Genomic DNA, 115,844 nt, shown 5'->3' on the forward strand with positions numbered 1-115,844 from the left:
CGCTGGAGGGGAGGCTGCTTTCTCTTTGCTGCAAGAACGGAGGTTTCCCTCCTGCCCCCAAGCCGCAGTACCGGCTCCGGAGGGCACCTGGCTGTGTAAAGTTGGAGAAACTGGAGGGGAAATGCTTTCTCCAGTCCTGCCCGTCCGGAGGGCGAGTGCGTGGTGCTGTGGCTTTATGGATCTATGGGTCAGGGTGTTAAAACCCTGCCTTTTCCAAAGGAGCTGGCGGGAACGAGCTGTCTGTGCACCCCAATTCCCACCAGGGGTTTGGACATGCCACAGCCTCCTGAAGTGTCTCTCCACCTTCCCTCATCAGCACAGGGAAAGTATTTAGTGCCTTTAATGTAATTAACACATTGCAATCCCAAACTGCTAGCAGCTGCCCAGCCCTGTAATTCATCCTTCCACCCAGCCATTAATACCTCCCTCTGGGCAATCATAAAGCAGCCCTGACCTGGCAGAAAAATGCTGCGAAACCAAGCCCTGTGCCTAGGGAAAAGGAAGAAATGGGGCAGCAGACCTGTATACGTTAAAATAATTAACACACTATGATGCCAAACCGCTGGTAGCTGCCTAGCTCTGTAATTCATCCTTCCACCCAGCTGCCAAAGTTAAGAGACCATCTTTTGGTGCACACGTGTGTGCAAACGTGCATGTGCTGCCTGCATCCCCCTGTGCCAAGGGAAGCTTGTTCTGTGGCACTGGGGTTGTCAGTGGTTCCTTGCTGCTGTGCTGTCCCTGTCCCCCCTTATTGGAGGTGATTTCCCTTCCAGCATCATCTCACTGGATGTGTCTCGCTCCTCAGTTTTGCTACCCTGAGTTATGGCAGTCGCAGCATGATTACGCCTCTGTTCTGTAATTACCTTTGCTCACAGTAATTGTGTAATTGGAAGAGGCAATTACCTGGTGAAATGAGATAGGAAGAGGGGCTGACTTGGTTTCCCAGCATTTGTGGGATGGTGTCCTGGCCACATCCTGCTCACACTCTTTCTAGTCACCCTGTAACGCTCAATCCTGACCTGTGGGGTTTGTTCCAGTAGCAGCGGCTCCCCCCTGACCGTGGCCTCTCCCTCCAGTTGCCTCCTTACCGGCTTTCCTGTAGCATTACCTATTGTGGGGTCACAGAGCATCCTGCCCTGGCTCCCCGCTGCCTGTCCTCCTGTGATGGTGTCCCCAGCCTTGGGCAGACCCTGCTCACCACAGTCCATGCAAATAAACATCCCCTGGGCTGCTGCGGGACAGATGGCAAAGTACTTGGGGGATGGACGGGGCAGGGAGGGGAGTGCCAGGATTTGCTCCAAGATTAAAGCTCTGACTTCTTTCAGCGGCTGTTTTTCCTCGTTATTGCTCTAAGCTGATTGTGTTAAGCCACTTGGTAAGTGATCACTTTTGATGTATCTTCCCACTTTTCTCAAATCCCCTCTGCTGCCCTCAACCTATTGCCTCTGCCCATGCCCCCAGGACCACCTGGGGCTTTTGGCTTTGGTGGTTTTACCCTGTGGTGCTTGAGCTCAGAGCCCAAGCACCCACACAGAGGCTGGAGAGAGTCAGCCCAGGCCAGCACACAGTGCTGCAGCTTGCTCTAGTCTTGGGGCTAAATATGAAGCTCACCCAAGGAGGGAAATGAAAGCCCAGGTGTGGTGTGTTTCCTCTGCAGCAGTGCTGAGCCTGGGTGCAAAACCTCCGGCGAGGGGTGTGTGGCTCTGAGTGCCTCGGCAAGCAGCCACCACTGCAGCCTGGGGTGCTTTGGGTTGTTCAAGACAAGATGGGTGCAATTTTGGGGGTGAAAGACTTGGTGGCACTCACTGGGGTGCGTGCTGATCCCCTGGGTACCACCCTGGTCCCTGCTGCCCAGCATGCCCCTCTGAGGAGTGGGGCTGCCTTCATGGCAAACTCTTTTCCCTCTGAACTCCTAAACGCCAGCAGTTTTGTAGGATAAAGGTAAGCCTTGCTATGAGACAAGAAAGGGCAGTCAGCACTCCCAGCGTGGAGGCACTGGGACAATTGTCTTCCCCATGGGATCCTGCTGCAAAAGCCCACAGTGCCTGGAGCTGCAGCTGGAGCACCCGGGTCCCTGCGGCACCAGCAGCTGGCGATTGAAGGCACACATCAGGCTCATCTGGTCTGCATTAGAGGTGTGCATCGTGCAGGCACTGGCAAAAGATTTGGGTCCCTCAGGGAGCCTGGGGACCTGCGAGGACAGCCCTGAGGGAGGTGATGCCTGGCCTCCTAAATCACTGCTGGCCACAAAGCCAATGGGAGCGCAAATGCTGCACCATGTGAGTAGATTCCTGTGGTGTGGCCAATGGGCAGCTTGCTTTTTGCATATGTGATGAAGGAATAATTAACAGATGGGTTTTCCCTCCCATGCTGATCCCCCAAATGAGGGATAAAACGGCTGTGCAGAATACAATGGCTTGTTGTTATCCTTTTGTTATGGTAGGGCCAAGACAAAGACCTTGTGGGTCCCTTATGAGGGTGGGGTCCCCCCCAAAGGCACCCAGGGTGGGATGCAGCATGGCAGGGGTTGGTGGCCTTAGCCACCAGCATAATACTGGCCCCATGATGGGGGGCTCTGTTCTAGTGAGACAAATCCCATAGGGAGGAGGACAGGGGCTGCCCAAATTGTGGCTGGAGAGTTTTGTGTGTGCTCTTGCTGGCTGATGTGGGAGCTGTGGGAACCCCCAGGGCCAGGGTGAGGGGCTGAGGTGGGGACAGGCAGGAAGGCAGCTCTGGAGAGGGTGAGGGGAGCATTGGGAGGTGCAAATGCTTTCAAAGAAGCTGCTTGGGGAGGTGGGGAGCAATTATAGCACAGAACAGAACTTGGCAGCCCCAGGTATGTGTCCCCTGTCCAGGCTTGTGTGCTTGAATTGAGGCATCATTAACAAGCCCCCAAGGTTTTTTTTTAATACCCCAAGGGACTACTTGGGGTATTAAAGCGACTACTGCCTCGTGGTGTAAAGCATCCCAGCTTCTCCAAGCAGATTTTCCTTCCCCTGGACAGCTCCAGGCTGTCTTTGAGCCTCAGGAATCAGTTGCAGAAGGTCTCTGACCCCTGTGGGTGCTTCGGTAGAGGAGCACTGGCTGGCCCTGTCCTAGGCACAGATGCCACCTCCATCTGTCTGTCCCAGGCTGGGTCCCATCCTGTCCCATCCCACGTGTCCCCTGAGGGCTGGGCTGGTGCTGGGGACAGGCTCCCATGTGGCAGCTCCCACAGCAAAGCTGAGGCAAGCAGAGCTGAAACGAGCCCAAGGAATTGGAAGTGCCCGCAGCAGATGGTTGGTGCAGTCTGTCTCCCTGCCGCCGCCTCCTCATTCTTCCCTTTCCCCAGCCTCTCCCCCAGCTCGTCTTATTCTTGTTTTTGCTGACTTCCTCCCAATGACTTTCCAGACCTTCCTCAAGGTGGGACCCCACCATCCCCTGCACACCAGCCCCTATTTCCAGCCCAAAGGGAGGCTCAGTGTGCAAAGCCAAAGGCTCATCCGCTGAGCTTGGGTGCTTGGAAGAGGAAAGTCCTCATCTTCATGGGGAAATTAAGGCGTGATAGGGTCTGGGACCTTCTGGATTCCCCTTGACAGAGCTGGGCACAGAGCCCTGGTGTCTGGGGACACCCTGGCCCCAGGGTGTTGCCAGTTGCCCCCTTTCCCAGCTGCAGAGAGTCTGTGCCATTAGCTCCAGCTTTGAGCATCTTGAAGGGGCTGTAAATTCTAGGTAATGAAGAGAAGGGGAGGTTAAAATGTCCATAAAATCATCCTCAGCAAATGTCTCCCATCAGGTCCAGGATCCTTCTGCATCCTGCTGCCCTCCCGTTGATTTGCAGCCCCCCTCCCCGCCTCCTCCTCTGCCCAGGGGTGAGACGTGCAGGTGTTGCAGCCAAAACTGGGCCACAAGCACTCACCTCTGATGGCGATGGGGCTTGAAAGGCTTTGCAATCCCTGTGCCAGCCCCCTCCCAGACACGAACATCCCCCGACCTCCCCTGGGGACCCCCATGTGGCTGCATTCCTCTCCGGTCCCTTTCTCAGAGGCGGTGGCCATGTCAGTCAGCAGAGGTTGAGCCCTGCAGCGGAGATGATGGGATTTGTCCCGGCTCAGAAAGATTCATTGTTTTTTAGGGTTGATTTCTCTGTTTGTTTGTCTCTTCCCCCCTCCGGGGTCTCTTTCGTGTTGCCAGTTTTGTTGTGCATCCAAAGCTCCCCTCGGGTGGCAGTGTTTGGGCCTGACCTGGACAATGCAGCGCGCTGCTGTCTTGGCAGTGGCCCTGCGTGCTGACAGCCATGGGGCAGCGGGGAGGATGGGACGGGGACTGGCAGGCGGTTGGGCCTGGATGAGCTCCTGCATGGAGGCAGAGGATGCCCTCAGAGGTCTCTGGGTTGCTGGGTTTGAGGTGCATTCCTAGGGGTGGCATGGGGCACAGACACTGTCCCCGGGCTGCACCCATCGGGCAGGGGACCTCTGCACTATGCAGCTGGCACAGAAAGCTCTGGGAACTGGGGAGAAGAAGGAGAAGTGAGAAACACAGGGGGAGCAGGGAGGTATGAAGCCAGAGCCCACATCACGGCCAGCTGTGCTACAGCCAGGGTTGCATCCCATCATGCTGCATAGCCGGCACATCTCCCTGCAGCTGAGCTGCCTGCTGCTGTCACCCCCATCCCAGTGAGGAGGTTTGGGAAATAAAATCCCCCTCTCCCAGCTCCTTGCAAAGCTGGAGCACACACAGCCATGCTGCAGGGTGCTCATGACATGAGCCTGCATCTTTGGCTGGGGCAGTGTGGCCGTGCTGGACCTGCACAGCTCAGCCCAGGGGTGTTACCCCGGCAAAAGTGCTCCTGAAATCTCTCCTAAGCCCCCGATTCCTCTTTCTTGCCCTGCTGCAGCTGGTCTGGGTCCGTGCCGCAACCAGCCCTGTTGTGCTGCTCTATGAGAGAGAAGAATCGACCCTGGGGGGGTTAATGAGGGGAAGATGCCTTTGCTTGTGCCAACTATAGAGGGGCAGCCCAGCTCTCCCTGATGGGCGCGGACTCCTCTGCACCGAGGCGGGGAGCAGTGGCCCCGCAGGCAACTGTCTCGCTGGGTGGATGGGAGCCACTGTATGAAAGGGCTGGCGATGGGAGCTCAGCAGGGAGAGTATGGGATGGCATCCAGACTCCTCTCTCCAGCAGTGTTTCACATACCTTGGGGCCTGTGCTGTCCTTAAAGCACAGTGAAACCCCGCACGCGGGGAGCTCGGAGGGTTGGGGGACACGAAGGAGGAGAGGCTTGCCCAAACCCGCTTGTCTTCATGTGGATGATCATTTCCAGCTGCGGCACTGGGATGGTTTTTTTTATCAGCTGCTTTAGTCCTCTCAGTGACCTCTCCCAACCCCAAGACCTCCTGCTTTTCCCCCTCCACCAGTCCCTCACAACTCTGCCATACCTTGGATGGGGTGTGAGATGTCCCGCCACGGGTGAGATGGAGAAGTGCCCATCTGGGTTTATGGCCAAGAGATTGAGAGATAAATCAGGGTGTGCCTGGGGTCTGGGATAAGGAAATAGCCCCTCAGCCAGATGTTTTGGGCCTTCACATTACTGTACCAGCCCACTTCTTTGGGGCAGGGATGCCAAGGTAGGCAGTGGGTAACCCCAAGCTGGGATGGATGCTCCTGACCTTAGGCACCCCTGAGGAAGGACACAGAGGCACTCGTGTGACTGGTGTTGGCACTGAGATCCAGTGGGATTTGTTAACACAGAGCTGCAGGTAAAAATTCTCAGGAGGAAAAATAGCTCTGATCTTTGCCCTGTGCTGCTCTCCATCATTCATGGTGCTACCCAAACAGCACAGGTGGGAGGTGACCTGCAGTTCAGATGATGATTATCTCCAGAGGCTGTTTCTGGGACAAGACGTGCAAGCGAAAAGCTCAGCGTGTACCTGCACTGCAGTGCTTTGAAAGGTGTCCCAGCTGCTGGAACAATGCAATGGCCACACTGCTCCATCCCTGCTTGCCTCCACATCCCCAGATGACCATATCCTGCTCCCATCCAGGATGGGAGGCGGTCAGGGACTTTCCCTCTTGCTCCTTGGCAGGGCAGGACACAGCTCATTTGGGGCTGGGGCCAGTCTAGGAGGGTGGCTGGGATGGAGGGGATGGGATTTGGCTCCTCATGGGGCTTGTTGGGGTGTGGGGAGGATGTTTCACTTGTACCCAGCTCTGAAAACAAGGCAGGGTACACCCAACACCACCAGGGTGTGGTAGCCCCATCTCCTGAAGCTTCCCCATTCACCCTTTGGGGCCAATGGACTGTTCCTGCCATGAGTCTGAGTGCTAGGTGAACAGGCCACCTCAGCCTTTGTTTTTCCATATTTCCTTGTTCTCCCAAAAGATTAAATATCACCTCTTTCCTCCCCATCTCTGCTCAGCTGCTGAAGGGTGACCTGGCTGTGCAGCATGCAGAAAACAGAGGGTCGGTGTGTCGGTGATGCTGCAGGAAGAGCCCAAGTGGGGGAAGCTGAAGGTGAAATTTGGGGGCCATTTTTTCTAGAAACATATAGAAAGCAGTATCCTGGGGAGATGGGGAAGAAGGCATGACGTCAAAGGCAGCGCTTAAAATACACCCAGGGCAAAATCACACGACAGCTGGTGCGACACGAGCTGGTGGGCTCCAGGCACGGAGCCCTGCGGGAACCTGCAGGATGCGGTGGGAAATGTCTGAAGCTGGCAGCTCTTCTTTCACCACTCCCTGGGTCCCCCCATGACCCAGGAGTGGCTGTGCCAGGCTGGGGACAGTGGGGAGGGACACCAGTGGCAATGGCTGTGGCCAGCTCACTCCCAGCTGCTCCCCACCAGCCACGGCATCACAGCCCCAGGCAGTTCCTGGGTGACTTCTGGTGACAGCAGCTACTGGTGGGGACTAGCTGGGTGGCATCTGGCTGCTGCTCGTTAGCTGGGAGGGGAGGGTGCCAGGAGCCAAGCCGCTGGGGCTTGTTTCCCTGGGGGGAATGAGGTCCAGCTGGATGGTGGTGGTGCAGGGGTTGTGCTCAGGGCATTCTTTTTTTTCCCCCAGGGGATGCACACGGGGGTGTAAACCCCGCACTTCTGGGCAATTTTAGCTCTGCATGGCAGGCAGGTTGCATGGTTGAAATGAGTGTAGGAGGAATGAGACACATTGTGGTCTTTGCAGCATTGGGCACAGCCATGGCAAATGCCCTCCCCTCTGGGCTGTGTCCTCTCGCACCGTGTCCTTTGGTATTTGGGAAGGGGACGCGCCCCCTCTCAAAGGAGCCAGCCCAAAGGCAGGCTGAGGTCTCTGTTCCCTTGGGGATTCAACCCGCAGCGTCCTTGCTGGGAGATCTGAGGCTGAGCAGCCCTTTGAAGGGATTTGTTTTCATTTCCAAGGACAAAAAGTCCAAGGACCCTGTGTGTCCTGGAGCCACAAGCACTGCTGAGACTGTCCCAGATCCCCTGAGTGGCCTCTGAGCTGGATCTGGCCATGAGGGAGGGCTTGTGCGAGGGACAATGCTGGGTACCTCCCCATAAACCCACCTGTGGGGCTAGCTGGGACCTGCCCCACTGCAAATCCATCAGAGACACACTGCTGGGGCAACTGGAGGACTGGGGTGGAAAGCAGCAGCAGCAGCAGCAGCAGCAGAGCTCCAGAAGAAGCCCCCCAAACCCTGCCAAATCCCAGCTACAATCCCAGGCCCCTCTTTAACTGACCACCAAAACCACCTGGGAGATGAGCCCGATGCTCCAAGGTGGTGGGAAACTGCAGCTCCCCACCCCCCGTCTGCTGCCGACAACGCACCGCTGACGGGCCCAGCACTCACAAATTCCCCTCCGTTGCACAATGCAAACTCAGCCGCATCTGATCCGATGGCGGCTAAGCATGTGAAGAAAATTAAGACCAGAAAGCAGGAGCAGCAGCACTTTAAAGAGTGTTGTCCTGCTGCTAGGAGCATTCGCCCAGGGGCAGCGAGACATGGTTCTCATTCCTGCGCCTGTGCTGGTGTTTATTATTTTTCCTTCCATTGTGCAGTCCCCTTTATTCCCTGCATGCCTTTCCCCTGGGGCTGAGTGAATCAGCGTGCTTTCCTTCTTCCACTCAGCCATGGCTTATTGCCTTTCTCCCCCCCCGCCCCCTTCCCCCTTTTTTTTTCCAGACATGATCTACAGGCCAAAAAGTCAGTCCAGCTCCCCAGCAATCTGCAGCCCTGGGGAAAAATGGCCAACAGGTGAGCACAAAGTGGCAGGGGGAAAGTTTTATTGAGATCACTAATAAATGGCATTTATTTCTTCTAAAGGTCATTTTTTCTGCCATGTTTCTTGATGTTTCCAGCTGGGGCTGCCTGGCACTCATCCCTTGTATAGGGACACAACACCCTGCAGGGTCAGCAGCCTGCTTTTGGATGGCGAAAGTGTGAGGTCTGGGTGTGGGAGCCCTGGAAGTGCCACCATGCCTGTGCTGGCCCAGGTGTGACAGTCACTGGCCCAAATGTGCCCCCCTGCCCAGGGATGGGCAGGGACAAACCCAAGGGGAAATGTCACCTGCTACTGCCGGGGCTGCGCTGGCCCTGCCATAATGACGCTTGGACAAATCCCAGCTATGCCTGGCACCTCTGATGCATTCTTTTACATTCTAACATCTCCAATTCCTGTAGTAGAGGAACTCGTAGTTTTGTAAGAGGTGTTTGAGCCTCTCCATGAGAGGTGAAGGATAGATCTCAGCTGTGGCACCTGGAACCTGGAGTAAGTCCCTTCAGTCTACAGTGTTACTAGGCAGGCTGCGTTTTGTAAAATGAGTTGGGATCCTTGGGTGGAAAATGCCACGCAGGAGCTTGAAATTCCTCTGCTCTGAGCCAGGACGGGTGTTCCTTTCCAGGCTCCATCCCTTTCCCTCTGTGTTAGCAGTGCTGGACTATGAATGAGCCATGACAGGCTGTGGCTTTGCAGGCAAATACATATTTAGAAACTGGAGGGCATTTTCCCCTTAGATTATTATCACTTGAACATAGGTTGGCTTGACAGCTTAGGTGGAAAACCATCTTCTGAGTATACCGACAGCTCCACACTCACTTGCCCCACTAATCCACTCTGTATGCACTCTGCTTTGGGCAAAAACTGCCATGCTGGCAGCACCCTTGTGGTGCTCCAAACTCCTGGGGCTAATGTGGGAGGGAGTCACTCATCCCTGTGCTCCCTGCAGATGTCTGTCTGTCCATGCTCAGCTGTCAGCCCTCCCTTCCCATAGCTCTGCCTGTGCATTTTGCAGGTGCTCCTGCCTGCCTGCAGCACGCACCTGCCACGGTGGTTTGGAAATGCGGGCTGTGCTGCATTCCTGGTGGGGAGGGCTGCTCGGTCGTCACATGCTCCTGTTAAACCTCCTGTATTTTTCCTCCCCTGAATCTGCAACTTTCATCCTTTAAAGCAGCTTGGCGGTGCCTCCCCTGTGCCAGGCCCCCTCCCCTGGGCCAGTCTTATGAATGAATGGTTGGTGGCCCTGTGATGCCATTGCCATGGTGACAGATGGCAGCTGAAAATGCAGGGATCAGGGTCACATGAGAGCAGCGGTAAATTCAGGCAGTTATTTATAGGCTGCTGCTCAAGCGTTTATGGAAATGCGTCTATCTTGGACTGCGATATCAGCCCTTCGCTGGCTCTCCGGGGCACTGCTCTTCCAGGAGAGACATTACTCATGCACATGCTCCGCTTTCATCCAGCCTGTCCCATCGCCCATGCTAGCTGCTTGGGCTGGCGGCGGAAAAGTACAGGGCTTTGGGTTTTTTTCTGAGTCTGAGTCTCTGGATCAGCCTCCGCCTGGTCCCTGCTGTTATGAAAGGTGAGACAAACACAGCCGGAGCCAGAGCTTCTTGCCTCTGCCTGTGGCATCTTCTGCTCTCATCATTGGCAGCGTCCACAGTGTGACAGCTTGGGCAGCATCATGTGGCTTGGAAATAAGTCAAATTTTTACTTGATTTGGTTCTGAGTGTGCTCATGAGTCCACATTCAGCCTGGCCTGGTCATTATTATTATTTTTTTATATAGTTTTGATCCAGCTGGGGAACCTTTCTTTGCCTCAGTTTACCAACCAGCAATTCATTTTGGTGGTTGTGTAGCCAGCTAAAGGGATTTCTTTAAATCCTCAGGCATGGGTTTATCCCACCTTGAGGTGTCATCAAACCTTCCGTGATCCTGGCTCAAGCCTCACTCCTGTGTCATGCTAAGATGTGCAAGGTCAGGGAGCTGAATGGCTGGTGCAGAGCCCCTTAGAGTTGCTTGATTTTCCTTTGCCTAAGACCTTCTGAAGATCATCTGATCTGCCTCTGTTCAGCCTCTGGCTGTGCAGAGCTGCAGCTGCTGGTGCAAGTGGCCCTGGGCTTGGCCGCTCCCCTTCCCCAGCCCTGCCAAGCAAAGCCAGCACCCATTGCCCCATGAAGGCAGAAACAAATCCCCATTGTCTGCAGTCAGGAAGGTTCCTTCTCACCGGCAGACAGTGGGACCTTTCTTCCCATTGCCAGGCTCTTCCCAACAAGTGTGATGAACTGTGGTACAGCTGCACGGGTGTGGCTGTCACCTGGCACCCAGATGGGACCCTGATGGCTTTGGGGTTCCCTGATAGGTAGAGAGCTGAAAGCCTGGTGGCCAGGCTGGGGGACCATCCTGACCTGGTGGCACTGTCTCAGCCATTGCCTGTCCCCTGCATGTCCCCATAGGAGGGGGCTCATTGTGTCATCCAGACATGCAGAAGCCACACTGCCGTTGGCGTGGCACCTTCAGCTCCAACCTCCTCACCTCCGCCAAGGTGCACCAGCCCTTGTGAGAAGTGCAGGGACATTGCAGCGAGCAGGCACTGGGGATTCTGCACGGTAGTAAAACACCAGCAAAAAACAAGTCCCCTTCTGCCTTGCTCCTGCCCGGGATGGGTAAGGGTGCAGATCTAATGAGGTATATGGTCTTGCTTCTCCTGGGGGACAGAAGGAAGAGTTATAACCATTGCTCTCAGGAGCTGGATCTCTGTGCAGGTGCTGGCTGAGCTCCCAAGTACTTGGGAGGATTGATCATTTTGTGCCTAATAGGCTGGAAAGGGAAATGGGTCCAGAGGCCAGAAAAGTGTATAACCACTGAAATCCAGGGGCTGGAGGGAGCATGTCTTGGGGCTGGAGGTCTGAATCCTCCATGTTTTTTCTCTCTTCCAAATGTGTTTTTCCTTCTGCCAGGGTTTCTCACAGACTCCAGGAGATGGATACTGGTACCAGTACCCCTGCACCAGAAACACGCTAGTTGGAGAAAAGTGTTTAGGCTACACCACTGGGGTTTGGATGGGCTGAATTTGGGTCTTCAGGATTTCCCATAGACCTTAATCATTTCCATCATGTGCTGAACAAGCAATAAACTCTACTGAATACTCCTTTTCCCCACCAGTAAACCAACCTAACAGCCCTCTGGTCTTCCTGATGAACCCAATTAGATGCTTTCTGATGGCAGGTCTCTCCGCAGCACTGAATAAAGGATGAGGGCTGATGGCCAGAGGTGTGTCTGGGCTTTCTGTTTGACATGCTACAGCATCGAAGCAGCCTAAAGTACTGTGTTAAATTAAGCCTGTGAAAGAAGCTGGGTTTGAAGTTTGGTTGTCCCAAAGAGCTGGTTGGGCGCATGTATCTATGTCTTCATCCTAATAAAATACCTGGAGTCACTATATCCCACCATGGATAGTTGGGAGATGGACTGGGAGAATTGGATCACTGGGTGGGACCCTTCTGTTTGCAGAATTTCATTCTCAGCATTAAAGGTGGACTAATAAGTGCTGCTGCCTCATCCCCAAATGTGGCTTAGCCCCCAGCTCAGCCCTGCTCCAGCCTGTGCTGCTCCTGGGATGGGCTCTGGGGTGAGAGGCAGTCAGTTTAGCTGGAGAAGATGTGGTGTCCTCTGAGCCCAGCTCTGGCTCTGTGGCCCCTGAGTGCCACTGGGCTTTGAGTGAGCCCTGAGCATTGCTGCCTTCCACAGACGGGCTCCAGATGAGCACCTGAGTTATGGGGAGCAGAATTCGGGTCCTGACCACTCCTCCTGCCATTCCTCCCTGCGTGGTCTGAGGCAAAGCAACGACTCCCACGCACCAAGTTCTCCTAGGAGGAGAGGGCTGACCAAAACCCACCTCCCACCCCAAAGTGGTGCCCGGGTCAGAGTCACAGCACTGTGCCCCCATCCTCAGGGCAGAGACACGGCGGCGACCGGGACAGCACCGGCGGGACTGCTCCTCTCGGCATTACAACGGAGGTCGTGCCTTTCCTTGCAGCACCAAGGTGGGCAGAAGTGAACCCGCCTCTCCTGCCGGGACCCGGTGCTCTCTTTTTCTTTTTTACGCAAGAGCCCCCTCGGAGAGGTGGGGGGGCCGGCCCGCCACCCCGGCTTTGACGTGCAGCCATGGTGACTCAAGCCTGCGTCAGGGGCTGCGTGTCCCTCATTATTTATTTATTTTAGTGTGCTTTTTTTTTTTTAATTATTTTTTTTTTCCCGAGCCGAGCGGAGTTGCCTCCCCTCGAGCGAAGGGGAAGCGGGGCCGAGCCGAGCCGAGCGCGCATCCGCGGGGCGGCGGCGGGGGGAGGCCGGCAGCAGCCCGGTGCCGCGCAGCTTCCCTCGGCCGTGGGGTGCGGAGGCAGCGGCGGCGGCGGCTCCCAAGGTGGCCTCGCAGGTGTCCGGTCCTGCCGCCGCCCGGGCGGGGGGGGGACCCCGGTGATTTTCTCCGGGCCCCCCCGGTCAATCTGTGCCGGGAATTCGCTCTGCTTCCCGCCGCGCCGGGTCGGTTTCAGCCGCAGCGCAGAGGTAAGGATGCTCCCCCCTGGGCCCCGCTGCTCGTCGGCTGGCTGCTTTAATTCCCCACCTCCAACCCTCTCCAGCTGTCGGGGTTTTTTTAGGGGGAAGGTGCCCAGGGAGAAGCTGGGGGGATGCCTGAGCCTGGAGGCATCAAGCATGGCCCTGCGGCTGCTGGCATCGAGGGTTGGGGGGGAACCGTTAGAGGCAAGCTGGGGAAGCGGGGGGGGGTAACCCCGGTGCCGGGGGGTGGCACCAGCCACCTGCTGTGGGTTGTTGGGGGGCTTATTCCCCCCCAAGCCACTGCCTGAGGGTGGGTAGAAATGCCGCTTCCAGGCTGACCTTGACAATAACATTGGGAGAAGAGAAAGCATTTGGCTGCAATGAATATTTAATTCCCAGCCACCAAAGTGTTGGGGCTTTATTTACCCTCTTTTTTTTTTTTTTTTTTTTTTTTTTTAGTACTTTCTGAATCTGGATGGATTCTTTTGGGGCAGAAAAATGAGGGTTGGGGTCCTGGTTTCATGCAATTCTCTATATTGGGTGTGGGGAGTCCTTATTTGCTTCTCTGCATTTATTGCATTGCTGATGCCCAAAGGTGTGTGCTTTGGGCTGGCATCTCGACCAGGTGCAGATTTGCATAATTCTGGGAATGTGGGGCTTAAACCAGCCAAGAAATCTGGTCCCAGCTCTTTGTAAAGGACACAGAAAATGAAATTGTTCTGCTTCTTGGATCCTGCCTTGTGTCAGAGGCAACTGAGGTTTGAATCCATCAGGAGCTGATGCAACTATTTCTGGTTTTGGTAGGAAAAAACCTGAGATGCCAGGCAGCTGAGCTATTCTCGGGAGGGTGCAGAGTTTCTTGTGAATCTCTCTCTAGAGGTGTTGGGACTAGGTCAGGGAAGCTGGATGGTGGCTTGATTGGAGCTCAGCTGCTCAGAAGTGAAATAAAATTTGGGTCTGTCTGTCCTCCAGGATAAATTGGAGAGATGGCTTCACAGAAATCAATAGGAACAAATGGGTTTGGTTTAAATCTAGAGTGACTGGAGTGCCACTTCAGGCTTGCACAGAGCAGGGAATCTGGAGTCAGAGCAGAGCCAAGCCAGGTGAGAGTCACGAGGATTAAATTTACCCCAGATCAGGCGCTGACCTACGCACATCCAGACTAAACCATTGCCTTGGGTGGAGGGGCTCAGATTTTACCCCATCCTGTGTTGCATTTGGATTTGTTTGTTTACAAACATGGATGCTTCATGAACTACAGAGCAGAGTCTGCAGAGGGATTTGGATGGTGCCCATTTGCTGCCTTTCAGAATAAACCTGGGCTGCTTTTGGGTTCAGTCACTGACCTTCAGCCAGATTGGGTGAGTTAAGAGGGATCACTGAGAGCTAACTGGAAAAAGATCATCTTGTGAGCCTAGTGGAGCCCTGAAGGAATCATATGACGGTTGGCTTTGATATGGTGTCACACTGCTGCAGCTGATGTGTGTTTTCATGATACCAAATGAGACATGAAAGGAGACCAAATCTGATGAATCAATGGGCTCATACACTTCCTGACAAACAAGGCGCTGAGGCTCCCCCTCCTCCGGTGTTGTTGTGTCTGTCTCATGACCCATCTGCAAAACTGCCCTTTCTGAGGGTTTGCGGCATCCACTGAAGAAAAGAGTGGCACCAGAACCACAGCCTGCCATTGCTGGTAAGAGACCAGAGCTGGGGGCTGTAGGAAACGCATCCACCTCCAGGATGAGCAGGTGGCAAGTGGTGGCTGGGCTATGGTAGCCACCCTTCTGCATGCCTTTAAGGGAGCTGGGGACTATTTATAACATCTGGACACTCTGGCTGTCGAACGGCACTTGGGTAGGTGTAAGACAGAAGCGGAGGCAGCTCTGATTCATCAGCGAATGTGAATCGATCCTGTGTCATGGTGCTAAAGTGGGTCTGAACGTTTGCACAGGAAGGACGGCGCAGAGTATCCCGCTCCTCCGGCAGGGAAGTTCCTGGTGTGTGCTGCTGAGCTGCTTACAAACGTCTGCCAGGGCTGGAAGCCTGCTTTCCTGCAAATCTCCTCGCATGTGTGTGGTGCTCGGCTACCCTGTGCTGTTGTGTGTGCTCACACTGTCCCTGTCTGAATTTTGCACCTCCTCACATGTGGGTGCGAGGGGTGAGCACTGTGGGACCCTGTGATGTGGGACTGTGAGCAGTGTGGATGGGTGTGACTGAGTCACCGTGTGTTGTCTCTGTGGGGTGGCAAGAGCCTGGTGCTAATTAGCAGTGATTGTTTAAGGAAGAGGAGAGAGGGAGCAGCCCTAATGAGTCCAGATGGCAAAAACCTTCCCTGTGGAGCCAGTGAGGATGAGCAGGGGAGAGGAAGATCCGAGCTGGAGCTCTGAATTTCCTGGTTTGTAAGCAAGCCTCGGCTCTGAATAGCTTTAAGATGGAGGCAGTTCTTCCTGGCCTCTCCTCATGGCAGGAGATTTGCTTGAAGGAGACTGCAGAAGGGCCCCTGTAGAAGGGCTGGGGAGGTCAGAGCTGAGGTGTCTCCCTATGGGGCAAAAGTCTCTTCCTGGGGCTTTGCAGTGGAGTTTAGATGTTGCCTGGAGGGTCCTGCCCCTGGTTTCTTGCAGCCAAGGGGCTCCACAGGCCCGCACTGCAATGCCTCACAAGAGAAGCAGTTTGCAGAGGTGATCCTGCTCCCAGCTGGGCTGCACTCACAGCCTTGGGCAGTGGCATGGGGCAGGCGGGGTCCTGGAGCTACTTTTCTTGTGGTTTGACCTCAAAGCTGGGACATGCACCCTGAGTTCCTTCCCTTTGCTGCTTGGCTTTGCAGGGTACAGAGGGAAGATGGGAGAGGTGTCCGCTCTGTCCTTCCACATCTCCTTCCTGGGCTCGCTGGCTCCCTGGGTGACCTTGGATCCATCCCTTCCCTGCTTCAGCCTCTCCATCTGCATAAAAAAGCCCAGCCCTTGGTGCAAGGTTTCCCTGTCCCTGTGCATGTCTGTGAGGATGGGGAGCTGCAAACAGAGGCTCAGATCTCACAGCCTGAACCAGAGAATGGCATTTCACCTCCTGCAATTCCTCTGTGCCCTGGACCCTTTGCTCTCCCTTTTCCTAGCTCTGATCTTGCTGGAGCAAGCTGGACCTTCCTGGGTCTGGATCTCCAGAGGCTGGGAGCATCATCTCCTCTCCTTTAGGAGCTGCTGGGGTCTTGCATGGGAGCAGCAGAAGGAGCAAAGGCGGTGGGGTAGGGAAGGACCAGCAGAGTTCCCATGGTTTAAATGTTATTTTGAATTCACCAAATCCAAGTCTGTTTTTTTCTTCTTCCCGTCTCTCCCCCCTCCCCCTGCTCCCTCCTTCACTTTCCTCTTTATGGACCCAAATGGGGCATAAGTGCAGAATTTGGACACAGGAGCTGATCCGTCTCTGGAAGAGGAGAAACCTTCCCTGGTGCCCACCCTCCAGACCCAGAGCACAGCTGCTGCTGGTGCCTGCTCTACGTGGAGGCTGCTGTAAATCCACTTTTCCTCCCTGCCTGCATCTGCATTCCCTGGCCTAACTGAAAGATCCACTGACGTGATTCCAACCTACATTATTGCTCCCCCAGCCACCTCCCTGAGAAAGCAAGGATGGGCCGAGGCAGGACACGCGGCTCAGAGCTCCCTTCCCTGCTAAAGCATGCAGGAATGTGGGGAGCTGCTGGCAGCACTGGGGGATGCACAGCACTGAGCTCCCAAACAGTGGCATTCCCACAGTGGGGGCTTCCATCTCCATCTGGGAACAATGGGAGCTTCCTGATGGTGTCAGACCCCTGGGTGTAGCAGAACAGGAGCCTCTCCTTCCATGCCTGCATGGGGTGAAAACTGCTCATTCCACAGCCACCTATGGCCGTGTGCACTCAACCTGATGCTCCTGGGTTGCTAGAGCAAAGGGACATGGTGGATGAAGCGTGTAAAAGTGAGAATCATCTTCAAGGAGGGTCCTGCAGATGCTAAAGGGTGGGAGGTGCAGGAGGTAGGTAATCCCAGAGACAACCCCGTGATGCTCTCGCCTTGTGGCTCCCCCTGGGATGCTGGCAACTGCTCCCAAGTCATTTTTCAGGCACTAGTGCTGACCCCAGAACAAACTGGTGCCTTGCCCAGCCCCTCTCTGTGCACCCACATTGGGGACATCAGCGCGGGTTGTGTCTGAGAGAGGCACCTGGTCCTGCAGCGCAGGGGGGCTCTTGCAGCTGGGGTCTCTGGAAGGCCCCAGTCTTCCATCTAAAGAAGGGAAAATGCACATTTAAGAAAATTGAGGTCATAGGGGCTTTGTAAACAAGCTGAATTTCCATCTTCCAGTGGCGAGGGGTTTCTATCTTTCTTAAGCTCAGAAAGCTCCTGGTTGTCAGCTGATCTGCCTCATCTTTCTTGCATCATAGTTATTATTTTGGGAAACTATTTTTATTTATTATTAAATTCCTCATTCAATCAAATAAATATGCAGAGATACCTTTTTTTCAGATGGATTTGAACTGCACTTTCCAATCTGAGGGGTGCAGGTCTTGGGCCTGATGTAAAATCCTGAGAAAATTAATAGAAAGGGCCCTGTTGTCCCCTGGATTGGGTCCTGGTGCCATGCGAGGCGGCTGGTTCTTACCCTAGACCCAGGAGAAAAGCTCAGCACCCATTTTGGTCCCCAAATCATTTGGGAATGTTGCTCGTTCAAGGAACTGAGAGCCTTTGTGGCTTTGGAGGTGCTTGGAGCCTCCTTTTCCAGGAGCACCGTGTCCTGGTGCCCCATGACTCCTAAGGATAACACTGACCCGAAGCGAGGAGGGGAGAGGCAGAGACCCAGAGAGGTGCTGGGGGTTTGCCCTGTCCCCATCATGCTGGCCTGGCTTCACGCTCTCTTCCTGGAGCTGGGCATCTCCCAGGCTTTGCTCTAGGGGGATGAGTTGTCTCAGGAGAGCCACGGGGTGCTGAGCTTTGGGACTTGGCCAGCAGATCATAGGTTTTCAGTCCCTAATGAAAGAAGAGACTTTAGCCCCCAAGGCTAAGTCCTACTCAGGGCTGAGTCACCCTTGGAAGGAGCTGAGCAGACAGGGAGCAGCAAACTACCCATAGGCAGTTCAACTGGGTGCCTAAATTCAAGGTCCACATTCATCTGCACAGAATCTGATCCAAAATCAATGGAAATCCCGGTGATTTCCTGGCTGCTGGATGAGACCTTCTCTGCCCTCTGTTCCTGGTACCAGCAGCTGCCAGCCCATGGCCAGGGGCTGAGGATGCTCTGTCACGGGCAGCTGCGTGAGGTAATTGCTGCTGCCGAGCTGTGAACAGTTTACGTGAATGGTTCTTGTTAGGAAATTAAACATTGCTGGACCAGGCTGGAAAGAATAATTCAATCGGCTTCTCCGGAGGAGCTGATCCAGCCAAGGTGGTGGAGCCGATGCTGTTGCCTGGCAACGGATGCAGCTTTCAGCTGAAAATAGCTTTTGTAATAGGAACGGGGCCTGGCAGATGGGGAACTTTCTTCAGGGTGAGAAAGCAGCAAGGTGAGGGTGAGGTTTCCTGCTGTGGCTGATGTTTCGCTCCCCTCTGGCACCAGGACTGCTGGCTGGGGATCAGTTTTGCTGCCTGGCCTGAACCCCTGCTCTGAAAGGGCTCAGGATTGTGAGATTTGCTTGGAGCTGAATCAAAAAGTTGGGTGCTTCTGCAAAGGGAAGAAGAGATGGGGACAGCTGAGGGAAAACATGGGGGGGGTCTTCTTCCTGCTCGCCGGGATGGAGAGCATGAGGTCTGTCCCATATTGCCCATCCCAGTGGAGATCAGGTGCCTGTGCTGACCCCAGGGATGGATTGTTTGTGCAGTGTCACCTTCAGGATGCCATATGGGTGCTGCACCAGCCTTGAGTTACATGAGAAAGCCACTGGTGAGGGTGAAATGACCCCATGGCCAGCTTGGGGCAGGATGGGTCCCTGGGCACAACACTATTGCTTTTCCAGGGACTGGTGACCATCCTGAGGTCCCTAGAAAGTTGAGATGGTCAAGAGAGAAAAAGAGCAAGCATGACCCTTTGGAAGAATCGTCTCAAGACTTGAGATTTCTTGTGGGTTTTCTCCATCTTCTCTCCAGCTGGTGAAGCTCCATGGTCCCAGCTGGGGCAGAAACACCCAGTCTGGCCCCAGTTCTTCCAGTATGGTTAAGAAGGGCAGTACTTGGTGTTTTTCTGGGTTGGGGAACAGCATAGACCTCCCTGATGCCTCATAGCTTTTCAAAGGGGATGAACGCTGTGGGGCTAAGCTGGGCCATGGGCACTCTCTGAAATGCCTGGTGTCGGGGTTACTCATGCAGTCAGAGTCATCCCTGGTGCAAACACATGGGCTGTGTTTGCCATTGCACCCCTCCTCACCTCCTACTTGTCCCGGCACTGGTAGCAACCCCACACTCACCCCACGCTCCCCTCTGTGGGTCCAAAAATAAACACACCTGTGCCTGTCCCAGTCCAGCACCCACAGGGGCTGATGCAGGAGTTTTGGGAATGAGGAGTGGGGTTGTTAGAGGATAAAAGGTGTCTCTGTCACCTGCCACCATCACCCTGCACCTGGGGAAGGTCCCTCCAGAGGGTCTAGGAAGCTCTTCTCTGTGAATGAAGAACCAGGGCAGTGCTCCCTGTTAGCAACCCCCAGCCAGGGATGCTAACCCCAGCTAAATGGGGGTGATGGAGACCCTGCTGTGCCTTGGGGCAAAATCACCTCCTTCTCTGTTGACCTCTTCCCTGTGCAGGTCCTGCTGATGAAGAGGAGGTGAGCCCTGAGCTGTAGCTTGCACAGGTGTGTGCCCTGTGGGACATTTGTCTTCTCCTCTTGCCCCATCCTGCCCCCCAGGGCCACACAGAGCCGTCCCAATGCCGAAGAACAGCAAGGTGACACAGCGGGAGCACAGCAATGAGCATGTCACTGAGTCGGTGGCCGACCTGCTGGCTCATGAGGAGCCTGTGGACTACAAACGCAGTGTGCTCAATGTGACGGGGGAGGCTTGGGACAAGCAGAAGGACGGGGAGGAGGAGCTGGATGCGGAGAACCGGCCGGCGTGGAACAGCAAGCTGCAGTACATTCTGGCACAGATTGGCTACTCCGTGGGGCTAGGCAACGTCTGGCGCTTCCCCTACCTGTGCCAGAAGAACGGAGGAGGTGAGAGATGAGGCAGGGATGGGCTCAGGTCCTGTGTGGGTTTAGGTATGGTCCTGCCTCCATCAGGGTGCGGATTGCTGGACAAGGAGGGAGCAATGTGGTTTGTTTTGGCTCTGAAGGAGGAAAGGGGCAGCTGGAAGAGCTGGAAGAGCCTGGTGTGGGTGCTGCTCACTGCAGTGTGTATTGGTGCAGTGATGCAGGAACCCCCAGGGTAGCGTCTTCTGAAAGGATGCTCACCCTCCTGCCTCGAGGACAAGACAAGTCCCAGGCCAGGAGCCAGGATTTCTCACTACATCCCTGATTCCTGCTGGGGCAATTTGGAAGCTAGTGAGAAAAAAAGAAGAGAGCATCCCTCTGTTTCCCTGTCCAAAATCTGCATTGCGTAGGCTCCTGTCCGTCCCCAAATTCAACTTCCAGCCAGCTCAGGAGCAGACAGGTCTCCTCCAGCTGTGCTGAGACCCAGTACTGCTCGTGTCACTGATGGGAGGGTGGGTTGCTTGTCCATAATCCAGATCCCACCCCGAGGCCTCTCCACCGCAGCACCGACCTTTGCAATGATGGGAAGCATCCCCTGCAGAGCAGCATTTAACGGGGCCAGGATCAGCCCAGCTTTCTGCTTTGCTTTCGCCTCATGCTCACCATATTCCTGGCACTGCATCGCTCAATGTGCCCCCAGCCCCAGCAAGCCTGCAGTGCCCTCAATAATTAAAACATCTCTGGTGTCATCTTTGTGATGAGTCAGCCTCCCAGGTTGACCCATGCTGTCAGGGCTGCCCACACCCCTCGCCAACCTGTCCTGGCTGGGGCACTGTGGCTGTGGCCAGCCCCTGCCCCTCTGCATGTCCCCAGCACCTGGTCCCTGTGGCGAGGGGACACTCACAGCTCCCAGTGCCCTGCTTTGTTTCCATGCAGAAGGTGCATGTCTGGGTTTTGGTGCAGTGTGGCTTTGCATAATGCAGCTGTGGTATTGCAAAGCTTGGGGGGGGGGGGGGGAGGAGGGCTTTTGCACATTGTCTCAGGTTGCAGCACTCATCTGCAGGTGTGCAGGGCTTGAGTCTTGAATGCATGCACTGGCTGCATTGCACGTGCTGGCACACATGCATCTCTTGCAGCAGGATGGGTTTGTGTGTGGCCCAGGGAGGTTGGAGGCTGAGCCTGGGGTGAATGCAGGGCTGGGATAGATTGATGGAGCACTGCTGCCTTGGGTAGAGAGCTCTCACGTCTGTTATTTCCTGGTTTTCTTGATTAAATGGGATCAGGACCCAGCTTGGGGCAGGTGGTTATAAACTAGGCTTCTCTTAACCCCTCCATGCTTCAGTTTCCACATTGCCACAACAGCCAGTAATTACCTGTAATTAGTGCAAGGAATGAAATTCTCTAATCTTACTCTGAGGGTCTCTGGCATCCTGGGGTTTTAGCCTTGTCCACCTCAAGTGCTGGCAAATGGGAGGGGCTCCCAGGCTGGGATGATTCCTGATCAGAATCACCTAGCAGAGCCAGGGCTGAATTTGCTGACGGTGTTTGGGGAGCATTAAGCAGCTGCTTTTTAGTCAAAAGGCCACATGAGATGTGATGTCAGGATGGGGAATTGTACCTCTGACAGCTGTGAGACCTGCTGTGGTGGAGATGGGTGTGCTGGGTTTGAACCTTACAGCTTGGCCACATCCTACTCTGGGACATAGGGGCACAAAGCCAGACAGATACCAGGGCAAGCAGCAGCTTCTAGGAGATCCTTGCTACAGTATAATGCCTTCCTGCAGCAGGTCTCCAGACAGGCTTTACAGGCTGCCTCCATATTTCATGATGGGGAAACTGAGGCACAGAGCTAGGAACTGGCTTGAGCAGCAGAATGCTGAACTCTCCTGAACCCCACATTAGTCCCCTCAGCTTTTTGGACAAGTGGCACCATCTTGCCTGTCCCCTGGTGTGGATGCTGCTTTTCTGCCTTTTCTCCCCACTACATTTACCCTCTTGGCCCCCAGGTGACATTCCTACTGGGTAGGGAGCCTGGTGCCAGGCAGACAGATGCAGGAGCTGGGCAGTGATGGACAGACTACTTCTGGGCTGCTGAGGTGGTGGCAGTGGCTGTTTTCTCTCCCACTCCCCTTACAGGTGTCTGTGGGGGAGAGTGGCTGTGTGCTGGCAGCAAGATGGGTTGGAGCCAAATTCTCAGGACTTGGTGTGCTGGGAGCCACTGCAGGCTGGTGATGATGCATGGGCATGGTGCCCATCTTCCCAGGGGTCACAGCAGGAAAATCTCTGATGTTGGAGAAATTTGCCTCCAAACTTGTCCATCTCTTTCTTGCTCTGTCTGCTGATGGGTTGAGGTGCAGATGCACAGGAGGGTGTTGCAAAGATGGGAAGCTCGTGCTTGTTCCCAGGGTCCAGCTCCGCGCTGCACTCTGCCTTTGCTTTCACCCTCCTAATCACCCTGGGTGGCTGCATCTTGATTTACCTCCCCACTGTGTTTCTAACGTCCATCCCTAACTCGCTGTGAGGGCACTCGTCCTGTGAACAGAGCATGCTGCAGCCTCGTGGCAGTATCGTGGGTTGAACTGCTTTGCAGCGCTGCTGCTTGGTGGAGCATCAGCACCAGGTCCTGCCCTGGCCCAGGGCTGATGCCTGTCACCAGGGAGTAAATCCAGCCAGGAGCTTGCCCACAGTGCCCGGGCTCCAGCATGTGCTTTGTGGCCACGTGCTCCAAGCCCCATCCCGCAGCCCCCGGCAGCAGGCTGGAGTAATTCATCAGCCAGGCGCTGCAGCGTGAGTCATCGCATCCTTTACGGCCATTTGGTTATGCTTCATGAACTGCTAATTTCTCTCTGGTCTCCTCAATTAGGCAGAGATTAACTGCCTTTCTATTTTGAGCTATTTCTACCCCTACCAGAGGACTTCGCTTTGCAGGGTGGCACGTGGCGTGGCCAGTGTTGCTGCGGGGCTGTTGTAGTGCAGGGGGTTCAGTTGTGCTCAGGTGTGTGTGCAGGCAGGACCCATTGGTTTCCTGGTGTGTCCTGAGGTCTGCACGGGTGTGGTGTGCTGTAGGGGTGTATCCTGCATGTACCCACATTGTCAGGGATGTTGCACGCTTCCCTTCCGTGCATGTGTATTTTTTAGTGCAAATGAATGGACCAGACAGAGCCTGTCTGAGCTCTGCCTGTCCCTCCCTGTCTGTCTGTGCTTGGCTGCACGGGAGCAGGCAGAGATGGGTCCATGATGAGCTTTCTCCCCCCTGCCAGGTGCCTACCTGGTCCCGTACCTGGTCCTACTCATCATCATTGGGCTCCCCTTGTTCTTCCTGGAGCTGGCGGTGGGGCAGCGGATCCGCCGGGGCAGCATCGGTGTCTGGAATTACATCTGTCCCCGCCTTGGGGGCATTGGCTATGCCAGCTGCCTGGTAAGTGCACCCATGGGCCCCTTCCAGCCCCCACCTCAGGGTGTGTGGGACACTTAGCAATCTGCAAAGTGGAGGGTGGGCTGGAGGAGCCCAGTGTGGGCATTTGAGGGGTGGATGGCAGCTTTTCCAGCTCCATCCGTGGGTCCGGGGCTGGTTTGGGTACAAGCCTGTCCCTGCTCCCCTTCCGTCACTGCCCCACGGGAAGTGGGGTAGAGACTGTGTCACTGCCTTGCGACTTCACACCGTGTCCTCCTTATTCCCCCCAGGTCTGTTTTTTTGTCGGTCTCTATTACAATGTCATCATCGGCTGGAGCATCTTTTACTTCTTCAAGTCCTTCCAGTACCCTCTTCCCTGGAGCGAGTGCCCCATCGCCAGGAATGGCTCGGTGGCTGGTGAGGATGGGGGAGGTGCAGCTGGGAGGGAACAGTTCCTGGGGAGGGGGGGCTGCAGGACACTGGAGACCCCCGATGTCTGCATCTATTGGAGGCTGGGGACACTGGAGCCTGGGGAGTCTCCTGGGGGCGTGGATTGGATGGGAGAAGGTGCCACTGGGTCCTCTGCAGTCCAGGTGCCTTGTCCCTATGGAGATATTTCCTCAGGTCAGACAAGTCCTGGCCACGCTTTCAGACAGATTCTTTCCCCGTGGCTGGGGTTTGATGCCTGTTCAAGGACCCAGAGTTTGGGTCTCTAGGCTGCCTTGGTGCCTGGGACCAGGATCTGACCTGGGCTGTGCAGGAAACTGAGCTGGGCTTGTCTGGCTGCTTTGTCAGTGCCTGACTGAGACTCTGGTGGAACTAGTGGTGCTCAGTAGTATCTGAGCATCTCCTTGGGACAATCTGGGAAATTTTATAGTAAATGCAAATGTCTTCAACTGTATTTAACATCTTGTTTTTGACATGACAATGGCTTTATGTCCTGTTCCCTTTTTCCTGCTAAAAATCAGCGCTGTTATCCTGTCCCTCAGTTCCCAAGGATGCCTACCTTCCCTAGCCAGCTCCTGCAGGTCTTTGACATTAATTTATGTTCATCCCCTAAAAGACAATGGATGACTCTCCCCCAGCTCCTCACTCTCTGGTACCTCTGTTCATTTGCAGTTGTGGAGGCTGAATGTGAGAGGAGCTCAGCCACCACCTACTTCTGGTACCGGGAGGCCCTGGACATCTCCAACTCCATCTCAGAGAGTGGGGGACTCAACTGGAAGATGACCCTGTGCCTGCTGGTGGCCTGGAGTCTTGTTGGCTTGGCCATGATCAAAGGCATCCAGTCCTCGGGGAAGGTGGGTATCTGCAGTCCATCCTCCAGACCAGGCTTTTTGTATGACATGAAGGCAGAAACCTCCAGGTCCACACTCTCCTGCCCTGCTCTGGGGTGTCTGTGTTCTTTGGGATGATCACACTTGCTCCAGAGCTGGGGACATCTCCTGGGGGCCCAGAATGAGATCAGAGAGGGTCACAGGGGAGGGGTTTCATCCAGCACACCTGCAGCAATGCCACCACAAGCCAGCCAAAGCACCTGTCCCAGTCCCTGTGTTTGGGGGCTGTCAGATGTCCAGACCATCCAAATGGATGCTCTGAGCAGCATGAGCCTTGTAACTGAAAGAGGTGTGGAAGATCTGAATAAGGCAGCAGCTCCTTCACCTGCAGATCCCAAAGGCAGCTTCACCCATAGGACTTAGGTACAGGAGCAGAGCCTTCCTCCATGGAGGAAGCACTGGGGCTGCACACCAGAAGCAGGGCTGGGAGGAGCAGGAATATTTGGGAGAGGGACGCTGAGACCTTGCTGGAGTTGTTGATGTATGAAGGAAGGCTGTGAAAGCAGTGGGGTCAGGTGCAGAAGGGTATGGTTCCCCCAGGACCCTCAAACATCCTCATCTCCAGATGTGCTCTGCAAAACATCTGGCACATTAGCAGGTAGCACAGGGCAAGGAGACTGCTGCCTGCAGCACTGAGAGCTGTGGGATGGGAATATGGCACAGGAGTGGGGCCGGGGCAGCACATCCCCCCTGCTGAGGGTGAAGCCCCAACCACATCTGCTCTGCCTGCAGCTCTGGGCTGATGCTGGGGAAGAGAGTCGGGTGGGAAGGCAGAGCTGGCCTTCCCTAGGGCTTGCCAGACACTGGCAGTTGTGTTCCAGGGTTTTTCTGAGCCAGTGCTGACACCTTTGCAGCCTCAGCAAATTTTCCTTCTCTCTCCTAAGTGTGCCCAAGCACTTTGCAGGTCCACCCAGGCTTCAGCATTTGTAATGTCCTGCCTTGGGCCATGTCCCCTCTTTTCACCCCTTTTGTGCTGTACTGTTGATGGACGGGGAGGGAGCTGAGCCCGGGGGGCAGTAAATGAGGTTGTGCCCATGCTGCATCCCTCTTGCCCCAGGTGATGTATTTCAGCTCACTCTTCCCCTACGTGGTGCTGGTTTGCTTCCTGGTGCGCGGACTTCTGCTGCGCGGGGCGGTGGATGGGATCATGCACATGTTCACACCCAAGGTAAGAACCCCATGCCCAGGTTCTCCTCCAGGCTCATCACACCAGCTTGGTTTGGAGGGGGGAGGTTTAGCTGCCGCAGAGGCTGCAGTCACTTCCCTGTACCCCACAGCACACCCTCACTGTGCCCATGTGCTCTGGTGCAAGCAAGTCTTCTGTCCTCACATCTGAGGCTGGGTAACAGCTGCCTGCAGAGGGCTTCTTTACCCAGTGCTCAGCCCTTCACACACACATCATTTCACAGAACCCCACTTTTCCTCTATGATCCACACCTCAAAAAATAGAGCATCAATCCCAGATGACCTCGCAGGTCCCAATAAATCAGCCAGGAGTTTTTAGGAACACCTTGAATACAGCCAGGACTCGCAGACTGCCGTCCTAGTGCTGCTTTGAGCCTTGGCATTGCTCCTGTTGCCTTCAGGTGTCCAGAAACAGGGTGGGCAAGAGGGGTCCCTTAGGTGATGTATTTAAGTACTCTATGAGATGATACTGTCTGGCAGCAAAATATCCACCAATCTTATGCAATTAACCAGCTAATTAATTAATTAAGCAGAGATGTAGATGAATCAGCTGAGCCAGGGAGGCTGCTACAAGATATTAATTGTGAACTCTTGATGAACAGTGCTTGGAGGCCTCCAGCCTGCATCAGGGCAAGGGAGATGATGTCCAGGGGATGGGCAGCTACCAACCCCCCAGCCCAGCCACTGGGTTCCAAACACTCCAGGCAATGGAGGTGGGCAATGGCAGGGGCAGGATGCGGCCCCATTGCTGTGCAGCATGTGGCTCCCTTGGTGGGGGAACTGGGATACCAGGTGGTCTGTGGTCCAAATCTTTGCTTGCCCTTCTCCATGTCTCAGTGTCCTCCTGTGCAGGAAAGAGAAAAAGGACCTCCACATGCTGTGTAATGCAGAACCTGATTGTGGCAGCACAACGCCAGCCCATGGCTGCTCCAGAGCCAGCCCTGGCTGCAGGCACATCAGTCTTTTAGTTTAGCTCTGGCTCCATGAGGATGAGTTATGGCACCACCAAATCACCTATTTTCTTCTTCTGTGTCCCCACCAAGCTGGACAAAATGCTGGACCCCCAGGTGTGGCGGGAGGCAGCCACGCAGGTTTTCTTTGCCTTGGGCCTGGGCTTTGGGGGGGTCATCGCCTTCTCCAGCTACAACAAGCAGGACAACAACTGCCACTTTGATGCCACGCTCGTCTCCTTCATCAACTTCTTCACTTCTGTCCTGGCCACCCTGGTTGTGTTTGCCGTGCTGGGCTTCAAGGCCAACATCATGAACGAGAAATGTGTGGTGGAGTAGGTGGATTTGCTTTCTGTCTCTCTGGGGTGGGGAAGTCTGTGCTCCTGCCGGTTGGGGTGGGTCTGAGGCAATGGAGTAAGTGATCTAGAATTGGGTAATGTTGTGTTTTGGTGGACCCAACTTTGACCCAGGTCAAGGTCTGGATCTCCAGAGATGTCCTATTGTAGCTGAGAGCATGAATTCTTCTAGCTTCATGAGGGAGTTGGGCATTTAGCTCCTCCAGCCTAAAGTTCAGCCATGAGGCAGGCTGTTAGTCTGCACATTACTGGTGAGCCCATGACTGATCGCATCACCTGGGTTTCCCTGAGTTTCTACTCGTGGTTGGGTCTCCTTGTCTGCGACTGAAGAGCTACTGTGCTGTACCCCAAAAACAGCTGGAGGAAGGTGAATTTGTGCACCTCGTGTTATTGTTGGACAGTGAGCTGCATCCATAAAAATCCTGACTGTGACAAAGCAGAAGAGAAGCCACAACAACATGTGGCTAAGCAGAGGCTGCAGACAGCCTGTCCCCTGGTAGGGTCCCGGTTGCATCCTCTGTCATGTGGCCTAATGCAATATCTACTTGTGCAAATTGCTGGACAGCATGTCACGGCTGGGACCTGGGCAATGTGACCCAGGCAGGTTTATCCTGCCTGATGCAAAGGACTCACATGGTCAGGCGCTGTCCTCCTTCCCAGGAGGAAGGGGACATCTCCGGGTGACTGGGCTCTGCTCTCCCTTAGGAACGCTGAGAAGATCTTGGGCTACCTGAATACCAACGTGCTAAGCCATGACCTCATCCCTCCCCACGTGAACTTCTCCCACCTCACAGCCAAGGACTACAATGAGATGTACAGGGTGATCATGACAGTGAAAGAGGGGCACTTCAAAGAACTGGGCTTGGATGCCTGCCTGCTGGAGGACGAACTCGACAAGGTACCCGGTGGCATTCCTAATAGGAGAAGCAGATCACCATGTCCATTGCCAGTCCCAGGTCGGAGCTACTTTATTTGGGTAGCTCCTGGCACTTGGATCTGGAGAAACTGTTTTTATAGACCCTCCATAGGGATGGGAATTCCCTTTCTCTGTGGTCTTCCCAGTGCACAGGGATCTTTCCTGGGGTGCAGAAATGGTCTGCCCATAGTGAGTCTGACAGCCACATCATCACTTCCAGGCTGGGGTGCAGGAGTGGATTTTTGTTTCCTTCAGGAGTTGTTCAGTGGGACAAGAGAGACCTAAGGCCTGCAGGGGCATGCAGGCTTTGTCTCTGACATGCTGCTTCTCTCCTTTTGGCCTCTCTCCCCCAAACAGTCAGTGCAAGGAACTGGGCTGGCCTTCATCGCCTTCACGGAAGCCATGACACACTTTCCGGCCTCACCATTTTGGTCTGTCATGTTCTTCTTGATGCTGATAAACTTGGGGCTGGGCAGCATGATTGGGACCATGTCAGGCATCACTACGCCCATCATCGACACCTTCAAGGTGCGGAAGGAAGTGTTCACAGGTGAGGTCTTCTGCATCCTCCTGGGGAAGGGGTGGAGGTTCCCCAGTGCTCTGGGGGTCATTCCAGAAGAGCGTGGATATGGTGGAGGTGTACCAGGTCCTGTTAACAGAGGGAATGGACCACCTGGTTCCACAAGAGAAGGCCTTGCTTCCCCCTTGGGTGCTCTGCTGACCATACCTGTTTGCTCCCTGCAGTCGGCTGCTGCATCTTCGCCTTTGTGGTCGGCCTGATCTTCGTGCAGCGCTCTGGGAATTACTTTGTCACCATGTTTGATGATTACTCAGCCACGCTGCCACTCACGGTTGTAGTGATCCTGGAGAACATCGCTGTGGCCTGGATATATGGCACCAAGAAGTAAGGCTTTTGCACAGGGAAAAGAATATCTGTGCTATAACTCCTGGCTAAAAACAAACAAACAAACAAAAAACAACCAACCAAACAAAATACACCACCAAACCTACCTTCCAGCTCTTTCCTGTGGGACTTTTTTTCCCAGGAGGCAAGCTCTGATTGAACAAATACCCCGATAGCAATTACCTTATAGAGGAGGGATGTCTCATGTCTGTTCACTGCTGTCTAGGATCAGTCCTCTGCCTGTCCCTAGGTGTAACACAGCCCCAGGAACACATCCTTCTAGCGGGTATCTAACTTTGGTTATGGTGCTCTCTTACTTGTTAGTATGCTTTTGTCTGAGGCTCTGGGTCACTCCCAAGGGCACCTTGTCTGCCCCAGTGCTGGCTGGAGCAAGGGAGGCTCAGACTTATGTCAGGAAGCCTTTTCCTTGAGAGGTTCCCAAGCAGTGCTACCAGTTTGAAGGACACTGAGACACTTGCCTGGATCAGCTGGGCTCTTGAGGCTCTACCTTGAGCATAACCCACAACAGGGTCTCCTGGGAGGAAGTTTCTCTTTTGAAAGTGGGAACAGTGTGGTTCCATCTCTTTCCCTTGGCAGGTTCATGCAGGAACTGACAGAAATGTTGGGTTTCCGGCCCTATCAGTTCTACTACTACACCTGGAAGTACGTCTCTCCCATCTGCATGGCCGTTCTCATGACTGCCAGTATCATCCAGCTGGGAGTCAGCCCCCCGGGCTACAGCGCCTGGATCAGAGAGGAGGTGAGCACAGCCCCGGCCCCTGCTGCTGCCCCCACCCGGGCCTGGGCTGAGCAGGGAGGAGATGAGGGCTGCAGACCACCCTGCTCTTCCCTCCTCTGCTCGTCTGTCCTCCTGCTGCTGGATGTCCTGTCTGAGACTGCAAGTCTTGAGTTCTGACCACGGGCTGAAGTTTGACCTTTGGGTTTTGGCTTGGTTCCACAGCTACCCTCTGTGTGCAGGACCATGCACTTTTTCCTGTTTTTAACTTTCTTTCTGCTAGTTTCATGTAATACCCCTCAAGATAAAGTCTGGCAGAAGGCAGCAGGGACTGCCTAGCACATAGGATACATTGTACCTGATATGCATCACCTTTGCTGTAACAATCCCTTGACACAGACCTCTCTCTCTCTTTCAGGCTGCAGAGAAGTTCCTTTTTTACCCAACCTGGGCCATGGCTATTCTTATCTCTCTGATTATCCTGGCATCCCTCCCTCTGCCTCTGGTCTTCATCCTCCGGCAGTTCCACCTAGTGTCGGATGGCTCCAACACACTTTCGGTCACCTACAAGAAGGGCCGGATGATGAAGGACATCTCCAACTTGGAAGACAACGATGAGACCCGCTTCATCCTGAGCAAAGTGCCCAGTGAGACCCCGTCCCCCATGCCCACACACCGTTCCTACCTGGGTCCAGGGAGCAATTCCCCCATGGAAATGAGCAGTGCCCCCAACGGACGATACGGGAGTGGGTACTTAATGGCCAGCACCCCTGAATCTGAACTGTGACTGTTGCCTGCCAACCACCCCCATCGGGAGAGGAGGTCACTGGGGAGTGGATCCTGGCTTTCCAGGCAATGGGAAAACTAATAAAGACAAGACAAAGAAGAAAACCCTCTTAAAATCGTAACCCAAAGCAGCCATTTCCAAGATGACATCAGGAAGAATGGATTGCGGGAGGGGCAGGACTCCTCTGACAACCCTGGGCTGAATGGCGGGACCTCCAGGGCTTGCCTTCAGGGAAGGGAGGAGGAAAAAGTGGTGATGCAGGACCTCTCTGAGGGTCCTTCTCTTGCAGCCCAAATCCGAAGCAAAGAACCTCTCTTTCTAAACAGTTGATGGTTGGAAAAAGGACCTGGTGTCAGGTGGAAAGCCAAGCACGCTTCCTCCTGCAGCCCAGTGCTCTGCCCTCCCTGTCCATTGTTCTTCAGCCGGGAGGAGCCACGGCCTTATTCCAACGAGCACAATTAACCATCGATGTTCATAGCACAAAAGGGTGCTGTTGTTGTTGCCATCGTTGTTGTATCTCCTGTAGTTTTTATAGCTGTGGACACACCCAGATAACCCCAATATTTTGACCAGGGTTGGCAGGGAGCAGTGTGGGGCTGGCTGAGTCATTGTGGTGTGTGGGACTGCAGCTGGTGGATCCTTGGTGTCTGTTTTGTTACTACCAGCATGGTGATGGTGTCTGCAGGTTGTTCTGAGACATGGAGATATCATGTCCATGAGACAACGTGGACAGCATGCTCTGTGGTTGGGCAGTTATTGGGCTGAGAGGCAGCAGGACCTCTGAAGTGAGTGATTTTGGATGTGTGAGCATGTGTGAGGTCTGAACCAGGGTTACAGTGATAGGTGTCAGGAGCAGTCTCCTGGAATGACTCCTGACATGTGGGATGCTCTGCTGAGCCAAAATCCCTGGCATGGGATCATCTCCTGTTGCCACTTTAGATGTCCCAGTGGGACAAGCAGAGCTGTGGGGCATCCAGTCCTACCACAGTCCTGGTGTAGCTCTCAGGAAACCACCCCCCTAACTTACCTCCCTTGCACCCACCATCTGAGGTGAGCTGGGCAGTGATTATCTCTGGACATGTCTTCACCTCTGAGAGCATCGAGCCGGTGCCTGCATTGCCTTGCTGCTGCACCTGTGCAGGGGCTCTCCAGCCTTTGGAAGGGGGTAACCAGCTTTTTGGGACAGCAGATGGAGGACATGTCCTCTGAGCTGCGATGACCAGAAGTTGGTGCCGGGTCCCAATGTCCCTGCTAGCTCTTGATCCAGGCTGGTGAGCTCCTGTTAGAGCCCAGGAGCCTCTATCATGCCCATCCATGTTATGGGGACCAGATCAAGGTGATGCTATGTTTTTTCTCCCCAAGCTGTCTAGGAAAGTTTGGGGCCTCCCAGCTCAGAGTTTTTCCCACTGGGACTGATGTTTTTTTCCCTGAATCATACATAAGCCAAGCATTTCTGTCAAGGGCACCAGTATTATGTGGCCTTTTCCTCCTTTCCTGGTGGGTGCAGGGGAGAAGCAGCCTGCTTGATGCCCTCTCTCCCTCTCAGCACATTGCTACAGTCTCAAAAGCTGAGGGAGCTCCTTAGCTTCAGTTCTGCTAGGCTTAGATGATGTGTGGTAGTATTTCAAGTTAGTTTGAAGGCCAAGTTCATGGTTGCTTGTTCATGAGCCCTTCTCTCCTCCACTTTCCTATCAATAGATTTTCTTCCACCTTGATTCTCCTTTTGGCTGAGAGTAAAAGGCAGACAGTATCTGGCCCATTTGCCACATCCTTGACTCCTCCTGGCACCCTAGGATGTACAATGTCCCCCACAGTGACATTTCTCTTGTGGGTTGTAATCCTTTATTTATAGTCCTTCTCCTTTTTGTTATGAGCTCAGCTGGTGACTTGGGGGCTCTGTCTGGGAGATTAGCACAGGACCTTTGTGAGCCATTTTTTCAGGTGGAAATGGAGGCATGGATTGAACCAAAGCAGCTCAGTCTTTGCTGATAGCTCTGAGAAGCACCATCCCCAGGATCAACCATGCCCTCATCTCTTGTCCAATCTCTTCACCATCCTCTCTGCTGTGACTTTGGTCTTTCTCTCCTCCTGCCCCTACAGAGGAACACAGAAATATCCCCACTGCACCACCTCTGAATGGGAGAAGCACAAAACCTATGCATTTCTCCCCAACACCAGGCAAGATGTTCCCTCCCGTCTCTTATTTCTCCCTCTGTCCCTGATTTCCTCCTCATGACCAGCAGAACAAAGGATGAACCAAATCATTGCAAAATGTCACCTTCCGATGCAAGTCAGACTCGCACCCCTGAGCCTAGGGGATTCCCACTGCAGCTCCCATGGAGTTACTGGGGCAGGACACCTCCCGCAGCCAACACATGTGGTTCCATCTGTTCCCATGGCACAATGCTCCTCAAACCCTGGGGGGAAGGATCCGGCCCTCCATCTCTCCCATCACTGTTCCCAAACCAGCCAGGAAGGCATTTGCCTTCCTCCCCTCTTCTTGCAGCGCCAATAAGAGGCAAAGTCAATAAGAAGGTAACAAAAAGCTATATTATATATATATATATATAAAATGTATACAGAGAGAGGAGATGGAATAATAACCTAGAGATTCTCTATTTCTATTGTATATTTATTCTGTAAATGTCACTGTAAATGATGTTAAATGACAAAATGTATTCCAAAGTGGCCCATGACCTATTTTCATTCCCAGTGCTGTACAGATCAGTTCTCACTGTATATCAGACATATTTTTACCTTTTCATTTCTTGTGCGTGGTGGGTGGCCATCCCTCCCCCCATGCCCCTCCCCAGCCTCAAGGGGTCCCCTAGCATGGGGAGACCACAGAGAGGAGGAGGGGGGAGGAAGCCTTTCTTTTTATCTGTGGAAGTACTGTATTTCTGTGTGGTATTTGCTTGGTGTTAGGCACAGGGGTCTGTGCGGGGGTAAGTTGTAGGTGATCCGTGTCGTGGCCGTGTGAGCGTGTGCATGTTCGTCCATAGATGCTGTGTGGGGGGGTGTGCGCGTGTACGTGTGTGCGTATGTGTTTTGTTTGGGGTCACTTCTTGCTGTTCTTGGCCACTTTTGAAGCCTGCGGTGGGGCTTTCTCCCACCTGCCAGGGCAGGCTCTCTCCTCCACGCACCTTCTTGGGGTCCCAGGGCTGTGGATAAGGACAAATCTGGTGACTTTTAGCCCTGGCAACCACTTTTATTTTCTTTTTCCCCCTCAGAGGCACAGGGAATAGCTGCTAGTTGTGAGCACAGACACTTTCCAGTTTTCATCCAGGCAGTCAGAGCAGGAGGGGGGAACCGCTGCCGATATTCCTGCCCCCTCCTCTTGCTCCCTGCCTGGTTCCCAGCCTCGATCCTGCTGCTTGGAAGGGGATGGTGTCCTCAACAGGAGATGCTGGCTGAATCAGGAGGGGTTGAAGTCCTGAATGAGGAGAGAGGCTTACCCTCCTGCCCCTACACAGACCCTGGCAGCTCACATTAAAGCCCAGCTCCTCCTGGGAGCTGCTCCCGCTGCCACACTCCTGCCCCTGTCCTCCCCTGAGCCTGGGTCTCGCCAGCAGGAATGGGGCACAGGTGGCAGGGCTGGGTGGCCTCGGTGGCACTGCCAGCCCCAGGGGACACGGCCCAGCCTGGACAGAGACATGGCAGCACACGGGTTGTGGCCACTTCCCCTGTGGGTAAGCACAAGGCTGGCAAAGCACTTCTGTACAGGTAAAAGCACAGATCTGGTAGAAACTCGTCCCATGTATCCTCGTAGCCAGTGTATTTAACATACGTGCCGTGCTGGCCGGACTCATTGGCAGTCGAGAGAAACCCTGTAAGAGCTGTAATGGAGTCTGATTAAAAGTTTCTTCTTACCAAGTCTCTTTGCATGTTTCCTTTCTTGGGGTGGGCTTTGGGGTCTCTCTGAGGTTTGAGGTTGCAAAGAGCTAAAGCAACGGGCTCCAAGGCTGCCAGCACCCATGGACATAGATGTCTCTGTCCTTCCCTGTCCTGTCCAGCCACCCATATCGTCCTTCTGTCTCCCCTTCTCCTCTTTGATCCCCTTCCTGTGCCTCCATCAGCCCCTGCAAGGAGTCCACTGTGGGCATGGCTGCCCACAGGCTCTCCAGGAGCATCACAGAGATGATCTTCCATACTGGACCAGCTCAACCAGTACACACTAACATTATGGGGCACATACACTGGTAAGACATATGTTCCTCTTCCAATGCCCTGCTAACACTGCTGATGTCTCATTCAGAGCACTGCGGGTGCTGGGAGTCTGGAGAGCCACCTTGGAGAAGGACTGGAGCTTTCCAGCAGACCCAAATAACTTCAGCTGCTGGATATCAGCTTAGTAACAAGCTTAGTGGGAAGCTTCCCTTCGCTTCCCTTCTCTTGCATCTTTTGTAGCTTCTTTGGCTTCCCCAGGTCTGATACCAGGGAGCAAGGAGGGAGGTAAAAGAATAGAGGTGAGTTGGGACCAGCTGAGATGTGCCAGCAGTGGGGATGCCATTGGGGTACTTTGCTGCTGTGAACTGTGAGCATCCCCTCTGTGGTGGCAGCTGCATAGGAGCAGGTCAGGTTTTCTGAGCATCTCTAGTGCTGCATTGTCTGGAGATGTAGGTGCAGCATTGGGGTGAGGACCTGCACTGGGGGCTGGAGGAGCAGCACTGCCCATGGCGGAGGCAGGAGGAGGCACACAGGTCCCTCCAAGACCAGGCTCTGGGGCAGCACATCCTGCAGGGCAATGGCCAGTACAATGGGACACAGAGGATAGCTCTGGCCCCAGCACAGCCCCATCTGTGGGATCAGGGATGGAAATGCTCCCAGCTCCTCCCCAGCCTCAGAGACTTCCCCAGTGAGGCAGAGCAGAGAGGGATGAAGGAGTAGGGGTGCAGAGCCCATCAAATCCAGCTCAGGGTGATGTCTGAGGCCCTGCGGTACCCACTTGTGGCTGCTCACTGCTGTGCTGAGCTGTCAGGCCTCAGCCTGAACCTGTGCTCACTCTGCAGTGTGTGCTGCCTGATTACGAACTTGGAAGAGGCTCAGACCTGGGACGCAGGGAGGTGACACATTGCCACTGCTGGACTGTGTGTGAGCAGTGGCTGGCTGGCACAAGGGCCTTGTCCCCAGGCCACCCCACAGTGTAGAAAGGGGGTCATTTTGATTTATCCCCTTCTCTCTCAGGCAGGGAAATATTGCAGCTATCTGCAAAAGCAAACCCAGAAGAAAAAAAAAAAAAAAAAAAAAAAAAACAAAACAGCAAAGATGATGCATCTTTGGGATTGCAGTTACTGCATGGGCTGAGTGAGCTGCTGCCATGGAAAAGCCCCAGGCTGGGAGGGTGAGAGCAGGGCAGGCTTCAGCTGTGTTCACTCTGAGGAGTCCCAGGGCTGAAAGTGGGTTGTGGGGGGATATGGGGGCAGAAACATCCAGCTTCTGGTGCAGGGGCTCCACGCAAAACCTGCCTGAAACAAACGGCAAAGGGTGATTCTGGCCCACATGGGGCTGGAAAAAAGCCCTGGAGAAACAAAGCAAATTTAAGCCACATGTGTGATTTAAAAAAACATTATTACAGATTCCCTGTGACAGTGAGGCACAGAGCCTGGCAGGAGGCAGAGGATGGTACCACTGGATCAGGGGGTGATTTCTGGGTGTCTCACTCCAAAACATCCCTGGACTGGAGTGTGGACATGGGGTGGGTACAGACACAGTGCAGGGGTGCCCGTGTGAAGGAGTAGAGTCTCACCGTGGGTCTCTGAGCGGTGCTGGAAGAAATCCACAGCTGTGATCCCAGCTCTTGCAGACAGGGAAACCGAGGCACGGCACGCGGCCAGGAGCTGCTCGCAGCCATCCAAACGGCAGACAAAGGCGACTGGAGCACCTCTGCTGCTCCCGCTCCAGCCCCAGCCTCCTCCAGCCCCGAAATTGCTTTGGCGGAGCAAAATTGCATCAGCGACGCCACGGATGGAGCCAGATTCGCCGCCGGCCCCAGCCGCCCTCCGCCGCCCGCTTTCCCTGCGCGGCAGCCCCGCCAGGTGGCACTTGTGTCACAGCGGCGCGGGGACCGGGGGGCGGGACTGGGGCTGGAAACGAGCCGTGTCCCCTCCGCGGCAGAGGTGGCGTGGGGACGGGGAGGCAAACTCGGGGTGTGCAACCTGCTCTCCCAAGGGAGCGCAGCCCCGCTGTCCGTGCCCGGCCGGCGAGGAGCAAGTTTAGCTGAAAAATTCACCCCAACAGAGGAGCACGGCAGAGACGTGCCTTGCTCACAGCCTGCAAGAGGTTCTCTGCGAAAACCCGCTTCTGAGAGAGCATCTTGAAAGGTTGTGTGGGCTCACACCCTGGGGTGCAGTGGGTGCTGCCGCCTCCTGCCCAGAAGCTGGCCTGCCCCACCAAAAGCATGAAGGGAAAAGGGCAGAGACCTTGGGGCAAGTAGGCTGCTGTCAACATGTTTTTCTAGTAATAGAACCCTAGTCTTGAAGTACATGGTGTGGTTGGTTTGTCCATCTCTACCCCAAAGCTGGATTGTCTCCCTAAACTAAGATGCAGTTCCCCTGCCTCCTCTGTCCCTCCGTGGGCAGAGATGCCACATGTTCCCAGCATCTCCCTGTCCTCTCCTTCAGGTCATGCAGCCCTCCAAGCACTCCACAGGCTGTCATGCCACTCTCTGTGTGCCAAGCTGGGGATGTGCCCCTTTCACTGGGCTGTGGGCCCTATGACAGTGCAGAGACCAGTGGGGGGAACCTGGGAACCCCATACCTCATCCTTGGGACCCACCCAAGGGCTCTGGCTTTTCAGGTTGCAGCTGATCCTCCATGAAATCTTCCAGATCCTACTGATCCATCCCTTACCCGGAGGTTGTCTGTCAGCCTTGCAGTGGGGACGAAGGAGGTCCCTGCAGAAGTGACTCCCTCTCTCTCCGAAAAGACCCTTATTCATCAAGCTCTTGCTATTTTTTTTCTCTCTCTCTCTCTTTTTTTTTTTTTTTTTCCATGGACATTAAAAATCTGAAGGCATATTTAGAGAGCAGACAGCTTTGGGCGGGTGTTGCTGGCTAAAAGATCCTTTCCTTCCCCAGATACAACCCATTTGTCTGCCTGGCCACCCCCTCCCGCCCCAGGAGTGGCTGTGCTTGGGTGCACGGTGATCTGTTGGGATGAAAGTCGCTGTATAAAATATTAGCATCAGGTCGCAGCATTCCTTCCTCCTGGCCAAACTCACATTACTGATGATGAGGAGCTGAGCTGTGATGCCTGGCCAGTGATGCAAGGCTCGATTTTTCCAGCACGGCTTTCCCTTGGGCTCCGTGCTCCCCTGCTGGTGCAGCCCCCGGTGGTTTGGGTGTGGAGCCGTGCCAGCCTCCACCCGCTCAGGATTCGGCCCTGGAAGCTGTCGAGTTGCAGCTACAGTTGGAGCAGGGCTTTCTTGGTGGTAAGATTTTAAGCGCGGCTCTGATGTCTCTGATGTCTCTCATGCCTTTTGGGTGGAGTGTCTGCCCCAGCACCCCTGGCAGGGGGGTGATCATGTCACAGAGGGGACAAATCCATGCAGGGGGTGGGGGTGGGAGGCTCAGGACCCCGTGGGGACCCTCTGCAGAGCCCAGGAAGGTGCAGATTGGTGCGGGAGTGGGGCAGCATTCCCCACTCGCTGTCCCCTCACTCTGCACTGAGGACTTCCTTACCCAGGTGCTGACCCATTGCTAAGTTGTATCCCCCTCCCTCCGTCCCCGTCCCCCCCGTCCCCCCCCCCCAGTAACAAACCTGTGTTGGGCTCTGATCCCATTTATAACCCCAAAGCATACACCTGCAACCCCCTCCGCCTCCCTCCCCCCCAACACCAGCAGTGCCCGTGCTGGAGTAAACAGCGCTGACAGGATCAGGTCCCTGGGGTCTTTGCCTTGGTGACAAGCTTGTCCCTCTTCACGTCCTCCCCAGTCCCAGGAGGAGCTGAGCTTCACCATCCCCCGGGGGTGGAAGAGCCCCCAGCGAGGGGGCTTAGGGGAAGGGCCAGGGGCTGGGGTGGGGGTTGCCCTGCGTCCTGCGCTGTGCCCAGTCCCAGCACCCATGGGCACAGCTCCGGGGAAGGGACGAATTTCATGCGGGAGCCGATGCAGGGCAGAGGGATGCTCGGGGAGGGGGTTGTGGGAGAGAAGGGCCGGGGCTGACTGGTGCTGCCGGGCTCCCCGTCAACCGCCGATCCGCACCTAGGGTCGGTCTCTGCTGACCTCTCGGTGAGCGAGGGATTGTGAGCCAGGGAGGGATGGGATCTGCTCGAGCCTCTGCCAAGAGCTGGCTCCAGATCCGCAGGCAGCTCTGGGCTGCATTTCCCCTCCGGCGCGAAGCAGAGCTGGGGTGTCCGGGGCTCCCTCCGCACTGACACAGAGCCCCCCGAGCCTCGCTGCGCACCGCGCCCCGCGGGAAGGTGAGCCGGAGGTTGGGGGGCTGCCGCGGGGGGTGGAGGGGGGAGTGGAAGGGATGGAGGGATGGACGGACGGACCGACGGACGGATGGGTGTGATGGTGGGGTGGATGGCTGGGAGGATGGAGGGAGGGATGCGGGGATGGAGGAGCGTGGCGGGGAGGGAGGGAAGGAAAGAGGGCAGCAGCGGGGGGTGCCGGCGGCAGCGGGGGGCCGTGGGGCCGGGCGCTGGGGCGGGGGGGTCCCCGGCCCCCCGGCGGGGCGGCGCCGGCTCCTGTAACCCCGCCGCTCTCTCCCAGCCCTATAAAAGCCCCGGGCGGCGGCGCTTCCCCGCCGAGCCCCGGAGCAGCCCTCGCCGCCTCCCCGGCCGAGCCGAGCCGGGCGGCAGCCTCCGGGGCGCAACAGGCCCCCCCGGGCCGGCCACGCGGGAGCAGCACCCCCCCCCCCCTCCCCGCCGCCGCAGCCCCCTCTGAAGGGCAGGGCCCCGCTTGGAGGTGTGGGGGGGAGCATCCATTCTCCCCCCGCCGCCTCCACCGGGAATCGGGGAGGGGCCCCTGCCCCTCGTCCCGGGGGGACGGAGGGAGCGCGGAGCCGCCGGAGAGGGAGGGGAGGGCGGCGGGGCCCCCCCGCGGCTGGCACTGCAGGTACCGGGGGCTGCCCCCCCTCCGCCGGCCTTGGCGGTATCCTCCTTCCCGGCCTGGCCCCCCCGGCACTGCCCGCAGCTCCCCCCCCGCGCCCCTCCCTTCTCCACTTGTTGCTGCCCGGCGGGGCTGGGCTGCCTGCGGGCGGAGGGTGGTTTTATTCCGGGAGGGTGGTTTTGGAGGGGGTGGAGGTTGCAGCCTCCGCTGCCGGCCTCCGGCAGCCAGCGGTATCCGGCTCGGCTCCAGCCTGCTCCCCCTCGCCCGGCACTGGGGCTGGCGGAGGCCGGAGCGAAGGCTGAGCCCCCCCCTTTTCCCCTCCTCAGTCCCATCTCTGTTCCCCTCGCCCGCCTCCGCCGACCCCCAGCTCCTCGCCCCGAGGAAGAGTGCGCGAAGCGTGCGCCTCCCATCCACCGAAATCTATGATCAGCTCGGTGTGTGTCTCCTCCTACCGTGGACGCAAGTCGGGGAACAAACCACCTTCCAAAACATGCCTGAAGGAAGAGATGGGCAAAGGGGAAGACTCGGACAAGATCACCATCAATGTAGGGGGCACCCGGCATGAGACCTACAAAAGCACCCTGCGGACTTTGCCGGGCACCCGTCTGGCCTGGCTCGCTGACCCTGATGCCCAGAGCAACTTTGACTTTGATGGTAAAAGCAATGAATTCTTCTTTGACCGCCACCCTGGGATCTTCTCCTACGTGCTCAACTACTACCGCACTGGCAAGCTGCACTGCCCGGCTGACATCTGCGGGCCTCTCTTCGAGGAGGAGCTGACCTACTGGGGCATTGACGAGACCGATGTGGAGCCCTGCTGCTGGATGACCTACCGCCAACACCGCGATGCTGAAGAGGCCCTGGACATCTTCGAGAGTCCTGAGCCCGGTGGAGGGGCTGGTGGAGAGGAGCCTGAAGAGGAAGGGGGTAGGGAGATGGCCCTTCAACGCCTGGGCATGGAGGACAGGCTGCCAGGGGCGGCAGGGGCTGCCGGAGGGGGTGGCTGCTGTCGGAATTGGCAGCCCAGGATGTGGGCACTCTTTGAAGATCCCTATTCATCCAAGGCAGCAAGGGTAAGCTCCCAAAAAGTGCTGGCGGATGGGGATGGGGCCGTGCTGGTGATACCTTCATCTCCCCATCTCCGTGGGTGAGATGGACTCTCCACTGGGTGTCCCCTTACTGACATGGGGCATGTTGGCCATCTCCCATCTTATGGGAAGCCTCTTCTGTCATCTCCCTGTCCCCTCCCAACTCACTGCACATGGGCTGAGACTGGTGGCCACTTTCACACCCTTGGGTGCTGCCAGGCATCTCCTGGCCTGTCATGGAGGTGAGGGATTGTCTGTGAGAGCCTTTGGCAGGGCTGAGCCCTGGTGGAGTTTTAGGATGATCTAGGACAGGCAGGACTGTCTAGTTTCCTCTTCCTTGTATGTGTACACACACCAAAAACAGTGTTTAATCACACAGGACAGGGCCTATGCCCTGGCACGTGTGTCAGCGGGTAGGGAAATACTAAAATTGGGTCCCATTGAAGCAAATGGGATCCTCACATTTGTTCCCAAGGAGCTCGTATCCCTCTTCAGGCCCAAAAGATGCCCTCTCCATCCCTGCCAACACCCTTGTCCCTGTACCCACGTCCACCACCATCACCACGTTGATGCAGCCCACATGCAACATATGGTCCCCATCAGCATATTGAGCACAGGCTCACAGCTGTGGTTCTCACACAGAAACACACATTCACACACCCCTCTCAGAATCACATAATCACAGAATGGTTTGGGTTGGAAGGGACCTTAAAGACAATCTAGTTCCATCCCCCCTGCCATGGGCAGGGACACTTTGCCCTAGACCAGGTTGCTCAAAGCCTCATCCAATGTGGCCTTCCAGGGATGGGGCATCCACAGCTTCTCAGGGCAACGTGTTCCAGTGCCTCACCAGCCTCATAGTAAAGGACTTCTTTCTATCCAATCTAAACCTTCCCTCTTTCAGTTTAAAGCTATTACCCCTTGTCCTATCCTTACATCCCCTGACAGAGTCACTCGCCAGCTTTTCCGTAGCCCTCTTTAAGTAGTGGAAGGCCACTGTAAGGTCTCCCTGGAGCCTTCCCTTCTCCAAGCTGAACAACCCCAACTCTCTCAGTCTGTCTTCATAACAAAAGTGCTCCAGGCTCTGATCATCCTCATGGGCCTCCTCTGGACTTGTTCTAATAGGTCCATGTCTTTCTTGTGCTGGGGACCCCAGAGCTGAACACAGGGCTCCAAGTGGGGTCTCACAAGAGCAGAGCAGAGGGGACAATCCTCTCCATCACCATGCTTGCCATGCTGCTTTTGGTGCAGCCCAGGGTACGGTTGGCTTTTTGGGCTGCAAGCGCCCATTGCTGGCTCATGTTCAGTTTTTCATCCACCAGTACCCCCAGGGCCTTCTCTTCAAGGATGTTCTCTTTCTACTCATGTGTATTTGTGCTGTATTTGTGCTTGGGATTGCCCTGACCCAGGTGCAGACCCTTGCGCTTGGCCTTGTTGAACCTCATGAGATTTTCCCAGGCCCACCTCTCAGTCCTGTCCAGGTCTCTCTGGATGGCATCCCTTCCCTCCAGTGTGTTGACCACACCATGCAGCTCGGTCTCCTCAGCAAACTTGCCGAGGGTGCACTGAATGCCACTGTCCATGTCGCTGACAAAGATGCCAAACAGCGCCGGTCCCAGTACTGACTGCTGGGGAACACAATTCATCACTGGTCTCCACCTGGACATCAAGCTGTTGACTGCAACTCTTTGAGTGCGACCACCCAGCCAGTTCCTTACCCACTGAATGGTCCTGCCATCAAATCCGTATTTCTCAGCTTTAGAGACAATGATACTATGGGGGACAGTGTCAAGTGCTTTGCACAAGTCCAGGTAGGTGATGTCAGCTGCTCTTCTGCTATCCACCAATGCTGCAACCCCGTCATAGAATGCCACCAGATATGTGAGGCACGATCTGCCCTTAGTGAAGCCACGTTGGCCATCATCAGTCACCTCCTTACTTTCCATGGGCCTTTGCAGAGTTTCCAGGAGGATCTTCTCCATGACCTTGCCAGACACAGAGGTGAGACTGACTGCCTGTAGTTCTCTTAGTTCCCTGGGTCTCCCTTTTTTCCCTTTTTAAAAATGGCAGTGATATTCTCCCTCTTCCAGTCACTGGGAGCTTCATTGGACTGCTGTGACTTCTCAGATATTATGGACAGTGGTTTAGCAACTTCATCCACCAGTTCCCTCGGGACTTGCAGATGTATCTCATCAGGTCCCATGGACCTGTGCACCTTCAGGTTCCTCGGATGCTCTTGCACCTGATCTTCCCCTACAGTGGGTGGTTCTTCACTCTCCCAGTCCCTGACTTTGGATTCTGTGACTTGGGTGGTGTGAGTCTTCATCCACGCACATCTCTGGGGACTCAGTACAGCGTGTACGCACACTGTGAGCACATGCAGGTGCCAACACCCACCTCATGACCCCTTTGCAGATGCAGACAGTCCCTATCCATAGACACCAATGTGCCTGGGACGTGTTCCCCATAACCAGGAGCGTCTTTGGGCTCCCAGCCTAGCCACTATCTTGCATGGGTGTCTCCTTTCGCAGATACTCTTAGATCATCCCCAAAGTGCTGCCCACTGACCCTCAGACACCTGCCCACGCAGTTCCAGAGCCATCCATGCACATCCCCCCAGCTTTGAAATCTGCCACGCACGCACACATACATGCAGGCATTTGGGATCTAAATGAATTCTGGATGCCTTTAGAGGTGTAAAAAACCATCAATGGTAAGAAATCCTGCAGGCATTTCACACCCACCAGCAGCTCAAAGGGCAGGGGGTCGGTTTCTCAAGGAGGTGTTTTTGCAGCTAACGTAAGAACAACACATGCACACACAAAAATGTTTGGGCAGCAAGAGCTTTACTCGTTTTAAAAGGGGTACCTGATCCTTTCTCCATCTTCAAGTGCTCGTTGCCTCTGAGAGATGTTCTGAGTGTTTAAATGCTTCAAATAGAACACAGAACAAAGCAATACAAGCAAACAAACAAACAAAAAACAATCAAGAAAAATAATTCAATTCAGATTTTTCATGTTATTTTTCATGCGCGCTGAGGCTGCTGTCAGAAAGGCATTCGCTAAACAGAAGCGGCGGGAGTGCGTCGGAGGCAGCAGGGAGGGCTGTGATGTGAGCTCTGACTGGGGAGATAATGGTGGGATGGAGTGGGACCAGGCTGCACTGGGAGCTCCCTGCTTCCTTCTTTTTTGCCTCTCTTGGATAAGGGCTCAGCTTAGCACTGCTGTGGGGATGGCCACCTTCAAGTTGCTCCAGCAGTGATTCTCTCAGGTTCTCCTGGGTCATATTTTCCATGCTGAGATATCAGTGTGGTTTTGCAACAGCTTAGGAAAAATGCTTTGGCAGAAGCAGAAACTGAAGCACATGGAGGTGCACCTGACCCAATTGACAACAACCTGTCTAGTGCACCCAGTTATTGAGTGCAGTGGTGGACTATGGTGTCACTGGTTTGGTGTCACTGTGTGGCACAAAGATGCTCTGAGACCCATGAGCACCTCTGCAGGTGCAGCGTCCAATGAGCCACCCCATTTGGGAGTGGCTGAAGTGGGACTTTTTTCTGCTACCCCATTTCAGAGTTTCTCTGCTCTCTTTCAGAGGGGAAGCAGAGGGTCAGTGCTGACCATCAGCATTTGGCCTGGGGATGCACTGGACCCTCCCCAGGGCAGCTTTGGAGTAGTAGATTCTGTGGGTGCTCGTTCCTGGAGCAGCCGGTCTGGTGCATCTTGCCAAACCTTAGCATCAGCAGGAAGGAGAGCCGTCCCAGGTTGTGTGCATAAAAACCCTCCCTAGATCTTGTGACAGCAGTGACTAAGAGTCTCAGGGTTAATTTTCTCTGGTCCTTGCTCCTCCCCAACCCCAGAGCAGCCCCTCTGGCCCTGACTTGGTTGGCTTGTGTCTATTTCCATCTTCCCCTCTTTCCAGCATCTCTATCCCTGCACCTCCAGACCTGGCAACTGCATGAGCGTGTGGTTAGAAATTTTCCCCCCACATTTTGAACTGCTCTTCCTTGTAGTGCCATTGCCCATGGGTTCATTGCCTGCTTTATCTAATCCAGTCTCAGAGGTGCCAGTGAAAATATGGTGTCTGGTGTAGTTGCCATCCCAGCTCAGTGTAAAACTCTGTTGTTCTGCATTGGAAGCTACTCTGCTTCTGGTGTTTGGTCTGCTTCCAAGTTCAGCTCATGTGTAGCTCCTATTTTTTTTTTTTCCCTTTGCAGCTAAACCTGACCTCACGTCCATTGGAAATTCCAGGCCAACCTGTAGAGTCATGTTTTTTGGGAACAACCACCCCAAACTGTACAGACTATGTCGAACCACCATTCAGATCAGCAGCAGATTCTGGAGAACTTGTTTGGTGGGACTTCTAGTGCTGTATTGGTTACTGCTAGGTATAGACATGGATTTTATGTTATTTTAAAGACATTTTTTGGAGCAAGACAGAGGTTAGAGCTGATGTAAGATGTCTCAGGTCAGATCTTCAGCTGACGCAAAACTGGGGCAGCACTGTCAGCTTTGGAGGGGGAACAGTGGTTGGCACTGGCTGTGAACGTGACTCTGCTATTTTTAGAGAATGCTGTTGCACCTGGGGCTAAATCAGCTCTCACCTCCACAGTTCACACAGCAGGGCTGTTTCATTGCTTGAGTGTTTGCTCCTCTGGGGGAGTGGCAGCAGGGTCTTGCTATCTTCCTTGGTAATTTTGTTTTTCTTACTTTGCTTTGAGCCTAAGCTTTTAATCTTTATGTGTCCTTGAGATTACCCTTATGGGCAAACTCTGGAATGTTACTCAGGACCCAGATGAAAATTAGATTATTTTGGCCATGCCACCACCTGTGTAGACACTCTTGTCTGCTTAAAATGGCCTCAGTTTAAGATCCCACTTTGGTTGGATTTGCTTCCCCAGTTGTGCAGGGTTGGGTGCAGCTGGCTGGCAAGAGAGGCCTCACAGCGTATGGTCCAGCATGCTTTGATCTGGGGGGTACAAAGCATCTCAGCCCATCCCTGGGCAGGTGTCCATCATGGGGTGGGGGAGAATCATCTTCCAGAGAGTTCTCCCTCAATTAGAGTCTGGCTTAAACTTCACACCTCACTTCTGGAGGAATGATTCTCCTACACTGGACCCACACAGGCTTACCCTTGGGGACACCCTGTGAGGATACTCTCACGTTACTGCCAGTGTCTGGGGCTGTTTTTTTCTCCAGCGTGACTCAGGCTGTCTCCACTGCTTATTCACTCCAGCCGAGGACCTGGGTTGTCGTCTCCAGCAGGCTTGTGGCACGGCTGCCTGCTGAACGCAGCCGGACAGCTGGTCTGATGGCAAAATGAGCTGCGAAGCTCTGTGAGCAGCGGGTCAAATCCTGCCCAGTGTGTCCAGGCTGTGTTAGCAGCAAGGATCTGCTCCTGAGAAGCCAAAGCAACTGTGCTTTTGTGCTGGATGGAGGTAGAAGAAAGGTTTTTCTGCTCAAGTGGCTTTTTTCAGGGGCTCTTGCAAACAGATGCTCTGGGGAATGGACTCATCATGAGCTCATCCTGTAGGGGAGGAGAGGGCTGAGCAAGGATCGATAGGGGGGAACGACAGTGTTTTCTGTGACACAGTTGCATGCTGCTGGCCCCTCCTAGCTCACACCTGAGGTGAAGTGGCATCATGACGTGGGGAGGAGACGAAGGTCTCTCATGTTAGAGAGGGGGAAGCAATGGGAGCCACCTGTGTGTCACTGGGTTTGAGCATAAGTGCAATGCTGGGCTGAGCTCTGCCAACTGCTCTCCATGTTCTGCCCTCCCACTTCCTGGGGCTGCTTGTGAGAAAAACACCTAGCACTGACTCACTACTCAGGGAGTATTGAGGGGGCAAAAGGACATACATCTCTGGTCCATGCCGAGACCATACATTAGGTTCATAGAATCTAAAGAACATCCTGGTTTGAAAGGGACCTACAAGGATATCTCAGCTGGGGAATTTTGGATGAGTGTGGGGGAAAGCTCTTCAAATTAGTCCTCTGAAAGTTGCCTTTCACGTGTGTTTCTTTTCATGTGCTCAAGTGGTGGCTTGCTCCAAACACAGGCTGCTGCAGGTCTCCTTTCATTCCCATACCTGTCATCTCCAACACATCTCCAGCCACAACTGGAGCCTAGTGCACCTTCCTGTGTCCATATCACAGCTCTTAGAGAAAGGTCCTGGACCGATGACCCCAGACTCTGAGGTTTGCTCACAACTGATGGGAGAGGTCCAGGGGATGCTCCCCATTCTCCATTCTTGGTCTTGAGGAAGCAGGGACTGAGTGGATGGCAAGCAGCACAGCTCCTGGGGTGTTTGGAGCCTCATTTTTGTCAGATGAGGCCTTCTCCCATCCCTGTTGATGCTGTTCACTTGCAAGGATTAGAAGAGAAGTGCCAAACACAGGTGACAGCAGAAGTGTGCCTCAGCCTGTCCTGCAGTTACCATCATCATGGTACATAAAATTACTGCTCTCCCCCACCAGTTGACCCAAATCTTTCTACATATTCCCAGGAAGTTCAGCTAATGGCCCGTGTGATTTAACTTTTGCAGGTAGTTGCTTTTGCCTCTCTCTTCTTCATCCTGGTCTCCATCACAACCTTCTGCCTGGAGACACACGAGGCCTTCAACATCAATGTCAACGTGACGGAGACCCTCGTGGTTGGCAACACCACGACAATCCTGCTAACGCATAAAGTGGAGACGGAGCCCATCCTCACCTACATTGAAGGGGTCTGCGTCCTGTGGTTCACCCTCGAGTTTTTGGTTCGGATCATCTGCTGTCCAGATAAGCTTCTCTTCATTAAAAACCTGCTCAACATCATTGACTTTGTGGCCATATTGCCCTTCTATCTGGAGGTAGGTCTTAGTGGCCTGTCCTCCAAAGCTGCCCGGGATGTGCTGGGCTTCCTGCGGGTGGTCCGTTTCGTTCGGATCCTCCGGATCTTCAAGCTGACACGGCACTTTGTGGGCCTCCGGGTGCTGGGCCACACACTCCGGGCTAGCACCAATGAATTCCTGCTCCTCATCATCTTCCTTGCCCTGGGGGTCTTGATTTTTGCCACCATGATCTACTATGCTGAGCGAATCGGAGCTAAGACATCCGACTCCAGTGGGAGTGACCCGACTCACTTTAAGAACATCCCCATTGGGTTCTGGTGGGCTGTGGTCACGATGACAACGCTGGGCTATGGTGATATGTACCCCAAGACCTGGTCGGGCATGGTGGTGGGGGCTCTCTGTGCATTGGCTGGGGTGCTCACCATTGCAATGCCTGTGCCCGTCATTGTCAATAACTTTGGGATGTACTATTCCCTGGCCATGGCCAAGCAGAAGCTGCCAAAGAAGAAGAAAAAGCATATACCCCGTCCGGCCCCACTGGACTCCCCTACCTACTGCAAATCCGAGGAGAACTCCCCCCGCAACAGCACCCAGAGTGACACCTGCCCCTTGGCAGTAGAGGAAGGGGTGGCTGAGCGGAAACGGTCAGGTGAGACCCCAAAGGTTGGGCAGAGGGAGTGGGAGACCTCTGGGAGCCCCCAAGGCTATGTCTATGTTCCCCTGTGTCCCAGAGTCCCTGGAGATTTCCCCATTGCAGGATGTGGCTCCTGGCTCTTGGGGCGATGAGCTCGTGGTGCAGAATGGGCCAGGACACCTGGGTACTGGGGGCTGTGTTGGTGGACCAGGATGCTGAAGATCAGGACCCTCCACCTAAGGTGGGCATAGCCCCAGGGGAAGGGCCATATTCTGCTCTCCAGAAATGCACTAAGCCCCCTTGGTGTGATTCAGGGTGTCCCTACCTTGTTCAGCTTGACAGAGATTGGACCATTGGCTCAATTCCCATCCAAGTTTGGCAAAGTCCTTGGGATAGATTTATTTTTTTTTATTATTTTTTTTTTACTTCCCACGACTGTAAATTAGGGCCAGCTTCACCAAAATGGATAAAATCATAGACATACCCTGGGGCCTAACCTCACCTTCTCATTCATCTTCTAGTAGATAATGGCATTCCTGCATGGCAAGCCCAGTGCTACTCAGGAAGGACCAAAATCAGCCTCTGTGCATTTTTTCTTTGTTCTCATGTATGGAGATGAAGTCTGGGGCTTTTCCAGTCTTTTTTCTTTGGAGAGAGCTCAGAGCCCTGTTGTGGGCAACATTGCTTGGGCTGAGCTTGGGGGATCGAAGGAACCTCTCCATGGTGTCTCTGCTTGCTGTGGAGGCTGCTTTGCCCTTCTCACCTGTTTGCTGCCCCAGAGCAGCCAGCTTTGCAGCAAGTAAAGGGGAGGGACCATGAGAGGGCTGTGTCCTACACAGTGTTCACTAAGTCACCTACCTGGCCTAGCACTGGCCTTTCACCTGTGAGGACACAGGGAGATCCCAATGCCCTGTACGGGTGCTTTCCCTTATAAATGTCCTCTCCAAGTGCCTGTACAGTCCATCTGCCCCAAGAGACCCATCAATGAGGAGAAGCAGGAGGAGCTATTCTGCAGGAGCAGATCAACCCTATCCCTCTAACCCTACACTGATTCAGGAGCTTGAGACTGGTCCTCACCAGGTGCAGCATCTCAGCTAACAAACCACAGTCACATGACATAAATTAGCACTTCACCACCACCCAGAACAGCCCCAATCTCAACTGGTGTGAATTTAGAAAAGCTAATTCCCACCAACTGTGGGAATGGTTTTCAAAGACCAGGGACGTTTCTTCCCTGGCCAGCCCTGCTTGGCTTTGTGCAGGGTATATAACCCTCATCAGGAGCAAGAGATGCTATTTGCTGCTTGGGATTAAAATTCAGCATGGTCCTTCTTCCCTAGTTAGCACATCCAGTTGGGACATGCCTGAAGTTTTGGGAGCTGCTGTAGGCTTTCTGCAATCTGGTCTTCTGCATCCTTGCATGGTCTAATCAACCCCCTCTGTCCACCCAGAGCGTGTCATCCCATGGGTTTATCAGCTGCTGATTATTGTCTGCCACCCTCTTGCAGACTCCAAGCAGAACGGTGAGGCCAATGTAGTGCTGTCGGATGAGGAGCAGCCGCTGTCACCATCTGATGAAGAGAAGCGGCCCATGCGGCGCTCTAGCACCCGGGATAAGAACAAGAAATCCTCCACGTGTTTCCTCCTGGCCACGGGTGACTTCTCCTGTGCAGCGGATGGAGGCATCCAGAAAGGTATGGCTGGTGCTGGAGGTGTGGGCTGGGGAGGGCCAAATGGAGGAGGGAAGTGGAGGTTTACTGCATCTGTCCAAGGCTGTGGTTCATCTCCATTTGCCCAGCTGACTGTTGCTCTCTGCTCCCTCCAAAGCCACTTGCCTTCCTGCCTTTTCATCTGCTTCATCCCTGTCCACTACATCTCTCTGTGCTAGCTCTATCCTTTTTGTTTTCTCTTCCCCCAAGTCCTCCTCCCTTGGCTGCCACCATCAGGGATCTGTGACCTCATGCTGGTCACACTGCCCTCCTTGGGGACAGTCCTGTCCCTTTGCTGCCCAATGCTCTGGCTCTTCTTGTCTCTCTAACTCTGCTCCCTGGTCCTCACCCACCCATCTCAGGGTGGTGTTGAGAGGATACTTCTCCTGACATCATGGCTGAGGAAGGTCAAAAGATTTTCAGTAAGCAGAAGAGCCCACAGGCTTTTCTTTTTCTCTCCCTCTCTGATGTCTTTTGGTGGGTTTGAGCGTGGGGAACTGCGATGTGTCAACTGCTGCCTTGCCAAAAGCACCAGGTTGCCAGAAAGCCTGTCTCCTCCAGGTTTGGAAAGTGAGCTTTGTGAAGTGTTGAGGTTTTCTATAGGAAACTGTGGGGGAGACTAGTCAGGAAAACATAAAATTCTTCTACATGTGACAAAATGACCGCTATCTTCAGTTGTGAACCTTCACACTGCCCTCCAGCCTTTGGAGTCCCCCTCCCAGCACCCCAGCCCCTGGGAGGATGCACCCACTGCCCACCTTGAGCTGCAGAATCTGTCTGCACTCTCAGTTGCTAGGTTAATTCTTAGGACATAGCTCAGTTCTGCAGTTTTCTTGCTCATTTGTACATCCAAGGTGATGTGGGAAGATGTAGCTGCAGTCTGACCTACTTCTGCCTCCTTGGCACCAACTAATCCCAGTTACTCCCAGTAAGTAGTCCTAGCTACTGGGATCAGAGCAAGTGACCTGGGACCAGGCAGGAGAAAAGATGATGCCCTGTATTTCTGAGCTGTGCACTGAGGCCTCTTGGCTCGAGGTGTTGGTGCTTTAGAGACCCCCACGGGTTTGCTGCTTTAGTGTTGCTTGGGATGGTAAAGACTGGATGGGTTTAGGATGTAGGAAGGATATTGGTTTTGGGTGTGTGACCTCTAGTCTAGGTGCTTTGGTCCATCTCATGCCCCTGGCATCTCTTACGTGGGAGTCACCTGCTCTGAGGTGCAAGGCAGCCCAGCTTGACCCAGGCTTCCCTGGGCCAGGCTCTCTTGCAGTCCTGGAGTTGAGGGTAGGCATCTGGGGGCAATCACAGTTATTACGTGAGCAAATTGGTTGTGTTCTGTGAAATCAACAATTCCCTTTGGTGTTCCTGCTCAACCTTCTCCCTTAAAAAGAGGAGGGAGAAAAAAAAGCCTTGTTCATCTTTGGGCAGAAGAGTATTATACAGATATTTGCTTGAAATACTTCTTGTGTTTCCTGGAAGTACCATTTTCTGTAAAGTAGTTCTTTTAATATTTGCTGATGAGCAGAGGTGAGGGGGCTCTAGTCCTGCCTTGGATCTGGGGAGGACACTGAGCTGGAATGGATGGGAGAGAAGAATGACAGCCCATGCTGATCTTCATCTTTACAAGATGCTCAAGTCAGGCAATTCTTCAGCTGAAGCATTTTATCTTTGTCCCCTGAAACCAAGGGAACTACAGGAGATCTAACTGCTGAGGATCCAGTGCTGCTCTTGCTGGGTTCCCAAATAAGATTACTGGGTTGTAGAAGGCCAGATTTTTATTTTATTTCTCCATGCGTGGTGGCATCTACAGATATTCAAAAAGGCACTGTAGTGATCTTTCTTGGGTCGTTCTGGTGTCCTTCCTGCAAACATCAGAGTGCTACATACGGTTAAGAACATGTACGTGGCTCACTCACCAGATCATTTCAGCAAGGTAGGGGATGAAAAGTGGCTCTGGTGTTTAGAGGAGCCCAAGCAATGTGTGAGACCTTTTGGGAAGAGAAAACCTCAATATCTACATCCTGTTTGTGCCACTGGGGATGGATAGATGGGACACTGCCCCGGGAGGTCCAACCTGATGTCTTCACCAGTGAAATGCTCTGGTGTCATCAGGGTTAAGGGTGGGCAGCGATGGTCTGAGTGGCAGAGCATCCTCCTGTGCTCCTGCCCAAAGGAGCTGGGCGCTGCATAGGCGCCTCTTCCCTCAGTCCTGATTTATCGCCTGCTGAGGCTGTTTGTTCTGCTACTGGGATGTTGGCAGCTCTACAAATTGAGATGAGTTTGGTTCTGAGCCCGATTTGCTGATGGCCATCTGTCAGATCCTGGGACAGGTACCGATGTCTGTACAAGCTGTGGAAATCAGGAGACGGGGTTGCTTCAGGAATATGCTGCAGATCTTGGCATCCGTCATGGTTTGAGCCTGATGCCAGTGGTTGGTTTCTCTGGGGCAGCTTGAAGAGAAGAGTTATCCCTGCCCACTACCCATTGGACATGGGCCCTGGAGAGGATTGGTCTGTACTGCAGCATGGCACCTGCACCATGGCATGTTCTCTTGTCCCTGTTGCTGCTCATAGTGGTGTCACCTTGCTCCCCTGCTGCTGGAGTCTGCTTCACACTGGCTTATCTCCCTCCAGCAGTCAGAGCCTGCTCAACAGTTCCTCCAAATGCATCCTGCTGGGACACAAAGACTGGCATGGGTCTGTCTTGGCATGTGAGCACCTGCCCTTTGCCTGCATGCAGGCATATGAAGGCAGGATGAGTCCAGCACACCCCTGGCCAGCAGCAAGCAAGATGGGTTAAGATGGTCTAGCAAAAGCAAGACAGTGATTGAAACCAGAGCGGACTTTCTAGAGAAGCTACAGGGAATGGGGTTAAATGTAGGGAAGGGGATGTACCCTTCTGGTCAGTCAGGTCTTCCAGCACCTCTCTTCAACAGCACCCAGCATTGTAAAGCCGCAGTTCTTTAGCTTGGCTGCCTGAGTCCAGTGCATCATGCAGCTGATTTTACTCTGTTGTTTGCTATTAGTGCAGAGTTGTGACCAGCATGTGGATGGCACAGTGTGGGATCAAGTGCAGGAATGCTCATGTGAGCATCTGCCAGCAATGCTTAGCTGGGAAGGAGCAGGGACAAACCCACGTTTGCATGGGGACATGCGTGCAAGTATGCGCAACCAGCAGGCGAGCGCCAGGCTGCCGTTATAAACACATACACGTTTTTGGGCAATGCCACCCGCTTTCATTGCCCCATCTCCATCTGCTGCCAGCTCAAAGCATGTGCGGGTGTGCACGTGTGCTCATGCTCCGCAAATGTTTGCAAAATGGGGAGCACAGCACTGCCAGCCCCCGGGACACAGGCTGCCCTGCCACTGTTTGTGAGATGCCTCCATGCAGCTCCTTGGCAACAAACCTGTTTTTAAAGCAATCCTGGTGACCTCCATTAGCACCTACTCGAGTTGCTGGGATACCAGCTCTGCTAATGAACTGCACCGGTAGCAATTAGAAGAGTATGGCCCTTGGGCGCTTTGCAGCTTGACTTCTTAGTGGCAACTGGCCTGGAGCTTGGTGGAAAGCCATGACAGCCTTCAGGGCTGAGGAACATCATCCTGAGCTTGTTCTCAGGTGCTTCTGCATGGCTCTGGGTGTGCCAGGGAGGCCCTGGAGTGATCAGGCATCCTTATGAGGTGTGGCCCCAAACTGTGATGCTTAAGACTTAATCAAAACTGGCAGCATGATTTGCCCTGTAAGCCCTCTCTGCCTCTGTTGTTTGGGCGATAGGTCCATCACCTATCCCGAGCTTTTGGTGACTGGCTGCAGCCAGGTATGATCACTTCCCAGGGGCATTTCTCAGCATAGAAAGCAGGCAGAGAAATGCATGAGCAGCTCAGAGAGCCTTACCACTTCTGGGAAAAGAGCAAGGTTTGCTGAAGGATGAGCCCAGTGCCGTGGTTAGGGGGGTGTTTTGAGGCAAGCGGGCTCTGCATTGCCTGCTTGTTGTAGGTGGGACACATCCCTTGCTTGTCATGAGGCTCTCCCCAGCCCAGGGCCATGCTCGCTTTCCCCCCTGGTGTGCTGCGTGGATTCAGACCAGTGGCTTCATGCCAAAACATAAATAAGGAAATTGCTCTTCTGTTTGGAGACTGCTCCTGCTCCCATTGCAGGAACTACAAAAGCTTTGCAGGAGTCAGCAACAGGTTTAGGCAGGTGGCTCTTGGTCCCCTGCCCCTTCCCTGCTGCTGGGGGACTTTCAGATGTGAAAGCCCCCCTGGTGTTCTGTAGCCTTTCAGTACTGTGCTCGTGCCAGCACCCTCCTCAGGGGTGCTTGCAGGGAGAAAGCCGCAGCGTCTCTGTTGTGTGCAGCCAGCCCTGAGCCAAGCCCAGAACACCCGTCATGGGTGCCTCTGCACCAATGCAGAACCCAGGGACTTGCTGTCAACCCCCTGAGAGATGGGGGAATGGTTTGGGAGCTTGGAACTGCTGAAGGGGTCATCCGTTGCTTTGTTTTTCTGCTGTCAGGGTGCTGTCCCCCACTGCTCCTGCCTGGAGAGCACAGCAGCAAGCGCTGCGGGGCGGTTTGGCTCCTGATGACCACGAGCATCCTCAGCTTTCCTCGCTTTGGCAGCAGAGCTGGCCCTGTGAGATGCAGCAGTCCAGAGAACAGATCTTTGGGCTCACGTGGAACATCTTTAAACAGGACTTCTGTTTGGATCTAAAAATCCATTTTTCAGTGCAAATACTTATTTTCTTTCCCAAAGAAAAGTGACTTTTGACCTGGAAGAACATTTGTTCTGGCTGTTGCTTTTCATTATAAGCTTGAGCAATTTCTGGCTTTTTGGGGGAGTGTGAAGGGTTTCCATGCTTAAAGAAATAGAAATACTTGCTCTTCAGTGCAATTTCTCATGGAAAATCTCAAGCATTTCTACCTGCTTCTCTGCATACAGAAAGGTCTCAGCAGCAGCTTGCTGCTGCAGTGGGCTTAAAAACCAGAGCCGGGGCAATAACTCCTTCCAAATCTCACATTTGTTTGAATTTTGCTGTTTCCTTGTTTGCTTCAGCCCACAAAATCCCCAGACTCATGCCTCATTCAGAGAGATCTGGAAAACAAAGCTTGACCTCCCCCCTGGACCAATGTTGGGATTACTTGTTGCCCTAACATCAGTGCTGGTGGATGTTTGGCCACTGGTCCAGGAGCACGGACCCTTCCTGACCTAGCTCTTGGGTAGTTCCTGCCTTGAAAACTGGGGTGGCCATGGGGTGGGGGTGGGAGGAAAGGGGCCAGGGGAGGCAGGGCCCCTCGGGCTGGGTTTCTGGCAGGGAAGCCCTGAGCTGACTGGGGTGCATACTCCTCTCCAGTCCTGGATCTGGCCAGCCCCCCTCGACTGTATAGGGATCCAAGGGGAGTGGAGTGGAGCTCTGAAACCTGTTAGGATCTGCAGAGACTGGCTGTGCTCAAAGGACCAACAGTGCCCTTTTTGGATTTTTTAGGGGGTTGAAGTCAGGTGAGGGGCTGGATGATGCCTCCCCTGGCGCTCTGTGCTCCTCCCTCCCCACCTCTAACCTCACCTCTGTCCATTTTCTTCACAAAGGCTATGGAAAATCCCGGAGCCTAAGCAGCATAGATGGTGTGGCAGGATCCACGGTGGGGTTGGCTCCCCTTGCGTCGCGCTACAGCTCTCCCTGTCCTCTGCGGCGCCCTTGCTCTCCTGTCCCCTCCATCCTCTAAACGCCACCTGGATCCTGCTTTGTTGTGTCAGCCACGTGCTCCCTGTGTTGCTCTGTCCCCTCCCCACCCCGTGACGCCATGTCCCCGGCAGTGCCCGTGCCCAGAGGAGATCCGAGCTGGGACGTCCCCATCGCTGAGAAGTGGGCTCTGACCTCCAGCCGAGCGCCGCAGCTGTGCTCCCCCTGCCCCTTTGCAGGATGTGTCATGTCTCCATTGACCTCGTCGTCTCGTGTCCATGTGTTTGGGACAGTTTCCAGGGGGGTCGGAGGGCTGCTCAGTGGTTCTATTTCCCTGGAAACTTTATTCATGCTAAATAAATTGGGCTAAGGGCATGTAATCCTCTTCGGTGTCAAGCCCTCCTTCCCGTGGGCTGTTTGTGCTGGGCAAAGGAGGCTGAAAATGCAAGAAGGACATGTTGACTCATAAAATTATATATCATTGTGGTGGAAAATGGCTGAGTTGATATCATTTTAGGTTTTCTTTTAAATCAGCCTTGAATTTCTGGAGGCAACAGATGAATAAATCTCTATTCCCTGCCCAGCAGCAGTTCCCATCTTGTTTTGTGCTTTTCTCTGCCTAAATCACACTCTCTGCTTCCCTGCTTGTGTCTGCTTCTTTGTCTGACCTTGGGGATGGTCCCAGGCCAGTACTGAGTAGTTCTGCAGTCCTAAATACCAGCCTGAGGTCCTATGGAGGTGGGAGGTTGCAGGGCCCTGGGATGGGTATGGGGAGCATGTGGAGGCTGGGATAAAGGATCAGTAAAATATGTCGATGAATGTTCTATAAAGAGCTGGGAGATGATGGGGAGGCAAATGTGTGTCCGTTGGAGCAACTGGAAAAGCTGCTGCTGTTGAGCAGTGGGGAAGTGGAAGAGTTGAGACAAAATGGGGCCCGAATGGATGGGGGAGTTGTCTTCTGAGATTGGTCCAGGGTGGTGGGGCAGAGCAATCCCACGTCTGATGGGATGGGAGCTGGATGTGACCCTGGTCCTCCCCCATCCTGGGAGGGTGATGTCTAAGTGCTGAACTCCTTGTTGTGCACTGCTGTTTTTTTGCTCATGTAAATCAATTTTTAGGATTTTGAATGATCTCGGATGTCCTCCTGATCTAGAACAAAACCTGCAGTCCCCTGAATTTTGGCTTGTTTCTTGCTTGGCTGCTTCAGCTCTGCCTCCTCAGAGGTGGCTGGGTCCTGGGTGACTGGAAATAGAGCAGTTCAGTGCTGGCAGCCCTGGCCCCAACCCTCATCCCAGCACACTCATCCTTTTTCCTTACTCTGAGCAAGTCCAGCTTGGGGTAACTGGAACCTGGGGGCTTTCAGCCAGAGGATGGGGACCAAAGTTTAGCCTTGACTATGTTTAAAAACAAACAAACAAAAAACCACAAAAGTTTACATGGATCAAGCTTGTTTCCTTTATCACAGCCAAGGCAGTGCTCATCGGATGATGCAGAGTGAAGATCCCCATGGTGCAAGGCTGCTTCCTGAAGTATTTTGGCAGATGCTGCGGCCAGGATGTTTCTGCTCCTTCCTGGGCTCCCTGTGCCTTAATTTCCCTCTGTGTAGAGAAGGGACTAACAATGAGAGCATCCTGCAGTAACTCTTGTTGCCACCACAGTGTAAGAGATGCTACACAAGGAGAAAGTTTAAATGCTTCACCCTGTTTCACAGAATCACAGAATTGAAGGGGTTGGAAGGGACCTCAAAAGATCATTGGGTCCAACCCCCTTGCCAAAGCAGGCTCCTTAGAGCAGGCTGCCCAGGTAGGCATCCTAGACGGGCCTTAAACGTCTCCAGAGAAGGAGACTCCACAACCTCCCTAGGCAGCCTGTCCCAGTGCTCCATCACCCTCACTGTGAAGAAATTCTTTTGCATGTTGGTGTGAGACTTCCTGTGCTCTATCTTGTGACCGTTACTCCTTGTCCTGTCCCCACAAACCACTGAAAAGAGGTGGGCCAAATCCCTCTGTCTCCCACGCCTCAGGTATTTATACACACTGATGAGATCCCCTCTCAGTCTTCTCCAGGCTGAACAGACGCAGGTCTCTCAGCCTTTCCTCATAGGGAAGATGCTCCAGGCCCCGTATCATCTCTGTGGTCCTCTGCTGGACTCTTCCCAGGAGATCCCTGTCTTTCTTGTACCGGGGAGCCCAGAACTGGACACAGTACTCCAGGTGAGGCCTGACCAGGGCAGAATAGAGGGGGAGAATCACCTCCCTTGAGCTTTGTTATTTTCCTTTCCATCAAGTTGGATGAGCTGACAGGAGGAGCCAGTCAATGTGTCCCCCTTCATTTGGGAAGAAAGCAGACCCCTGTGAAGCTGACAAGAAAACCTCACCTTTTATTTTGTTTTCCTTCTTCCTTCCTGCCTTCTTCTGCCCCAGCCTCATCAGCAGATTAGGGAGATTCAAAGGAGGGAAGAAGAAAAGAGGGGGAAAAGCTCAGTGCTGAGCCGCTCCCTGGGAGACTGAAGGCAGGACCAGGCAGCAAACAGACCTGGTGCTGGAGTTTAAGGGTGAATGCTATCCCCTGCTGTCCACCCCAGGGTGTCCCATAGGGTTCCTGCTGTGGTGAGCTACCTCTCACCGGCAGTACATGGGCTCGTCGTATATGGTTTATGTAGCTGTGCTCATTGAATTCCTATAATTAAAGTGCATTCATGCACCCAACAATTAAGGTAACTCCACACGTTTGTGAGTCATGCAAAAGGCACGTAAGATGCTGCATCCACCCCTTGGAGTGGGCTCCTGTACTTGGAGCAGGAGGAGCTGAAATTTCCTGAGTCTGTGTGAGACAGAAGGTGACCCTCCATGCCTTCCCTGGTCTCTGAATCATAAATGATAAATGGGTAAGTCCAAGGTCACATGCTGACTTTGGAGATGAGCCAGGCCCCAGAAACCAGCCCTGCATCATGCAGAAAAGCTTTGGGTTTGGAGGCACTTGCAAGCAGGACATTAACCCCACACCAGGTACAGCCACAGGTCCAGTGTGGAAAACCCTCAGTGGACCATGAGATTTCTCCCTGGTTTCATATTAGAGCTGACATGGAGCTGTGCTTCATAATTTTTAGATTTGGCATTATGCAACTCAGTGGAAAGCATGACTAATGTGCAAAAGCTCCTCTAAAACAACAGAGCCCCGAATGGGAGACAGAGGCATTTCTGTGGGAGGCACCAAACTGTTGAAAAACCCACTGCATCTTCTCTCTCTTCCCCCCCGCCTTCCTCTGAATAAGTGATTTGGAGGATGCAGGAGGGGGAAAAAGATGTTATTTTTAGGAGGGGTTTCAGAGGGCTTGGGGGGTAAGTTAGCAGGGGTTAATCCCTCTGATAACGTAAGAGAAGCTGTAGCAGCTCAGGAGAGCAGACTGCTAAACCTCTCTGTAGCTCAGAGTCTTATCTCAAACAGTGGCCAAAATTGGCTGCCTGGAGAATAGGATAAGAATAGAGCAAGCGAATACGATACTTCCCCCGAATATCCTCCCAGCCACTTATCTATGTTTAGGGATCTGGAGAAGAGTGCACGTTCCAGCTAAGGCAAAACGCACTGGGAGAAAGCAAGGTTGTTTGATTTATTCTTGACGAACTGAATAAATCAATAGGAGTACAGCTGCCTCTGCCCAAGTCCTAAAACAGCATTTAAAAAATAAACCAGTGTGCAGTGATTGAGCTTGCTGCTGCCCTTGTGGCCCAGAAGGCAGAGCTTTGGCGTGTTTTGAGGATGTGGCTGGTGCTGCGGATGCAATGTTTGCTCCCATCAGAACTGCTGTCCCCATCCCAGCAGGACGCTGTGCTTGAGCACAAGCACCCAGTTCGGTGTGAAGCACTGCAAGCCCCTGCCATGGGCACCACGTGCACAGGGCTCTCACCTGTAGGGCACGGCACCAGGGAAAGCTTTTGTGCCCCATGCTCCTCTCCCCATTGCAGGTACAGGTGATGCTCAGTACTGAGCATGGGATCAGAGATGCCTCTTCCTCCCTGCATAGCTCCTGGCTGTTGTTTGGAGTCTTTGCATCCATCTGTCCTGTATCCATGTGTATGTCTGTCTGCTGAGACCAGCAAAACAGCTGTGCTAGGGGCAAAAGCAGCTCATTCTTTGGAACCAGGGAGCTTTGGGGCAATTCACCCTCCCCTTCCCCCCCCTTCCTTCCCCTCCCATCATTCAAGACTTGCCTCCTGCTCCTCTCTTTTGCCTGAGGTCCCACATCACCGTCCTGTGCTGCACAGAGGCTGTGGTGAAAGCCTGGGTTGCGTGCAAAGTATTAATTGTTATTGTTGCAACAACTGCTCTGTTTCTCGGGAGATGCCTGAAAGAGCTGAGAAAATAGAAAGGCCTGTCTGTCAGCTGGGCAGGAGGTTAAGAAGTCAAGAGAGTAATTGCTCTACCCAGAAGCAGCCTGTTTCTGACTTCCCCAGCACTGCCAGGAAAAATCCTCAGTGCTTATTTGATGACAATAAAATTAAAAAAAAAAAAAAAAAGCAACCCTATTCCTTGCCCATGCTGACGAGGAATGCGGAGAGCAGAGGCAGATGCAAAATAAGATGTAGTTGAGCTTAAAAATAGGAGCCTCCAAGCTCCCAGTCTGTTATTTTGTTACCTCCGCTCAGGCAATTGATTCTTGTTAGAAGAACAGTGGTGGCTTCTGGTCCCTGCCAGCAGGCGATGGCCACAGTCCTGCCCCTGTGGGGAGGCTCAGATCAGTGCCAGGCTCACCTGAGAACTTGGGTGCTTCTTCAGGCAGTGGCAGTGCTCAGTGATGACCCCACAGGGATGTTCTTGGGGCTGTCCTGATTGCGTGGATGATATCTGAGGTGGCTTTCCAAAAGAACAGCCCTGTTAGGCAGCAGCTCCCTGCCCCTTGTAGCAGGGTGGCTGCAGGCTTTTGCTCCATCTTCATGAAAGCCCTTGCTGGTGGAGATGGGCACTGCATTGCAGGAGGGGCAGATGTTCACTGGGAGGCGTTTCATGGCAGCTTCATGGGGACCAGGGTCCTCTGCCCACTCTACAAATCCCCCCCCCGCCACCCCACTGCAGTGGCAAAAAGAAGAGGGACCTGCAAAATGGTGCAAGTTGGAGGCAAGAGCCTTCAAAGGCACTTGGGGGCCCAAGTGGAGCTGTCCCAGTGCTGTCCGTTGCACTGGTGGCCACACTAGCTCCTCTGTGGGATCAGGCAGTGCCCAGCCTGGCAGCACCCAGTACTGCGGCAGTGCTTTGGCTTTTAGAGATCTCTTGTTCAGCACCACTTTGGCCTTTTGTATTCAAATGGAGCTTACAATGGGAAGGATGAAAAAACAAAACAAAACAAAACAATAAAAGGAAACCCACCATCAGACCAAACAGTTTTAGTGTAGGACCTACCCAAATGCTGCACTGGAGAAGCCGGAGGCTGGCAGCCGGTGGAGGCAGTGCTTGGGGCTGTTTGGGGAGATGCTTGTAGGGGGAAAGCCTCTGTCCCTGGAAATTTCTGAGGGGTGGCCTTGGCAGCATCACCAGCAAACCTGGGGGATTTTGGGGCTAGGCTGTGCTGGGTCTGAGCTGCAGAGGGGCTGGTTCATGGTTGGCTGTGAGGGTGAAGGACTGGAAACCTGCTGGTGGTGTGTAATCGAGCTGAGAACGATGAGCCAAGACAGGAGGGCGGATTTCTCATGGTGGCTTTGTCTGGGGATGGCGTTTAAACAAAATTCTCTGCTGTTGTTATTTATTTTTAGTCGTGCTAATTTCTCTGAGGCTGGGAAGCTGCTTTCCAAGGCAGGTCCCTGGGGGATGTGGGCAGCAGGTCTCAAGCTAGCACATAAAATGGCTTTGAGCAGGGAGGAGGAGATGGGAGTTAAAAGCCGAGTCGTGTCCCTGGTAAATCAATAGACCTGACGGGGAATGTTTCTGGCCAACCACGAGACCTGCAGTGAGCTTTTAGCTGCTTGCAGGAGTGATTGAACCAGGAGCAGCAATATATTTCAGCAGCTGCTTTGTGCACAGTCAGTGCTGTCTTTTCCCAGGGTGTATCAGAATCTACCCCAAATTGTTTGACGGAGATGAATCTGGGTCCCCCAAACTGGTTCATCATTTGGGGACAAACTACCGAGGAATTTAGGGACTGCAATCCTAGGGGTTTAGCTGGGAAGTGGCTGTTTGGGGGCTTGCAAAGACTGTGTGTGGGGAGTGAATGTCCAGGCTCTGCAGTGGGTAGGGAGAGCCCATCACACAGCTGTGATGCTTGACAGAGGATAAGACATTTCTTTTGGGGAAACCAAGCTGATTTTGGAGCTGTGGGGGGGAAGCCAGGGTGAAACCAGCCATTGGAGCTCAGCATTGGGTTTTGCAGCAAAACTACTGGCTGGAAAGTGCAGTTACGTGGCTTATCGGGTGGATCAGGAGCTGTCTCCCTGTCTGACAGCCCCTCGCTTGGAAACCTGGCACATTGGTAGAGGCATTGTTGTGACTCAGAGTTCCAATCAATGTTAATTAATTTAATGATAACAAATGAGAAAGAGAGGGAGGGAGAGAGAGAGCGAGCGAGAGAGAGAGGAGAAAAAACACTGTGAGATATTAATGCAGTAGGCTTGGCTTTAGGACATCTGGCTTGGGGTAGGTTTGGAAACTTTTGGTCACAAGCAGCGTTCTTGCAGTGAAAAGACTTCTTTCCTCTGTTCTTTGTTTTTACTTTCAAAGTTGCCCCAACTTCAGTTCTGGTTTCTCTGGTTTCTGCCAAGAAAGAAAACTAAGGAGAATCCAAGGAGACATGGGAAATGTCTCCACCTTGCGGGGGGGGTGTCTCTGGGTCTATTCAGAGGCATTTTTAGCAATTTTGCCTACTTGACTGATAGAATAGCAGCACTTTCTCCCTCCAGAGAAGATTGTTTCACTTTGCAGTTCCTCTGTTTTCTGTGCCCTACAAAGTTTTGGTCCCCATAAAGCTTGGTCTCTCTCTCCCTTGCTTTCTCTTTCTCCACAAATAGCTGATGAAAGCAATCTCTAATGGTGTGTTTCATACCTCTGTCTTTAATTGCAGACACCTGCCAAGACGTCCTCTCTTCCAGTTACCCCCAGGGTGAGGTGGTCACCTTCTCCTGAGCCCCGGCTGGATGTGGGCAGCACCCCGGCGAAGGATGTGTGCCCTGAGGGATGCTCTCCCCGAGGGATGCTCTACCCAAGGCAGAGGGATGTGCACCCCAAAGGATGCTTTCCCTGAGACAGTGGGATGTGAACCCCAAGGGGTGTGTTCCCTGAGGCTAAGGGATGTTTTCCCAAAGGGATGCTCTCCCTGAGGCCAAGGGATGCTAAGTGATGCATCCCACTAGGGATGCTCTGCCCAAGACCAAGGTATGGTCTGCCCAAGGGAGATGCTGTCACCAGTGCCAAGGGATGCTCTGCTCAAGGCTCAGGGGTATGTTCCCCCAGGGGTGCTCTCCCTGAGGCCAAAGGCTGCTCTCTCCAATGAGCTTTGCCTGCCCAGTGCAGCAACCCGAAGCTCTGGCTGCCCCCTCAGTGTCTGGCAGCCGGGTTCCCTGCCAGAGAGGGGCAGCAGGGCCAGGAGGGGAGGTCGGGGGACTGGGGGTTGCCCCATTCCCCTGCCTGCTACCAGCCCTCTGCACACATTGACCCCTCCTCTCGCCCATGCTTTCGGATGCATCCCCTGGCTGCTGCTGTCCTGCTCGAGAGACCCAGCCGGAGCCCAGCCTCCACCACAGAGCCTCGTCAGCTGCTCGCCCCTCACTCCCACCCGTGGCTCCATCCATGCTCTGACCATCTCTGTCGTCAAACTAGGGACTCTCCATGATTCTGGGTGCCACAAGCGGGTTGCTGCACCATCGCCCCCCTGGTGGTTGTGCCCCAAGCAGATGGGGACAGATGGGGTTGGCTGGGGCATGGGGACAGGGACAGGAAGCAATAGCAGTGCCAGATGCGGGTGCCATGGTGGGGTGAGCCCGGCTGGCCTGGAAGGGTCAGTGTCTTTCTAATGCTGTTACATATCTCTGTGATCAAGGCAATACTACTCCCATTTCCTTTGTCCTGTACGCATGCCTCTACCTGTCCAGCCGTACTAGAGTTCTAATAAAGACATCCACGAGCTGAGTCAGCTCCCGTACCCTCTTGCCTTGGTGTTTCCTCTCCATGCACTGTGAAGCCCCAAGACCATGTGTCCCTGGCAGTGAGGATCGCAATTCCGGCAGCTGTGTTGCCTGCATGTTGTGGCTCCTTGCTTTCTTGCACAGCTTGGATCAGAGCCCTCTTGGAAAGCCCACGGCAGATTGATTTCAACATCCATGCAATCTTCATTTGTTGAAGAAAAGGCACCACAGAGCTGACAAATGCATTGGCTCTGCTTGCTCTGACTAGCAAAGATGAAATAATTAACATTATGGCCATACTGGTGCCATCCTTAGGTTTCAGAGTGAACACTGCATTGAGGTGAAGGGAGCAATGCTCCCTGAGCTGCCTGGGCAGACGGGCAGCAGAACCAAGCAGATGGCATGAAGCTGTTTGGGTGGTGTACGGCTGCTACTTCACACCCTTTTGAAGATGGGTTGCTGCTGGTGTCACCTTCTGAACGGCTCCACAGACGGTTTAAACCCTCTGCACCCCCAGGTGCTGTGTGAGCCCCCAGAATGCTGCAGAGGCCTGGCATGACTGTTGCAGTTAGCTGGAGGGGCCTCAGCTGGAGCCCCATGGAGGAAGATGATCCCGGGATGTATCCTCCCGGGACAACCTGCCTGGGGGCATGAGGTCTTTTATTTGGGGCTGGTGGTGCAGGGGGAGAATGGAAGGTTAAAACCAGAGGAACCAAAGAGCTGCTGCTACAAAACCGAAAAGAAAGCAGTCACAAATGTGAGCAATCAGTGGCTGGTAGCCAAACAACAATTACAGAGTGAGCCTTCCTCTGAGGCTGGGAGAGAGATGCTCTGCTTCCCACTCCGGCTGGAGAGAACCATTTGCAAATGCACATGGCTGCCGTGTCCCTGAGGACGCTGAGCACTGTGGCCCTTCTCCAGCGCCGAGGTGGCTGCATGCTGGGGTTGATGCCAAGTGCTCGGGTTGTCTGGTCAGGGATGCTCATTCAAATGATGTTGGGCAGCTGCATCCCCCTGGGCTGTGCTCACAGAGTTTGGAGACTGTGGTGGTGGCAGGAGTGCTCGGAGTATCTCGGTGATGCACAGGGGGCAGGTGCAGCCTGGCCCTGTGGGAGGTGGGTTTGGGGACAGGTGGGCACGTGGTGGGCAGATGGTCCAAAGCTGGCTGAAGATGTCCCTGTGGTGTCCCTGGGCAGCAGGACAAAGTCTCTTCTCCAACACAGACAAAGCCTCTTCCCATTGCCAGTCCATGTCGCAGCAGGAATGTACAACCTGTTTCTTGCTGATTCCTGTGCACAAATTAATCAGGAGGCACAAACCTGTGGGTCAGGGACCTGTGGCTGATCCCCAGGGATCAGCAGCACCCCTGGATGGCTTCATGCTGCTGATTTAGGAGGAGTCTGGATTTTTTTCCATTTGCTTTTAAACCCCTGAAATCTTGTAGGGACTAGTACTTCCCCTGCAAATCCCATTACAGCACCATGGAGGTATGGGGACAACGCATCCCAGCAACTCTGCACCCTGCAGCCCTTCCCATTGCAGCTCTGATCCTGATGGGGCTTTGGAACATCTGGGCAGATGAGCAAATGGCACAGGGGGTGTGAAGGGGGAGCAGAGATCCCAAGGCTGGGAAGCTGAAGGACAACGCTGCCTCTGGAGCATAACCTGTGACCAAGACACGTGTTTGGTGGGCAACACATTGGCCAGGTGAGATCCTTCCCGCTGTGTGCCGTGGGGGTCTGAGTGGGCCCTGTCAGACGGGCCAGTGTTGTGCCAGGGGGTGCAGCCCCATGCCTGGCAGCTCTTCCTCCAGCTGTTTGATGGCTGTGGCTGTGCACCAGGCTGCTGGCCATGGCCATGGGCATCCCCACTTCTCATGGGCTCCTGAGACCCAAGAGGGTCAGGGCAGGTGGAGGCATGGAGATGGGAGAGGCCAGGCCTCTGGGGAGGCTAAAACCCTCTTAGGGGGGCCGATGCCAGGCATGGAGGAGCAACAGCTCCTGGCTGAGCAGAAATGCAGTGGGGAGCAGGAAGGAGGTTTCACTTCTGCTGTCCCCATGAGGAACTGAAAACTTTTGCAGATAGACAGCAGGGAAGGGATCCAAATGTCACCTTCCCACCACTGCCACCAGTGGCAGGATGCTCCCCACGTCTCTGCAGAGTTGCCCATCCCAGGTGGAGCCATTGCTAGCACTGCTGCTTGTTGGGAGCTGCCTGTGGTCTCCCGAGCACTGCTGCTCCTCGCAGCAAGGCTTGGATTCAGGCGTGCTTGGCACGAGTCCCCTCCTGGCTGGCGTCCCTTGGCTTACGGCCCTCTAGGTACAAACCCAGCACAAGACAAGAAGGAGGAGGGCGACAAGGGATGGGGAAGGGGTCTGGCACGTTCTTACACCTCCTGCTTTCCTTTCCCAAATAGATCCCCACCCCCCGATCTCCCTGAGCATTTTTGATGCTTTCTTTATTTTTGAAGAAAGAACAGAAGGGGAGGGAAGGCAGGTGGAGCAGGGAGGGGGCACGCAGCAGGGCATGCAGGCCAGGACGTGGCAGGGAGGGAAAATGGGCAAAATGTCTGGGGGGGAAGTCTGTGACAGCATTGCTGGCCACAGGGCTGGGATCAGCTGGCGGGTTCACTTAAAGGAATTTTAATTAGCCGAAGATGGTGCTGTCAATAAAAACAAACGAGAGGCTCCATGGTGCCATGCCAGCATGATGAGCACATTATTTTTAATCTCGGGAAGTAGGCTGGGAGCAGTGTATGGCCGGGCAGTGGCACCTGGGGTGCTGGCCGAGGGGCTCCCCCTGCCCCTCTGAGCCCGGAACCTGCTGGGGCCCCATTGCAGTGGGAGGGGGCTGGGGGTGCTGCAGGGCAAGGGGTTGCAAAGGCGTCAAGGGACTGAGGGACCAGCCTGGGGAAAAGCCCAGGAGAGGGGAGTGTGTGCTAAGCCTCCTGGCTGTGAGCAGATAAACGGGGCTGAGCATCGCCAGAGCTTTGTGCTGCTGCCCTGTCCCTGCAATGGGGCTTGAGGCGGTGGAGCCATAATGCTGGGTGCAACAGGCTGCCTGCAGCCCACCAGGCATGTTGGAGCAGGGAGATTGCTTGAATCCCCTTCTTGGCAGTGCTGCCAGCAGTGGGCAGCTCCTCCTTGAGGGACTCGGAGCGGGCAGACAGCTCGGTGCACGCAGTCCCGTGTGCGCTCCTCAGCCAGTTAGAGGCCACCTGTGGAAACCAAGGGGAGACTGCTCCCCACAGCCCCTGCACTCCTCTTGCACCTGAGCACAGCGAGAGGCTTTCTGCCAGCCATGGCAAGAGGCTGTGGCCTTGCCTGGGGGATTTAGGAGCGGGGGAGCCTGCTGAACTCCTGGGGCAAGAGGAGCCATTTCTGCCTGGGACCCTGTGGGCCCAGAGGCACTTTTCTGCCTGTCGAGCCCCCGGGGGTCCAGCGCCTCTGGCATGACACTGTCACGAGCACAGGGGCTGAGCTTGGCTGCAGCACCCGGCTGCCCCATCCCCACACTGCCCGCTCCCTGCTGTGATGTTTCAGTCTAGTGGGGTTAGCGCTGAGGTTTTGGCAGGGAGGGCTAAGGATGGTGGGGTTGATTATGTCCAGTTCCCACTCATTTAATGTGATTAAATTTAATAAATAAATCAAGCCTGGAATTGCTTTTCTTTACAGCATGCACTGGAGCTTGCAGCCCATTTTTGGCCAGACCTTGCAAGCCTTGCATGGGTTTCTTTTACACCACTGGCTATTCAGAGCCAATGTCCGGGAAAGCTCGGAAAGCTCTAAGAGCCCACAAAAAAAAAAAAAAAAAAAAAAAAAAAAAAAAAAAAAAGTGACCTAGAATGTTCTTTTTTCCCTCCTCCCTTACTTGCACTCCTGTAACACTGCTGAGAAAGCAGACTGATCACAGGGAGAACGTTGGGAGGCAATGCCTGGGGACAGCAGGGTGTCCAGGTGCCATTTCCCCTCCCTGAGCCAGCAGCAAGGAACTCTGTAGCAAGTTCCCCTGTCCCCAGAAGTGGATGCCTGGATTTTTATCAATTTATTTATTTTAACTGGGAAATTGTTTTTTTCCTGCTCTGGGCAGTGCAAGGGGGGAACTTTCCACCACAAAGCCCTGTTTATCACCCACCTTAAATCCTCCCACTGTGATCTGGGGATGGCATTTCTGCCCCTTCTCTGGTTCCAAATGAAAGCAAAGGATTAAAGCACCTTCTCCTAGGCCCTGGGAATGCTGGCTGTTTCTCTGTGCCAGGGACAAAAGCAAAAGTACAAATGCAGTTTCCCCTGAAAAAGCAACTCTACAGCCAGCTGCTACATTGGATGAGCATCCTCAGTGCTGTTGGATGTAGGCTCATCCTACTGCTCTGGGCTTTGGGATCCTTTTGTTTAGAAGGTAGAGCTAATTGGGGTTAGCAGGGTGCTTGTGATGCATGCAGGGGTGTTGCAGGCTGCAGTGGCTTTGGAGGCAAAGGGCAGCATCTGGGGCATAGCTGGGGATGTTGGGAAACCTGGATTTCCACTCCTAGCTTTTAGCCACATTTCTGTGGTGCTGAGCAAGCAGGCTCATGATTCAGTTTCCTCATCTAGGTGTTGCTTCCCAGGGAATGGTGGGAAATGCCTTTAAAAAAGAGAGGTATATGTGTATTCTGCAAAAAGATGTTCTTGGAGTCAGCTGAGGACAGCCTCGACTAACTGCAGAGAGGAGAGCATGATCTTGTTTGCCTATTATGGTCCCAGTAATGCTGGGCTGACTTGCAGCTCGGGTGCAGTGAGGGCACTGGCAACGTCCACAGCCCCAGTGTCCCTATCCCCAAGGTTTCTGTTTGCTGGACCCCAACATCTTTTTTGCAGAGTGATGATATGAGAAGGCAAAGCACCATGCCAGGCTGCTACTCACCAAGGTTGCCCCCTCCTCAGACCACCCCGAAGCCCCTTGCTGGGGACAGGTGGCTGCATGCCACAGCCCACATTTGTGCTACATGTTGAGCCTGGCATGTCAATTAATGCATTGCACTCCCAGATGGCTTGGGACTGAGGGCAACCTTGGTTTCTTGCCTTTACCCCTGTAAAGGGCCACTTTGGAGAGGTGAAACAAACCCCCACAGACCCATGTGGTGCAGAGCCTCCCATCTCCTGTTGATCCTTCTGTTCCATCCCTCAAGCAGATACATGCTTCCCATGCTGCAGCAAGGGTTGAGACCCCTCCATCACCTCTCCCATCTCCTTTTTTTTTAGCTGATTCATGAAATTTCCATGCTGGCAGTGCCGTGTTGCTTTAAGCTGTTTACGCGAGCTCAGGAGGCGACAGTGCGCGGGGTATTTTTAGCTCGCTGGGTAGCAGAGCAGGATTAACATGCAGTCAGTGTTACAGACGCTGGGGCTGAATCAGTATTCCTGCACAAGCCTCTCCGTGCCAGCATCTTCCATTGAGTGTCTGAAAAACCTGAGTTTCCATGGAGACCCGGCTCCAGGGCAACCCGTTTCCTTGTAAAAAAGCAGCAGGTAGGGAGCGGGCGCGAGGCATGGCCAAGCTCCGGATCCAGAAGGCAAATGGTGGCTATAAATCCCGATCCCTTCTCATCTGGGATGCAGAGAGGAGGGCATTAGGCTGCAAAATGGTATTAAAAGGTGGATGGGTGCAAGCCAGGCTTTAAATCCTGTCCCGTCCTTCTGGTATGTGTTTTTTTAGGGTTGGATGTGTTTTTTGGGAGGATTTGCAAAGTTGGTGGTGGCTGGCAGAGGCTCTTGGTGTGGGGAGAGGGAGCAATGAGTTAAATTAGCAAATTATCTTCCTATGTAGAATGAGCAGAGACCCAGCAAAGCTGCTTGGGACCACATGTAGCTGCCCCAACAGAAGTTGAAACCATGCAGTAGAAGTGTGATGATAAAAACACAAAACAAAGCCCAGGTCTTGGAGTGGCCAACCCCATCACCAGCTCCTTGCATGGGGCTGCTGGGTCTGCAGGGGCAGACCCGTGGCAGTGTGAACATGGTGCATCTTCTGGGCAGGGCTGGCATGGATTGGTGTTCCTGGATCCAGCACTCCTGGTGAGGTCCTCGGTGCCGGTGGGCTTCATGGAGGTGGAACAGAGACCTCACAGCAAGGCCTCAGGCAGACCCAAGGTAGCAGACCCTAAGCCACCATGGCCTCTGTGACACAGTTTGGTGTTTTGGTTTTTAAACCAGCGGAGAATAGCCATGGAGGAACAAAGTTGTTCAGTTTTCAAAGCAGAGTTTTTGCTTTCCCATCTTTCACCCAGGAAAGAATTGAAATCCTGTCTGCAGAAAAACGTATTCAGTTTTTCAAAGCCTTTTTCAATAAAAGACAAATAGGTGTTTAAAACCTCATGTCCTTGAAATAAAATCCAAGTTGAAAACTTGTATTAAAAAAATGATTTTTACAGCAGCATTTTTCAGCCTGATTTATTAACATTTTTGCCCAAACAGAACACTTTTTGTGAATAGGTTTCTTTTGATCTAGAAACTGTTGTCATTGGCTTTATTTTTTTTTAATTGAAAACCACTTCCATTTTCATTAATAGCTGTTCTGCCATCCCTAGGCTGCACTCAGCATGCCTGAAACAACTCCTGTCCAATAGGTTATTCTCCAGCACTGGAAGCAACAGACACAATGGGCTCTTATCTACGCTCATGACATACTTAGACCTGCTACTGTGCAGGCTCCGTTCAGAAAATGGTGTGTTTTCCTTTTTCTGGGTAGTAAAATGGAGTAAGTCATATTTCAACCCAACTCCTTGAGTTTGTGTGGTCCTGGAAATTTTCTGTGCCCATGGAGTCAAGGAAATGTTACTAGAGGTACTCTAGCATCTGAGGCTCTTGCTTCAGCTCTTGTCACTTTTTCTTTTCTTTTTCTTTTTTTAACCTTTTTTAAAAAATTATTATTTTTTTTTTCCCACTGCTTGCCATTGATTGATATAGGACCCTCATGATGTTGTTGGGGTTGGGGTTCAGCCAGGCAGAAAGGTGAGACCCTGCTGGGTGCTGGGGTATTGTGTCACAAGGAGTCCTCTGTGTCCCTGAGGTCAGGGATTGTGTGATGGGACTGTACTCTTCCCCCTGCCAGATGCTCATGGCAACTACAGCCTTTTCTAAACCCACATCTCGAGGATGCTGCAGGAACACATACAAATGAATTCCCTCTTATCACCGCCACCCGACTGGGCCCCCTCTGTCATTAATCTTTTGTTTGTTCCTGGGGTGAGCTATTCTTAATCTTTGTTTCCTGCTCACAGAAAATTATATTTGCTCAACAGCTGGCAGGAAAATAATAATAATAATAATAAAATAAAAATGTAGCACTCCAGGTGTCTATTGACACTAATATTTTTGTAACATGCCTAAATTCTCCATCATGCAGAGAATTTTAGGGAAGAGGGGGACTTTGCTGCTCCATTCGCAATGCTGCAGCAATGGGAGGCAGGGATGGTTGGACAGGGCATGGGATGGGGTATATCAGAGAGCTGCAGGCTTGAAGACCTGTGGGAAATGCTGCTCTGTTTGCAGCACAGCATTGTGCTCTCCTTTATACAGTGGGACCACGGGAGGCTTGGCCAGGGTAAGAAGGGAGAATCCCAAGAGCACCTTGCAGTAGGGATGCTATGGTTATTTCCAGCTGGGTAAATACCGTCTCCCTCTCTCCGGTTTGCAAGGAAAGGGGAAGTCAACCATGTCCGAGCAGCTTTGGAAGGCTGCAGCAGTGTCTTACAGGGCTGGTGCCAGCATTGTCCCCTTTAAATGCTGCAAATTGTCTTGCTGAGCCCTTCTCAGTGCAGACCTCCTGTTCCCTCCCCGTGGGACCCCAATGCTCCAGCCTCTGCTTTGCATTTATAGCTGCTGGTTGCAGCTCTTTGTTATTTTCTGATGTTAATTTAAAAAAAGCAGCTGACACCATCTCACTGTTCACGGAAGGAAACTATTTAGGGACACAACCAGTGGGTTTTGGAAAACTTACCATAATGGGAGAGCTGCAGTTCCTTCCAGCCTCACATCTGCCCTGTTTCGCCTGCCAGCTCACCCAGGGCCCTGCTGAACGGAGAGATGCTAATTGGATGTTAACGGCTCTGAAAATACCTCTGCCAATTTCTGAGCAGAATAACTGGGAGTCAGCTGGACCGGGGGCTTTTCGTGCTCCCCAAGCCTTTGTCCCTCTCAGAGAAGGACGTCACATTCCGGTTTAAATGTGTCCTCAGTGCTGACTGGTGAGCCAAAAGCCAGCGTGTGCTGATGGGCTTGGCAGAGCTGAGTTTGGGGGAATAAATGTGCTTTAAGAGTCTGGGCTGAACTGGAGCAACCCCTGCAGAGCAGATGTGGGAAGCAATTAGGGAGAGACTGGAGGAGATGGGCAAGTCCTCTCCAGTCTTAGTGGTGGCTTTGATGGGGAAACCTGCTGGTCCTGTGCAGCAGAATGAGGGTTCCTGCACTGCAGAAAATGTTGGGTATAAATGGAGGATGGACAGTGAGGGCTCCCCTTGATGTCCCCCACCCTCTGCTAAAGCCCTGGTCGTGGGGCTGCTGCTCGGCTTGCAGGCAGTGTCCACTATCCCATAATTGCAGTTCATAATTTGGGGCTTCTAAATTTGTCTCTTTTTGGGTGGGAGGTGTACAGAGGACGGTATATGGTGGGGAAGGAGGATGGGGAGAGTTTTGCTCTCTGGCTCCATTGTCTGATCAAGGCGAGCTTGACAAAGCAAGGCTTCCTGTCCCTCTGGGGTTGCCCAGGTGTTACTGCAGTCAACGAGCCTCTGCGGTAAAACAGCCTGGTTTGGTCCTAAAGATGTTTTTCTCTCTCTCCATTTAGAACAGCTTTGTGTTGCAACAAAAAGCCATGCCAGCAGGAGGGAAGTGATGAGCATGTGAGGACTCAGCTCTCAAAGCCACACAGTGTGTATGGGTCAGGACTCACTTCTGTACCCTCTGATGGAGCAGCATGGGGCCGGGACACTGCAGAGGGACCTGCTGGTGGCTGGGGAGGGCAGAGGGTGGGCAGCAGCCAGGAGGGAGCCACTGCCCACGGCGTTAGTGGGAGCTCTGGGCACTTGGGGAGGAGCCTGTGCCAAGGATGCTGCTCTTGGCAAATCGATGCAAATCCCCTTGTGTCTGCTGCAGAGCTGGCACTGCCCTGGCAGGCTCAGGGCAACAGGCTGGGCAGGATCGTGGCAGGCCAGCAGGGATGAGTTGACATGTGGGTGATGAGCTGGCTCACATGTCCCTGAGGTGCCTGGGTCCCTCCTTGCTGCCATGCTCCCTCCTTGCCAGCTCAGATAGGCAATCCTAAAGAGGTGCATCCCCGACTTCCACAACAAGTAGCTGAGCCATGGAGGGACACTCTTCTGCCTCTTGTGGCCATGGTCCCTGACCAAAACCTCACCAGGTGAAAGGAAAAAGAGAAGCTTCCTAATCAGCCCCATCACCTTTGCTCCTGGCTCCTCTCCCCACACTTCCTTGCTGCTTTTGTGCTCCAGGTGTCCAGAGAGCAGAACAAAACTCTCTCTGACTCTCCTACCTCCCCAGCAGGTACCTTCCAGCCCACCCTACCCCATGTTCCACCTCCGTGCCCCATTGCTAATTGCATCTCAGTAGCTTCCCAAGGACTGTTTTCTGTTTTCTTCCCCGTGGAGGATACAGCTGGATGGGTTTCTCCTGGCCTGATTGAAATTCGGATCAGCGGCAGTGAGGCAGCCGTGCTGGCTATCAGCCCTGCTCATCACCACCCGCAGCCACCGTTCAAAGCAGCTGCTCTGCACAGATCCAACACCGAGCCTCTTCCCCAGACCCCCGTAGCCTCGACTGAGCAACCCGCCAGGGCTGGGGGGGGGCTAATTAGGGTAATGGTGGAGAAAATTGCTGGGGGGAGATGGGAATAATTCAGCCACATTTGGCACAAGCTCACTGAACCCAAGGCAGGCTCATGGACACAGATGGGAGGGCAGAAAGGGGCTGCAAACCCCCAGCCCTGGCTTCTGCCATCAATGCACTTTTTAGCTGAGGGCACCTCACTGAACTCCCCGACTCAGCTTTTAAATCCCAAATCAAGGCTGCTAGCCCTTCAGACCATGCTCTGCACCTCCAGAAGGCTGCATTGGCTTTTTCCTTGGATTATTATTATTTCTGTGATTAGAAGAGACCATTGTGTTCAGCCACTTTGACTTCCTGCATTAGACAGGCCATGAAATGCTGTGTGGTGCTAAGCTTTATTATTAGCGTTTATTACTGTGGAGGGAACGAGCACAGAAAGCACAACTCCATGGGTGGGTAGCTTTTTAAAGCAATCACCTACGGCCATGCAACCTCTTATGAAAAGTCTCTGCATAACCGAGATGGATTTGTTATGTGCATAGGGGATGTGGGTAATTATAGGAAAATCTCTGTCTCTTGACAGATACGATCCCGCTGTGTTTGTTCTGGAAATTACGGGGGTTGGTGCAATTGTTGTGGGTGTTTTCCCCCTCTCAGGGTTGCAGGAGGGGATGGTGGTGGTCGATGATGCTGGCCTGGAACAGGGCTAGCTGCCTGGCTCTCCTGGTGAGCGAAGGGAGCCGTGCTGGGTTAATACCCTGGTAGGAAACAGCAGTGCTGAACACCAAATGCTTGATGATAGCTTTGCTGATTATCCTCCGTGTTCACCAGTGGGCCCTGGCGATGGTTTCGGCTCAGATCTGCCTTCCCACCCCAGCTGGCCCTTGCGGCCCAGGGGAGCTGGGATGTTTCAGCCCTGGAAGCTCCAGCCTAGGCAGGACCTCACCATGAAAGGGGCTCGGAGGGCACAAGATGGGACCTGCATGGCTGAAGCTTGAGCAGGCTTTGGTTGGGGGTGGAAGACCCTGAGATGGGGAAGAGCTGGGAGCGCAATGAAGCCTTGGGCAGATCACAGCTTGAATGGGAGTTTTGGAAGGGATTAGTGGGTATGTTGCCCGTTGGGCTGACCTCAAAGAACAGAACAGGTGAAGGAAGGGATTTAGCATGGTGCAGCACAGGGGCTGCAGTCCCTTTGGTCTCCATCCATCCCTTCTTCCTCTCAACAGCCTCCCCACCACAGCTGGTTCATCCTCAAATCTGCCTACGTAGTCTCTCTATCCCCACTACTGCAGGACAGATTCTGTCCCTACAGTCCTTGGGGCACAAGCTCTGGGTGGCCATGCTACCACCTCTAACCACCCTCATACCTGCTGCCAGCCAAACCAACCCCTCCAGGTGAAGATCTCCAGGGTTTCTGTATTCCAAACTGAGCTGCAAAAGGGCTTGGGGGATGTTGACTGTTGCTGCACCTGGATTTTTTTTTTCTCCCTCCCACACAGTGAAGCTCAGGAAGGATGACAGGACCCAAGGAGCCTTTAGGACTGGATCCAGCCCCGTTGGATCCTGACACTGGGGACCTTACCTGCTGCTGAAGAAAGGTTGAAGGAAGGGGAGGGGGAGGGAAAGGAGAACAGCCTGAACTCATCAAGGCATTCACAGCCTGGCTTCCCTCCTCTCTGATTTTGTTTAAATTAAGCCATCTGCCCACATTAAATGGTAAATTATCTCAGCTGCTGCCTGTCTCCCTGTGGGGAAAGCGGCTGGAGGAGGAGGGGAGAGAAGGGGGGTAAAGGCTGCAGAGCTGCCCCCTGACTGGGATCTGGGGTGTGTGATGCTCTCGTAGAGGTTTGTGCCACCTCCTCTTCCATGTGCTGGAGGTCAGCCCCTAGCAACCTGGAGCTGGTCACCTTGATGTGGTCACAGCCCTTCTCCACTGTCCTTGGTGAAGAAGTAGGAAATGGTCCTTAATCCAGCTGATGGAGGAGAGCGAGTTGCAGTGCGACCGCCCTCAGCTCACGTCCTTGGGAGTCCTTCTCTGGGTGGCAGCACAGCGCCTGCCTGAGTGGTGAGCTGAGAGCCCTCGCCATGAATCTTTGGCTCAGAGTGATGAAGGCATCCAGTGTACCGGGACGGAGGCAGCAGGGCTGCCAAGGGGAATGACCAAGACAGGACCTGGTTTTGGTCAGCTTGCATGCTTGTTTTTTTTGCAAGCGGCACCCGCAAATGGACGGCTTTTCACCGTGTTGTTGATCTGGGCAAGACCCTTCTGGTCCTCTGGGCATGTCTACAGAGATGAAGCCTCTCTGGGTGCTGAGGTGCTGGGTGGGCTCCACCTCCCCTTGGGCAGCTTGGAGCCAATCTCACACCCTGCAGTGGGGTTGCAGTGATGGATATGGCTTTAAACCAGTCCCCTCTGCTCCTGTCCATGCTGGGTGGTGGCAATGTCACCTCCCAGCAATGTGCACATCTGCCACCTCCCCACAATGTGGTGCACAGTGCTTCATCAGCATCCCAGAAAGAGCCATGTAACTGGTTGGGTGCAGAAAGGATGTAGGTTATCATGCTAGCTCCTCGCTGAGACCCAGCTCTTGTCATTGCTGTACTGTGGTGTGCAGTCTTTGAGCAGGTCCCCAGGGTGGTGCTAGGGACATGTGGGTGGCTGGGCACAGCTCGCCATGAGCCATCCTCTGACCCCAGCACCCTGCAGATGACAGAAGTGGGCAAGAAGGAAAAGTAATGTGAGGTAGAGGGGACAGTGAGGGCTCTGAACTGCCCTGTTTTACAGCCTACATACTTGGGTTTCCCTCGGGAGCCAGAGAAGGGATGCAGTGGGGTGCTGGCACTTCAGGGAAAGTCCTCCCTGCTCTGCAGTGCCCCAGCTGAGGTTGTGTCTCCAGTACTGCTCTATGGGTTGTTCCCACAGAGTTCCTGTGTCCTGCAGAGCTCCATCCCGCCATGCCCCCAAATGCTGCTGTTAGGCAACAGCAACCTCTGGTTCCTCTGAAATGTAAAGGGTGACAGCATCATGCACAATATTCTGCTGTCCCTCACTTAAAACTGAGTAAACAGTGAAGGAGACCATTTTCTCCCTCTGTCATTCCATCACTTGGCCTCCTGCAGCAACACTGTTGAAGCACGGCTGGAGCCAGGACGAGACAGTGCAGGTCTGCTCTGTGCTGCGTGCCCGGGTCTAGCTTGCAGAAGCTCAGGGTGTCCTGGACCTGCACCAAGAGCATCTGCAAGCAATTCTGTCACAGAAGCTCTTGGCAGGCAGCTGCAGCCATCCTGGCTGGTCCGTGGGCATAGCCCGGGGATGTCCCAGCCTCAGCAGCAGTACTGGGGCTGCCTAGCTCTCAGCAGTGGGGAAGCAGAGTGGTTAGGTCTTGTGTGCAGGTCATGGCAGAAGATTTTTCTCACTTTGTGTAACATGTAGTGAAGCTGTAGGGTCTCCTCTCCTCATCTCAGTGGTCTCCTGGGGTCAGGCTCCCCCTCCAAGAAGTGTTTCAGGGCATCTCAGCCCATTCGTACTTGTTCTCATCAGGTGTGCTGGGTTGTATGTAGTATGTGGATGCTGCTGAGCTCCTAAGAGAGAAGGATCCTGGATCTGTCTTGTGCTGAAATGTGGATGCAACAGTTTGTGAAGCATCTCCAAGACTGAATGCACAAGAGGACTTTCAAAGGACCTGTGGTAAGAAGTAAGCCATGCAGTTTCTCCTGTTCACAGCTCCTATGTCCCATCTCTCAGCCATTATTTTTGATTTTTTTTTTTTTCCAGCAAGCAGACAAATATTTGCAGCAGCTCAAGTCTGCCTTTGACTGAGGTGTGAGAAACAACTATAGTGCCAAACTCCTGAATGTGTAGCAAGCACCCAAGGAGAAACAGGCTGCACCAAATCACGCAATGTAGCTTGCCATGAATGCACTGTGAGTGTCAGCAGCGGTTATTGCATCTCGGCAGAGTGATGGTAACTTGATTACTGGCAGCCTCTACCCCCGAGGTCATTAAGCACCAGGGAAAAGCAACTAGAGTCTCATAAAGCTTTCTGGAGAGATTTGGATCAAAACCTAAGCTCTGAGTGTCCTTGGGCTGTGAGATGTCTGTTCCCATGTCCATGCTCCTCCACGTGCCTTGTGGGATGGTTTGGGGGAGTCTGTGAGAAGTCCAGGCTGGACCCTGATGGTTAAATCTTACTGGTGAAACGCAGGCTTCAGAATGAGGCTGCTCACTCAGGATGGTCCAGATGTGGGTTAAATCCTGCTTCAGGCTCAGGGAGTTAGATTCCCTCCCTGCTTTACTACCTGCTCTTGTCTGCATTTCCCACAGGGAGCCTGGTCAGTCTGTGCCTCGCAGGCTGGAGGCACCTGGAAGTGCCTGAGCAGCAAGGGAACTGCTGGAAGAAAGCAAATGGCAGGCTCCATGTGAGGAAATTTGGGAGGGAAGACAGCAATAGAGAGTCAGTGAGAGAGAACAGAGGAGGAATATTTCTCCCTTTTCTGCTGGAAGCCATCAGGCAACCCTGCTGCTTCCACTAAACCCACCCAAAGGAGTCAGGCAAAAATCTAAGAAACGCACAAACTGAAACAGTCGGGGAAAGGGGAGGGAGGGGTAGAGCTCAATGCTGGAGTTAATGGCCTGTGAACAGGACTGATGGCATGGGCCATGGGCAGAGCCTGAAGGGCAAATCACACCTGCAGGGAAGATGAACAAGCATTTGCCTGCGATGAACAAGGGCAACTTCTCAAGGGCACCAGCAGGAGGATGGGGCAGGGGACTGCCATGGGGCTGAAAGGGTTAAACAAATAGTTCCTTGGCTTTTTCACTCATTTGTATGCCTCTCCTGGCAGCATTTAGGTGTAATAAATCCACATGTGTGTGAGTGCACACCCAGTGCCCTTCCCCTGAGGGCTGCCTCAGAAAATAACCTCTTCCAGCTGCAGGGCCGGGAGGCACCGGGGCCCCCCAGCCGCAGGGCCGGGTGATTACCCCCAGGTGTCCGATGGGGGAACTGGGACGCAGAGCAGTGAAATGGCTTGGGCTGGGTGGAAAGAAAGCCAGTGGTGGGGCTGCGGGCAGGGCTGCAAGTGGAGCGTGCCAGGATGTATTTGCTTTTGAGCGTGGGCTGAAGGCTGGCCCCAGCACCAGGACTGCACGCAGGTCTCGCACTGAGTGGTTGGGTTTCCTCTCCTCTCAGATCAGAGAGGGGCCGAAAGCCCCTTGCATACCTGGGCAGGGCTGCAGAGGGGTTTTTCACCCTGGTTGCTCTGGGCTGGAGCAGACCCGGGTGCTGTTCTCTCTCAGCTCTGTCTGCTCATTTTTGGACTGGCTTTTGTCTGCACTCGGCCAGGCTCCTTGTCGCCCAGACAGGAGAGATGAAAATGAGCTCTCATCCTCTGCAGAGGAGATCAGGGAGAGAGACAGAGGAAAAGTGAGGGAGATTAAGCAGAAATAGCTTCAGGGGTCATTTAAAAATATCCCCATGACTCCCTTAAATATATATTTAGCAAGAATTCATAGTCCATGGCTGAGGGAGCTCCAGGCACCAAATGTACAGAACGTTTTTTGATGAAGACCCATGGGATCCAGTGCAGGTTGGAGGGATGGAGGCTGCTGGGGTGGAAGAGGGGGAGACGTGGGGCAGAGGTGGCAAGGTGGCTCCCAGCCACCTCCCCGTGCCTGTCAACTGCCTCGATGCAGCATGCAGCCACGTGCTGGTCCTTTGGGGCTTCCGAAACAAGGTCATCTTCCTTCAGGGTCCATCAGCAGGCCACATCCAGGGCACCTGCTGTGTAACCACCCAGTCCATCGCAGTTTTCCTCCCCCAGGAGTAACTGCCTGCCTGAGAGCTGTCCATCTTTGCTCCTTGGGCCACAGCGGCTGGGAATGGCCACAGAGGTACAGGGCTGAGCCTGGCCCTTCTGGAAGGGAACCAATGGAGCTGCTGGTGGACCAGGAGAGGTGGACGTGCATGGGATTGAAATGGTCCTGAAATGCCTTCAAGGAGAGAGACAAGCGCTCAGCATGGTTCCCCCAGGAGGACGGTATGAAGCTGCTGCAGGGCTGATGCGTGGCAGGTGACACACTGGGACAGCTGGGAGCAGCACAATGTGCTTTGCTTCAGCTCGCCCACTGGCTCTGAGATCCCAAAGTGTTTTTCAGTCCCCAGTGCTTCAGGAGTAGGAAGGTCCCCTTGTTCCTAGGAGCATCTTGGGCTGAAGGAAGGATAAAATCCCAGGTCTGCCCCAGGGCTGCGTGATCTGCCAGAGCCCATGAATTATTCACTGCTCCTCCAAGTTGCAGAGGATCCCGTTACGCTGTGCAAAAGGGTCTCCTTGAGCAGCAAAGCCTTGCCCACAGCTGCCAGCTTGGAAGCCCAAGGGCTGGAGGGAACTCAGCTCACACCTTCCTTCCTCAGGGCCAGCACTGCTCCAATAGCAAAGTCAGGCAGGCTTTTGATTTCAGGGCTCTGCCTGAAGGTTGGTGGGTGTCTCCTTACACCCCTGCTTTATTGATTGTCTCCTGCCTGAGTTCCCACCCTATTCAGATTGTAACAGCTCCCTGCCAGCCTCTAATTTATTTTAATTGCCATCTTTCCTTCCCACTAACAGCGTAGAGGCACAACAAACCTGTGCTGGAGTACATGAACTGGGAGGTGCTGGGGGCATTTTGGTGATTTTGAGGGAACTATCTCGGTTGGAGAATCTTCTTTCCCCACCTGTCTAGCACAGGAAAAGCCCTCTCTGAAAACCCATAGCATGGGAAAACCGAGGCACAGGCAGTGCTTAGGAGGAGGTGGGAACCAGTCCCTGGGTGACAGTGAAGAGAAACCAGCATCAGGCTGCCCATGCGTAGCACGGGCTGGGGAAGGAGGATAAATGGAAACAAAGTCTGCGTTTTGTGGTCAGCATGTGTCCTCATACTGGAGGGCTCCCTGGCACCTTCTGGCCTCCTCGCCTGCTGCAGGGGTGATGCCTTTCAGCACAACACCATTTTTGCTTGGGAAGGTGTCAGAGGGAGGAACATTTTGTGAAGATTTGTGCTTTCAACTGTATGCCTGTAGAAAGAGGTGCTGTGAAGGGATAGGCCGTGCTAGAGCAGAGGACATGCTGCTCGGCACGCTGCTCTCCACTCCCACCTGTGGAGCGTGGCGCGGGGAAGATATGACACAGAGCACCCCTGAGACTGTAGAGATGGGTGACTTTTGCATGTGTGTGGCAGTGTTTGGCACTATGGAGAATGAGGTAAGGATGCTTACGAGGGTGGAGGAGAGGTGTGAGGTGCCTGGATGCAGGCTGGCTCACAGGGCCATCTCTGTGGTCCCCTCATGCAGGTGCTGGGCTCTGCAAGCTGCTGCTCAGCTCATCCCTTCCCAGCTGCTTGTGCAAAGGGTTGAGAATTACCTTCTGCCACAGGCTGTGTCTGCACTTTCCACCCTACTGGGACAGCAGGGAAAGGCCACAGGTCCCAGCAGTTCAGAGCAGGGCTGGCTTTCCACAGCATCCCTTTGCACTGCTTCTCCTTCCACAGCAAGCCACTCATCCTGCAAGCACGTCACACTTGGTGGTGACATTATAGCTCGCAGCAGGGGTGGGGGCCTCCCCTGTCCCTATCCAAGAGGAGTCCTCCCCTGCCCAAATTCCCAAAAGGCGCCTGACAGCCCTGGCTGAAACTGAGCCAGATCTCTGGTGTTTGGGGCATCTTGGGGCCCCGGGATGATGTGAAGTCCTCCTCATCTGGAGCTGCCACCTGTTTGCTGTCTGCCCAGCAGAACACAGCTTGTGCAAAGCTGCTGCAGTGCTGGCTCATTGTGTCGCGGCGTGGCAGCGTGTTACCGTGCAGTGACATGGCAATGGCTGGAGCAGAGGACCCAGTGCTTAAAGATGCCAGGAGAGTGATGAGTCTCATCTCTTGGCGTGGGTGCAGGTACATTGAGTTCTTCTGGGATGGGTACCCAACATCTGGTGCCTCCATTCCGTATGGACATTGGTGTCCAGAGGAGGGGGGTTGTCCCCAGCATGTCCCTGAGGAGGGCAGCTGGGGACAGGGAAGGGCAGGAGGCCAAGAGCACAGAGGAGCCCCAGCTGCTCGAGACTTTGTAATGCTGAATGCTGACGGGTGTCCTCTGGGCACTGGGCTTTGGTGCAGGATGTGGCCCTGGCTCCCTGATGCTGCCTGAATCCTCTCTCTACTTTGGGGTTTATTCTTCCCTTTCCATTAATCTCCGATTATTAGGTGGAAAGTGAACAATTACTGTGCTAATGGCTCCATAAATTCCTTCATTACTAATTAAACCCGCGCAGCGGAGGAAAAGCAACGAAACAGGGTGGAGAAGGGACGGGGAACGGATCCGGCCGGCAATTCCTGGGCTGCCGCTGCCCTCTGCCGGCAGCGGGGCTGGACTGGGGAGCAGTGGGGTGCCCAGGGACGCTCGAAGATGCTGCTAGGTCTGGGGCATGGAGGGGGACACCTTGCCTGGGGAGCTGCTGCAAAAGCTGTCCGCAGAGGCCGCGAGGTGGTGCCGAGCTGGGCTGAAGCACGGGGAAGAGAGTTTGGCTTTAGCTGGGCAGTTATCAGGTCTCCTGATTGATTTTGGCGCTGAGCTGCACAGGGAGGAAAATCAGGGAATGAGGGACCAGTCCCCACAGGGACCATTCCCCATCGAGCACACCAGCACAAACCAGGAATAAAGCCCAGGCCTGAGGGCTGAGATGTTCACAGGGACTGTCACCACTTGGCGCAACAGGAGAACTGAGCCAAGAGCTGGGGCAGGTTGAGGACTCTTGAACTCGCCCCCATCTCCACGCTGGCTCCCCAAGAGGCTGCAAGCAAACCCCAGGCACCTCTTTTTCAGCTGAAGGAAGGAGCCCTCTCTCTCCTGGATTTCCTTGAGGTGCTGGGAGCTGCCTTGCAGTTTGCTGCCAAACCTCACTATGATCCTGCAAGGTGGACGTTCTCCAGCTTTTTTTTTGCTGCTGGCGAAGGCAGAGACCATCATGAGAACTGCAGTGACTGTGTGGGGGAAGCTTTTGCCTCCCTTTTGTGGTGCTGAGGGTCAGGGTGCAAGCCAGCTTGCTTTTGCGCTGGCAGGAGCTCCTGGGATGGCTCTTGTAGCCTCACCTAAGTGAAGCTAATGTATTTTGACATTTCTAATGGCCAGCTGGGATGCAAGTGCATCTCCAGGAAGAAAAGCAGCTTGCCTCAATGCAAAACTGCCAACAAGCAGTCACCTCCCCAGCTGAGATGCTCGCATGTCTTCAGCCCACATCAATCAGGCTGTGGGGCTCAGCAGCCTGATGGGAGCCCTCTTTGCCACTCCTCCATCAGGCTCACTGGCTCCTCTGCTGTCATCTCCATCCAGGCTTTAAGGAGGAGTCAAACACTTAAGCTCTAGAGAGAGGTTTCTGCAGAAAACAGCAAGTTTCTCCGGTTCTGCAACACCCAAGTATCGTCCAGGATGAGCCCAGCTTGACAGGACCTCGATGCCCAACTCCCACTGACACCAAATGTAATTAGACGTCTCTATCTAGGCCAGGGGCTCAAGGGCCATCTGGCTCCTTAATTATTCATACACGTAAATAAATGCAGACAGAGTGCTTGTTATCTAGCCTGGGCCTGGGGAGCGATTCCTGCTTATGCAGGACCATTTCTTGGGTCTGACAAATCGTGCTTTCCTCCAGAGCTCATTTTGGTTGCTGCGTTGCCTTTCCCCACTGCCAAAACCCTCTTCCAAATGCACCAGTGCTGCCAAACTGCACGTTAGACAGGTCTGCGTCTGCTGCTGGCTGATGCAGAGGTGGAAAAACTCTGGAGATGTCTCTGCTTGGAAGGAGCAGGCTTGGAGGACAGAAATCAGATGAAATGCCTGTCAGGAGAGCCTGTCCCTTCAGCGATGTGGCCCAGTGCTCCTCCAAGGTGTCTCTTAAACTGTGACTTATCAGCTGTGGAATTTTAATTTGGGTTTCGCTCGCAACCTGAGGCACCACAAGGAAACAGTTAGAACCTCAGCAGATAGAAGTCTCTATCGCTAGTTGTTTAAAGTGATGCATTTCCTCTCAAGCCTGTGGAGCTGTGCCAGGTTTTACCAGATGTAGCCTCAAAGGTGCAGCTGAAATATGTCAATATAAGATTTTCCCCGTATTTTTTATTGTGACTGGCCAAGGAGTGCTTCCTCTGCTCTGACAGACGCCATGGGATGCACGGGAGAGGTACTGGCAGGGAGGGTACCTGCATGGAACATGGGTGCGTCTGTTCCAAAACAAGGTGATGTTTCTTTTTATTTCAAACTGTGATAATCTGTTCCCCAAAGCATGCTGTGCCAGACAAGGTCTCCTTCCTGAGGCAATCCTACCCCAGGCTCCAGAATCCTTTCCAGCAACACCGGCCTTGGAAGCGAGGCATTTCTGTAAAACGGTAACACCCTGACAGAACAGTGATTTTTCTATCGGAAAAAAAGTGGCCGTGTTTTATCCTTCTCATGTGTCTCCCCAGGAAAGCTGCACGGATCAGATGAGCAGCAGTTGCGATAAGCCTGTCTGCCAGGCTCCTGGCCCATTCTCTGTGTCTCACTCACCCACTGCTCTTCTGTGCCTGTGGTGCTACCCCTCCCTCACATACCTTTGTATCACTTCATCTGGCTGCCCACATCCACATAATTGTGTCTGTCTCCCATACAGTCTACAATAATTATATCCACATGAGCTATCTCCGGTATCATTGTGGGTCTGTCTCCAATACGCCTGTTAGGTTAACTCAGTGTTGTTACATAGGAGGAACTTGTTTTTTAAAGCTCAACATACATTTCAAACACAATTTCTTTCACTCCTAGGTCTATATTTAGATATCAGCTATTTACCCACCATTCAAAACCCACCCACGGTTTTGGGAGCCTCTGTGTACCATCTCTGTCAGAAGGAGATGAGGTGACAGGGAGAAATGCAGCCTAATGGACTGCTATTAAAAAGTCTGATTCGATTCTCCCTCTGTTAGATTAAGACGTTCCTGGGGAGAGATCTGATTTCCACGGGTGGCACAGCTGCAGGGACATCTCAGTCAGAGGCAGCGCAAGGGAACATTGTGCTTTCTGCTCTCATTTCAAACCACTTACTGTGATTACAAAACATGGCTGGGGCGGCAGGGGGGGGCCATAGCCTCGTTGGGTTAAATGCAGCTCTTCCCCCTGCAGCGTCCTTGTGGGGTTCTGTTCCTCTGACACGTCTGCATTGCCAAGCGAGGTCTGATGGCAGTGGCCAGCAGGGATAATGCCCCAGCACGGCACGAGGAGGGTCACAGGGAACGCTAAACGGGGGTGCGGGGCTGGCTCTCGGCGCAGCGGCACGCAGGCAGCGTTCCCGCGGCCGGCAGCAGGGCCGCTCTGCCGCGGCTCCCTCCCCCTTCGGGGCCTTTTCGCTCCCGCCCCGCACTCGGCGTGGGGACGGCAAAGAGGGGCCCGCCCGCCCCAGCGGCGAGGAGCGGCGCTGCCGCTGCCCCGGGGGGCCGCCTCCCCCCGACACGGGGCTCCCAACGGCTCCCAGCCCCTGCGGGGCCTTCCTCCCGCCCTCAGCCCCCTTCCAGCTGCGCGCGGCCCGCGGGAACCAGGCCCGGCCCCGCTGTCCCCCGCGGCCCCGCGAGGCCCCACCGCTGCGGGCGCACGGAGCCGCCCCGCCCGGCGCCTGCCGAGCCCTCCTGCCGGGATCCCGCCCCCCTCCGAGCAAAGACCAATCAGAGCCTGAGAGCGCCTGACTGACCGCCGCCTAGCCTATCCGCAAGCTCTCTTGCCGCGCCCAATCGGATGCCCGAGGAGGTTTTCTCGCCCAATGGTAAACGAAGGGCGGGGCGTGAGCCGCAGCCCGCGCTTCTTCGGGAGCGGCGCAGCGTTCGGCCAATCAGAGCAGCGCGGGCCGGTTTAGCGGAGGCCAATGGGGTAAAGGGGCGGTTAGAGCGCTGCTCGCGAGAACTGGAGAGGGACGACGGGAACCCGCGTCTGGGCGAGTGGACCAATGGGGAGTGGCGGGGCGGGGCCGCAGCGGGACCGCTACAACTGGCAGGCAAGAAAGCCAATCAGAAGGAAGAGATCCGTTCGCCCAATGGCCGGCGAGCAGAGGAGGTCCCCTCACCGCCCGGCAGCCGCTATTGACAGGTCCGGGCGCCCAATCAGAGGGCCGCTCCCTTTCTAATCGTCCAGTGAGCGGGCGGGGCGGGGCGGGGCGGGGTGCGGGTAGGGCTCCTCCCGCCCCCTCCTCGCGGGCGCGGGAGGCCGGCCCGCAGACGGACAGCTCCCCGAGCCAATCGCGAGGAGGAGAGCGCGGGACCGGGCGGGTCTTCCGCTCGGCGGGCCCGAGGCGGCCAACAAGGGCCGCGGGCCGGGGCCGGGCGGCCAATGGGCGCCGAGGGGGCGGGGCCGGCGGCCGCCGCGGCTTCCAAGATGGCGGCGGGTGCGTGAGCGCGGCGGGCGGGCAGTGGGGGAGGCCGCCGGGGCGCAGGGGGGGCCCCGCCGCCGCCCGCCGCCATGAAGGGCAAGGAGCGCTCGCCCGCCAAGGCCAAGCGGTCGCGGGGCGGCGGCGAGGACTCGGCGTCCTCCTCCTCCTCGGCGGCGGCGGCGCGCAGCGAGCGGAGCGGCAAGAAGCCGAGCGGCTCCGGCGGCTCCAACGGCGGCGGCGGCGGGAAGGCGGCGGCGGCCTCCGCCGACAGCACCAGCGGCCGGCGCGGCCCGCACCCGGACAAGGCCGCCCGCGCCGGCAGCCGCGAGTACGAAGCCGGGGCGGCGGCGGTGGCGGCGGGCGGCGGGGGCGGGCGGCACGGCTACGGCGGAGGCAAAGCCGCGGAGGCGTCGCGGAGCGGCGGCAGCCGGGGCGGCGGGGGGGAGTCCCGGGCCCCGGCGGCGGCGGCGGCCCCGTCCTCGGAGTCGGGCGGTGGCGGGGAGTACAAGACGCTGAAGATCAGCGAGCTGGGCTCGGCGCTGAGCGACGAGGCGGTGGAGGACGGGCTCTTCCACGAGTTCAAGCGCTTCGGCGACGTGAGCGTCAAAATCAGCCGCCTGCCGCCTGGCACCGGCGCCGCCGACGAGCGGGTGGCCTTCGTCAACTTCCGCAGGCCCGAGGACGCCCGTGCCGCCAAGCACGCCCGCGGCCGCCTCGTGCTCTACGACCGCCCGCTGAAGATCGAGGCTGTCTACGTGGGGAGCGGCGGAGGGAGCAGCCGGCGGCGTGGCAGCCGCTCCCCGGCGCTGCTGGACAAGGAGTCGCCTTACGGCACGGCGGCTGTGGGAGTCGCGGCGGCAGCGGCGGCGGCTGTGCGGCACCCCCCGGCCGGGGCGACGCAGCGGGCTTTGTCCCCCGCCGGCAGCGGTGGGGCCCTGGGTTATCGAGACTACCGGCTGCAGCAGCTCGCCCTTGGCCGCTTGCCGCCTCCGCCCCCTCTGCCCAGGGAGCTGGAAAGGGAGAGGGACTACGGGGGCTTCTATGAAGCGCGAGTGCGGCCTGCCTATGGGCTGGAGCGGGTGGCTGGTGTGGCGGCTGCTGGGGGCTTCCGTGGAGGAGGTGGGGGCGCTGGAGCCGCCAGTGAGGAGGAGATCAGCCCGGAGGACGACCAGAGAGCCAACCGCACTTTGTTTCTGGGCAACCTGGACATCACTGTGAGCGAGACAGATTTACGCCGAGCCTTTGACCGTTTTGGGGTCATCACTGAGGTGGACATCAAAAGACCGGGTCGTGGGCAAACCAGCACGTACGGTTTTCTTAAATTTGAAAATCTGGACATGGCACACCGGGCCAAGCTGGCCATGTCAGGAAAGGTGCTTCTGCGCAACCCCATCAAGATTGGGTATGGTAAAGCCACTCCAACTACCAGGCTTTGGGTGGGTGGCCTTGGGCCCTGGGTGCCCCTTGCTGCCCTGGCCAGGGAGTTTGATCGTTTTGGCACCATTCGCACTATTGATTACCGCAAAGGTGACTCGTGGGCCTACATCCAGTACGAGAGCTTGGATGCGGCGCAGGCGGCCTGTGCCCACATGCGAGGCTTTCCCTTGGGTGGGCCGGATCGCCGGCTCCGCGTAGACTTTGCGGATACTGAGCATCGGTACCAGCAGCCCTACCTGCAGCCTCTGCCCTTGCCACCCCCTGCTCATTACGAGCTAGTGGCAGAGGCAGCTGCTTTTGGGGCTCACCGGGGGGCCCCACCTGATCCCCTCCGGGGGGCCCGGGACAGGACGCCACCGTTACTCTACAGAGACCGTGACAGAGACCTTTATCCCGAAACAGAGTGGGTGCCACCCCCGCCCCCTGTACGGGATAGGAGTAACCGGGCAGCTGCCTATGACCCGCTGGAAAGCCTAGAACGGCGTCGGGATGGTTGGTCCTTGGAGCGGGACCGAGGGGAGCGGGAGTTGGGCAGTAGCAGTAGGGAGCAGCCTAGAAAACGGAGGCTGGCAGAGGATGGAGGCCGACACTTGGACCGCTCTCCAGACAGTGAGCGCTCCTCTTCCTCCCGAAAGCGTCACTGTTTGGCCACCACCTCCCCCCCAGACCGCAGCCCAGAGCTCCTTGGAGGGAGGGAGCGTTACAGCAGTGACCCAGAGCGCTCGTCCTCCCGCTTGCTCCTGTTGGAGCGGCCCTCACCCATTCGGGAGTCGCGCAGGGGCAGCCTGGAGCGGGGCCAGAATGAAAAGCGCGACCGCAAGAATTCCGCTGAAAGGGAGCGGAAGCATCGTGCTTCTGCAGCAGCCGCCGCACAGGAGTGCAAAAGTCCAGCCAAAAAGGATGAACGTGCTACAGAAGGAGGTGGCGGAGGCTCCCGGCTCAAACCTCCACCTCAGAAACAGCAGCAGGATGGAGCGTCGCAGGCTGGGGGAGCCTCCAAGCTGTGCTTGGCTTGGCAGGGGATGCTTCTGCTGAAGAACAGCAATTTCCCGTCCAATATGCATCTGCTTCAGGGGGACCTCGGAGTTGCCAGCAGTCTCCTAGTGGAAGGAGCTACTGGGGGGAAAGTAGCTCAGCTCAAGATCACCCAGCGTCTTCGTCTAGACCAGCCCAAGCTGGATGAGGTGAACCGCCGCATCAAAGTGGCGGGCCCCAATGGTTATGCCATCCTTTTGGCTGTGCCTGGCACATCAGACAACCGCTCCGCAACTGGAGCTAGCGAGGCCGCTACAACCTCCACCCAGAGGCCACTCAGGAATCTGGTGTCCTATCTAAAGCAAAAGCAGGCTGCTGGGGTGATCAGCCTCCCTGTGGGGGGTAACAAAGACAAGGAGAACAGCGGGGTCCTGCACGCCTTTCCACCCTGCGACTTCTCCCAGCAGTTCCTGGACTCCACGGCCAAGGCACTGGCCAAATCAGAGGACGACTATCTGGTCATGATCATTGTCCGTGGGGCATCCTAAGGCCCTCGTGTTCTGTACCCAACCCTGCCTACTCCTCCACACAGCCCCTCCAGCGTGTGCCAGGTGCTATGGGATACAGCCTTAGCCAGCCCTGTCATTATTTTTAATTAGATCTTTGTTTGTAGGTGACTTTCCCTGCCCGTTTTTCTGTTACTACATTTTTCTATAAAGTTAGAAGCCAGAAAGGTTGGTTAGCCATTAGTGTGAATAGGATGTTTTGAGAATCCCTTATCCATGGGGATAGCTGGGAGGCTAGGCCTGCTTTGATTTACAAAAAAAAAAAAAAAAGAAAAAAAAGAAAAAAAAAAAAAGAAAAAAACGGGGGGAGGGGGTGGAAGAACAAACTCCCAACTTTGTAATTTTGATTCGTGTCCTTTTTTCATTTCATGTATTTTAAAGCAAGTTCAATAGCTCATTCTCTAGAGTTACAAACCTGAAAGACCAGATTTAAAGCACTCAGTATTTTAAATGGAAAACCACATCCCTGCTAGGACTGGTGTCAACTCATTTTTGAGTCACTGAAATTCTGTGACGGCCTCAGGCCAGCGGCCCTTTGGCACGCATGATCCCTTTCCTCAGGAGCCTGAATGGTTTCCCTTTGAGTTGCATGGCTCGAGGTTGATTTCTTTCAGGTGACCAGCACCTGCTCTTGGGTACACTGCAGAACATGAATTCCTTTATTGGGTGTTTGATAATTTCATCCAGCCCCACAAAATGCATGCACTGAAGGTATGCTTTTTTAACAGGTGTATTTCTCCTATTTCTCTGAGTTCTGTTGTATCCCATATATGCACTTTGGGTTTGTAGCAGTGACAATGTTTGGTAAATTGCTGAGGACTTTGTTACAAACCATGAATGTCTTGTGCTTACTCTGGTATGCAAGAAACAAGGAGGTGCTTTAAGAATAACTTTAGTTATATTGTGGTTTTTTGTTTTTACTGCCTTTTTCAAAGAGTTGCAGGTACAGTGGGGTCTGGTTCCACAGTGCAAACTCTGAGCAAGTGTGCTTCTCTCCAGAGATGGTTTTAATTCTGTAATAATTTAATTACATAAAAGTTCTCATTATCATTTTACCTTTTTGTTAATAGCAAGGAACTGCTGTCTGCTAGAGACTTTTCAGGTACAGTACAGTGGGCATTACATGAGGTTTATAGTTCTGTGATAATCTGGAGCAAGGTGTTTTCAGCATCTTGGGGAAGTTTAAAAGTAGTTTGGGATGCTGAGGTGAGAGTTCTTTTTCATGTTATTCTAGGAGGAAGCAGTTTGCCTTTTTCCCAAAGTAAGTCGTTCATTTTCTGTAAGGGATCCAAATCTCTCGTACTGTTTAACAACTGCAAGGCTGTTGCAGCTAGCTTCTAAACTGAAGTGTAAATCTGACTGTATCCATATAAAGGCCCTAAAATATAATCTTGCACTTAAAGCCAGAATGTAATCTTGCACTTAGCCACATTTTAAGAGATGGACAATGTAAACACAATGCTGCTTCACTCCATTGATCCTCCGATGCATCCCCTGGGTAATTGCTGTGGGGCAAGTTGATTTCTGTTTCAACTTAGATGACACAAAAATCAAATTCAGATGTGGGATGGGTTGCCAGTAGTACCTGAAGGAGGAGAGGCACTGAATGTATTCTGTGGATACAGAAGTTGTCAAGTTTGACAGTACTTGTTCGAGATTTGCTGTCACAGAGAGGTGAATTTCTGTAATGCCACTTTACAGAGCCTCTCTTCAGAGAGTGCTCTCATTTCTGTGAGGTGTGATTTCCTTTTTCAGAGCAGAAAGAGTAGATGTTGTGTCCCAGGCATCGCAGTGAACTGAGAACTCGAATGCGGCAGCATATCTTGAAAACAAATGTTTGTTTTAGAGCTACTTTTCTTTTAAAGTGGAAACATACAAGCCTCATTTAATGCTCTTAAGTGTTTGAGGGTGAAATCCAGGATTTCTGGATTGTTGTCCTTCCACGTGAATGTAGTAGATTTAGATGGCAGAAATCAGCTGTTCATCTTGCTATTAACAATGAGGATTTCTTGAAATGACACCAATAATGCAAATAACTGTGTTTGAGAAGATACAGCATATTTACCACTTACTGCAAAGAATGTCTGTCTTAATTCTTGCAGGTGTCTGTTGTGTGTTTGCATGTAATCAACACTGCTGCTAACTTGCTCTAAGAGCTTCTTGCATTTAGAGCGAGTTCTCTAGTGGCATCTGACGTGAGTCACTTGCAAGCGCAGAGTTTTAAAGGAAAGAAACTTGAACTGCTGGGAATTCAAACCTGTCCAACACCAAAAAAGAAGCACTGACATCATTTGTGTCCAACACTTCAACTTGTGAAGCACAGTGTTTGTTATGCTGATACACAGCAGACACCTGTTTTTAAAGCCCGTGAAACTTGGGGTCAACACAGCTTGTCAAAGCAAACTCTTGACAGCTAATTGGGGTGGTGTGGGATCCCTTTCAGGAGGAGCATCTTGGGTGCACTTCCTTTTTCCGCATAAAATAACAGTGGTTGTACCTGCCACTGGCTTTTGTAAGTCAAAGTTCTCTGCACTGGAGGGCAATAAGGAACAGGCAAGGCTGTATTTGACTCCAGGTTTTCTGGTTTCTTACTGAACGGAGTACCTGCTTCTTTAAATCTGGTTTATATGTGGTTGCTGCTCTTGTTTTGTAAGCAAGGATTTTAACACCCTTTGAGGGTATTTAATGTCAAAACATAGTTGACTGGCAATATTTTTTGCCGGCACTTGGCCACGTGCTGCCATCATGTCTGGTACAGCTTTGGTGGCTGTGCTGTTCTCTTAAGCTCTGAAGTGTGCACCATTGGAGTAGCTGTCCACTAAAAGTCACCTTGGCCAGGGCTGAGCGCAAGTAGAAGTCCATCTGTAATATCACTTGTGTATAGAGCAAAACGGATGTAGCAGAATTCAGCTCTCTTGTCGTATTTGGCATTATGTTGCTCTAGTCAGAGCTCAGTATTTCTTCAAACTTTATGTGCAGCTGATGTTCCTATATTTCATGAGTTAGTTTGTTGAATTAATGTGGAAAAAGGATGTCCTTTTCCTGAATCATTTTGTAGCTGTGCTTTATGCTTTGGGGAAAGAACCTCAAATGACTCATACTTTTGTTTAAGATTTTATTTAATTATTTTTTTTTAATTGGAAACTTTACGCAACTTCCTTGGGTGCTAGCCAGTGGCTTTGTTTGCTCCGGTCTAGTGCATGGTCTGCTGTGGACTGGGAGTGCAGCACGAGCGCTGAGGTTACCATCAGCTCTGGAGGTTTTAGACTCCTGGCTTATGACTCCTGGTGCAGCCTTTTAAGCATTGCAGAGGGAGAAGCGATTTATGTGCCAGGCAAATCTTAACCCTATTTTTTTATATGGCTGTCAAAAGTCTGAAATACTTTGGTGACAACTTGCTCAACCTCCTGTGGAGGGTGGAGAAGAGAGTTTAGGCTTCCTGCGTTGGCAGTGGAACGATCTAGTTGATGGTAACTGAGGTGAAAGGCCTTAAGTATTAATGGGAAGGAGGAACCAATGAAAATTGTGAAGACAGGTTCAAAAACTCTGAGGACTCAGGGAAAATGGCTTGGAAAATTGTAGTTCCTGGCTTTTAAGACAAACAGTGCTGAGGGCAGTACTCGTGGGGAGTCTGCTGTACGCCTGTTGAACAGAAAAAAGAGTGGAGGAAATCGTTGCCATGCTACAATTACAGAGTTTTTGGGGTTCTTTCCCCCTTGTCTCCCCTTTTTCTAACAACTTTCTGCACATAGCACCGAAGGACAGGTATTCCAATGAGTTATAAAAGGAATGATGAGATGATTTTTATATCGGGCTTAAAGCAGACTGTATTGTAGAATTAACCGAATGGTTAATTGAATATGCAACTTCCTGCAGTTTTGTGTTAAAATTATGGATGAGAAATATTACTTGAATAGTAACAGTTTTAAATGATATTAGGTGTGTCTTTGATTTGCCCTCTTTAATATTGGAATTGCCTGCTGTTGGAATTATGCAGCAAAATAATAACAAAAGAGAAACTTGTGAACACTACATTTCACATTTCTGTTGATAAGTTGCCTTCGGGAAATGTTCTTTGAGGAAAGTCAACTGAATTGTCAAAAATTCCGTTGATTTTTCTCATGGTTAATTATTTTGACATGTCCCATTAACTGTTGCTGAAAGTTGAATAACCATCAATACTGTAAGCCTAGTTTAACCTCGGTGCAAAAACAAGCCCTGCACTACTTGTTATGCATCTATACATAGAAGGTGACTTCATTGCAAGGTTTCATGCCCATGGGTGGTATAACGTTGGGAGGCGAAAATCTGTCGTATACATTTGTATTGAAATAACATTTTCTTTCCTCCTGCAAGCAAAACTGGTGGACTGCAGAAGACAACCACGTGGGATACCAAGCTCTAATGGACCTTTGGGAAGAGAAGCTGTGGCTTGTGTGGAATTTACATGGGCCTCTTGATGGAAGAAAGCTTATCTGTTTAGTATTTGTGCATTTTACTAAAATGGCAGCTTTAAAAAAAAAAAAAAAAAAAGTTGTGTATCTGCTATTGTGATGCCAATGCCCGTGTTTTAAGTGGAAAAAAAATGACCTCTTTGCTTTGTGCTGTGTACACAAGATTGCTGGAAAAGTAAAGGAATACCCTTTTTATGGCTCACACAGCTTAAAAGTAGCTGTCACTCAAACATGCGCTCACAGTTGAGCTGATTTTGTTTCATTCTAAATAAATTGTTTCTTTTGAGGAAAATGGTTTTTCTGCCTGGAAGTGAATTGACGACAAACGTTTGACCCCTTTGTTTGCAGCAGAGGGGTACTTGCTGCTGCTACTGCTCAATGATAGTTGCGGGTCTTGAGCAAGAAGCAGGGAGACTGGCACTTTCGCGTTGACCAGCGTGTTTTACCAAATCTGAAGAATCTAGTTGATTGTCTGGCTGTGGCACCCCCTTGGTTTGCGGTGAAGGGGGTCACTTGCTGCTTTACTCCTCATCCTTACGAGGAAGCGGTGCTGATGCTGGCATGCAAGAAGCAGGGAAGCACCACCCTGCATCTCAGAACGGTGTACAAGTCTGGGGCTTCGACGAGCTGGAGTTCCTGAATTTTATGTTTCTGATTTATTTTGTTCACCCAACTTGTTTGGCTTTAGTTTTGATTTTTTTTTTAAGTTTGAAGAAAAAGTTTGAAATTGCGTTGAATCTTGCACGTAAACCTTTGCACCAAATTGCCAAAAGAAAAAGCGAAATGAGTCCTTAAGAGTGTTTAAATGCTGTTAATAAAGCCTTTCCTGACATACACGAGGCGCTCCTCCATCTCCAGGGGCTTTTCAGCAGTTATGCAGTGCTGGGTTTAGTTCTGAATGGATGAAGAGTTCCTGAGAGCTAGAGTTGGTAATTTAAAACCTTTGCGTTGGTGTCAGTGCCTTATTTTGACCGGTTTTGAAGCAAATGTTCCACATGCCTCGGATGTGCATGCACCCTGATCGCGTCCCAGGTACGGCTGCATGTTTGCTTGCAGTCACCACAATGTGTAGTACAGATGGTGAGAGGAAAAAATGGAGGCATCCTGACAATGTTGTGTGCTGTAGTCCTGCCTTCTCCTGTATGGGGGCTCCTGAGCTGTGGAAGGCTGTTCCAGTGCAGGAGCTCAACTCCATGTTCGCTGCAGGAGACTTCGGGGCACATTTGACAACCGCTGAGACGAAGAGGAAGCTAACACTGCGGCATCATTGGCTTCAGACACCTCTTGTGTTATGCTTGCCGGTCTGTTAGAGTTAATGTGACATGCAGATGAAGACACCTTGAAATGCAAGCTTGCCCTGGTTGCCTTGACATACTTTAACCTCCTGTGGATAACGAACCTAGTGCTGTCCTGCAGCCATGCAGGATCACTGCTAGGCTGCAGGTGCCTTCCAGCAAAAGGATGCCGTGGTTGTGCTCCGCAAGGTGTCTCTGTTCCTGGGGCAAAGAGCTGTGTAAATCCCTGAAACAGGTAAGGGGGTTTAAAAGGTTGAACTGAATTGTAATGTAAAAGGAGATAGTTTTGTTGTTCACCTTTTTTTGCTTTTCTAGCCTTGAGTGCCAACTAACTTTTACTAATGTGTGTTTGCTTTGGTCAGCGTGCCGCTCCCATCCATTTTGGGGATGGTAGCGACGGATCAAACTCTTCGATGTACATTCTGTGTTTGCTTTGGGGTTCCTGTTGATCACAAGGTTTCCTCACCCATGGGGCAAGGTGCCTTGGGAGTGGAGCTGCAGGACTTTGGTGTGGAGAGCTAGAGCTACTATTTTAACTTCATGAACTGCTGAATTAACACTGACTTGTAACCAAGCACTATCTGTAATCTGTGTATGTTAATGTGGAAAGCCAAGCGATGCTTAGGCAAAGCTATGTATGTGTTTATGGGATGCTGGTATAAGCATTTAAATGAAGCTGTTTATTGCAAATGAGAGCATTTTTAGATACTGCTGGTAATGAGGGGAGACTTTTGAGATGGGATTTTCTTCCAGAAGCTGGTGTTTGTAGTTGAAGTTGATGTTTTTGCAATGTATTTCATATTCTGTTGAAATGTGACCTCTGAATCTGTGATAACTCATAGCATTGTACGGAAGGTCCAGGGCCCGCAGCAGTGACAGGAGGCTTGCTTGAGCCTCTCTAGCTTCAACTTGGCTGGTGGTTGATGCTACCAGGAGAAGAGCGATCTGTTAGCATAACCCAAGTAAAGGAGATGCTTCTCAGAAGCTGGCCGTCTGCTTGGGCAGCCAGGCGTGTGTTTCGGGGTTCGGCGTGCTCCCACCTCTTGGATGTGCTTTGGCTCCTGCAGCAAGCAGGGCCGGTGGCGGCTGCTCCAGGAGGGTTCTGTGGCTCTGACTCAGACTCCTCCGTTACTGAACTGAGGGCTTGTTGCAGTCTCCTTCATGTTATGTGGTTATTCTGGAGACTTGGAGGTACTGTGGGATGTGGTGTAGGGTGATTCTCCTGCGGCTGTTCTGTAACACCAGGTTGGTTTTTGTTTGCTGGATCTGCCTGCTGAATTGGTTAGAGGAATGCTTCGGCTCCAGGAAAACCTGTGCTTTTGTTAAAGCTGGGCCCTCTGAAGGGTTAAGTGCTCTATATGCATCATATTAATTTGGCTGATGAGACTTCAGACAAGCAATCTGGGGAAAGTGGATTTGTAAAGAGAACCATTTAATTAACTGCACTGCAGTAGAAAGTGATGGCTTAGATGGGGAACCGGTGATTTGAATTCACACATTTTTTCAGAATTGCGCTTTTACCAGCCACAGCTGAATTAAGAAGTAAGTTTTAAACATCAGATGGCCCAGATTCTGCTCTTAGCTAATAACAAGCTTACGTTCGCCTCATGCTACTGGTTTACTGTAAAATAGCAAATGCTCCTTGAGGATATACTTCTGCCATGTGTCCCACGTCGGTGTGAGCTGGCTGGGTGAGTCTCCTGCAGAAAGGCGAGGGAAAGGAGTGGAAAGCACCTTGGGCAGATGGCTTTGTGATTCCTATTGTATCTCCTCCTTTTATTGTCTGTTAGCTGTGGGCCTGTGTGTAATTATAGCCAGCTTGAGAACTGGGTGAGGTAAACTCTTAAGGCAGGGTAAGCTGCTGGAGGACTGTCTGTGTCGCCCTGTGTGACAGGTTACGGGGTCTGCCCTGTGGGGCTGCGCGCTGCTGGTGCCTGCAGGAGGAGCAGAGACTGAGGACGGGGCGGCACTGACATTTATGACAATGTCTTTTAACAGTCCTTTGTATCTTCCACCAGTGATGGATGTGTTAATTAAACGTGGGTGCGGTGATGTGGTGGTGGTGCTGCGGCCGCCTCTCTGCTGAGCTCCCAGCCGTGCCCGTGTTGGCATGGGGCTGTCACATGTTATCCCAGGTCGGGACAGCGTGCGAGGGACCGTGCGCAACTGCTGTGGCTCTGCCAGTGAGCCACAGGTTAATTGTGGGTGCCAGGTATTTCAGCTGCTTTCTTCCCTGCCTTGACCTTCATACCTAGTTCTGCAATCGGATTGGAAGGTCAGTCTGTAGGTTTAGAGCCACCTCCAGTATTTCCTGTCCCCAGACACAGCAATAGGGCAGGCTGACTCTTAGCAGTATGTACTGCTTCAGCCAGAGCCCTGTGTGCTGCCCTGAGCTGGCAGCTTTCCCGTAACACCTGCAATTTGTAGCAAGCGAGCATCAGGGTACTTAAGTGTGTATCTTTGTTCCTATGAAAGCACCACGTTCCAGGCCTGCAAAATCCCAAACTGCAGCGTGCCTCGGGACTGCCCATGGGTGCAGGAGGCTTGCCGGTTAGGGAGCCTGCATTTCACTTGGCTGAGCTTCCCAAAGGCTGTTGTGGAGCTCTGGGGGCTGGTGGAGCAGCAGTGCCCCAGGGGTGCTTGTGGTGGAGCAGTACTGCCTGGGAGCTGCTCGTGGTCCTCACCTTAGGCAGTGTTGGTGCGGGGTGAGCTTCTGAACAGCCTGGGCATGGTGAGGAAGGGGACATCACCGTCCCTTGTGCTGCTTCCCTTGGCTGGGTGAATGAGAGACCTCGCTCCTTGTGTCTGCCAGCCTGTCTCCCTTTCTCTTGCACTAAGGCATGATTCAAAACGAATTGGCGTGACGTGTTCCCGGCTGTCAGGGAGCTGATAACAAATGCCTTTTCTCTTCCTCCTTGACTTTGTTTCCTCCTCCATAGTTCCCTTCCCTTGCTTGGGTAAAGGCTTGAGGACACGGGGATGGAGCTGTTGGAGCGATGGGGTCACTGGAGGGTTGTGCAGACACCTCCCTGGCCCTATCTTGCCCATATGAGACACATCTATAGGGGAAAGTGCTCAAAAGCTCAGAGGTGACTTAGAAGGCAAAGTCTGCATTGCTTTGGAAATAGGGACTTTGACCTATGAATTGCTTCTGAAGTTGCCCATGGGCTTGAACATGAATTCCTCATCTTCTGTGGTTGCTGCAGGCTTGAAAGCTTTTCAGTGAGGCTCCGTCTTTGTAAACTTACTTTAGCTCTAGATAAGACGTCTGTATTTTCAAACATCTTTTTTTTTTTTTCTTTTTTTTTTTTTTCCATTATGATAGCTGATAAATTCCCATCAGCTTCAGTGAAAGTAGCTGTACTACCTTTAAAGATGTTTTTAAAAACAAAAAACAAAGCAGCTCACCTCCAAGGGTGGCTTTCATCTGGCTGGAAGTAAAATTTCCAAGCTCAGGCTGTGCTGAATTTCCACACAGTGGCAGCCTGCATCACCAGAGCAATGCTGGAGGGGCTGCAACACGGAGTGTGCTGTGGGCAGGAGGGAAGCGAGCACTGAAGGAGCCAAGCGTGCCTGTTATCAGTGTACGTAAGGGCGAGTAAACAGCAGAAACCACATGCGGTATCTGCCAAACAAGCGGGTGAAGGAAGAACAGCCTTGTTTCCTGTTGCTGGAAGGCTGTGTTGTCATATCCTTACTGAGCTATTTTAGATTGCTCTCCGCTTTGTCCCTGTGGCTTAAGGTAAAAGCAGAGACCTCAGCAGTGCCGTGAGCCAGAGCACACCTGGGTGTGGATGTGCTGGGAATCGCCACCCAAAAAGGCTCATGGAGCAACGAGTGAACATTCTTGTTCTTTAAACTGTCCCTGAATTAAGTAGGCCTTACTTCTCTCATAGTTAATGAGCGTCCTGCAAAGGCAGTGCTTCTCACGGTCCTGCTGCAGGCAGTGGCCTTGGTGTGGCTTTGTGCGCAGGGCAGCCAGCTGCAGGTGGTGGGGCTGAACCCAGGCGTCCTGACCTGCTCGCACCTCCCGGAGGCTTGCAGCTTCTTGGACTGGTCTCAAAGTTCACCTTGTGCACGTGAGGGAAGGGATGGAAATGACCGAGCCCAGCCTGTGGAGCGCATTTTATTCCGAGATAAAGATTGTTGCTTTTTACGCAATAAAGATCGGGATCGGCTTTCCGTGTTCAGTGCCTGGGTTTATCAGTTGGCAGCATCTGAGAGCAGCAGTGGGGAAGTCCCCGGCTTGGTTATCACAGATCTTCTTTGTTAAGACAGTCTGAGAGCATGTTGAGGGCAAGACAGGAGGCGCTTGCTTGTATAGTGAGGAATGGCTAAAGCTGAGTTTTTAAATCTTTGCCCTGCCTTTTGATGACGCAGAAGAGGCCTCCACCAACACACAACCATCAAGAGGAGGCTACAGCTGATAGCCAGGGCCCTAGAAAGCATACACCGAGCGTGCTTTTGTATAAAAATTCCAATATGAGTTAAGGACTTACACAGTATGTATGCTTTTTGATATGATCTCGAATTGCACTGTCATCCTTAGTTTTTAGAGAGAGAGATGATAAATCCCATCTAAACCAGCGTTTTACCTTGGCTTCTGCAAAGTCCATTGATGTGGGTTTCAGGTCTGCCAGGTGCTGCCTTATCCCTCCTGAGGGATGCCTGGCCCAGCTCCTGCTGCTCCTTGCTCCCTTTTGGCCAGAGCTGCTGCTGTAGGGGTTATACGTGGGAGTAAATCGCAGAATGTGAATAATGATGGAAAAGCATTTTTCGCCCCTTTAGCTCCCCGGAAGGATTGCAGCCTTGTAGCCAAGCTCTTTGGGCCTCAGTTGTGCATTTCTCAACATCCCAGCAGTAGTTGATTTGTAGTGACAGCAGCAGGTGCTGCGATTTCCCACTGGAGAAGCTGAGCCTGTGTTTGGTTCCCCCCCTCTTTCTTCATTTTTATGGTGCTAAAATTAATCAGGAAGCAGGCGAACAGTTCCCTGCCTGCCATTACTTAGAAGACTTTTTATCTAAATAAAGTAGTTTTTTTTTTTTTCAAAGGTGCTCAGGGATGTTGCACCAGGTTTCTGTTGAGATATGGTGAAAACTGGAGGCTGTTTCATTAGGCTTTGTGTAAAAGCTTTTATTGCTCTGCTGCATCAGTAACAAGCTTTGCTCTATCTTTTGCAAGATCTCTAGCATCTGGTTTCTCTGCACTGTTCTCCTGGTGTGAATTTTAGGGAGGTTTTCAAACCAAGGGCTCTTTGCTGACGTGCTTCCAAACCTGCTTTGTCATCTAGGTGGAAGTGGGGCACAGCCCACCATGGTAAGTGACCCATGGGCACCATGTGTGCGAAAGATGAGCTTGGGACAGGAGGATGCTATACCTGGTGACTACAAGTGCTGGGTTTCTTGAGGATGTTTTATTTGTTTTACAAGTTAAATTACTTCATGAGAAAGATCTCTAGTGGCTTGGTAGCAATGAGCACTACAGAGCGTGGGCAGAGATGATGCTTGAGAGGCACTGTGAAGCGTGTGGAACTTGAGACCGGGCAGAAATGGGAGGGTACCATGTGCTGAGCAAAGCCCTGTCCGTGCTGACGATCATGTTAAGCCAACACTGCTTGTTTTCTCCACCTTATATTCTGCAGTTGACTAAGGGAGCAGGAATGAGGGGGATTTGCTATCAGCCTAAGAGATTACAGCTAGATTTCTTTTGAACTTGTTTGTGTCCCAGCAAACTCTACTTCAGCATTTATCCGATCAACGTGTGATGCTGTTTACTATGCAAAACTGTCTTTATGAAATTATTCGCAAGATGACTTCAAAGGGATGGAAAATCTTCCTCCAGGCAGATGTTCCCATTGTTGTTGCTGTTTGTTTCTCTAATGTATGTGTTGTGCGTTCTTTGCGAGTAAATAAATGGCTTTGGTTTTCAGTGTTGCGAGGAAAACTAAGACATCTGTTTTGTGTTTGCCTTCTCAGCAAAAGGTACAAGAGGAGAGGAGTGGATGTGACCAGCAGAGGTTATCCTGAGCCTGCTGAGCTGCAAAGGCGGTGGCTTGAAGACTTCTCCTACCACCCTGGCTGATGGTAGGACGGTGTGCAGGGCAGCTGTGAGCAGCTTCTCACAGCAGGGATTTCTTTTCCTTGACCTTTTTGGACAGATAAGAGGAAGTGATTTGGGCTTGAGAAAGGTACCTTGTCTATGCAAAGTTATTTCTGAGGCACATAAAGGCTGGTGGTTCCCGTGTGTGGGGTAGGATGCTGCAGGAAATGGGGACTCGTGAGCTGTCTGCAAAAGGAGATGGGGGAACAAGGATGTTGGAGACCCTAAATTTTCTTATATAAGGGTAAGGAAGTGGTGGCCTGTGCTACTCTGATGGCGAGCACAAGCAAGGGGGACAGTGGACTCTCCTCAAAATCCTGGAGGCTGGGGAGGTAGATTGGAGCAGATGGAATGAGGTTTGCCCACCGCATCCTGCAGGTTGGTTCTTGGTAGCAAAAGAGCTGAAAACAGCAGTGCTTGTGTGGAAATGAGAGGCGGTGTTCAGCAGAGTGGGTTTATTTAGGGAAAGGGGTAAAGAACTTAGAGCGTGAGGACAGGTACTATAAATCAGACAGGGTGGGATCAGTGCAGCAGGGTGAGGATGTGATGTGTCAGCTCTTCTTTGTCTGCACCTTGCCTTGGTCTCTGGATCTTGCACTGTTGGATAGCAAAAAGCACTAGTGAGCTTAAATGTGCATTAGAAATGCAGAAGGAGAGGGATTTTTGAAGCTCTTGAGTTTGGAAACCTGAAGCCAAGCATAAGCCAGTAAAGCCTGAATAGTTTCTATTACAGCAACAAAACCAGTAGTCTTTAATTTGTTCAGTAGGAGCGTGAATATTTCAAGAGCTGAAAACTTAAATTTGCAAATGAAAGCTTCATCCCTGCTAAAGGTCTTAGCTCAATGTGCAGTGCAGGACTGGCTTGAGACAAATTACATGGGATCCGCTTGCCCCTCTTCAAGCCCCAGTGCCTTAAACGCCCCAAATAGTCCTTTTTTATCCTTAAACCCTGGTTGCTCAGCAAATGACACGCAAGGTCCTCTCGTGAATCTAAGCATAAGCTGGTACAGGTGGATCATGTGCTGTATTTGATGCTGCAGTTTGGATGTGAAAGGACAATTTCTGAAGCGTTTGCTGCCTGTGGATTTCTGCAGGAATTGGAGGAAGCTGTGAACAGGCAGATCTATGAGAAAACAGGCATTTTATACCACTGATATTCCCCACTGAGTGCAAATTCAGGGCTAAAATATTTCCCTTATTTCAGTATGCGTGGTTTCTTTGGCTTTTTTTAGTTGTGTAACTGCTGAATATGGCCCATCATCTGCAAGTGAGCTGTCGTGCCTGCAGCAATGTCTTAGCTGCTTAATACAGCTGTGAAGTTGTGCAGCTTTTTATTAAACATAGACTGCTTAATTTTGTGCTTGAAATAACCCATTGGGCAGTTTAAAGGAATGCTTCTATAGGGGAATAACTCTTGATGCTATAAAAGAAAAGGGGGCGAGTGGGGAAGCATCACGGTAGTGGCTGAGTTGGTGGCCATGTAAAACCCCTGTGATATCCCAGCTCTACATAATAATTTTAAAGGTAGTAACACAAAAAATTGCAGCCTCAATAGCAGCTAGAAAGGCAGGACAGCTGCACTGTGCCCATCCAAATGAAAGCTGTAGGGTGCTGGAGGAGCACGGAATTGCTGAGCCCACCAGCGAGGCTCCGGGTGCTGTGCTGGGGAAAGTGGGGGTGAGGGCCTGACGAGTGGCTGTGGGGCTGGAAGTTTGCCCTGCTGTAGGTTTTGGTTCCACATCCTCTGCCGTGACAGCCGATGCCATACTAGAGTTTCTTTAGGCTATGGCCTTTGAGCTTTTCCAAGCTCTCCAACCAAATTCCTTTCACAAAGCCTAATAAAATAGGGATAATAGGGCTACTAAGATGGTGAAGGGCCTACAGGGGGAGACGTATGAGGGGTGGCTGAGGTCACTCGGCCTGTTCAGCCTGGGACTGAGGGGAGATCTCATTGTGGTCTACAGCTTCCTCATGAGGAGGAGTGGAGAGGCAGGTGCCGATCTATTCTCTTTAGTGACCAGCTATAGGACCCACAGGAATGGTGTCAAGCTGTGGCAGGGGAGGTTCAGGCTGGCATCAGGAAGAGGTTCTTCACTGAGAGGGTTGTCGTGCACTGGAACAGGCTCCCCAGGGATGTAGTCACGGCACCAAGCCTGTCGGAGTTTAAGAAGCATTTGGACTGTGCGCTTAGTCACAGGGTCTGAATTTTTGGGTAGACCTGTTTGGCGCCTGGAGTTGGACTTGATGATCCTTATGGGTCCCTTTCAACTCAGGATATTCTATGCCCAGCTGTTTTTCTCATCCTGTTGGAAGTTAAAACCTTATCTCTTGTACCAGTCTGGGTCCCTGCATCCCTCCCCATTGCTAATTAGTCATATCTGAGTAAATAAGCTGAAACCTCCCCCTGCGCTTTGGCACTCGGGAGCTCCTGGCTGCTATGTCCCAGAGGTGAGGCAGCTTTGTGCTGGGCAGAGACTGGTGAGGCCGGGGGCTGCTGGGCCCCTTGTCCCCAGCTGGGAGCTGGCAGAGCCCCTGTGTCCCCCTGGCTGTCAGCTGTGTTCCTTCCTGTCAAACAGCGCGTTACCCTATGTGGTTCTCAGGTGGCTTTAATCACACATGGACCAGAAACATCTAGTAATGCTAATGGTGAATCTGACATCTGAAAATCCCTGGTTTGATTTTGCTGCCGTCAGTAGCTTCAGGTGCAGAATGTCTGTGCTGGCTGTCGCATCTGGTTGCGGGTGCAATGAGGCTGGTTCTTCAAAGCTTCCACTGCTTTAAAGCTTCACGCCAGCGTGGGGATGTTGCTCGGGTTGGCTTCCTTTAGCTTCCACTTCTGGGCCAGTGGCTCAAAGAAGAAGGACATGGGTGAGATGAGAGCACAGGCTCCAGCAAAGAGGAAAGAGCAGGCATAGGTCTGCGTGTAGTCATACAGCCACCCTGCAGGAGGAAAGATCGTTAGTAAAGCTGTTGGATTTTCTCACTGAAAATCTTTTGTGAGGTGTGCGGGAAGTGAAGGATGTGTGTTCTCATTTCAGAATGCCTCCGATATTTTCTTTAGGTTACCTTAACTCTGCATGCCCGTGGCTGTGCAGCATGGACAGCTGGTGCCTGATCAGGTAGGACAGTTGTGACAGGTGTAACTGGCAAACATGTAGGATGTTCTTCCTGGGGCTGATGTTGCTGGACCCTTGTAGTGGAAGTTGATTTTAATCTGATGGAATTTAATTCCCAACTTCTTCCTGTTTCAGTAAGTGGGCAAGTAGCAGCTGCTGCAGCAGACATTAGGTCTCATTGGTAATGAGATGACTCCTTTGCAATGTCCGCGCTGCAGTCTCTGGATTCCCCAGACCTGCTGCCTTGTGAGCAGACCCAATTTAACACAACCTGTCTAATATGAAAGATCCCAGACTAAGAGCAGGGAGTGAACTTGCTTAAAGGTAGCTTTGCTGGCACTTAAAAGGAAAACCTACGTTCAGTAGAGACTCAGGTATCTGCAAGGGGGCAGACTGCCTTTTAAAAATGACCTTTAAGTGTTTTGTTTGGTTACATCATATCATCTAGTATCTGGACATTCAATTTAAATGTGCATAATTCCTCTGTTTGCATCTAAAATGTACAAAGCAATAGGAGTTGCTACTGTGTGTAATAAATTCTATAACATACTCCCAAATCTAGCATATGGATGCAAAAGGTGGGTTAGCAGCAGAGTGACCAGCTGAGCTAGATCTGCTACTGGTGTACATCAGAATTCCTCCCTGACATCCACGGATTTACACAATTTACACCGGTGTTAGATCTGGCCTGAGTCTGGGATTCTTAAAACTGGAAAGGAGTGGAAACAGCAATGTTGTCCTAAGAGATCCCGGCTTTGCACTGGAGCACTGTTCCTGCTGTACCCGTGAGCGCCCCAGCACTCAGTGGGAAAGGGAGTGATGCTACTTGGGATGTGGCTGTGTGACTGGCAAGAGGTGCTAACGTTTCCTTCCTGCAGATTTGTACGGCCATGGAGTTCTGTAGAACAGGGGAAAGGCTCTTGCTGCTTTGCTGTACTGCTGCTTCCCTGTGGGCTTGCCAGTGGCATTTGGTTTCTATTATCCTATGCCTATGCTGTGAAGTTTCAGTGCTGTTTTTTTCTCAGGGATATTGGTTGAGCCCTGCATGTGCCTTGGCCAGAAGGCAGAGCCAAGAACCCATCATGGTTGGACTAGATGATCTTCAGAGGTCCCTTCCAACCTCGGCCATTCTGTGACGGTGCTGTCTGTCAGAAGGGGACCCTGTGATGTAGGACATGGTGATGCAAGTCCTGCTCCTGGGGTCCTGCTCCAGGGCCCTGTATGTTGTGCAGGTTTGTTTATTTTGAGAGGTGGGATTGATTTTTCCTGCCTGAAAGTCTGTGAGATGTGGACAAGGGATGCTAATGTAGTCATTTGTAAGATGTTGGTGTCCAGGACAGAGTGCTCTAGTCATGGAGCTCTGAGTATTTCTATTATTTTTTAAAATTGCCTTCTGGATATTTATAAATGTGGGATTTTATTTATCTATTTTTTTATATAAGCTCAAGCTAGTGCTGAAGCATGAGCATAGCCTCCTGGCTGGCAGAGCAGCGATGGTGAAGCCTTCACCACCAGACGTCCCAGCCTTCAAAGCTCCCTGAGCAAAAAGTTCCTGCTCCCTGAGCAAAAAATAAAAGCAAATTCCTGCTGCAGAGAGCAGAATTAGAAGCCAATGGTCTGCGAAGTCTAACAGAGCAGCAGTTTTGCAAGCAATTCTGGTAAATCCCTGGCATGTAAAGTGGTACAATGCAAACAAGCGCTGCACATGCTTCTGCTGTGAACTGTGTTTGGGTTGTTGAAATTGCACCACTGCTCTGTGATCAGCGGAGGGATCTGGCACCTCTGGGTTTTGTTTATTACAGATGTCCTAGCAGCAATATCTAGCGTGAAGAGACAGGCAGAATTTAGGTGAGAACATCTAAATGTATGTGCCAATGCAGCTTTCAAATGATTCCTTCCTCTCCCCCTTCACTGCACATGTTTGTCGGGGATGGAGTTTTTGTGTGCTGGCTGCTGGATTCTGTTCTGTAATCCTGGATTATGTAGTTTTTTTGTTTTTTTTCCTTTTGCAGCATGAGTTACTGATTTGCCCTGTTTATGGAAATAAAATATACTCTCCCTCCTTAGCTTGATTGTGGCTTGCCAAAATAATGTTTGTTTTGTCTTGTTCCACTTTGGTTTTGCTTTTCAGAAGGGCAGGATCGTCCAACAATGCTGGCAGGCAAACAGCTGTGAGCAAGCTGTCAGGCTTCTCGCCCTGGGCTTTCGGTCAGGCTGGCTGCCTCCAGACTCAAGGGCTTTAAGTTAAACAGATTTGCAGGTAAGTCACTTTTTCGTTGCATTGTGATTAGGCTTTGCTCTAGTGTGCAAAATAAGTGTTTTTTTTTTAATATGTGTGTTAATATTATGTCTTGGGGTTCACTATAAAAATTTGTCTTCATAAAATTTTAAAAATCGTACTTCTGAAGTCAAAGTTTTAGGAAAGTCGGCAGCAAAGGCACTAAACCCCAAGATACATAGCATTTAAATCCCATCCTGTATTCTGCAAGGAGCAGCTGCTTTTGGAAACTTAATCAGTAGTTTCTAGCCCATTCAGTATTCATGCTTAATACAGCTGTGTTGGAAGAAGAAAATTGCAGAAGAAAAAGAATTGGAAGAGAAAATTGCAGAAAACTGAAAATTATCTTGTATCACAAACCTAGATCCTGATCTCTGAATCATTTCCCTCTTGCTCTGCTTACATTGAGACAGATCAGCAAGAGTTTTGTTTCTTGGCTTTGTTTGGCCTTTATTTATCCCATCTGTATTAAGAAGACTGATTTCTGTGCAAGGCCTTTTGCAAGAAACCTGCTTGCTTTACAAAATCCAGACATGTTCTTGCAGTGAGTGGTTAGCATCTTCAGAATGCAGAAGGTTTCCAATTAGCAAAAATACATTGGAAGCAGATCAAAGTGTAGCTGCTGTGTTAGCGTGTATGATGCATGGATAAAGGATAGCCAACTTATTTATTTTTGTACTGTCAGAGAATTTACTCAGATGGTTTTACAGGTATTGCTTTGTGGTGGACATACATCTTGTATCAGCAGAAGAGATCTTCCCCAGTATAGGCTATGTATCACTGTGACAGTGTAAAGCACACTGTCAATGAAGTACTTAAGTTGCTTGAAATTGCATCCATATACAGATTTTGGCCAACCTAGAAATATTGATTAGGGAAATCAATCTTTCTCATGCCTGCAGTACAGCAGGCTTGCTAAAACTTTGCAGCACGGAGGTGGTATTTCAGAATACTTGGCAGTTTGGAGCCAAGTGTGCCTGCAGGCATGGGGCAGCTGCCAGCGCGGGGCAGGGAACAGCAGAGGAAGAACGGTTTGCCAGGTTTTAGTCTGAGTCCAGGGCACATCTGCTAGGTGAGTCGTGGAACATCGTTCACACCAGTGTTTGACCTTGCAGCTTTTTCTGTTCACTTTCATTGTAGGAACAGCTAAGATCTTCATTCTGGATATGAGGTGTGACTAAGGGTCAGGGAAAGGATGAGTTTTGTCCTGGCCTGGATGTGTGGAAGAGAATGAGCCCTTCTTGTGAACAGAAGCTCATTTCTGAGTGCTTGAAATCTGCCAGATACTCAAAACTGTCTTGGTTTCCTGGCAGAGAGAGAAGAGGAAAGGCTTTTCATCCTCCTTATCTTTGGGCCCAGGAGCTCTCATGGCTAAGTAGTGTAATCGTTTTCAAAACAGATTACTGGGGCTTCGCTGTACATTTCAGTGCCTTGGCGGGGCTGCTGCTGAGTCTGTTCGAGCCTTGCCTTTATCAAGCTGTCTTCACAGAAGTAGTCTTCCCTCCTATCCCTCTGTTTCTAGCTCAGTATTAATAATGCGTTCTTGGTGGTAAAATCTGTGGTAGTGTGGTCACCATTGATCTGCTGTGGTCAGGCTTATAAAGGGGGGGAGGGAGGGGTTGGAGGCCAGCATCCTTTTCCCCATGCAGCTGTTAGACTGCTGGTTGGGCTTTGCAAATTCATGAGCAAAAATATTGCCTGTGTAAAGATAATGTTCTTAAATATGCTTTTTTCTACTTGGACAGAAAGACCATCTGTGGATGCTTATGGGTAGGCGAGTGAACCAGAAGTACACTTAATTGGTGGATATCTGTGGTGGGTATATGTGGTGTGTAATGTATGAGTTACCTGCTAGAGGAGGTCCACCGATGGCTGCTATCCCAGCAAAGAAGGAAGCAAATCCCAAGTAGCTGTGGAGTTTTGGCACACCAACTAGATCTACCTGATTGTAAAACCAAATCAGTAATTATCGGTAGGGTTCATGTGAATGAACAAGGCACAAAGCACCTTTTCTCGGGAGTTTCCTTTCCAGCTGCTGTAATGTTTGGGGAGGACTTTGCACATGTAGGTCTGATTTAGCCTTGAATCTGCTCGCCTCCTTAAGGTCGGTGCTGAAATTACAGGGATGCAAGGTGCATTGCTCTCATCCCGCTGTTTGGGCATCTCCTGAAACTGGTGATGCTGCTGAGGCTTTGAGGAGGCTGGTGTAAAATCTGACTGCATTCCTTCCCGGGAGGAAATCCCAAATTGTAATGTTGTTTCCCTATCCAGATCCTGCTGTAACTGGTCTGTGTGTTACAGATAATTCAGGGGTTGGGACCAGATATTCACAACTCTCTGGTTTTGCCTGAGTGCTTGTAAATGAATGGATTCATTCTGGTTCCCAGGAGCTGGAGCCATCTCCTTTAGAAAGGAGGATATGGGAAGCAATTAGCTGAGTCAAATCACTGACAATCTGCAGCAGACTCTGGGTGCTTTTGTTGCACCTGGGCTGTGCATGCCAGTCAGCTGGCTGGTGGGGAGACTGGGGCGGAGACTGGGGCTCTCGAGGGGCTCAAACTGAGGGGTCTGGAGGGGAGACCCCTCTGATGCAAGTCTGCGACAGCCCAGGGCACTTTAGCTTTAGGAAAAGGTTGTTAGGTATTTTGTGGAATATTGCTGGAAACACTGTGTATTATTATTATTTATTATTATTTAAAGAAATATCCTCACCAGCACAGGGAGCACCAGAGCCAGGAATCCACCACAGAAAATGGCAAAGGCCACAGCGTAGGTCATGAGCAGCGGGAACGTGGTGGCCAGAGGGCAGAGAAGGTTGGTGATGCCGCAGAGCACCAGGTAAGCTGCGTGGTAGTGGTACTTCTTGGTCCAGTTCTGGTCAGCGATCCACCCCGAGAGAAGTTGGCTGACTGTCTCTGTGATGCCTGGGGAAAAGGAGGTCATCGAGCCTCAAAGAAGATTTTTTTTTTTTTTTTTACATTTTTTTTCTCTATTTTGTGAAGAGCTGTGAAATGCATTCCGCCTGCCACTTGCTTTAAGGATGTGGCCACAAAGGGCTGCAATGCCAAGAAGCTGCAGGAAGGCATTTTTAGGCTGTTGTAAAATTCATGCTTTTTTCTTTACCTTGGTGCCTTCATTGCCTGTGGGTGCACAAAAGTGGTATGTAGAAATTCAATTAAGGGCTGTGCACTCAACAGAAAACTCTGAAGTGCCCTTCAGTAAAAATAGGAAAGAAAGGTTTGTCACTTGATCTTTTTCAAGATGAAGAAAAAGCAGACTACTGAGAAGCGTTTGTGTGTTTTTTTTAAGAAGCAAAAAAGGACAAAAGCCCAGCTTTTTTTTTTTTTTATTAAAGGATCAGCAAACCTTTCATACTTGATTTAACGTTTCCAGATGCCTTTTTATAAACTAAAGGTGAAAGGACTTGTAACTGTCAGCTCTATCTTGGTGACCCTCCTACTCTTAATTCAAAATGTCAGATGAATTGCTGTGATCTCTTTCTAGACACTTCCACAGCATGCATAATTTCTAAATGTTATACAGCATTGTAGAAGACAAATTTATTTTTGTATAATAAAATATTTTATCATGACTGAGAATGGAGCCACTTTTTTAAACCTGATGTGACTTCATTGTAATGCCTTCTTTATGTTATTATTTTTGGGAGCGGGTGGTATTTTTTTTCCCCCCTTTCAGGTGAATATGCCAAATCCAAATGGCTAGATGCAAATTATTAGTGTGTTTTTGTTGTTTTTCTCTCCTAATACCGTATTTCTCTCTGCATACATTCCTGGGTCAGACTAGAGGATCTGGATTTCTGTGGGTTTAAGCAAAGCAGGGAGATTTGTGGGAAGGCTTGGGAGGACTGCTAGCACCTATGCAATTTGAAACTTGTGGTTGTTCATTGCAGAAGGGATGGGTGATCATCTGGCTTAGGTTGAGAGAACCACCCACCATGTGAGAGCAACTTTGTACTTGTACAGAAGGCAACACTATATATACAGAATGGGGGGTAAGGGCTGTGAGCTCAAGCTCTTTCATGAAGATTTATTCTAGAACACATTTGGGACTATTTCTTGGCAAGATTTGTGTCGTATTTCTTTCCTATTTTGGCATCATTGTAATTATAAATGTGTTTAAAAGATTCTTTTGCTTACCAGCCACTGAAATGAGGTAAGAAGCATCCATGCTGCTTATGCCCAGCGTCCTGGCTCTTGCTACCAGGTGGAAGATGGGCACGAAGTAGGCCAAGTGGCTGAACAAAAAAGACCATGTAAAAATGCAGAAGAGGGGATCCTTCAAAGGGGAAAAGTCGAGGAGAGGCTGTGGATTTTCTTCTTCGGTCACTGGGAGGGGTTTACAGCTACTCATGTCCTCGCTGGCTATTTCTGGGGAGCTGTGGTCTGCAGGGGCTTTCTCCAGCCCTTCCGACGCCTCTGCAATTGCCGGCCCAGAGATGTTTCCACTGCAGTGTGCCGTGGGTTGCTCTGTGGTGGGCAGGTCCTGTGTGTGGCCAAGCTGCACTCCCGTGCCAGGGGCTTCATCCAGGTGTCTAGCAAGGGTTTCTGAATCTTTTTTTGGCACTGAAGGCTCACTGTCATGGTTTTTAGCAGAGGAGTGTTGAGGCAGCTGGGTGCTGATGGGACGCAGCAGCATGCTGGAAGGCACGAGGTTTAGCATGATGCCTCCAAAAATCAGGAGAGTACCTAAGCAAAGACAAAAGATGCCTTTTTTTTTTTTTTTCTTTTTTTTTAGATCTATTTTTAGACAGGATGTAATCCATGTTGGATGTGGAGTAAGATCAGCAAAGAGGTAAAGGTGCCTTGCCAGAGCCACTATTCTGCCTTTTGGGCTGGAAGTCCCTTTCTTTCTGATGCATGCAAAAAGAAAACAGAATCTGGGGAGGAGGGTTGGTGCATCCAATTTTAGTTTTTAAAAAGAGCCTCAGGTGCCTTCTTCACCCCAAGGAATGTGGAAACTGGGAGATGTGCTCACCTTGCCAGCCATAGGAATTGATGAGAAGCTGTGTGAAGGGTGCTATCAGGAACGTCAGTCCCATTCCCGAGCGGGCGATGGCGTTGGAGAAAGCCAGCCGCTTCCTGCAGCGCTTGGCCGTCATCACCGCTGCTGCCTGGTAAAGGCAGCAGAACCCCATGCCTGTGATACGGGTCGAAGTGGGATGTTAGTGCCAAGAAGTGGCTGCTTTGTATTGTGAGGTCTGGGGATTCAGAGGCATGCTGTCCTAAGCTTATTCTCCCTGCGGTGGAGGTGAAAATGAAAATGGGGACTGACTGCTGTTGCTATCAGTGGAGAACAGGATTTCAGGCATGTTTAGTGACCAGGGTTTTTGAGGCTGTGCATTTTCACTAAGGGATTAAAAGGCCAGGATTTGTGGCATATGTTGGGTCCAGGGGAAAACATAACAAAGTTAGTGTGGTCTAACATGTTGAAATTGGTATCTTATGTTCCTGAGCATGAAGCTTTGGGGTTTCATGCAACATCTTATGGAAAGGGGCTGGTGGCAGTAAAGGGGCCGGTGACAGTGGGGGCACAGCCTGGTTTAAATGAGCTGCTTCTGCTCGTGTGCAGCAAGGTCCCCGTGTGCCCGTCTGCTGCAGGCAGCTCACCCAGGAGGAGTCCCATGGAGATGCAGAGGAAGGGGACGCTGGTGGCCTGCGTGCTGAGCAGGCAGCCGCCGCTGACCAAGCTGGCACCAATGATGGAGGTTGGCCGCTCACCCAGCTTCCTGCAGACCACGGCCACCAGTGGGGCTGCAAGGGAAAAGAGGCAGAGCTCTTGTGCCCAAAAATGACAGCTGATGCTCTGCAGGGCCTGGAAATTTGGACCCTGGAAATCTGGGGGAAGAGGACGGAATTGAAGCCCTGAACATCCAGATTTCCTTAACTTGTTTCTTGATGCACAACACAGCTCCAATGAATTATTCAGCAGCTGGTTTGATTGGAGATATTAATAATGCTGCTAAGAGTGAGGATTTGCTCATGTCCTCTATAACCAAGCAGCTACAGCAAGGTGCTGTGAGCCCATGGCTGGGAACAGAGGTGCCACCCCCAGAACGCCCCGGGGCCCCTTCCATCAGAGCAACCCGATGCTGCAGAGTTGCTCACCTCCCAGGAACCTCAGCGAGGACATGATGGAGCCGATCCAGCTGACTTGCTCTGAGGAGCCCCCTACCTCCTCTTGAAAAGCCACAAAGAAAATGCCAAAGGTCTTGAGCATTCCCATCACGAGCACATTAACCTGAGTTCAGATCAGAAGCAGGTTAGGTGCTGCAGGGGACAGGTGCTACTTTCCTACTGCTTTGTGTGCTCCCTCGTTCTGGACAATTTGTTGTGTTCTGGGAGAAAGAAACTGTGAGAAGGGGTGCAGTGGGTGTTGGGGAATATCGTTAGGGTGGACTCGTGGTGGCCATGTTGTGCTTTAAGCTCACCCGAATCCTGTGCAAAACTGGCTTTTTCAAAGAAAAAGCAAAATAACACCAGAGCTTAACTCTGCTAGTGTGTTTTGCTTTGCAAATTGTGTTTTTAATATTAAATAATAATATTAATGAACAGGTCTCAGTGCTATGAAACATTGCCAGCAGAGGATGGGAGATGAGTGGAGCAGGCGCGGGTGTTTGCCAGCCCCATTTCCTAGGCTGGCCCTGTCACAGGGCAAAGGACAGTTGGTGCCCTTGATGTCCTGCCTCCCTCCTCCTGGAGCTGGGGTTAACGATTGGCAGCTGTGGACCCTGCCAGATCCACTCTGCAGTGGGGTGGAATGGGGAAAGGTTTCCTGCATGTCCTGGCATTTCTAGCTGTGTGATGGGGTTTTCTTTATTGCTGGTGGGGGGGATCGCCTGGGCTTGGGTGCTGGTATTGAAGCACATGGCATGGGGATGTGCAGGACCACTGCTTTCCAGGTGGGATTTCATGGCTCCTGCATAATTATAAAACCAGTGTGGGGACAGAGGCGGATCGGGGGAAGTGAGGATGGTTGCATCCTTGTGATTGGGGCCTTTGGTGAAAGAGCTCTTTGCTCAGCCAGCAGCAAAACAGGGACCACTGTCTGCCTGTCCGCAGTGTGGCAAAGCACTTTCTGTCTCTTAGTGATTGCCTCTCTTATTTTGCTATCAGTTGGACAGGATTAGACTGTCCTGCATGCACCAGACTTGAGACTTTCCACAGACCCCAGCTTCCAAAGGTTTTAGATGAGTTTGTTCTCTGCTTACCAGGAAGAAGTGGAGCACCGCTACCCATGCCCACCCTCCACCTGTGCCTCGGCTTGAGTCTCCCGTCGCTGCTGGTGGCTCTGGCTCCAGCTTTTCCTCTTTCCTTTCCCCTGGAAATGAGAGTTTTGGGGTGTAGTAGCTCCTTGCTTTTGCAGTTAACCTGTGAAATGCTTCCCTGAGAGCATCAGCTGCCCTTGAACCCCCTTGGTCCTTTCCCTTTAAAGAGGAAGCAGCATTTTGTGTTCAACTTGAGAAAGCTTTTGAGGATGGGTGAAGCTTTTACCAAGCTCTTTTCCAATGGATATTAGTTGCACGTAATCACTGGCTGCAAACAGCTTAGCCTCCTTTCTCCTTCCTACCAAATTGCTAAAGCTATTTAATATTCAGTGATTTCAAGTGACAAGCACCTCCCTGCTGATTTAGAGCACACATTCTATGGCTTTAGAGCACAGGTTTGCCAGAAGTTGGGGGTTCACTGTCTGTCTGTTACCAATCTTTGAGCTCTCAGGGGAAGCTGTCCATTTCCCTCATTTCTCTGCTCCCTTCCTTCCCATTGCCTCGCCTGTGCTGCACCTCCTGTGGTGGGGTTGATAAACCCAAAACTGTTCCTTACCGTCTTGCTGCTGCATGCTGGAAAACCTTCCCTGAAACAGCAGATTGCAAAGACGAATCGTCTCTTCATTTGCTCCAGAAATGAAATCCCCACATTGGGACCTGCCGCCCCCAAGTCTAGTCCTTCGTCTGTCTCCGGTGAGGACAACCGAGGCAGGACGTTTGCACTGGGACTTTGTGGACGCAGCCTTCCTCCTCCGCACTGCCTCCAGGCCAGGAGTCCCTCCCCTTCCCTGGCCGGGGCTTTCACTGAGCAGAAATCCTGCCTGGAGGAAATGGAGCCTCTGGAGGAAAAGCCTGCAAGGATCCAGCTCCAGGCAAGGCTCCGGGTCCTGCTAGACATGGAGTGGAGCAGTAGGTGGCAATGGTGGCCTGAAGCTAAGCCGTAGGCGGCTGGCAGCCACCCAGCCCTTGGCCCCAGAAATAGGAGAGAACCTGGAAAACTTTGTGTTTTACAGCCAAGGTGCTCTGCAGTGGGATCAGGGCAGGAGCTGGTAGCTGAGTGCATTTGAGTTGGCTCCATGCCTCTGTTGTAAATATGCACAAACTCCAAGCAAACACAGCCGCTTCATCCCCCCATTTCGGCTGACCTGTCACCCCGATTGATGTTCCTAAAATAAGATAGAACTTTAGGATCATGACCATGATCTGTCCCTTCCCTGCCTTGGCAGAGCAGGCAGCACTCCAGCTCACTGCAGGATCCCAGGACAGAAAGACAGGGTTGGATGGACGGGCAAATCAGAGGCTAGGGAGAAGCCTTCACTATAGCAGGGCTGGTAATGTGTGCATTGGGCTTTTATTGAAGTAGGATGGGTTTTGCAGTGCATATGGTTTAAAGGCTCAGAGCACAGCAGGTCACTGTGGCCGGGGGTGCTGGGGAGGAGGCAGCGGTGGCAGCGTTGGGTGCAGTGACTGCGCTCCAGATGTCCAAGAGGAACCGCTCTGCCTCCTCAGCTTGAGCCACTCTGCGTGTGGCCAGGGAGCAGATGCGGGTCCCTGTTAATGAGTGCAGTGGTCCCAGGGCTCGTTACTGGGAGCACTGAGTGCTGCTGTGCTCTTCTGTGCTCGTTGGAGTGCTGAAAACCAGCCACGTGTCCAGTCCCCTTGCCTTTTTGCTCTTTGAGGGACAACAGCTTCTGCTGGCTTTTGGCTATTTAAAATGTGCAATATTACTCTCTTCTGAATAGATAAGCCTGGAATTTGAGTATCAAACAACAAAGAAAAGGGGGGAGGGAATGATTTAATAGCGCAGAGCTTTGTGTGCTGTGCCTTGATGGTGCTGGAAACACAAGGCATAGATGGGAAATGAAATTGCTCAAAGTTTTGGGATGTTCATAGCACCCAAAAGGGAGGTTTGAGGAGCTGAGCACAGACTGGGGTGCCTGAGGTTGGTGTATGCATTACTCCACAACTCAGGCAGGCTCCCTGTGGTGATTTAGGCACATGGCAGCTTTTCATTTTTGGGACAGGTGCCTGTACTGTAGCTGCAGGACACAGGCAGGGGCTGGCCACGGCTGGAGGAGGTCAGGAAAGCCAGTTCTCAGAAGGACTCTTGAGTTTGCAGGCAGCAGACATCCCTCCTCCACACCTGCAGGCTGGGTGTCTAAAACACGGCTGTTCATCCCACAGCGTCTTCCTGAGTAGAGTGCAGGTTACTTTGAGTATGGACACCTTGCAGTGGTGGCAGTGCTCTCCTTCTGGAGCAGCCAGCCAGGCTGGGGGGGGAGTGCAGATCCCCCTCCACTCCTGCTTAGAGGTCACGTTGTTAATTGAACTTAACAGGAGAGTGTAGCCCAGCTGGGCAGGGTGGGCTTGTCCCTTGTACCTGTTTCATTCAAAACAGTGACTATGAGATTGGAAACATCACTGACATGTGCAGTAGTAAAGTCAAAACAGTGTGAATGCACGTTTTTTTCTCTGACCCAGCCCTGTTAGCTTATGCTTCACTGTGAAGCTTCC

General features: G+C 52.8%; 4 protein-coding genes and 2 long non-coding RNA genes across 21 annotated transcripts; 5 read left to right on the top strand and 1 right to left on the bottom strand.

Annotated features, from left to right (window-relative positions):
* The first annotated feature begins 12,165 nt into the window (after positions 1–12,165).
* Positions 12,166–34,366, top strand: SLC6A17 (solute carrier family 6 member 17). Of its 2 annotated transcripts, none has more exons than XM_084498306.1 (12): positions 12,166–12,273; positions 19,546–19,952; positions 23,189–23,346; positions 23,613–23,739; positions 24,442–24,623; positions 25,717–25,827; positions 26,888–27,129; positions 27,856–28,048; positions 28,424–28,616; positions 28,811–28,970; positions 29,568–29,730; positions 30,125–34,366. In XM_084498306.1, the coding sequence occupies exons 2-12, from the start codon at positions 19,667–19,669 to the stop codon at positions 30,491–30,493; spliced, it is 2,184 nt and encodes a 727-aa protein (XP_084354432.1). In that variant the 5' UTR covers positions 12,166–12,273; positions 19,546–19,666; the 3' UTR covers positions 30,494–34,366. The 2 variants fall into 2 exon arrangements, with proteins under 2 accessions (XP_084354432.1, XP_084354431.1); XM_084498305.1 differs by lacking the exon at positions 12,166–12,273 and adding an exon at positions 12,526–12,793.
* A 3,334-nt stretch (positions 34,367–37,700) lies between these two features.
* Positions 37,701–63,606, top strand: KCNC4 (potassium voltage-gated channel subfamily C member 4). 6 transcript variants are annotated; one of them, XM_084498224.1, is made up of 5 exons: positions 37,701–37,921; positions 39,872–40,618; positions 47,178–48,114; positions 49,608–49,793; positions 54,318–54,583. In XM_084498224.1, the coding sequence occupies exons 1-5, from the start codon at positions 37,754–37,756 to the stop codon at positions 54,512–54,514; spliced, it is 2,235 nt and encodes a 744-aa protein (XP_084354350.1). In that variant the 5' UTR covers positions 37,701–37,753; the 3' UTR covers positions 54,515–54,583. The 6 variants fall into 6 exon arrangements, 5 of the variants coding, with proteins under 5 accessions (XP_084354350.1, XP_084354352.1, XP_084354351.1 ...); XM_084498226.1 differs by lacking the exon at positions 54,318–54,583 and adding an exon at positions 62,530–63,606 and having other exon boundaries at positions 37,704–37,921; XM_084498225.1 differs by lacking the exon at positions 54,318–54,583 and adding an exon at positions 55,388–56,067 and having other exon boundaries at positions 37,708–37,921.
* An 11,559-nt stretch (positions 63,607–75,165) lies between these two features.
* Positions 75,166–84,287, top strand: LOC311423589. 6 transcript variants are annotated; one of them, XR_014685746.1, is made up of 4 exons: positions 75,166–75,475; positions 76,952–77,105; positions 77,186–81,331; positions 81,641–84,287. It is a non-coding gene; the product is annotated as an uncharacterized lncRNA (long non-coding RNA). The 6 variants fall into 6 exon arrangements; XR_014685747.1 differs by having other exon boundaries at positions 77,186–79,449; positions 81,177–84,287; XR_014685748.1 differs by having other exon boundaries at positions 77,186–78,565; positions 79,234–84,287.
* Positions 84,288–85,858: 1,571 nt separating this feature from the next.
* Positions 85,859–93,548, top strand: RBM15 (RNA binding motif protein 15). Its single transcript, XM_084498229.1, has one exon. It carries the CDS (start codon positions 85,914–85,916, stop codon positions 88,782–88,784), a length of 2,871 nt encoding a protein of 956 aa, XP_084354355.1. The 5' UTR covers positions 85,859–85,913; the 3' UTR covers positions 88,785–93,548.
* A 9,693-nt stretch (positions 93,549–103,241) lies between these two features.
* Positions 103,242–114,092, bottom strand: SLC16A4 (solute carrier family 16 member 4). Of its 5 annotated transcripts, none has more exons than XM_084498231.1 (9): positions 113,887–114,092; positions 113,274–113,383; positions 112,171–112,303; positions 111,673–111,816; positions 111,041–111,202; positions 110,203–110,751; positions 108,758–108,969; positions 107,894–107,987; positions 103,242–103,591 (listed from the first exon to the last, which is right to left on the bottom strand). In XM_084498231.1, exons 1-9 carry the CDS (start codon positions 113,900–113,902, stop codon positions 103,437–103,439), a joined length of 1,575 nt encoding a protein of 524 aa, XP_084354357.1. In that variant the 5' UTR covers positions 113,903–114,092; the 3' UTR covers positions 103,242–103,436. The 5 variants fall into 5 exon arrangements, with proteins under 5 accessions (XP_084354357.1, XP_084354359.1, XP_084354360.1 ...); XM_084498232.1 differs by lacking the exon at positions 103,242–103,591 and adding an exon at positions 105,417–107,351; XM_084498233.1 differs by lacking the exon at positions 113,274–113,383.
* LOC311423796 lies at positions 103,559–107,321 on the top strand. The gene is made up of 3 exons (XR_014685856.1): positions 103,559–105,425; positions 105,899–106,027; positions 107,186–107,321. It is a non-coding gene; the product is annotated as an uncharacterized lncRNA (long non-coding RNA).
* Positions 114,093–115,844: the final 1,752 nt, after the last annotated feature.

This window comes from Aythya ferina (genome assembly GCF_964211825.1).
Source record: "Aythya ferina genome assembly, chromosome: 25".
Classification (NCBI taxonomy): domain Eukaryota; kingdom Metazoa; phylum Chordata; class Aves; order Anseriformes; family Anatidae; genus Aythya; species Aythya ferina.

What these genes read in the sequence shown, in the direction of transcription:
- SLC6A17 (XM_084498306.1), top strand. Translation starts at nt 19,667, where the DNA reads ATGCCGAAGAACAGCAAGGTGACACAGCGGGAGCACAGCAATGAGCAT. An exon ending in CAGGAATGGCTCGGTGGCTG is followed by an intron (nt 23,740 to 24,441) that starts GTGAGGATGGGG and finishes GTTCATTTGCAG; the next exon opens with TTGTGGAGGCTGAATGTGAG. An exon ending in GCGGAAGGAAGTGTTCACAG is followed by an intron (nt 28,617 to 28,810) that starts GTGAGGTCTTCT and finishes TGCTCCCTGCAG; the next exon opens with TCGGCTGCTGCATCTTCGCC.
- KCNC4 (XM_084498224.1), top strand. Translation starts at nt 37,754, where the DNA reads ATGCAAGGCTCGATTTTTCCAGCACGGCTTTCCCTTGGGCTCCGTGCT. An exon ending in ATTCATCCAAGGCAGCAAGG is followed by an intron (nt 40,619 to 47,177) that starts GTAAGCTCCCAA and finishes TAACTTTTGCAG; the next exon opens with GTAGTTGCTTTTGCCTCTCT. An exon ending in GGCTGAGCGGAAACGGTCAG is followed by an intron (nt 48,115 to 49,607) that starts GTGAGACCCCAA and finishes ACCCTCTTGCAG; the next exon opens with ACTCCAAGCAGAACGGTGAG.
- RBM15 (XM_084498229.1), top strand. Translation starts at nt 85,914, where the DNA reads ATGAAGGGCAAGGAGCGCTCGCCCGCCAAGGCCAAGCGGTCGCGGGGC.
- SLC16A4 (XM_084498231.1), bottom strand. An exon ending in CAATTCCTATGGCTGGCAAG is followed by an intron (nt 110,752 to 111,040) that starts GTGAGCACATCT and finishes GTCTTTGCTTAG; the next exon opens with GTACTCTCCTGATTTTTGGA. An exon ending in CTCTGGTGCTCCCTGTGCTG is followed by an intron (nt 107,988 to 108,757) that starts GTGAGGATATTT and finishes TTTTACAATCAG; the next exon opens with GTAGATCTAGTTGGTGTGCC.